General features: G+C 38.1%; 14 protein-coding genes and 1 pseudogene across 20 annotated transcripts; 10 read left to right on the top strand and 5 right to left on the bottom strand.

Moving 5' to 3' along the window:
• Positions 1 to 2,094: 2,094 nt before the first annotated feature.
• Positions 2,095 to 4,812, bottom strand: LOC149017886 (uncharacterized). The gene is made up of 4 exons (XM_089153827.1): positions 4,292 to 4,812; positions 3,353 to 4,193; positions 3,142 to 3,212; positions 2,095 to 2,923 (listed from the first exon to the last, which is right to left on the bottom strand). Exons 2-4 carry the CDS (start codon positions 3,636 to 3,638, stop codon positions 2,786 to 2,788), a joined length of 495 nt encoding a protein of 164 aa, XP_089009953.1. The 5' UTR covers positions 3,639 to 4,193; positions 4,292 to 4,812; the 3' UTR covers positions 2,095 to 2,785.
• Positions 4,813 to 4,964: 152 nt separating this feature from the next.
• On the bottom strand, positions 4,965 to 7,071 carry LHCA5 (photosystem I light harvesting complex protein 5). The gene is made up of 6 exons (XM_089152218.1): positions 6,738 to 7,071; positions 6,535 to 6,667; positions 6,214 to 6,326; positions 5,732 to 5,836; positions 5,558 to 5,646; positions 4,965 to 5,462 (listed from the first exon to the last, which is right to left on the bottom strand). The coding sequence occupies exons 1-6, from the start codon at positions 6,968 to 6,970 to the stop codon at positions 5,320 to 5,322; spliced, it is 816 nt and encodes a 271-aa protein (XP_089008344.1). The 5' UTR covers positions 6,971 to 7,071; the 3' UTR covers positions 4,965 to 5,319.
• Positions 7,072 to 7,933: 862 nt separating this feature from the next.
• Positions 7,934 to 18,074, bottom strand: LOC149017884 (protein CYPRO4-like). Its single transcript, XM_089152216.1, has 2 exons — positions 16,319 to 18,074; positions 7,934 to 8,557 (listed from the first exon to the last, which is right to left on the bottom strand). Exons 1-2 carry the CDS (start codon positions 17,924 to 17,926, stop codon positions 8,276 to 8,278), a joined length of 1,890 nt encoding a protein of 629 aa, XP_089008342.1. The 5' UTR covers positions 17,927 to 18,074; the 3' UTR covers positions 7,934 to 8,275.
• A 4,663-nt stretch (positions 18,075 to 22,737) lies between these two features.
• LOC149017883 (uncharacterized) lies at positions 22,738 to 46,076 on the top strand. Its single transcript, XM_089152215.1, has 15 exons — positions 22,738 to 23,205; positions 23,447 to 23,849; positions 23,953 to 24,130; positions 24,229 to 24,368; positions 28,423 to 29,263; positions 29,459 to 29,559; positions 29,654 to 29,798; positions 29,877 to 29,945; positions 30,069 to 30,114; positions 32,346 to 32,839; positions 33,909 to 33,988; positions 35,087 to 35,222; positions 37,567 to 37,759; positions 45,681 to 45,763; positions 45,867 to 46,076. Exons 1-15 carry the CDS (start codon positions 23,115 to 23,117, stop codon positions 45,987 to 45,989), a joined length of 3,123 nt encoding a protein of 1,040 aa, XP_089008341.1. The 5' UTR covers positions 22,738 to 23,114; the 3' UTR covers positions 45,990 to 46,076.
• A 2,149-nt stretch (positions 46,077 to 48,225) lies between these two features.
• Positions 48,226 to 61,973, top strand: LOC149017882 (uncharacterized). Its single transcript, XM_089152214.1, has 5 exons — positions 48,226 to 48,706; positions 48,792 to 49,034; positions 58,786 to 58,869; positions 60,346 to 60,475; positions 60,568 to 61,973. Exons 1-5 carry the CDS (start codon positions 48,405 to 48,407, stop codon positions 61,258 to 61,260), a joined length of 1,452 nt encoding a protein of 483 aa, XP_089008340.1. The 5' UTR covers positions 48,226 to 48,404; the 3' UTR covers positions 61,261 to 61,973.
• A 3,963-nt stretch (positions 61,974 to 65,936) lies between these two features.
• Positions 65,937 to 70,823, top strand: LOC149017881 (uncharacterized). 2 transcript variants are annotated; one of them, XM_089152213.1, is made up of 2 exons: positions 65,937 to 66,268; positions 66,769 to 70,823. In XM_089152213.1, exon 2 carries the CDS (start codon positions 67,210 to 67,212, stop codon positions 70,039 to 70,041), a length of 2,832 nt encoding a protein of 943 aa, XP_089008339.1. In that variant the 5' UTR covers positions 65,937 to 66,268; positions 66,769 to 67,209; the 3' UTR covers positions 70,042 to 70,823. The 2 variants fall into 2 exon arrangements, with proteins under 2 accessions (XP_089008339.1, XP_089008338.1); XM_089152212.1 differs by having other exon boundaries at positions 65,937 to 66,465.
• A 689-nt stretch (positions 70,824 to 71,512) lies between these two features.
• On the bottom strand, positions 71,513 to 73,953 carry LOC149017880 (uncharacterized). Its single transcript, XM_089154288.1, has 4 exons — positions 73,667 to 73,953; positions 73,259 to 73,551; positions 72,180 to 72,287; positions 71,513 to 72,091 (listed from the first exon to the last, which is right to left on the bottom strand). The coding sequence occupies exons 2-4, from the start codon at positions 73,541 to 73,543 to the stop codon at positions 71,780 to 71,782; spliced, it is 705 nt and encodes a 234-aa protein (XP_089010414.1). The 5' UTR covers positions 73,544 to 73,551; positions 73,667 to 73,953; the 3' UTR covers positions 71,513 to 71,779.
• Positions 73,954 to 75,085: 1,132 nt separating this feature from the next.
• Positions 75,086 to 79,339, bottom strand: LOC149017879 (pentatricopeptide repeat-containing protein At1g11290, chloroplastic pseudogene; annotated as a pseudogene). The gene is made up of 3 exons (XR_016172869.1): positions 76,704 to 79,339; positions 75,678 to 75,898; positions 75,086 to 75,513 (listed from the first exon to the last, which is right to left on the bottom strand). The product of XR_016172869.1 is annotated as a pentatricopeptide repeat-containing protein At1g11290, chloroplastic pseudogene (transcript).
• Positions 79,340 to 79,349: 10 nt separating this feature from the next.
• Positions 79,350 to 82,186, top strand: LOC149017878 (B3 domain-containing protein REM5-like). The gene is made up of 4 exons (XM_089153826.1): positions 79,350 to 79,858; positions 80,047 to 80,535; positions 80,646 to 80,829; positions 82,065 to 82,186. Exons 1-4 carry the CDS (start codon positions 79,796 to 79,798, stop codon positions 82,184 to 82,186), a joined length of 858 nt encoding a protein of 285 aa, XP_089009952.1. The 5' UTR covers positions 79,350 to 79,795.
• Positions 82,187 to 87,768: 5,582 nt separating this feature from the next.
• Positions 87,769 to 95,979, top strand: LOC149017877 (uncharacterized). The gene is given in 10 exon segments (XM_089153824.1): positions 87,769 to 87,917; positions 88,379 to 88,832; positions 88,917 to 89,059; positions 89,166 to 89,463; positions 90,207 to 90,301; positions 92,604 to 92,716; positions 93,569 to 93,671; positions 93,988 to 95,203; positions 95,283 to 95,491; positions 95,695 to 95,979. Coding segments are annotated over 10 exon segments (2,994 nt in total). The 5' UTR covers positions 87,769 to 87,839.
• A 4,922-nt stretch (positions 95,980 to 100,901) lies between these two features.
• Positions 100,902 to 102,527, top strand: LOC149017876 (B3 domain-containing transcription factor VRN1-like). The gene is made up of 4 exons (XM_089153823.1): positions 100,902 to 101,003; positions 101,305 to 101,779; positions 101,859 to 102,064; positions 102,246 to 102,527. Exons 1-4 carry the CDS (start codon positions 100,902 to 100,904, stop codon positions 102,525 to 102,527), a joined length of 1,065 nt encoding a protein of 354 aa, XP_089009949.1.
• Positions 102,528 to 106,089: 3,562 nt separating this feature from the next.
• Positions 106,090 to 110,926, top strand: LOC149017875 (B3 domain-containing transcription factor VRN1-like). The gene is made up of 6 exons (XM_089153822.1): positions 106,090 to 106,176; positions 107,021 to 107,525; positions 107,600 to 107,778; positions 108,158 to 108,431; positions 110,283 to 110,368; positions 110,627 to 110,926. Exons 1-6 carry the CDS (start codon positions 106,090 to 106,092, stop codon positions 110,867 to 110,869), a joined length of 1,374 nt encoding a protein of 457 aa, XP_089009948.1. The 3' UTR covers positions 110,870 to 110,926.
• Positions 110,927 to 112,355: 1,429 nt separating this feature from the next.
• Positions 112,356 to 120,449, top strand: LOC149017874 (uncharacterized). 3 transcript variants are annotated; one of them, XM_089152211.1, is made up of 9 exons: positions 112,356 to 112,949; positions 113,019 to 113,164; positions 113,241 to 113,419; positions 114,328 to 114,601; positions 114,713 to 114,993; positions 115,358 to 115,631; positions 117,592 to 117,798; positions 117,881 to 118,051; positions 119,127 to 120,449. In XM_089152211.1, exons 2-9 carry the CDS (start codon positions 113,020 to 113,022, stop codon positions 119,471 to 119,473), a joined length of 1,878 nt encoding a protein of 625 aa, XP_089008337.1. In that variant the 5' UTR covers positions 112,356 to 112,949; position 113,019; the 3' UTR covers positions 119,474 to 120,449. The 3 variants fall into 3 exon arrangements, with proteins under 3 accessions (XP_089008337.1, XP_089008335.1, XP_089008336.1); XM_089152209.1 differs by having other exon boundaries at positions 117,559 to 117,798; XM_089152210.1 differs by lacking the exon at positions 112,356 to 112,949 and having other exon boundaries at positions 112,956 to 113,164; positions 117,559 to 117,798.
• Positions 120,450 to 121,777: 1,328 nt separating this feature from the next.
• LOC149017873 (putative B3 domain-containing protein At5g66980) lies at positions 121,778 to 127,523 on the top strand. Of its 2 annotated transcripts, none has more exons than XM_089152208.1 (4): positions 121,778 to 122,587; positions 122,836 to 123,232; positions 123,317 to 123,432; positions 125,815 to 127,523. In XM_089152208.1, exons 1-4 carry the CDS (start codon positions 122,486 to 122,488, stop codon positions 126,130 to 126,132), a joined length of 933 nt encoding a protein of 310 aa, XP_089008334.1. In that variant the 5' UTR covers positions 121,778 to 122,485; the 3' UTR covers positions 126,133 to 127,523. The 2 variants fall into 2 exon arrangements, with proteins under 2 accessions (XP_089008334.1, XP_089008333.1); XM_089152207.1 differs by having other exon boundaries at positions 121,780 to 122,587; positions 122,833 to 123,232; positions 125,815 to 127,520.
• Positions 127,524 to 130,219: 2,696 nt separating this feature from the next.
• LOC149017872 (cytochrome b6f complex subunit (petM)) lies at positions 130,220 to 130,983 on the top strand. Of its 2 annotated transcripts, none has more exons than XM_089154241.1 (2): positions 130,220 to 130,329; positions 130,425 to 130,983. In XM_089154241.1, exon 2 carries the CDS (start codon positions 130,443 to 130,445, stop codon positions 130,827 to 130,829), a length of 387 nt encoding a protein of 128 aa, XP_089010367.1. In that variant the 5' UTR covers positions 130,220 to 130,329; positions 130,425 to 130,442; the 3' UTR covers positions 130,830 to 130,983. The 2 variants fall into 2 exon arrangements, with proteins under 2 accessions (XP_089010367.1, XP_089010366.1); XM_089154240.1 differs by having other exon boundaries at positions 130,221 to 130,329; positions 130,407 to 130,983.
• The last annotated feature ends 5,508 nt before the right edge of the window (positions 130,984 to 136,491 follow it).

Raw genomic sequence — 136,491 nt, 5'->3', positions numbered from 1 at the left:
AAATTAAGTCTAAATATAAAGGAGTGATAGAAATTACTTTAACAAGAAAAAGAGATAATGAAGCAGAGACCAGAAGACAAAATGTCTGCAACTCTTAGCTTTGTTCTCTAGCATCTTCCTCTATCCTTGATATCCTGGGGTTTTTCCATTGCCCTCTGACGTGTCTTTTACCTTCTTTGTCTGTTTGTCCTTAAGTGTAGCTTTAGGTTTAGATATATGAAATTTTTTTAGAACGGTAGATATTTGAAACTAGAAAGAACCATCATGATACCCACAAATTGATATGGAAAACATTAGCAAAGGAGCTAGGATGGAATTCACTTAGGGTGGAATCTGATTGTGAAGGTCATCAAGATGTTGAATTCGCAGGAGCAGATGTATTGCAGCCGTTGGACTTCAACCATCGTTGTTGACATTAAGAGGTTGAAGGAGGAGTTTGAAGATTGTGTTTTTATCTTTATTCCTAGGGATCTTAATGGGCTTACTCATTCCCTAGCCCGGAGGGCTCTCACTGTAATGAGTAAAGTAGAGTGGCCCATATCCAGTCCTTGGGCCCAGGAGGTCATGTCTTCTGGGCCCTTGTTCTCTTCTCGTTCTTTTGTTTAGCAGTGTTATTGACCAAAAAAAAAATGCAGTTTTTTCACCAAAAAAAGTAAAAAACTGCTTGAGGCAGGGGATGTAACAGTTTTTTTTTCCTTTTTCAGAAATTAAGGTTTGCCTGAGCCTGTTTATGCACACCTTGACTATATCCTCAAACAGTAGCTTGTACTCAATAATTCAAGTATAAGACGAGGCTTCGCCTTGGCCTTGAGAGGATCCGAATTCTTGACCTCATACTATGAATCGTCAGTCTTTTGCCAACTGAGCAACCCCTTCAGATTGTGATGTTACAAGTCGTGTCGTTTCTATCCTTTTTTGTAAATCCGATTCAAGGTGACGCATTAGCTGTACAACATGCAATGGCTCAATGGCGATGGTCTCCCTTCCTAAATGTATGTGGAAAAGTGTGAGAGAAGATGCATGGCATAAAGGGGCCTTCTTGGAGCTTGCTAGTAGCAGAAGCCATTATGGAATCTTATAAAACAGAAAATCATTAGTATATCATAAATCAGTAACCTGAACTCAAAGTAGATGAAGTGAAATTTAAATATGAAGCACCAGGAACAAATTAGGATTAAGATGAAGTTAAGGGTATTCAAAGACAAATTAAAAGCTGATTAAGCTGTTGACATCAGGACCCAAATAACCACTAATCCCAATATTCTTGTTCTCCAGCTTAAACTGCCCAGTAACCAGATCATACAGCAGAAAACGTTTATTGTGGGTATCAAAACCTTATATTTCTGACTCAAACTGTCTTAACTCAATGATGATCGACAAATACAAAAAATTCAAATCATTTTGAATTAGTTAAAGTTTATCTGTTGTGTACATACCCTATACGTAAATGAAAAAAACGTGTCTATGATGCCAGCAGCCAACTTTGCCTGTATATTTTGATATATTGATGGCATTGCACTAATCAATCATGGTTACCCATTAATTTGTTGCAGTGACATTCTTTCTGGCAGAGATCTTCAGTGGCAGTCATGCACTCTTGTAACCTGAACATCTCTTAACCTTGACATATATCTCCCAGCCAGAATTGCTTGCTACAGTAATTTATGGACCATCCATCCATTGTACTTTTCTTTGGTACCTGTCATCATAGTCAGTAATTAGCTTTACTGAGGAGACAATGAGACTTCTTAATCAAAAAATATATCAACAGTGAACAATTTGAATTACAAGAACATTCTTTTCCCAGAACTATCAGTCCAATAAGAAAAGCTCCCTGAAAATGAATCATCAATTAAAAATAAAAGATACTAGATAACATCTCTCTGGATTTTCAGATGTCTCAGTTTTCAGGAGATTGTGGTTCATGCTTCAGATAATATCCCACAACATAAAAACTCAATCCAACAAGGAAAGTATCCACCAAGATTCAAAATTTCTGACATAAGATATCAATGAAGGTCCAGAAAAAGTGGAGGGCCAGATATGGAGACACAATACCTATAAGAAATTACAATTTAGCCATTGAGAATTTACCATTTAATCCAAAGACCAGGTAGGAGATTTCATGGAGATATTTCATGTTGCTCTCGAACCACCCACTTCCCAGAGTTTGCAAGATTCTGTATGTAACCATATTGCAACTGTCTGAATCATATCCATGTGGAAAAACAAATGAAGCCAATGACACAGAGCTCTGTAGAAAGCAAAACCAATAAAACAGAAGCACACTATCTTGGGTTCAGGAAGGTTTTGGACACACTCTAAAGCCACCAGACATTTTTTTGCAGGTATAATATAATTTTGAACATCCCTTGCCCTCTAGTTTGTATCTCTTTTTGTGTGCCGTGGAGGTTCAATCCAGAATTCTGGAAGCTCACTGTGACTTAAATTCCTCAAAGGAATCAAGCTGGCGCGATGAGCACCAGAGAACAACTCACCTCTTCTTTGCAGACAATGTCTTTATCCCTTGCTTTTGTTAAACAATTTCCAAAAGTGGGTCATATATTCTATTAATGAAGAATTTACTTCAAAATTTCTAATGAAAACTTCAACTCTAGGCATCTTTCGTAAGAGAAAGTCTCTTTCTTATTGCATCCACACCCCCAACAAATAATAGGGCAAAAGAAACTACAGTAACCATATCCTCGTATAAAGAGAGAATATTTCAGAGACCTAGCAACAACTACACTCCATTTATTGTCAACATGTAAAGGAGTTGAGTTAGTTACAAGTTTCCAGGGTTTTCCATGGCAGATACTGGAAGCAATGTAAATGGCCATGCATTTATCTGTGCACAGAGCAAAATACGACAACATGAAAGGTATATTTGTAAAGCTGTCCAACAATGATCTACATAGAGGTTCTTGTTTCACTTGGGCAGGACCAACACCCACTAACAATATTTTGCTTACAGTTGCAGCAAAGCAGGATCAATCACATTATCCAAAAAGAAGAGACTAGCATGAGGTATCACTTTAACAGAGATCGAAATCAAAGCAACAAGTACATACTTGTGCAGCAATTTTTACCCAAATGATCAAACATTTTGCCGGAAATTGTAATTTTACTGAACTGTCAAACTTCGGCCAAATGCATGTGCTTCCCCATAGTATACAACAATTTGATAGAAGTGAGTTCCCCAGCAATCATACCTAAGAGAAGGGATTACATGATGGAAATAGATGACAGGTGAATGAGGACAGAAGTTGAAAATTCTCCAGAAACTATATTCTTTGATTTCTTAACAGAAAAATACCAAAAGAACAATACAGTAAGGATGTCTAATGCATGCATCCGTGTCCTTGGAAATTAGATTCTTCTTCCCATGAGCCTTCCATAGGCCCTATACGGACCCAAAATTTGGTTATCGACCAATTGTATACATTGACCTCCATGCAAACATGTGCATGCACAGGATTGGTAAAATTAATGCTGAAATGAAAATGAATAGCCACCTTGCAGGATAAAATCTCAAATGTGCAATCCTCACTCTTTGCAGTAACACGCAGGTCCAGTACAGGGGCTAGTTCAAATTTTAGAAGTTGCATTTTTTCCAGAGAGCACCTGCATAAGTGCATATGCAGCAATTCTGAAGAATCAATAGACCAGCTTCTTAAGGTAGTTGCCAATTAATAGGAAGGGAAGAGAACCTTTACATCTTTGAACCCAAGGATTCAAAACTTTGTAAGGCTTGTGTCCAAAATGACTTCCCCTCCAGATGGATGACTTAGAAATTTACTCATAGGAAAAATCCTCCCATAATGACCAGCATTATTTGGCAACTCGATATTTTCCTTCCTTCTGGCAGACAGATTTGCCTTTTTATCCATTCACTCTGACAACTCCAATAATGTAGTTGGATGACTAGAGTTTTTCCTCCAGAAACCAACCTGGTCACTAGAAGTTAGAACAGCCGGCACCAAATATACAAGGAACCAGAAACAAGAACTCAGATACTTATACTATCAATTTGTAACACTGGCAATCCGAATGAATATGTCTTCCTTACAGAGCGGAAACAGGTCAAGAGTGTATGGAATACAAAAAATTGACTGTTTTCTGGAATGCCAGGGATGAGAAAGCCATGGAATGTCTTCCAAGCATTCAACTTCAGATTCTTGATGGTTGAGTGGCTGTGCAGAAAACCAGTACACCATTCAAATATATATACAATAATACAATAGCATAAATAACTGTAATAAAAAAAACAAATAGAAGCATCAGAACCTACACCATCTGATATCGTCATTTTGAGGCATTCTGCGACATTAAAAAATGGGGAAGGAAAATGCGATCGGCAGTCTAGAGGGAAATAACTTGCCTTCTATTGTTTGAAGGAGATTGAGGAGGGAAATGAGAAGATGAACTAGTCAAAGGGCAGCCACCTCCACAACTGAAAGTCATGTTTTGACACCACCTGCAAAGTACATATACAAAGAGTGAACTAGTAGAGGTGCAACGGCACTCTATGCTTAAGAGACATTGCCCTGCACGCCTGCTTATAATGGTTCCCATTTATGGGACACAGATTGAGTAAGGTTGTAAGGTAGGATGCAGGTGCTAGCAGTGCAATATTAAATTATTTGCATAATCAGCACCACCACCAGCAATCATGGGTTAGGGGAAAGTGAGAAGGTGGCTTATTTTAGTTGTTACCACACCGGCTGTAAGGTAGTTAAATTTGTCAGTGATTGCAGTATTTGCAAAATTTCCAAACCTCAGCAAGGGGAAGTTGCAGAAAGAATAAGTGGACCCCAAGATGGTTTCAAAATGTTATATCTTCATTTCAGTTGTCTGGCCATCTCAAACTTGGAGTAGTTCTCTCAGTTTTCAGCCATTAGAAATCTGGTCTCCAATAACTTGCATCTCCATGAGTTGGGAACTCCATCTATTGCCCTAAGGTGGGAATGTAACAGCTAAGCAAGCGATGGTCCATTAGATGCAAAGTTTTCACTTCATAAAATAGTGGAGTACAATAATCTCCTCAAATGTTTCAGTGATGAAAATGCAGATTAACACCGTAGAATTTGAACACTCCACTCCCTGAGTGAGTGCCAGCAAGAACCAATACTCAACTGCTAGAACTCATTCTTCAGGTTTACATAATACAAGTCACCAACCTGTAAGTCCATTTTTCTTACAATGCAGCTTGGATACATATTTGAGACAATGAAATAGCATCCATGTAGAGAAAACTGCAAAGCATGTAATTGGCACTGGTAAGCTGCTGAGTACTGGAGGAGCTTGGTTTCTTTGTATTCAAGAACCTGCACTGGAAAGTGTCTGGATTATAGTTCTGTGCCATGGGTCAGAAAGATGCTCCAAGAGATTGTCGATGGGTCCGACATGAGTCACATTTGCTTGGATGAACATGCCAAGCATGGCCACCATTGCCAGCCGTCCTACAACAACAAAAAAATCGATTAAATAACCATGTTCAAACAACTTTGATTACAAATATAGACAAGAAAACACAGCAATGAAGAGAAAAACCAACCATTCTTGATCTCTTTAAGCTTCCAGTCATTGGCATTTTTTATATCTTTAGCTAATCCAAGAGGATTGAGCAATGGACCTCCAGGATAGCTGTCAAATTTAGGAAATAAGAAAGTAAAATAAGAGACCCAAATTATTCAATACTTCACATACAATACAAAAAACGGTAACTTACCCAGGCTCTAAGCCTTCTAGTGCAGCTTCAAGCCCAAAGAAAGATCCCTCTTGAGCCTGGGATCCAGGATTAGTGAAGTCCATATACCTCTTTGTCTCTACAAATCTAGGCAATCATGCAAAGTAAAACCAAAGGATACCAGTGTTAAAAAATGAAGAATAAACATGAATACAGAGGCAAGATTACCACCATCATGTGACCTTTTGGTAATGATTTGGAGATTGAACTCCAGCCACAAAAACTCTCAGGAGGATGGAACTTCAAAAAAAAAAAAAAAAACAGAAGCTACTACTGGGTATACGTAATCTGGTCAACTAAGTGAGCAAATTAAGAAGTGCGTCCCATTTACCCTGAGTAGAATACCAGACTCATCTTCTCTAGGAAACGCCATTGTTAAGGAAATGGTGTTTTTGAAAGGAAAGCGGAAGAACATTATAAAATACCGTCAGATTTTCATTTTGAAGGAGGAAAGGATATATTACCCCATCAAGATGAGTTGAACAATGAAGAGCGTCCCTGTGTTGGCAAAGCTGTATTTCACGGCCCCTGCTTCGAACCAAACTGGTAAATTACTGATTCTTGTCACACGAAGTAACTGCAGAAGATCACCAAATTTGAATTTTATTCCAATCGGAAAAATGATGTTTAATCAACTAAGATTGCCCCAAGTCTGGTGAATTAAATATCCACAATTACAGGAATACTAGAAAGCCTTAATTGGAATGAAGCCAGCAGATAAAAACGATGATCAATTAACAGTTAAAATGGTTAATACTTCTTCAGATTGATCGAAGCCTACTCACATCTGTAAAAAGAATTCCGGCAACTCCAGCCATTGCGAAACGAGCATGCACCAGTTCTGCCTGCACATACCATTTCAAACTCTCTGGATCCTCTCCCAGCCCAAGAGGATCAAAACCATAATCTCCAGCTAGACTACAAAATAAAACATTGAAACCCCATTAAATTCCTCAACAACTTATAAAGATGAAGTTTGAACGGATACCTTCCATCGAGGTGAGGCGGTGGGTCGAGTCCAGGAAGCCACGTGGGTCGCTGTGCTCGAACAGTGACTGACCGAGAAAACCAAGCACTGGATTTTGGGCCTGCGGGCGAGAAGGTAGTAGCCAACGGGTTGCTGCTAATCTGCTGCTTACCAGAAAACGTAAAAGAAGAAGAAGAAGAAGCAGCAGCTGGGAAAGGCTGACACAGGATTCTACTCGCCATTGCAACGGCCATTTCTCTTCTTCTCTCTATCTTCAGCTATGGGTAACTCGATTTATTGGCACCACAAAACCCAATTGTACTCTATCATATCATCAGAATAAAAACAAGCAAAGAGTCCATGACTCAAAGGGTCCAGGCTCCAAGCGTTCTGTAGGTAAAATTTAAAATTTCATAATCTTCTTCTAATTTATTTTTGTATAATTTGTATTTGTAAATAATTTGTTTTTTTTTTAAATAGCATTTTGTATATTTCTTTTTTATGGTGTCTCTCTAAGTGTGACCATGGAATCAACATTACCTAGATTAGATCAAAGACTTTACTATGTTTATAGAAACAATTTTCCTACTTGAGAAGTTGAGAGTCGGCTATTTTATTACACTATCTATTGATATAATAGAATGAAAGGTCGTAATCATGTGGCAAATTTGTGAACATCTTGGATAACATTATGTATATCTAACGAAGGACACCCCATGCATAGAATCAAAAGTACATAGTTTTTGAAACCATCGGATAGAATTAGCCAAAGAGTTCAGATACAGTTTCCTACTAAGAAAGTCAATTACCATATTACACTCTAGTGAGATGGAAACCAAAATGAAAAGTACTGTAATTTTTGAGAACGATCGGTTGAGAATTATCCAAAGGGTTCAACACACTATATGATCACCATTTTCCTACTAAGAAAGTCAATTACCATATTACACTCTCTAGTGAGATGGAAGAATTAAAAACTGTAAATTTTTAGGGGGTTGAGAATATTTTGGATGACATTCTGATTATCACCATCACAGATTGTTCGATTGATAATGAATGACCAACACTTATTAGTGAAGAGATCATGAGCAGTACCCATCTCCATGTATAAAAGCATTTTTCTTTTGACGGAAAAAAAGGGCGTTCTTGTACCCAAAGAAAAACATTTTATGTATCCAACCGTGGGAGCATTTTGCCAATATGACATTTTGCAAGTTCCAGCACGGTAAATATTGGTAACGGAAAACTTGGTTTCTTTTTCGGTTCTAAGAACTCACTTCTCAATTTGCAAGGAGAAATCAAGCAACAGCAAAGGAGATCACACTTTCCAGTGAGTCACCATTTGGATAATTAACCAAAAATTAGGTATTCTAATCCCAAGTGCAACTGGGACAACGTCAAGCTTCAAAAAAAAAAAAGCAACCTAATACAATCAAACGGTCCAAATGTTGCTGGCGTTTGGCAAATTGCCACTTACAAGTAAGCACTCAAGAATGCAAACACAATTTGCATAACACAAACCACATTAACCATGAGTTGTTCAATGTTGTTCAATAGTGTCATCGCTTGCTCGATATGCTGAAGGAGCTGACTTTCATTGGGGTTGCAACCACCAACGGAGCCTCAGGTGAGTCACTAACTGCAAATTTATCATGCATGAAACGGCTATCAACAATGGACTCATCTTTCAAGACGATTTTGTAACAGTAGCAGCTCTTGAGGCCTTCCTGGTTCTGGTAGCACTCATGTGCACTGTTCTTCACCTGCTGAAAGTTCCATATCACACTGAACTTCCCCACTGTTGCAACTAGGTGGCGCTCCTGCTTGCCATTCTCAGTAACCTGTGACATATCATCATCGAAAGGGAGGCCCTTGGTTAAAATCATCCAGGTTTACATTGCACAGAAAAACATCAATCCCACGCACAAGAAAATATAAACCACAAGTCTAATTTTTAAGCATTTGAAAATTTAGATTTCTGATGTATAAAGCAGGGCAAAAAGTTATCTATAATTCAAATTCATTATATGACCACAAATAGTATTAGTTGACAAATTAATCATCCATCAACGCAATCCCATCACCAAAGGGATTAAGTTCCATCACCGGCAGCATAGAGTATGCTAGTATCTTTCTTTGTCAATCTCCTTTCCACAATAAGGAACAGATTTGTCATTCTGTATGAGGGGAAAGAATAGACATGGCTATTCAACGATGGATTAGTATACACTCATAGACTGGGGGATTCTTTCTCCCATTTCAAAAATACCATAGTTGATACGTGCAGTAAAAAGAGCCTAGGCAGTCTCAAGGTAGCTCTCCTCTTTAGGCTACAGCACTGGGCAACTAAAAAATATACCGCCCAAAGTAGGGATGTTCTCTGTAAAATACTATGCTTAAAAAAAAAAGGAGGGGATGTATATGTAAAACTCCAATCCAGATAAACAAGAATGCCCACTAATCGCCTAGGCCTTTTGAAATGTGATACCCAAGACAATACTTATATAGATTACAATGACCAGCCGTTTCTGCTAAAAACACTAGATTCTATAATAATGGATGATAAGGAACCAAGTTATCGTGGAACAATCACAATAGCTGTTCTAGTTCTACTGTATCTTTTGTTTCATTTCTTCTGGAGCAACCACAAACACTTTTTTGATTATGGATCTAGTACCAGAAATTCAATGCATGATCTCAGCATTCAGTGTGTATTCCTGAATAATCTCAGGAATGATTTCCCTAGATAGTTTCTTATTATGAATGTGGGTATTATTAATTCAATTCTTTTTCGGTTTTTTCTATTCTAGTTAGCTTTCTATTTTGAGACAGGATTTATTCTCCATATATTGTGTAATTGGAATGAGGAATCTCAAGAGTTTTATGAAATTTGAATATTGAAGTAGAGAAACTCCAAGTGTGTTTACTGTGACTCCCTTTCTTCTTCTCCTTCCTGTTCTCCTCCTAATCCTCTCAGTGCAGCCCACTTCAGCAGGCCTTCTCAGGCTCTGCATTATCAACACCTATGAATATCAATGAATAGAACTGGGAGTTGACACTTTGACAGAGGTAGATCAGATCTGGAACACCAATCCCCATACCACAGTTCAAGTTCTCAATTGAACCACATAAAGTTTTCTAAAATTTATGCAGAACCTAGGCTGGACTGAACCAGCTTCAAATGGATCAACTGGACCAGGTCAAATCAGCACAGCTGGTCTTCTAAAGAGGCCAAAACACTGTTCAACTCAAAAGTAACATGAACAGTGTCAGACCTATTTTGACCTTGAAGGAATATCAAAATAAAGATTTTCTGGGGCCCAAGTATAGATTACATGAAGATCTTTTATGAGGATTGAAGGTTCTTTTAGATTTTATTTAGTTTCTATTTAAGTATTTCCTTAGTTTCTAAAAGTTAGTTTCTGTTTAGTTTTCATGCATGCAAGGTGCGAAACTTTAGAATCTTTTATTCAAATTTTGACCTTAAGTTCCGTGGGTTTTTAGGTCATCCTAGCCTGGTTGTTGGGGTCCAGCCTAATTTGAGGCCAATAAACACATTGGGAGTGTTATTTTTGCTTAACAACCTAACTCAAAATGGTGTTCTTGATCGACACAAGCCCGGCTGTATACGGGCGAAACTAGAAGTCTGGAACATGAATTTTAACCAATGTAAATATGCATATGATGCAAAAGAACACTAAGATCATCATTAAAATGCAACAAAAACTATAACAACTAAAATCCAATATACAATAGTCAAGTGCAAGTGTAGAAGTCGGTCGACAGTAGTACATGGTTAAAACAGTATAAGTGTATAACATAAAAGTATATGAATGAATTACAAATTACAAATTTACATATAAATCACACCTATGAATAACCTAATAATATTTGTACAGTGGTGGCTCCATCATCTCAACCCTGTAGGCTTGCCTCTACGAATGGACATACTCAGCCCACATCATTGAACCCATATAGTGCTCCATAGAGTCAGACACTGCCCTTATATAGGTAGCATAACCCTAATAAAATGGCCAAGCCATCTTAAAGATTCAAAGGAAGTGTCATAAGGATAACGATTGTTGCGAAATTTTGGTGAGATTTTAGTGAAATTTTGCCGAGATTTCGGCAATTTTTCAAACTTTTCAATTTCGTTTCACCAAGTACTGATACAGCAAAATTCTGGCTTGCGAAGTGTAATACTTGGCATGCACGTGACTAATTCATAAAGCCTAGATTCTGAATTTTTATTCCAATAAGTTTCTATTTTTGTTATTGCTGAGAATATTAGCTTTAGCTTAGAAAAATCTAATAGTTTTTATGTTCAATATAAACTTGGAGAGCAAGTATTAGAAATCTATATGTACATAATAAGCTGTTCTCAGTCCACTGATTTTATGAAATTGATTAATGAAGCTTTACTTTGGATTATTCTCTCGTCTCTTCCATGAGTGATATGTAAGGACCTTGCTAATGAGAGCTAAATACCTAGGGTTGAGGGGTTGAGGAACCCAGCTGAGAGAGTTGAACAACCTTCATCTCTTTACATTTTATTTTCTTTTCTTTTCCTATTTCTTCTACTCTTCACTTGTTGGAACTCAACTTGATCCAGCCAGCACCAACCGCCTACAATTTGAACCAGTTGTGAGTAATCTTGAGTTACTTATTTGTCCTTAAATTTATTTTTCTTGAGGTTATTTGGGGCTAAGTCATCCTTGATCTTAGCTCCCATTAAATATATGGGAAATTTTCTGCACCAACCTCTCCACCCCCTAAATTAATGCCACCCTGAGGTTATCCAATTTATGAACCAAACCCCCTACAAGAAGAAAATATATCTATGACACCCTCTGCTGTTAAGAAATCACAGTAAAGTGCAGATGCAAGCAAGTTAAACTGTTCAAAAAGACAAGAATAACCTTGAACAAAAACCTTACGCTCAACTCGGATCTTCGTCTTCCTCCACCATTTGTGACTTCTTCCACCCAATCATAAATCCTCACAAAATGTGGGAGATAAGGTTCATGGGTAGTGTTTTTAAACTTAGGACATGGGGTAATACTGGAAATGATAAGTAAAAACTAATTGAGACAAATAGTGCTAATAATAGGGGGTCTAGCTGATAAAATGGATAACTCAGAAGGTGGCTTTCATATCTAGCGTAACTCAGGGGGTGGGCCTGAAAATTTTACTAAAAGATACAATGGTTTTGACGAAGTTTGAGATGAAATTTGGCACAACTCATAGGAACTAAAACTTCATTCTCAAAGTTGTTAGGTTTTTTATTTTTGAAGAAGGGGGGGGGGGGATGTGCAGTGCCACTTGCACTTATACACAACCAAGCAAATTTATCTTTTCAGCCTACCTCTAACAATGGGGAACGACACATATATAACGAAATAAAAGACTACTAAAAAAAAAAGGTTGGTTAAAATCAAGTTGAGTTCCATTCCCCTTTCTTCTACCATTCTCCCTGTGAAACCCACCATAGCAGGTCACCCCTAGGTCGGCACCACCACAGCTGGATTTGTATCCAGAATAATTACCGCCCACACAAATAAAAGGATACTCAAATCAAGGAATCAATAAATAAAGAAAAGTCCAAGACATTAAAGGGAGGAATTGTAATTATGGGAAGTTCAAAAAAGAGAGTATAACAAGTGGGGAAAGGTAAGGCTAGAAATGAAGTTGAAAAAAAAGACCAACGGGGATAAAAAGAAAGGAAGGTGCAATTTAGAAACATAAAGAAAATGGAAAGAAGAATCACAACTTACTATCTTTTGCCAGGGGAGATGGCACAAAGAATATAGAAGAGACTGCAAACTTCATCAGAAGCTTTGAAACAAGGGAGGGAGACTACCACCGCTGGAGTTGATTCATGAGGTAAGGCAGTAAACCAGGTATGATTTTTTGCATCTCCTTCCTTAGAGTTATCTGCTTTCTCAATTCTCTATTCGTCTCTGTTTGTTTTTCTATCTCTCACACATTCGGTTCTTCACTCTCAAATTTTCACAATCAGACCCTCTACCCTCTTCAAAAAAGGGGTTTATCAAATTTGATTACAAAGGGAAATGGAAGAAGCAGCCAGGAGGAGGTGGGCATCATTGCGAGAATTGAGAGGAACAATTTGATAAGATGGATGGATTCCAGTAAGAGTCAAGGAATGAATGGAGTGGAGTTGGTCAATGCTGTGGTAGTCAATAATTTTTTGTGTGTTCGTTTGGCTTCTGGCACAGAGAAGAAGATAGGAGTGAACAGCCGTAATGTGGTTGAAGCACTGGGGATCAGCTCTGCAACCAAATCGGCAGAAGGCCAGTATAAGTAAGATGGGGCTAAGTGGCTAACTTGAGAAGTCATCTAAGATGAAGAGAGTTGGCGTGCACACTTATGCAGCCACGCAAGCTCTCAAACATAACCAACCCAATTTATCCTTTCAATAAACCTCTAATGACCGGAACTTGCATCGTATATAAAGAAAAATAAAGGACCCTACAATTGAAGACTAACGCTCCAACTAGGAAACTAAGAATAATTGGAATTTGGAACTAAAGACATTATTTTCCCCAAATAACATGAACTCCCAAGATCCTTCTAGATCCAAAACTCAAACTGGAACTGGTCCATCTCCATCTAGGTTCCCAAACAGATTTGGGCCAGTTGAAGGCTCTCTCATGAGGGTCTGACCCTCCATGTACACTCGATCATTCATTAGAGCATATAAGGTTTATTTTGTCTGAAATTCCTTGGTCAAGATATGACTAAAGACCTAATGCAAGGGGAGCGTTTATTGTCTTTCTCTCATTTATGGATTTATGACTACCAAGAATTCCAAGATCATGTCAAGATACAGCTTTAACAAAAGATTATAGAAGTGTATGATTTTCCTTTCGGCCATTTCCCATTTGCTCTCATTTATTCAAGTGGTTGAGTATTAATTGTAGTCACCCATTGAAAATTAAGAAATACACTTAGAGACCAAAAAAAGGGGGGGTCTAAATAAGAAACTCAGTTTTTTGACTAATGAAAAGGGGGGAAGAAATGGCAACTCTTTGCAGTAGGAAGCAATGTTCAAAATCTCGTCTCCTCTCGGTGTCTTAACAATACCGAGATTTTGATTTTGGCAAACGGTTGAGTGTTTCGGTGGAATTTTGGGTCCGATATTTAGTGTCATCCTAATTTGAGGCCAATAAACACATTAGCAATGTTAATTTTTATTAAAATCTAACACAAACTGGTTTTCATGATTCACACAAGCCCGATCATGTATTTTTCACAAATCTAAACATGGATATACAAGAAAACATTGAAACTTTCATTTAAAATACAAGAGCAAATACTAAGAAGTAGTCAAATTTCATTTATAGATTTAAAATTATAAATTAGTATATTGTACAATCCCTTGAAATTTTCACAATTTCATCCAAAATTTCTTCAAAATTTTGTCAACTCAGTAAATTTTGCCTTGAACCATGTCCCACCTTGCCAAGGTTGAGACAAGAAATTGGCGGAATTTCGCGAGATTTTGTCCATTGGTAGGAAGTAGTAGCCAAATCACCACCTACCCAGTTGGTTCACATAATTAATTGCATAAAAAGTGATAGATTTATAAGGATCCAGCTAGAAGCCAGAGTCCAAGATCTAGGATGCACTAGTAGATTTAGTTACATCAAGATAAGGGTAGGGTTTGGTAGAACCAAAGTTTGGTGCTTAAGATATAATATTCCAATGGCTTAAATTGAACCACCGGTCCAAATCAGCAAAACTGGTTCAATCATAAACCACAAATATAAACCAACTATAGAAACTAATTTCACGCTCAACCTAACTAACCCTTCTTTAGACCTGTAGAAGTGACATATTCTTATAGGATGAAAGGCCCAACCAACATGTATATAACCCAAACAACATATTCCTAGAAAACCAAGCCCAATTTGATCCTGAATATGCACCACCCTACCATTAAACCCTGGATTCTACAATACCCAACTTCTAATTTTGACAAGAAAACCCTACTTTAACATAACCAACCTTTCCAATTCATAGCAGATCCTGTTTACTATCTTCTAGATAAATACCTTCCAAACTAGAACTACAGCCGACAGTCTAAACCCAAACTAACAGACCCAATTGCTTACCCCCAAGCATGATGTTAACTCCCTTTCAGTTTGGTAGAAAGACAGTTTCAAAATATAAAAGGTAACACCCATTAGTTACAGTAAAGAGAAAGGAGAAGAATACAAGAAGGAAAAGGAAGGTTGCACCTGAGAGAGAGAATCTCAGAAGGGCAAAGAAGGAGAATCCACACAATCAAGTTGGTATAATGTGCCAGCAATGGTTAAACAAACCCAATGATTCTATCAACAAGAACAACAATAACCTAATTCCAACTACATGGATACAAAACAGTTTGAAAATAGAGATAAGAATAAGACAATTATTAAATAAAAAAATAAAAAATAAATAAAAGAAGAAGAAGAAGAAAGAAAGAAAGAAAGAAAGAAAGAAAGAAAGAAGAAGAGAGTCAAAGAAGATAGAGAAAGGAAATAAGTGAAGGAAGAAATCCAAGTAAAGCAACCTAGGTACATCTCTCTACAGGGTATCAGCCACACAACTCTTCATCCTCTAAATGCTTCTATCCATGGTCATATTAGAATCTGGCCCCAACACAAGCATATCCTTTCTTACAACTTATCCAACAGCCATTTTAGGCCTTCCCTTCAATCTAACCCATATAATTCTTACTTCGATTTAATAATCATTTAATTTGAATGCTACATTTAAAGAGATAAATAGAGGTTCTTAATTAACTTGAAAGTTCACCTTAACTCTAACTATGACTCATAACTGAAATAGTTCCTAATAGAAGTCTAAACAAACTTATAAACTAAGTACATTTCTCTAAATGCTATCTATGTGTTAATGAAAGGAGACTAAAAAATAACTCGAACTTCTTAATTATCTGCATAAATACAGATAATCCTAAATAATAGAAGGACATACCTAGCACAAGGCTTCAGTTCCTGCAAGGTTTTAGGCAGATAGTAATGCATGCAGGCCTAATCATGATTCTATAGAAAGGCTGTTTCCATACTAAAACTGATGCAGGGGGCACAGAAAGTAGGAGTGCCTACATGGGCTGGTTACAAATCCTTTTGAGTCACACAATTACCAATAGAAGATGACAAACAAAAGAGGGAACTGCAGCAGCTAATAATTTGATAAACATGCAAATTAGACAAAATACATTAGCTTATGTGGAACCATTTCCAATAGAAGAAACTCAATCCCATAGCTGGGTCTACTAAATGCTTCCCACTCGAACAAAGAAGACTACCACACAGGTGTACATGATTGCTACAGTAAATGAATTACTAATTAAAACACCATGACCACATCAAGTGAAAGCTGTGAAACTCTAGCTAATTTAAGGTTCAAGAAGCTTAGATAATGAGGAACATTATCTTCCGGCATAGACTATATAGATCTACCTATAGCATAAAATTTCACCGGCATCAATTTCAGAAAGTAAGAGTTTTAGTAAACAATCCTAGAAGAAAACCAGTCATGCAACAACATTTTAATAGAAAAGCAAGTATACTCACCCATGAGAACTGTCCTCCATGGAACTTATTATTCAACCCAGCCAAGTGAGAATCCAATGGTGTTAGCTTCAACAGCCTTGGAGCCGGGATTTTATTTCCCATTCGACTAGTAAAACCAGTTTTGGTCTTTCCATCCTTGTCCGTGAAAAGTGTGCAAATGAGAATCAGGTAGTTATCTGTTGTACCCAAAACCCACTTTCCATCAAAAGTAACATCCACGTGGGTAATGGGAGAACCAAGACCTGGAAATGCAGTTTTTGCCTGTCTCATGGTACTCGTTGAATACAACCTGATCTTCCCATCCTCAGAACCAACAACAATCGAGCCATCACCAGCGGAAGCAAAGCAACAAAAGTTAGGCCTCTGGAACATATGCCCTTCGGTCCAGTGTAGGACAGGAGTGTTTGCACTTGCAATGTTTTGAACCATCCCTTTCCGATCACGCATATCCCACCTACAGAGTGTGTTCTTGTTTAAGCCCAAGAATGTTGACTCAGAAGGATCCAACTGAGCTCCCTTACTATCACCGGTGATGTCTCTCATGCTAACATCGGTCCCATCCTTTTCAAACTTCCATTCAGTAACGATCTTCCCTGTTTCAATGTCGAGTTGATGAAGCCCAGTTCGACTGGCCTTTCCAGTATCCGTTGGGCTCATTAGAAGCATATTAGTCTCAGCCCTCATGAGAAGGGCTTTCTTCGGCGTTGAAATAGAACCACCTCTTGCATTGTCGTTCTCAAACCTGACCGAAACACCTTTCCCATGGATCCCATGACTGAAATTCTTTACCACCTGGATCCCAGAACTACCAACAAGAAAGCTATTGTCCAAGGCGCCCAAAGCTAAGCTCTGAATCCCACCCTCTTCAGCTACCTCTTCAAATTCCTCCAGCAGATCCCGTGTATCGCGCGAAGGCGTCACTGGTGCAGGGCTTTTAGCGAAACTGTCTTCAGCGTCTCCCCAAATCGAATCGTCAGCTGCTTCGGGTTTCATCCAGCCAATAAACTCCTTCCCGACAACCTTGAGTTTGTTTTCATCGTTACCCTGAAGACCAAAAGTGTTCTCAAATACGCAATCCTGGTATTTGGAGACGAAGTTCTTATATTCTTCGTCAGTGGAGAACTTCATCGCCCAGACACCCTGATGGACGAAATCAACGCGACGTTGGCTGTCGAACTGCTTCAAATTCATTTCCTTGCCGATCTTCGCTCGAACTTTAGAACCAACTTTCAAGACCCACCACCCTTTTGCACCACGGCTGGATTCTCCTTCTTCGTCGTCTTCGTCGTCGTCTTCGCGAGTGGTCTTGACAAAGGAGTAGGAAGCGAATTTCTCCGAAATGATCCATTTGGCATTAGGGGTGTTCCCGCCGATGTGAAGATAGAGCTTAACCCTAGGGCTTGGGGAGGAATACTTAAGCTTTAACGCTTTAAGCCTCGAGTCAACATCGTCAACAGAAGTTGGGGTTTCGGCTTTTTTCGCTGAAGATCTCTGATTCTTCTCCTCCTTTTCCTCTTCTACATCTTCGTACTCTTCTTGTTCTTCTTCTTCCTCCTCCTCTCCGTCAGAATCAGTGATATAACCCTCACGACTATGACCAGTGCCCATTATTCGATTCTGTGATCTGAGAGTTTCAGAAAGAGAGAATCTGGGAAGTGGCAACTCAAACAGGAAACGTTCAGAAATTCAAATGTCTGGAGTTCCCAAAAGTTTCAGGAGTTATGAAACAAAGCCGCGATCTTCGAAATTTAAGTTTTTAGGGTTTTAAAATGCGAAATTGCCGCTCTATCGATTGTCACGTCACGGTTACCGTTAGCGTCATTTTCACGTCGCGTTTCAGTGGGACCTATTTTCTTCACGACGAAGTAAGGTTCGGTTACGGACTTACGGTCGCCCAACAAAATCTCGGACCATTCGAAGATACGTTGCTTTGAGGTGCAACCGTGCAAGTGTGCAACTTGGTTCGCCAACCCAAACTCAGCCTACATAAAAATTTTCAAGGCCTCATTAGGATTTGCAGCCCAAGGACCAGAAGAATCCGTCCAACCCATTAAGAAAATGGGCCTTACCGGAAGTCAATTGGAGGGGCCCAGTAACACAAAAAATTGATTTGTAAATCAAAATTGGCTCTATAAATAGGATCGTCCTTGGGAGCAGCGCACGGTTCTGGAACAAATCTGGACTGTTGATTCAACACTTCACTCAACGGTCCAGATTTGCTTTGGACTCCAAAATGCATTTGGGCCTTTGACTGCTGGAAACAACACTTCTCCCAAGTAAAATCAATATAAATCATGCCAAACTTGTAGATTTTTATTTGCGGCATGCGCTGCCACCAACAGCCAATGGTCCGGATCTTGCCACATATGCAAAATATGATCGAACGGTGTCGATTGAAAATGCAGAGGGTTAAGTTGTAAATATAAATTTCTTTTTTACACTAAAGGGTTTTCCATTTTGCAAATTTACAAAAGAAACCAACAACGTTACTACTACTTCACCCATCCATTGTTGGAGTTGAAACAAGCACCATCACCATTGGCATCAATTAAAGAAAATATAACCAAGTAGCATATTGGATTGAAGGAGTTCTTGAAGGTACCTAACCCCATGCACGGCATGAACGAAGATGAGTTACTATGGAGAGCATTAGTGGTTTCATGGATTGAGGGAGTTTCCTTTCAACTTTAACCCGAAGGTTGCTTTCATGCTCGTGACAAGGGGACCTTTGTCGTTTGCTCATGTTTGGAATAAATTCTTTAAAGGATATGAAGGGTTTTACTCCATTTACATTCATTCTAATCCATCTCTCAATGGAACAAACTCTGAAGATTTGGTGTTCCATGATCAAAGGATTCCCTATAAAGTTAGTCATTTTTCATTACCCCAAATATTATCAGTTTCTTTGTTTGATTGGCCAAATGTAAATAAAGAACTTGAAATTTGTTTTTTCCAAAAAATCTTAGATCTGACCATCTGATTTTTCCAGGAGGGAGGAGGGAGAGGATCATCGCCATCATTAACCAGAGAATAATAGATTATGAATGGCTCTTCAACATCTTCATTTTCTCATTGTTTCTCTTAGCTCTTCAGCATCTCAATCTTCTCACTATTTATTTCCACCATTCGAAGATTAATCATTTTACGGGTGTTCTAATAGGGGTGAAGAATCGAACTCGATCTAGGGTTTGTGAAATGAATGATAAGCGTTTGATAAAATCAGGGGCTTGATTTGTAATTTTTTAAATATAAGATCCTTCAATATAAAACAATAAATTTTTTTATTATTTTTTTTGAGAAAAATGAGACTTTGTATTAATAGTAAATAAATAGAATACAAACAATAATACAGGATTAGGTTCTAAAGAACCTATGACCTTGTCGCTCTTCTACAACATATTGAGAGAGCTGAGTAGGCAAAGATAGAGGATCCAACAAAATTTCTTGGTCCGACGTTGCCAATCCGATTAAAAAATCCGCGCACCTATTAGTCTCCCTAACACCATGCACCAAAATATACTCCTAAAACAAAGATCTCAAGTGAAGAATATCCTCAACAATGTATAGTATCCCCCAATGTGGGCGGTAAGTACCCAGTAAAGTCTTAATTGCCACTTTAGAGTCTAAATGCACCAAAACCTTATTACAGTCGTATTGCAAGCCACACTGAATTGCAAGCATCTCAGCATGAAAAACACTCACATTAGCACAGCCACCAGAACAAGCAAAAATAACATCACCTCTGCAATTTCGAACCATAGCACCATACCCTCCAATATGTCCCTAGAGAGAACCGTCATAGTTGATCAGGATCCAACCCCATGGCGGTGGTAACCAATAATGAACAGAACTCTTGACCTAGGCAAAAGAAACCAAAATACCCCAACTAAAGAAGAATTGTCTCTGTCTCGGGCAATCCTCCACCACTAGCTATGCAAATTGAAATCGTAATCGTGTCATCTTAGCCACAAAGTAAAAGATGTCAAGGTCACTCCGAGAACCCTTTTGAAATGTACGATTATTCATTTCCTGCCACAAAAAGTAAATCATGGTAACAAAGTTGAATCGTCTCACATCATTCAAGCTATCGGATCCCCTAAAATGCTCAATGCACCATTGCAAGGCGTCTGCCCACGAGAGAGGACCAGGATCCTTGAGTCCATGAAGGATCATGAGATGGCTCCAAACACCAAATGAGAAAGGAAAGGAGAAGAAGATATGAGCATGCGATTCTCCTACCGATTGGCATAATGAGCAAGTTGGGTCAATATTCTTACCCCATGAGATTAATTGGTCCTTGGTAGGAAGGTGCTCAAGGCAGGCTAGCCAAGCAACAAAAGCGAACCATTTTGGATTTTTAGAAGACCAAATCACATTATACCAACCCACTTTTTCACTTGTTTGACGAAGCATACTATAAGCCAAACTAATAGTGAAATCACATGAAGAATTGGCTGGCCACATTGGCCTGCCCCCCTCCAAACGACGAAATATGGGCATCTTAGAAATTTTAAGCCACTTGTCATGAATCACATGATCATTTACCTCTCCATTCCACATCTCATGATCACCTATCAAGTTTGAAACGCGAGAATGAGGCTCCTTGCCAACCGCAGTTGACACCAACAACCCAGGGCTATAAAGTGGACCCGATTCCAACCATGGATCAAACCAAGTTGATATGGTGGATCCGTCATGCACTAAGTATCGAATCTTATGAATAATCAGTGATCTAACTTTCAATATGGCCCGAAGAGAGAAAGAACATCGACTCGGCAGAGGAAGGGACAAAATAGTGTTCTTCTTCAACCATCTATGTCGAACAAAGGTTTGCCATAGAGATGACGAATTCATGCATATGAGCCAAATTTGCTTCGCCAAGGCTGCCAAATTCTAATTGGAAATATCCTTGATGCCCAAGTTACCACCAATACAATGGACCCCTGCCCCCCCAGAAGCATGGATCGTTCCAAGGCTGATTGGGAACTTAAAAAGACTTCAATATGCAAAATAGGTTAGCCCGCATAATATAAGTTTGCCCCAGCATTCGCCCCCTCACCTTGGCAGAAAAAAGATTGTTGATGCTTAAAGGGAAAAAAAAGGCAAGACACCAATTGGGAACCCGAGCGATTGTTGAAAGACTTCGACGGTGGGGAGTATTGGAGAAAAAGGGGAGTATTGGAGAAAAGATTGTTGATTTCCCGCTCCGAAAGACTTAGACCCTGTCAAGACATGTCATATTTGCAATAGAGGATCTACCAAATATAAATAAATTATCACCAAAGCATATAGTAGTAATTTTCGGCTTCTCACAAAACTGATGATACTTGAATTCACCCGAGCAGGCAGCCACAGATAGAGAGTCAGCAAACACTTGAAGCACCAAATTAAACAAAGTTTGGGAAAGAGGGCATCATTGTCGAAGACCCCTGTTCACTGTAAAGCAAGGGGATTGAGCACCATTTAAAAACACTACATATTGAGGATTTGTTACCAGCTGAACCACCCAATTTATGAAAATAGGAGGAAATTGCATACGAAGAAGACAATGTGAAAAGAAAATTCCATTGCACAAAGTCATAAGCCTTTCGGAGATCCACCTTTGCAGGGAAACGAGGCATGCCCGAATGAAGGTGATATCCACACCAAAATATTGTCTATGATTTTTTTTTGGGAATTTAAATATTGTTTATGATATGCCTACCTTCTGTAAAAGCAGTATAGTTTTCACCAAGAAAAATATATTTATGACTAAATTCCACACTTTTTTTTTTGGTACTGATGCTTTTTTTATACTGGAAATCTAATGCCGTCGTCCGCAAGGGTCGAACCCATTACCTCTCCACTAAGAAGTATGATCTTTACTACTCAATTATTCTCATAAAAAAAACTAACCCTGCATTGACAATTCCACAGATTTTTAATTGACACTGTTCGATTATACTTTGCATACATGACAAGACTAGGGGCAGCGGCCACAAATAAAATCCCCAAACCTGTTCGGAAAATTGAACTGGGTAGAGCATCAAGTCGATTCCAGCAACGTGTGCCATGCGGTGCTAACAAAAAAAAAATCCAACGGGCCTATCTCGGAAAATTGAACTTTAGGTTGTAGAGCATCAAAGTCCGGATTCCAGCAACGTGGGGCCCACGGGGTGAAAACACTTTTGGAAAAACCAAAAAAAAAAAGAATTATCCGGCCCCACGTTTTGTGACTAGTAAAGCTGTCTTGTGCTACCCCGACGGGGTGAGGATCCAGATTCGACCCTTAGGCCTCGTTTGTTTGTACAGTTTTCGATAGTTTTAGAATCGATACGCAGGTGTTCCCGCACAAACATAGGCAAAACAAATTTATTCTTAATGCTCCCATGAAAATGACCGAACTTCTCCACTGTTACAAAACTGGAATCGGACAAAACAGAAGCCTTTTTAAGTAGAAGCATTAAATCCTTATTACGTAGCCGCATTTACCTTCGTTTCGAGTGAAAATCCATGCTCTCTACGCCAGAACACCAACTCCCTCGGTTGACAGCCGAAGCGATTTTGGATGTTTTGGTGAACAGGGTTCCTGCAACAATTGCTGGCCACATGGTCTATTATTTCTTCAATTTGTTCCAAATTCATCTTTATATGCTTCATAATCATTCAAGCTCAGAGCAGATTCAGAGTAGCCGAGCTAATCTTGAAACTATTTTCCAAATTTGTCTCTGTAGTCCATATGGAAAGATCGTCGTGCCGTCGTTTTGTCTGATTAAGATAAATTGATAGAAGAAAATATTCCAGGCGATTTGGTACCATGAAAACCTTACAAGATGTGATCGAGGAAGTAAAGGTTCGAACTGTATGGTGGGCGCTGGTCATCTTCGCATTAACATACTTCTTGTCCCGTATGTATTTCGTTGCGATTTCATTTCAAGAATCTTTTATTTATATTTAATTTAATTGAACTTCCCATGAATCGGATCGACTGAAAGCTTTCGAGTTACTAAGTGGTTTCTCCAATTTTAGTTGAATAATATCAAATCACCCGTTGCAGTTCTTGGTTGTGTTGACTGCATTCTTCCATCTTACCTTTTTTCTCGCATTCATGTTTCTGAATTTTATTTTTTCCTAATATTTTTGCTGCAGATACAAGTAAATCAATGTTGATGAACATTCCTGTATCTATTCTGTTAGTTTACGCATTACGGCTTCTTACTAGGGGGTTGGAGATCCGCTGGCGGGTTCAACCAGTAGCTCGACCGTCCTATCTATCGCACCTGGCGAAGAAGCAATTGTCTGTAGATGATCCTCGCCTTTCTACTTTGACGCATCCCCCAAAATGGAAGAGGAAAATTGACTCCCCACAAGTGGAGGCTGCCATTGACGACTTCATCAATAAGATTTTGCAGGATTTTGTGGTTGATTTGTGGTATTCTGCCATCACTCCTGATAGAGAATTCCCAGAACAGATACGCCTAGTAATTATTGATGTTCTTGGTGAAATATCAAAAAGGGTTAAAGAAATTAACCTTTTCGATTTGTTAACGAGGTGCTTTTTTGTTACTTTTCTAGGTCATCTACAATTTTTCTTAACTTTGATAGATACCTTTGTTTGTGTTCTGTCAGAACCAAATGAATCTCCAATGTTTCAGGGACATGGTTGACTTGATAGGAGACAACATTGACCTTTACAGAAGAAACCAATCTGCGATTGGTGTGGATGTCATGGGGACACTTTCTTCGGAAGAAAGAGATGAAAGGCTGAAACATCATCTTATGGTGTTTAAGGAGCTCCACCCAGCTCTGGTATCTCCTGAGTGTGAGTACAAGGTGTGAGTGGAGATGTCTGATGATTCTTTGTCTATTAGTTATTGATATTCTGCTTTGCTTTTTGTCTCTTGTAGTCATGTCTTTAGCTTTGCTTTCAGGTTCTCCAGCAAATTATGGGAGGCATATTGACTGTGGTGTTAAGACCTCGGGAAGTTCAATGTCCCATCGTCCACTCTATTGCTAGAGAGCTCTTAACTTGCCTGGTTATGCAACCCATATTGAGTTTTGCAAGCCCTGGGTAAGTGCTTTTCCTTACATATCTTTTTCTGTGCATATTGAACTTTGCAAGCCCTGTTAGGTTCTTTTCCTTACTAACCTACGTTTGTGCCATCACACACGCATATGCATACCTAAAGTATATCCAGGGCATTGGAATTTATTGAATAACATGACCATGTTATGATGACCCAGAAGAAGAGTTCGGGAAAATTGAAGATTGAGTAATGACACAGAGACATGAATTATGTAAAAACTATACTGTTTTAGAAAATTAAGAAATCTTATGATAACTTATGCTTGTTTACCTCCTTGGGCCATAAGAATATAAGGAAGCAGTGAAGTGATTTAGGACCCAAGCTAATGCATGTATTGGAAAAAAAGTGCCTTTCTAGGAAAGTGAAGAAATCAAATAGATGTAATAGAGTTATGGAATAACCATAATCAATTTAATTAGTTAGTTTCCAAGCTCCAGCATATGGATGCACATTCATACATTTGCCTCCTACAGGAAGAAAAAAAAAGAAGAAGAAGAAAAAGAAAAAAAGAGAAACTGAACCTTTCTAATTGAATGGATCCTTTCAAAGGCAAAATAATAAAAATAGTAGCAGAAGGAAGGAGCATAACAACATTGACACCATCTCTGCAGTACAAGAGCAACAACTCTTAACCGGCTTGCCAGGGTCAGATTTCATACAAAGGTAACTGAATAACCTTCAATGGAACCAGTTCTATATAATTTTATGCTTATTGTTTGAAGACAGAATAATAGAAATAGTAGCAGAAGGAAAGGAGCATAACGACACTGACCCCATCTCTGCAATATAAGAGCAACAACTCATTCTTAACTAACTACAAGGTCAGATTTCATATAAAAGTAACTGAACAACCTTCAGTGGCACCAGTTCTATATAAGCTTATGCTTATTGCTTGAAATCACTTGATTTTGGCCTCATTGAAAAGGTAAACCACCTTCAATGACACCAGTATCATGCTAAAATGAATAGTTTCGAACCTCCAAAATAGAACTGAAGGGAAGAGACGAAACTCTAAGCTCAATCAAGGGGTACTTTCACATAAATTCTAGATCACATAAAACTCTACATACTTGCTGGTAATAAAAAGAAAGCAGTCCTGTGTTGAAGCAATGTTCTTCTATATATATATGTGCACTGTATGTTTGATTTCCGCATCCGTTCCCTCCTCCCACCCTCAAGTTAATTGAGCAAAGCAACAGATTGAGCCACTTGTATAATTGCAACTTTTATTTAAATTTTTAAATTTAAAATTTAATTGTGGTACTGCTTCTCTAATTACTATGTTCTTGCATTGATGCCTGCAGTTTTCTATTTTTTTTTCGGAACAAACTACATGATGTGAACAAGGGTCACCCCCTGGCCTATCATAAGAGCTTCCCACAACATTTTTTAGAGATCCACAATCATCCCATAATATTTTAGACCTATTTGTTGGAAGATTCTGGGCGAACCCTTAATTTTAGGGAATTCAAGAAACCCTAACCCTAAAATTGGGTTTCCATTGCTACAATGAAGATGCAAGGAATTTAGCTATTGTTAGATCCTCAAGGAATTCTATTTAAAATAACAACAACCTTCAAGGAACACATTACCTATGTAGAGGTGGGATTCTTTTGAATGGTAAATGACTAATGGATTATCTGGAGGTGGTTCACTTATTCTTTTTTTTTTTTTTTTTTTTTGGGTAAGAAAGAGATGATTCACTTTGATATCAAATTTTGAAGCACATATGGGACTAAATAGAAACTTAGAATAAGGATATTCATGCACTTGTTTTTGAGTATATGTGGTTCAAAATTTTATATCACTTGTTAAGGAATTCCATATCCACTTTGAATCCAAGGAAATACCATTAATGGAATTGAATCTAGGAATTACGAATCCAAATTCCATTAATGGAATTGAATCAAATTCATTTTGTAACTGATATCAAATTTTGAAGCATATATGTAAAGGTTCAAAGAATACAAGGAAATACCATTGATGGAATTGAATCTAGGAACTAAATTGTGGATATCAAATTCAAAATTAATAATGAATTCTTTAAAAAATAGAAATTGAACCATTAATATGGAGGGGGGGGGGAGAGAGAGAGAGAGAGAGAGAGAGAGAGAGGGGGAGAATTTTTTACTGGAATTAAATAGAAACTGAAAATAAGCAAACAACTCATTTCCTTGGGAGGTGGATGAACTTAATAGGGAAGGGTGTTGTTATTTTAAATAGTAAAGATCAATTAATCTTATTAGTTACTAGTAATTAGGCTTAATATCACCTTGCCTCCCCTCTTAGTTGACCAAATAGCAAAAGTATCAAATCCCTCCCTTCTCTTAACTTTTTCAGTTAAGTGTTTTTTTCAAACACTCTAAAATGCCCTTAACTAATGTGGGTGAGGTAATTCTCCCTTCTCCCATCTTCTCCTCCTTAAACCTACTACCACACCCAAGTTAAACAGAAAAAAGAGCAAAAACAACCCAAAGGTTTCTCATTTTTAATTCGGCGACGAAGAGATGCAGAACTGAAGAGCTTGAAAGTCCTTTTATTATGAAGTTCAAGGTAAGCCACAGTAGTTCAGTTGACTTGGATAGGGATGATAAAACCAATATTCTTAATTACCCAAAGATTTAATAACCAAAGATTCTGGACAAAGAAGAAAAACACAAGCAGAAGAAATTGAAAGAAATGGCTGAATTGGCCCATGCAAAATTCTGCAAACCTACTAGTGATGCTCGGACAATAGCTTATGCTTTGCAGTTATTTGAAACACGCAGCAAACTCAACAGAGTTCTGTAAGAAAATGTGTTAAACCTGAAAACCATAAAGTAGATGTCCAAGCTAAGAAAGCAGCTTCTCCAATTAGTATTTCATAAAAGTTCCTTTGGTGTTGTGCACAAATTTCTTGTGGACTTACAGGACTGTTGATGATGTAGAACAGGCCTGGAGGATGTCCTCCAACATGCATCCCCTGCTATAAATAGGGGGAGCTCTTAAGACAAGGAGTCTGTGCTGGCTGGGCAGATAGGATTGCTGAGCACATCAGATTAGTTTCAGTGTCATCAGATAGAGACAGAAAAGCTAATGCAGCTTTATATCAACCTTGCATGGTTAAAGAAACCGTGTTCCTCCATCGTTGGTCGACTGTTTCTTGAACTACCCCTGAATTTCTGCTCTATACTGAACTCTAAACATAGAATGACCATATATGCACGGAGTGATAAGTGTGAAATCAGATTGGCTTGTTAAATTACTGCATCTCTCTGTTAAGAAGAGAATGGAAGGGGGATGTGAAGTTACCCACCTCGTTGAACTAGAAACTGAGGTTATTCTCTGTATTTGGAGTTGGAATCATGGAACAAAATGAAGTAAAAACAGAATAGAATCAGCAAATGAAATCAAGTAATAATATATATATATATTTATTTATTATTTTTTTTGGGGGGGGGGGGGGGGAGGAGGTAAAGAAAACAAGAAAATATTAGTCAAGGACATTTTGGGTTTTTAAAAAAAATATTTAACAGTAAAAGTATCACCTAAGTGAAAAAGTAAAGAGAAGGGAGGGGTTCAATACTTTTGCCAGGTAAGAGGGGCGGTAAGTGACATTATCCAATTAAGAGGAGGTCCAAGTGCTAGTTGGTCAACTAAGAGGGGAGGTAAGTGATATTAGCCCTAGTAATTGTTAAATTATTATATTTTTTGGTTATAATTTTGAACATCCTTTATTAATGACTTTAAGGTTAAAGGATTGAATGGGTAAGGGTCCTTAAGGAAATATAATTGTAGCCATGTCAATTTTGTATGTGAAATGTAGCACCATTCCCCCCCAAAAAAAAAAAAAAAAAAAAACGTAGTTAATCAAGCAAAACAACAGATCGATCTATTTGTATAATTACAACTTTTTTATTTATTTTTTAAATGTAAAACTTCTCTTCTAATTACTAAGTTCTTGCATTGATGCCTGCAGTTTTCTATTCTAATTTTTGTGACAAACTGATTTTTATGAATTTTGAAGGTAGCTATTGACTCTGCCATCTTCTTTTGCAGGTACATTAATGAGTTAATTGAGTATCTCTTCCTTTCTGGGAAAGAGGATAGGAGTAAAGACATGGATGATGATCAGTCAGCTGTAGCAACTGGTCATTACCATCATACCTCTGGTTCTGTAGGAGTTACTCAAAGTGGCAAATCGACAGCAGCAAAAAATGCTTCCACTTTTAAACAACAAAATGGTGTGGTATCAGAAATATCCAGCCAGACACATGATGAAGGTTCTGCCCAGCCACAGGCTGCAGATTGGGCAAGGATTTTAGAGGCTGCAACACAGAGAAGAACAGAAGTTCTTGCTCCTGAAAATCTTGAGAACATGTGGACTAAAGGAAGAAACTATAGAAAGAAATCTCAAAAACGTGCTAAAGTAGGAATTCTTCCAGCATCTTCAATGAATACTTCACAAACCAGTAGTACCGCGCCTGTGGGAAACTCCAAGGAAATATTAATCAGCAGACCTATGGTTTCTACTGGAATGGATGATAAGCTCTTGGTTAGGTTAACTGATCGAGAAAATCGTGATCCTTCACCAAGTGATAGAATAAGTATAGAAACAGGACGTCCTCCAGATTTGCACCAGGGACCATGTTTTGGGTCAGAAGATAATACTATTCTATATTCTAATGGTAGTGAAATGCAGACTCAGCGATCCAATAGCAATTCTTCTTTGCAAGCTCAAACTGGTTTGGAGAAAACAAACTCTGGAGGGTCAACCATTTCCAAGGAGTTGTATGGGCCAAGTTTGGGAGAGAATAAAGAAGAGGATGATGTTAAGGGTAATTCTGGTATGGTGATTAGGAAGGAAGGACTACTGCATGCGCCCAAGCTGGGGTGCCGGGTAATTAGTTTATTTTTATTTCTGTATAAATATTTGGGACTTATGAAATTCTAGAAAAATAAACTGGAAATCATCCATAAAAACTGAATTTAAAACTTATTCTTGGTCTTTGTCTTTGTTATCTAGTCCTAAAGGCAGTTTGTGAATATTCTGTTATGTCACTTCCACTTCTTGGTGGTTTCAATGTTTCTGCAGGTATTGGGAGCATACTTTGAAAAAATTGGGTCAAAATCTTTTGCAGTTTATTCCATTGCTGTGACAGATGCAGAAAAAAGAACCTGGTTTGTCAAAAGGAGGTATTGTTTATGTTTGTTTATCCACAATTCAATTCCTTCATTGACTTGTTTTTGGCATTTCTTTTTTTCGTCATTTAATGCATCTACCATGCAGATATAGTAACTTTGAACGTCTGCACCGACACCTGAAGGATATACTCAATTATAATTTACATTTGCCCCCCAAAAAGATTCTTTCCTCAAGTACTGATGATTCTCTTGTTCATGAACGCTGCATTCAGCTTGACAAATATATGCAAGTATGATACAACTACCTCTGTGTTTAGCATGTTTATGTATTTTTTAATTATAGTTTCTCTTATGCTTCTTTTCCTTAGGATCTTTTGTCAATTGCCAATGTTGCTGAACAGCATGAGGTGTGGGATTTCTTGAGTGTCTCCTCCAAGGTGTGAATCCCATGAACTTGGAATTGTAGTATTTAAAATGATTGATTCCAATTTATTATGCCTTTTTGTGCTGAATGACAATTGGCTTTGTCTGAACTTCATTTTTTTCCCCCACGTTTGAAGAGTTACTCATTTGGAAAGTCAAATTCAGTAATGAAAACACTGGCAGGTGAGTTTCTTTCTTCTGTCACTACATTTGCATTTCTTTGTCAAAGGGGAACTGTATGATGCAACTGATAGTCCATCTGTTTGGTCGCTACTGAAGAGCTAATAAATGAAATCGCTCCAATATTTTAAAGTTAAATTGTTTCAAATTTTTTTTTCCCTTTTTGAAGCAAATGATTTTTCCTTCTTTTATTTATCACCCTCAAAAACGCCTTTCCTCCACAATGCTCAAAACATGACAGATTCTGGTGTTTCCACTGCCCAGTGCTTGCTACATTTTAATTTCAGTCCTTACTCTCTGTTTTCTGATTCTCAGCCGAGTCTAGGCCTGCAATTGGAGAATTTGTTTGGTGCTCAAATTTCATTGTATGGGTAACTTGCCTAATAAGTAATCCTGAGGTGTTCTGCAGATGAACCTTCCCCCCCCCCCCCCCCCCCAAGGGATCTAGTGGGAGGGATTATTTTTGAGCTTTTATGTCCTTACAAATTATAAACTCCTACTGTGCAAGAATATTTTATATAAATTGAGTTCATGAAGTCAAGTTACCTTGAGCTCCAGCTAGAATGGCCATGTTTTTTTTTTTTGGATGAATAAATAATCAATTAAAGACGAAGAAGCAAATACAAAGAAGGATCCTAAGAACAAGGATCAAGGAGAAGAATGGATTTGGGAGTTGAGCCCCCAGGCAACAACAATGAGTCTGTTCCTTGGGGAGTCAACAATTGGGGGGAGGGATTAGCTGAGATTTTTGAGGTAACATCAAAGTAAATAGCATTCCAAATAGTATCTATAGAGCGAGATTTAGAAGTCCAGCGCCGGAGATTTTGTTCCCACCATAGATGATGGATTGAAGCACCAAAGACAAGCCTGCCAATTCGGTCACATATAGAGGTATCTGAAAAGTTACTCAAAACCCAAGACCAGTCCGGGCAAACCCAAAAGAGCGACGAGAGCGGGGCCAAATGAAGGTAAGGGCTTTTCTCCAAAGAGCACTAGAGAAGGGGCAAGAAAAGAACAAATGTTCAATATCCTCAGTGCTATTCCAGCAAAGAATGCAATTTGTGTTCACAGGTATATGGCGCGATACGAGGAAGGATTGGGTTGGGAGGGCAATGTTTAGGGCTCTCCAAAGGGTAAGAGAATGGTGGGGGATATGACCTTTGAACCATACCAAGGGGGGCCAAGTGGGGGGGGGGGAGGGAGAACGGAAAAGGCTCCAAGCTGAGGGAGTAGAGTAAACTTTGGAAGAGGAGGGGAGCCAAATAACTCTATCATGGGGAAGGGAGAGGATAGGGGGAAGAGAGTTCCAGACTTGCGTGAGACTATGGTGAGGAGAAGGGACCCAAGAACCATTAGAGATGAAATGCGAGAGGCGGGTAGATTTGGGGATGCGGGTCTCATAGATAGAGCGGGGAGAGAAAAGATTGATGAGAATACCCAACGGATGCCACGGATCTAGCCAGAATGAAGTGGAGGAACCAGAGGAGATCTGAATGGAAATGGCAGGGAGAGCATGGTGTCTCAGGAGAAGAAGTTTCCTCCATGTCCAAGAAGGATTAGAAGGGATAGGGACAGACCATAAGGAGTCAGATTTGAGAAGATAAGAGTGGACCCATTTAACCCAGATGGAATCATGGTTGGTGACAATTTTCCAAATGAGTTTGAGTAAAGCAGCGGAATTGACATCTTGGATACGACAAATACCAAGGCCCCCTTCAGATTTGGGCCGACAAATGTTGGACCAACTGATAGGCCGGAGGAATCGAGTAGATTCATGACCTTTCCAAAGGAAAGCACAGAAGAGAGATTCCATTGCAGAAGAAATAGCCTTGGGAATCGGGAAAAATGCTTCATGCATTTTGTGGTATTGTACTCTTTACCTTTAATAAAGTAAGAGTTCAGCGGCATTTTGTGGTAGCTTAAGCCTGTATTTGGTAAAGCTATTCTTTTCTTTTTTAATGGAAATAATTTATCATTCAATAAGATAAAAAAAATTGCAAAGCTGCAATGGAGAAACAAAATGAAAAAAGCAATGAACATACTTTGAAACTAATCTTTGATTACAAAATCAGTGTTGTACGCTATTTATGATACTTTGTCTATTTGATCTTTTATTTTACTCATTCTTTCTTGGCTGACTGTGACTTCTATCTGCTTAACAGTAGTTCATCTTCTTGCTCAGTAACACTTAAAGTCTTTACGCTTCTCCACCCCCACTGCCTCTTGTTTTACAGTAAACGTGGATGGTGCAATGGATGATATTGTGCGTCAGTTCAAAGGGGTTTCAGACGGATTGATGCGTAAGGTTGTGGGTTCAGCATCATTACCAATAGAAGCTTCTCCTTCCACTTCAAGCAGGAATATTTCCTGGAATTCAGATGACTTGAATAAACATTTATTAAGAAAAGCTGATTCAAGTTACGATAACATGGAAACGTCACAGTATTTATCTGATCACGAGGAAGGTGTCAAAGGTGGAGATAGTGACTGTGAGGAAATAGATTCTGGTGCAAAAGCTAATGGATGGCATTCAGACAATGAATTGAATTCAAAACATCTTTCACCTCAGGTGATCCAACGTGGTCGACAAGAGTCTAACAGCTTAGACTTTGATAGAGAACATAATGTAGTGGTGAAACCTGAAAAGATTGGGCCAGATGGATTTCCTCTGGCCAGTTGCCCTGTAACTTCTGATATTTTGAATGATACTGTTGGAGTGCCACCTGAGGTATGATGTCTTTATCAATCTATGTAGTTTCTTCCCCTTACTGCCTTCTATTTGTGTGGGAAATGTTGTTTGCATGAGCATCATATTCTTTGTGAAACATGAAATGATTGAAGTGCTCAATTCCAAGGTGGGAGACTTGGAGTATTTAAGGGTGCGGTTGTTGATGTAGGTCAATTGTAAGGAAGAATGTTTCAGTAATCTCTAAACAGCTCATGGGCCCCAGCATGGCAGCCTAGGCCCTCTTCTTGTGGTCCACTTCTTTTGTGCCAGTTCTAGGTCTGTTATTACATTAATTTACTAGTCCATGCATGGTGGTTTGTCCTCTCTTCTAGGATATCCTTGGTGGGCCTGTGGGTGATAGCTTGATGGACTGTTGCAGTCTTAGAAGATTCTTCTTTTCTTTGTTTCTGTTTCAGTATTGCATAGGGGTAGATTCTTCTTTTCTTTGTTGCGATTAAATTACTAAATTCTGAGTTGTTAGATGATTTGGAGTGTCTCAATTGTTAATTTTGGTAAAATCTGCTTGAAAACTTAGTCTCTTATAGGGGAGACCAAACACCTCCATCATCAGAATATCAGAATTACATGGGGACCAAACTAGTATGAATTCGCACAATAGGTAATCTAAGTGTATGGTCCGCAGAGCGTGTAGTCCCTTGTGTATGTCAAATACTAAATCTATTTGTCTTTGATCCGGACATTCTTAGCAGTACATTAAAACTTTGGAGTTGATTAGAATTAATCAGGTTATTTGAAAATGTAAAAAGGCAAAACTGGTGCCAAAGGCTTGCACAAGAGTCCAGAGGGCAATTTTCCTTTGCAGACTTAACCCAAATAGTTTTTGCTGAGAGACTGTTTCGATGCCTTGACCTCAAGCTACAACCATGGTCCACCGACCATTGTGCCAAGGCTCACCCCTTAGGTTATTGAAAATGTATCAGTATTTAATGGCCTGTCTTCAAGTGTTTATTGTGCTTATTTCAATTTTTCTTTAGCAGCAGCAGTGGCAATTAATTTTGGGTTTGTATTTCTCTTTCTTTTGACATGGTTTCACTGTGATTTCTTTCAGTGGACGCCACCAAATGTCAATGTTCCTCTGTTGAATTTAGTTGATAAGATATTTCAACTTGAAAGAAGAGGTTGGCTAAGGTAAGAAATAAATTTTTTTTTTTAAAAGTTAATTGTATTTCCATTTGGTTTCTGTTTGGTTGTAGGAAATTACTAGAATAATTAGGCCCTAATAATTTATTCTGTTTGCGATTTCTGATAACAAATGGTCTGTACATTATAATATGCTTCAGGAAATTCTGAGTATCTATGAGATTCGCTGCTAAAGTTTTTGTTTCTCAAACCTTTTCAATCTTGATCCAGTTCTTATTCTAGGTTAATATTCATTATGGTTGTTGGATTAAAGCAACATATATGCAAGAAAGTATTTTTCTTATAACCAAAAAGGTGAAGAACCAAACAAGGAGTTTCTCTATCAGGATGTGCATGCTGGCATTTAATCTAATAAAGAAACATTGATACTTGTAGGTCACTAGGGATCATATGTCGAGGCACTACAATTGAGCCAAGGCACTGGCCCAACCAACAGATTCACTGTAGTGACTCGTAAACTAGGGGTGATGATTGGCCCTAGGAGCGAACACGTGGGGGAAAGAGAGTGGGGTTGCCATAACCAACTGCTGTTGGTGAGTTATAAAAGGGAGGGAAGATGTGAGGAGAGAGTATCAGTTATCTTGTAGTGTTTGGCCAGCGTGTGCTATAGGGGGTGACTGGCACCATCGTGACAGGGTTTGTTCCTTTATTTTCTTTCTGTAATTGCTACCATGTGTGTTCTTTGTTATTCCAGTAATTCAAATCTTAGTCCAGATAGGAGTTTCCTACAAGGGAACAATAGAAGCTGTCTGAAGAGCCTGATTAGAGATCAAACAAAATCACTTGGACACCTAGGAGGCAAGGTGGGTGCCTTGTCACCTAAGTGCTTAGGCACTCCACCACCCTGTCACCTTAGAAACACCGTCCCACTTTAAAATTTGATACCAAGTTTGTCTTTGTGTATTTATTGGGTGCTATATCCCTTCACAAAAGCAATTTCTGTAGTATATCTGTGTCACCTGGATTATAATTGTCATTCAGTTATCCTGTTGCCTTGTATTTTGGTTCAAAAAGTATTTTAAAATGGCAATTTTTGTACTCATGTTACCCGCCACTAGTGGTCACTTGCTGTCTTTCCTTCTGCAGAAGACAAGTTTTCTGGATTTCAAAGCAAATTTTGCAGCTGGTAATGGAAGATGCCATTGAGGATTGGCTATTGAGGCAAATCCATTGGCTCCGGAGAGATGATGTTGTTGCTCAAGGGATCACCTGGGTCCAGAATGTAAGGCTTACATCTATTTCTATTGTCATTTTCTCATTTTAAACTTCGATCCCTCGAGTCCTAAATTTAAGGCCTAAATCAATTTTCAACCATCACTATCCTGATTTTAATACTGAAAACTTGCAATACTTAAAGTTTGCAGCATATAGGGACATTCCCCCCCCCCCCCCCCCCCCCCCCCCAAAAAAAAAAAAAAAAAACACACACTAATAATGGATAGTAGTTGTAGCCTGAGGTGAAGGTATCTAAGCATCCTCTCAGCAAAATCTGTTGGGATAATGCTGCGTTGGAAAATTTGCCCCCTGGATTCTGCTCGTGCGGAAGCCTTCAGCACTGGGTTTGCCCTTTTTATAGTAGGAAAGAAATTTTTTATGTTTTTTGATAAATAAAATTTGCTATAGTAATGTTCTTTGCACATTATATGTGGTGAAATAGAAGAATTGGTGTTACGGGGATGATTTTGGGGTCATTTCAAGAGCCAAGATCATGGTTTGAAAAATTGGTCAAACAAAAAATCCAGAACTCGGCCAATTGGTTTACTTGTTTTTGGTTGAAATGAAAGGCAGGATTAAAATTGTGGTGAAATACTGAGATCGTACCAGGATCTTGAGTTGATGCTGTTATCTTAACTCATATGTCATCTCCCCAGTTTTACGAAAAAGAAGATGTTTTTCAGATCTCAAACCATGCTCATGATACAGTTTTTGGCATTTCTGGAATTCTCTCCTGGCAAAGATCCAAAAGTTTAAGGGATAGAGTATTCTGGGTGATGATCTACATGTAACTTCCCATGAATTTTAAGGCCAATATTTTACAGTCTAGTTACTTGGTGGAAGAATTAGGAGAACCTATAATAACCATGCTAAGCTAAGTTATTTATTTCCATCTAGTGGCCAGAGTATAACTATCACTGGTTTTGTATAAGTTTGAAGGATTTATGACCAATGAGGTCCATCCTATCTGTCACTCATTTTCTGATCTCCCTCTCTTCTTCTTCTTTTCCTTTTTTTTTTTGGGGTGTGGGGGTTGGGGGGGAGGGTGGGTATGCTTTGGCTATTATAGTGTAGGACTTTTCAAGGAAGCTGAGTACCCAGGCCCTTTGGACTGAGATTCATCTTCTTAATACTTTACTGTTGAACATGGGGAGAGGACTTGTCAAAACTTTTTTAGGGGTACTTTAATCCATGTACACTCTGTGAAGGCCTTTTTGTTTTGGGGGAAAGAGGCTACAGTTGCAGTGTGGGGAGGGCTGTGCTTACTTGGATCGTTTGGTGTAGATAGTTCCTGAAGCTTGAAGAAGAAGAAGAATTAAAATCGCAGAAACACAAGCACTAATCCAGCCGTAGGTCACCCTCCTAGGGATCCCACGAGGCCATGACTTCTCTCAAGTCTATTCTTTCACTCACAATTTTTCATTCATCAAAAACTCAAATTTGCATTGCAAGAATAAGCTATTACACAAAAAAGACTCTGACTTGAGTTGGGAGTCCTTAAGGGATAAGGACACCCCCTCCCCCGCGCATTGACCAACAAACTTTAAAAGGGAATCTAATTACTACAAGTGGAATCTCACTAAAACACACTTTAAGTTAACTTAAAAGCATATGCTAATTAAGATAACTTAGGACTCAAGCAGCAACTTTAAATCAAAATAGAAATCTCTGAACAAAACAAACTCCTAAAAGATAAGAATCCCTTTTAGATAAGGAATCTTATCTTATCCACAACTAACTAACTTCAACTCAAACTAAAACTGGCACATGACTTTCCAACTGTGACTCCAATTATCAAAAGAAAAATAGAAAAGGACTAAAAAATGCGTGGGTTTATTTCAGCTAATTAGGGCTTGATCCCAGGGAGTAGAAAATGACCAAATGCCCTTGTGTTGGTTCCCCCCCCCCCCGGGCTTGCTTCAGAATTCGAGTTTGCTTGGTCCCACTTTCGGCCCTTCTTGGGCTGTCCTTGGCTGGTTACACCAGTTAGAGATGAAAAAAGGTTTTTAACTCAGAGCTCGGGTTGAGAAACACTGGCATTTGCTTTTTTCTTAATGAACTGAGAACTGCAGAAAGTTGTCTCAAGTTTTTTGGCATTGATATAGGGAAACAGTGGAGGAAGATGGGTAGTACTTTTTCCCCCTTAATTTCGTGCTACTTTGATGATGTATAGCTAACGTCTGTCTCATTGAAAGAGTTATAACTTAAAATTGTTATGTCATAGACTGACAGTTCTCTTTTGTGTGAGCTACTCTTTTAATAATTCACCTGAAAAGTTTGTATCATGGAACTTACTTCGTTGATAGTTCTTATTGTTTTATTCTAAATTTTTTGAGTCTCTTTTTTGACAGGTTCTCTGGCCCAACGGCACATTCTTTTTAAAATTGGACAACATTCAAGGTGATATAGGCAACTCTAATTTTGGCCAGAAACCAACACAAAACACAAACAGTTGTGCCGGCAATAGGATCTCTAGACCAGGATCTTTTGAATCGCAGCTTGAGGCAGCTCGTAGAGCCAGTTATGTCAAACAAATGATCCTTGGTAAGAATTAATTACTTCTCTCCTACAATTTGCAAAGTGGTTACATGGTCATTGCCTCCCTCTTTCTCAAACAATATCCTGAATGAATCCATTTTATTAGTTATGCTATTTGATGAATCCTCATATACTTCCCTGCTGTTCGTTGGATGGTTTCCTTGTTCTGCCTACTAACCTCGAATAAAATACTGATACCAGTTCTCCAGTTGAAGTCATTGTAATAGTCATGATATTAGCAGTAATATAATTATCTGATAATGTGATGCAGGATAGGCAAAATATCTGATGTGCATGTACACTTGAATTGATTGAAAGAGAAAAAAGAGAAAATAATTATGAATAACACCGTCACTTGACTTTGACATTGGAAAAAGCTACAATCCTAAATTCAATACAAAAATGAATCAAAACAAACCCCTCTCCCACAACAACCCCCCCCCCCCCCCCCCCCCCCAAAAAAAAAAAAAAAAAAAAAATGTCACAAAACAACCTACCAATCTTGTAGTAAATTTTGAATGGTTTCTTGCACCAGTGTGCCTGAAAAATAGTTCTTTTTTATTAGACAATGTTCTAAAACTCAAGGATTTAGCTTGGTTCAATTTTCTAGTGACAGAAATCAAGGTTTTAGGTTTCACTATTGACCATTCAACCAAAGATCTGCCTGTTTTGGCTGGCCATATGGGTGGTCAAATGGCCATATCTTGGCCTGAAACCTTGGGAAAACCCTGATCAAGCACTCTAAACATGGTAAAATCCTCAGATTGTATTAAAAAAATGGTATTTTGGTTGGTAATGTATGTTGTATCTTGACATAAATTCATTAAATATATCCTATTCTGTACGTAATTTAGTGTTGGTTTAGTATTAGAACTCATAAGCTCAACAAAAGAATACCAGGATTTTCCTTTTCTTTTTAGGTACCTAAACAGGGTTAGAGACCCAAAAAAGAAAACAAGCTACACTACAGAAAGGCTGGGTAACTCCGCCTGCAGGATCACCGTTGAGCCTGGAGGCAGATCCAAAAAGAACACCAAAGACTCTTCAGCACCAAAGGCATCCTTGACATCCAGTTGGGGGCTATATTGGCATGTCTAGAGATATGAGATACCAAAACCAGCAACAAGGAATTCATGATGATCTTAATTTCATCCACTAATCTGGCAGGCGATCCAAGTATCACTTTGCCAGTGGAGATGCAAGAAATCTCCTCTAGGGACTCAGATTCGATGGCTAAGGATCCATGGAAGATAGCAGCAAGCCCTCCTTGAGCGCTAAAAGCTCTGCTTCAAGAACTGATGAATGAATTTAGCATAACCATCTGTAAGCACCTGTATGATCACGAAAGACCCCTCCAATTTGAGTATAGTTCTTTTTCTCATTTGCTGCTGCATCAACGTTAAGTTTGGCTTCCACCTGGCTTTACCTGCAACAGCTTGGTTCCAGCAATGGCAGCCCTACATGAGGTCCAGGCATCAATAATTGAGGTCGAGAATTCCTTGATAGGAACCAACCCTCTCCCAGTCAATTAAAGTCCTCTTCATGGTGATCTTTATTACACGATGTCCAAAGCTAGAAAGTGGCGCAGGTGGAGATAGTTGGCCCCTGATCAATCCAGCTCCTTGATGAAGAACCCACAAGATTCACCTTGATCCATTCCCTTACTTCATTAATGCAATACCATGAGCAGTAATGTGAAGGGAGAATCTTAGACGAAATTCCCCATGCATAACAACAATCCCTCAAGACATGGAGGGTGTCCTCTCTCCCATTCAGAGTTCAGACAGAAGCTGCACGTCCCATGGTTCGTCAACTGAAGTCTTCTTCTTCCTCTCATTAGTAAGAAGTCAACCATGGCAAGCTGATCACAATAATTAACAAATTTCATATGGGGCTTGGAGCTTCCAAATGTCCTTCCATAACTCTGCATCCACTCTTTGTGACAGCAACATATCCAATTCATTTCTATCACAAGGCTCTCACAGGCACTCCAAACCAAAAAGGTTCCATTACTCGGGGGCTTCCATATCCAGACATTACATAGCCATAGGATTCAGAGTTCTGCAATTTGCAATTTTAATGCAAACTTCATATGGGAGGAATATACTGAAGCACTCCCACCTCCAGTTACTCTTACAATCAACATCCTCTCCCATAAGATCCCATTTGGGAAAGGAGAAATATCAACTGTAGCAAGGATTAGATTGGTTCAACCCAATTATCTATCCAAAACAATAAGGACTTACCATCACCAACCGGAATCTTGCTGTGACTAATCACCACCAGAGCGGCATTGCAACTTGCCTTTTAGGGAGGAAAATCCATTATACCCAAGGAGAAATGGTTGTGCCTTTTCGAGGTCACAAACTTAGCTTCAATCACTTCAGACCAAAGGTGTTTTTTTATGGAGGGACTTCAACACCAACTTCATCATATGGGCTTCATTAACCATAGCAAGGGGTTAGAAACCCAACCCTCCAACCTTCTTATCATTGCAGAGAGTATCCCAACTAACTAAATGCATCCTTTTCTGGGAGAGAGTATCATCTGAAATAAAAGAACGACATGCTTTCACCTTGGTTAGGATCCCTTTAGGAATAGGAACTATTTGCCCCCACGACAACAGACTTAGCGAAGGTCACCCTCCCTGTCAGAGATAGAGAGGAAGCCTTCCAACTCGTAAGTTGATTCTTGACTTCAGTTAGAATATAACTGTAGGTGCCCTTCATCAATCTATCACTCGAGATGGGTACCCCAAGATAATGCCCAATATCTCTCGTTTCTGCATGTCCACTCAATTGGGTGATCTCATTGATTGGTCGTCTCCTTAGATTCTTAAGAGAAATAAATGCTGGTCTTTTCATGCTACCCTTGCTCCCAGAAGCACCACAGAATTTGTCGAGAGTGTCAGTCACTGAGTCTGACTTTGGGAGGCTTCTACAAATAAGACAGCAGCATCAACAAGCATTAGATGCTGGCTTATCCACTTTTGGAACTAAGGCAATAAAAGTCTGATTGAGCTTCTTATCAAGCTCACTGGTGAAGGCTGCCTGCACTATTTTAGATAATGAACTCCCTGTAATATCCCAACAATGCTGGTAGAAGGCAACTAGAAAACTATCAGGGCCTAAAGCCTTCTAAGGTTTAAATTTGCTTGATCGCACCTGTGAGGGAAGACAAGCAAAAGGAATCCAAGACAGGAAGCTGATGAAGAGTAGTTAGCATACCAGTGGAAAGCTCAGTTTCAGAGAATAAGGCATTGAAGAAATTAAGAACGTGCTACTACAAGGTCTTAGTATCAGTCAACCATTCACCCTCGTTGTCACGAAGCCCCTCAAGGTGATTTCTTCTCCTTCTAGCTACAGTAGGCAGGTAGAAATACTTAAATGTTTTGGTCACTTTGAGTTGGCCACTCCTTTTTGGGATTTCTGAGCCCAAAATATCTCTTCACGCTTAAGGACTTACTCAAGCTCCGTCCTCAATTTCTGCTCCAATTGAATGAGAAAGGATTATATATGCCAAAGGCTATTCTCTTGGATACCCCAAATCTTGCATACAACTTATTTCTTTGATTCTCTAACCAGCCGAAGCACTTTATTCCACTTTATAAGGTAATTCTATAGCTTATTTAGAGCCACATGAAGTTTCAGGTTCTTGTCAAAATCTTCCTTAACTGTATTAGAGAACTCTTGGTGAGTTAACCACATGACCTGCATTCTGGAGGGATGCTTCCAAACTGCGACTCTGCTAAGATTAGAATCTATAAGAGTGGGATGGTTATCTGACTTTAAGCAAGGGAGAACTCTAACTTCTGCTTCGGAGAATAACACTCTGCAATCTGTGGAGTAGAAACTCCGATCAAGCCTGCTATAGATGCAGGAATGTCCATTCCACCTTGGCCCATGCCACGTGAATCTAGGCCCTATAAATCCCATATCCGTCAAGCTACACTTGTTGACATTCTCCTTAAACCTGGAACATTTTTCTAGCAGATACTAGGAAACTCCCTTTTGCTTCCCAAGAGTCAGCTACATCATTAAAGTCCCCATAACCAACCAAGGCCCCCTGAATGGCGTTCATAGTCTCTTGAAGATCATTCCACGTCAGTTTCATTGAGACTCAATTGGACTAGCATAAGATGCAGCTAGGAACCATGTACAATTCAAGTTGTCCACTACTTCAATGAGGAATTTCTACAGTCTGGAGAAGGTTAAAGCAAATCTCTTCATTAAGATTAATACACCAATGTCGCCGGACAATACCCACTGCATTACTTCTAAAACTACTCACTCCCTTGATTTTCTTAATGACCTCCTCTGCTCTGGAACCACTGATTCAAGGTTTGAGAATAATCAAGCAGTCAGGTTTGTATCCTTTTTTATAATGCTTGAGAGTAGTAATGAAGTCTTTGCTACCCAATCCCCTACAATTCTAGCAGATCAATTTCAAATTAAACAAACAGCAAAGAGAGGAAACAGAAGCCTAGGATTCCTCTTCAATTTCCATTGTCCGTCCCTTTCTCACCATCATCAACCTCAAGATTTATTTGATAAGATTCTAATCCAGATTGGGATCGGCAGCCTAGAGCTCTCATGCAAGGACGTTAACTCTTTTGGGTCCAACTGGCGAGAGTCGTTTGGGACAAAATGGTCTACACCAATATTCGGTGACACATTTTCCTTCCCATTATGTGCTTCAGTTAAACTTTCCATGTTTAGGTTCGCATGAGAGTCCATGCAACCCAAACTTTCTTTTGCATGAGAGAGATTCGAATGAAACTTGGGATTGTGTGCTGATGGTGAGGGTAGCTTCTTCTGGAACTCTGCGTTAATTTGTTAAAGGACAAAATTTCCTTTGATGATTCACCTGAAGTCTTCACCCCCAAGTGGCCCCCCTTATTATAATTCTTCACGATCATGGATACATTAACAGTATTTTCAGTTACTCCCAAATCTTCCTCAAGTTGGCCCCCCTGGGGTTTCCCCCTTTTTTTGAAAATTTTAACCCCCCCTTTTTTTCCCCCTTTTTTTTCTTCACCATTGATTGAAAGAGCCTTGAGTTGTGAGCCGGATTGATGCCCAAATTTTGGAAATCCTTGATTTACGCGCAGAGATCCCTCATTCACTTTGCTCAGCATATGGTCCCACTTCTACGCACCATTCAAGGCCCTTGCTCAACAAGTTGGTTCTGACCACCAGTGCCATTTCCCTGATTCCAGCGAGCTTCACTTCTCATCCTGGGCTTCTATACGAGGATCCAGAGTCCGTAATTTTCCTTCGTATTCACACCTAGAGCCTCCATCCTGGTTTGCATCTCTCCTTTCCTGATTCTCTGGATTAGCAGTACCTTCAATGATCTTCAGGCAGCTATCTTTTTGGTGACCGAAGCATCCACAAATAAAACATAGGAGGTGTGACGATCCGTAGAGACTAGAGATCATGGTGGATCTTCTTCGTTCTTCTGAATTTGGATAGGAGGGGCTTGGTCAGATCAATTTCGATGCAAACTCTATCATACTTACCTTGTGTTGCCATTTCAGTTGTGAGATGTCAACTTTGATTCCTTGTCCAACTCTACTACCAAGCTTTGTGAGGAATCCCTTATTGAAATACTCAATAGAAACACCCGCAAAACAAACCCATCCAATGAGCTTCTTCAATTCGGCCCTCTCCAGATTGAAATCTGGTTCCTAATGTTACACTGAAACGTAATGGTCAGCAACAACCCGTGACCCCTCAGTGAGAACCCGTCTGTAATCCTCCTGGATTTATGTTTCCACAGGTTGCTCAATCTTCTTGAAAGCAGAGCATAGCCTACTTATTTGCTCACAAGTTTTATAATCACAGGTTGCTTCCATGGCTGGCGGAGTCTCTCCTTCTCTTCCTTGGTTAACACAATGTTAGGGCATAAGGGATCCTAGTCCTCCTCCAATAGTTATTTTCTTCATCACTCTTAGAGTCCCATTCTCCCATGTTATCATAAGAAAATCTGTCACCGTCAAAATTGTTGTCTTCTTTCATCGTCAACTCCAATCCCCACCTTCAGATTTTCTCCCACTGATAACCGTCTCTGCATGAGTTTCGTTGCCTCATATGTGGAGAAGACACCCATCAACAGAGCCCCTTGCCCTGCTTAATCTTCTTTGTACAATGTTGGACTTGGTCCAGCTCTTCGGCAGAAGCCCCTACTGGCGAGCAGTCCTCCATTCGTAAGTTTTTTTGGGGTATATTGGAATCGGGATTGAATCAACAAAATTATAAATCATTTAAAAGATGCAATTATTCCAGGAATTTCTCAAGTCATCCAAAACTTCGGGATGCTATTTTCTGTACTTTAAAATCATCATGTTTCTTTTGATAAATGGAATCTCTAGATGTCAATAGTAAGCACCGAAGAGAATAACCTTAAGGTCCAAAAATGACGAATCCTCCAAGACACCTCATGGTGGTTAAAAGAACAGGACAGCTTGTTGATATCTTGCTGGAAAATCCTACAGTCAACAAGATTTCAAGCAACATCCCCACGTTTATAGGTCTTCATCTTCAGAAGTAAAGCTAAGTCGGTGATGTCCTGGATTAAAGTGTATGTTGTTCTAGATTCATTGTGGCCATAAAGTCAAGTAGCATACTTGGTTTCAGTACTAGTAATTACTTTGTCTAGAATTGAAGGCCCCTTCCCCCCCCTCCACCCCCCCCCCCTTTTGGGGGAGGGTTGGTGCAGATATATTGAAAATGTGACATACCCAAAGGTTGGGGGGTGGGCGGAGGGGAGTTACAGGTTGTCGGTGGGGCACTTACAGAATATCTAATAGAGCTGGCACAGAAGAAAAAAATGATATTAAACTGACCTTTTCTAGAACCTTGATCCAAGTATTAGGTTTATGACTATTGCCTTTGATGCACAGAGTTTGTGTTGATTGGAAGTCTGTGTTTGTCCAGAGACATCATTGTCATATTATGCTTTGTTGCTTTACATTATTGTTTCCTATTGTACTAGACACAGTTTCATCCTGTTGTTAAAACTTTATTCGTCTCTATCTGCAATTAATAATTGGCTATGATAAGTCAGATTCCTGTACTGATTGTTATGCAGGAATATTATAAATAATATTTGTGACTGGCATGGTCTCACCAGGTTCTGTCAGTTTTTCACCATCATCCTGACCTCTTCCATCTTTTCTCTCCTTTTTTGTGAATCTGGTTTGTCTAGTTCTGTACTCCTCACAGAAGAGAACACCCTGCCTAGGAGAGCATCTTTACCTTTCTGATGATAGCTAGCTTGGAAGATGTTATTGGCTTGAGCTTTCCAAGCATGGTCAGCATAATTTGCTACTTTATTATATAATGACTTCCTAACTTTGCTTACTGAGCAGCGTCCAATTTTAGCCTAATCATCAAGCTTCCAGTTTGCTTGGAAAACCATGCAACAGTAAAAAATTTCTTCAGTGTCTTGATTAGCATGTTACTGGCAGTTCTCTAATATTGCATGTAGTAGATTATCATGCACCTGAAATCTGATCATTTTCACTATAGCTGTAAAAAATTAATGATTCAATGTGAGGGATATTGTTGAGGTTATCTTCTTTATTGAACATGGATTGAAAAACTGAAGATTTGCTGTGTATAATATGTAAAATTGAAGCGCCAAAAACCGTATTTCCCTCATCAGTGTGAAGATTGGATATCTCCCCCTTGCCCCCCCCCCTCCCCCCAACCCCAAAAAAAAAAAAAAGAAAAGAAAAGAAAATAAAAAGAGATAATTCCTTCTCTTGAAAATAACTGTGGATGTTAATTCCAATGGCATACGTTGAAAATCCCGTTAAAAGCTAGGCAGCTAGTTTTTTTCTCCATTGTCTTGCATAACCATGGAGACAGGGGGTTTCACTTATTAGGCAGATGCAATAAATGGAGAAATCTGGTTATTTCAGGTGGAACTCCTACTGCCATAGTTAGCCTGATTGGCAAGAAACAGTACAAGCGCTGTGCAAGAGACATCTACTATTTTCTTCAGGTTCGTGCTATTAAAGTTGTTGCACCTTTTCACGTTCTATATTATATACTATCTCTGTTCTTTCACCTCCTTTTTTCACAATGTTGTTTTTTCCACACTGCAGTCAACTATCTGTATCAAGCAACTTGCATATGGAATGTTGGAACAGATACTTGTCTCAGTCTTCCCTGAATTGCAGGATCTTATTGTGGACATACATGAGAAAATGCAAGTGCAGCCTGTGTAGGAATTATTGTCACTGGTCCATTCACCACCACCGAGAGAGAGACGATGAGTTCTCTCTACATAATCGCTGGAAAGATTTACCACTGAACACCCTAATGAAGTCTGCCTTATCCAATCACCCAGAAGAAAAGTTTGCCTTATCCCATTCTTCGGTGGTTGCGAGGGTGATCATATTTGGCCAATTCTTTTGTAACATTATTCTTTTAACTTGGATGAATGCTGCTTACTCTTTGAAGAACCAAGGAAGGACGGAAAGGTGCATAGGTTTCAATCACTTTTGGGATGTTGCCAGGAGCCTTTTATCTCTATCCCATTCTAACTGTACAGATTGTACATTTCTAGTCTGTATAGAAGTCAAATACAGTATGAAGGCTTTCCCACCAATATTAGTTACTGACATTCAGCAAATATTTGTACCAGTGGGAATTGCTCAGTTACTAGGGTTGTCCACCTGCAATTCTTGTACAAAATTTTAGTTAGTTATACATTCTTTTAAGGTCACTAAAATTGATGTAATCGATCTCCCCAATAATATTCTTAATGTTGCTTTTACAAGTCTCAAGGAGACCCAAACGAATAGCAGAAACTTGATAGTCACAAGCGAAGCACAAAAAAGTTCTGCCTTCATATGCCAGAAAATGTTTTACTCAATAAAAAGAAAGAAAATTACATTAGGTCCTTAGTGAAGAATTAAAATTGGATTGGGTCCTTTAGTTGTTAAAATTACGCTGATTTTAGTACCAGCTAATACCGTCCCATGAAGGAGCCGAATCAAGATTTAACGCTAGGAGGAACCAACTATTGATATTTCATACTGAATACACTAAAGTTTTTACCTATTGTCTTTATCCTTAAAGGTTTTGCCAATCGGAGGCCCAAGTACAGATATTTTACACATAAAAAGAGGGTTATAATGAAAATTTTTAAATTTTAAGAGGAAGGGAATTGCAAATAATTTGAAGGGAAGGGGGTAGGTGCGACATTTTACATATGGAGAAAAATAAAAATTTCAAAAAATTGGAAAGAACAAAAAAATAAAAAAAATGGGAATATAGCCCTGTCCATGGTCATATGACTACTAATTTCATTCGTAAAATGATCAAAGTACTTTCATATTAAATTAATGGACATAACATTACTAATATACTCTCATATTTTATTCTTAAAAACTGTATAAGTGGGTCTTTAAAGCATCTTCAATTGCTTCTCTCTCGATGTTAACTATATATCTCATATTTCGACCACTATTGTTGGTTGGTTGGTTTTTTTTTTTTTTTTTTAATGAGCAAATTGCATCGGCACCCCAAAATGGAGGCCTTAAAACATTGCCACCCCTATTTTATGTTCATCGCTACATTAGTCCAATCTGCTATTGAAAAATTGTTAAACCACTATTTATATATTTTTATCAAAAACTTCCATTTTAATTATACAATTTTACCTAAATACCCTTATCAAAATATGAGGGGAAAAAAACCAACAATATAATCGTCTTCATCTGTGAATATTGTTCACCGGCAAAACAGAAACCCTACTCGAATTTCACGCATCTCCTCCGCACCCTTACCAAGTCAGGGTTTTGCTCCCTTAGGGTTTAGTGTTGTCCTGTTGAAATTAAGGCCATTAATGTTGTTCCCTTGCCGCCATGAGGGATCAAATCTAGCACAATGTTGAGTTCACCACAATCCTAGCAACGCTACAATGTTGTTTGAGGCTTCATTGCCCACGGTGGACATTTGGACATCTTAAGGGAGCTTTTATAATTAATATAGGTAGGGCTTCAATTTAGCATCGAGGGAATTCGAACTTTGACTTCCTACCTGGAAGTGTCCTTTACCAACGGGTACAATTTACTCTCTTTTTTTGGTGTGGTGATGAAAATTTTTTCCAGAATAAAGGAAGAAGATTGGTGGAGGCCTACAGGAGAAATCCTTTCACTTTTTTTTTTTTTTTTTTTTTGGTAGAGACAAATCCTTTAACTCACGTATGGTTTTAATAATGTTAGGCATAGGGGGTAGGATAATAATTTTTATTTTTCATCAATTTAGTATGTGGTTGTTTTGGTCATTTCACGAATAAAGTTGGTGCTCGATCTAGATATAATTATACCTACTAAAAGGACCCAACCTGATTTGAGGACTCACTAAGGACTCTAATGTAAACTTTTTCAAAGGACTCTACTGAAAGGACACAAAATTTTCAGATTTAGTACGGGAAAGAATATTATTATTCTTGAAAAAACAGACGACCGTAGTGTCGCTCTGCCTATTGCTGTGTCTTCTGGGTGGAGTTTGTGCTGTCAAAAAATGCCATAAATGGAAGACTGAAGAAAGCATTTTACCAGTGAGTGCTAAGGGGTTGAGGGTTTGGGTTGTTCTTATAGTACCATTGCGAAGACGAAGTTGCAAGAGTAGAAATGGTCACTCTGAGGAAGAGAGCTCGAACCTCAGAAACATCTGTAACTGCCGAAGAAGGCCAGAATGAATCAAACCTAACCGCTGGCAATGGAGAGAAACGGGGCTCAGGGTACGAGCAGTCAAGGGATCAAAGGATTAAAGAAAACATGGAGAGAATGCAGAAGCTTGGAATTGTTGACCTCTCACTCAAGCTCAAGTCTGGCATTTCCTCTCCAAAGCGCACCCGAAGAAACACTTCCGAAGGAAAAACTCCCCACCCTTCTCCAGTGCACTCTGCTGAACCCTCGAGACGTTCTTCCAGGTACCCTTTTCTTCGGCTGTCCTTTTTCTTCTTTATCTGTTTCTTTCGAGTTTGTAGAAGTAATGTCCTCAGTTTATGGGTTTAGGTTGCAGAATGCAGCTCCTGTTAACTACTCAGAAGTCCGTATGCACAAAAAGAACAAATCGGGATCCTTGGAGGATGAGGAACCTTGGATAGGAGAAGGGGAGAGGCCAGAGATTTATACGGAAGAACATGAGAAGCTATTGGGTACGTGTGAAACGCCTTGGACTCTTTTTGTGGATGGATTTGGGGAAGATGGTAAGCGTATATATGATTCGATTAACGGAAAGACATGCCATCAGTGCCGGTGAGTGATTGTCATCTTCTTTAATTCCCTTATGATCTTACCCAAAATTATTGAGTTTTTGGGATACTAATGTTATGATTATGATTTAAATGTCGCCGTGAAACTTAAGTATAATGTTTTACCAGGTTAGTCGGATACTGATATAATAATATCTGTAAATGGTGGCGCTTTAATTTAGAATTTGTTGGTAATTTTTTTTTTTTTTTTTGGGGTGGGGGGGGGGGTTGTGGTTGTGGTTTGTGGGCAACAATAATTTTTCTGCAGTGTATTTTTGTTCCTTTACCTCAGAACTTCTGGAGCCTTAATGAGTCTGATCGAAACTTTACTCTTTCCATTATCATGAACATCCTTTCCTCTTCATGTTTACCCTTTTTAAGTTTATCTGAAACTGTATGTATTCTGGTTTTTTTTTCAAATTTTGATGTTGTCACATAGTATCAGAGCCATGAAGAACCGGGGGGGGGGGGGGGGGAACTAGGATTTCTGATTATGATACTTCTTTTTGAAAAGGGATAATTACTATTGCCCCTTTGTACTTTGATTTTATTTCTACTTTATCCCCTGTACTTTTTAAAATTACTATTTCAACCTTTAACTTTGTCTACAATTACTAATGCCCCCCTACCGTTAAGCTCCGTTAGTTTACTGATGATGTGGCATGTATATATTTCTTCAAAATCCCAAAAATAACCCTGCAATTATCTTTTTACTTATTTGCTCTTTTTTCAAGTTATAATACTACTCTTAATAGGAAAAAATTAACTTTAATTTCACTTTTCTTTTTTAAAAAGAAACCCGAAGTCCAATAAAGTGGTAGAAAGAGCAGTTGCGGCAACTACTGGGGGTACCAACTAAAGGAAAGATGTGATTTTTTTTCTCTAAAAATAAATCACCAAATAAAGGAAAGATGTAATTAAATAAAACTTAAAATAGAAACTAAAATGTTAAGAAATATCAAATTTAATTCAAAGCTGCAAATTGAAAATCACCTAATATATGCTGACCATTATGTATGTTACCAAATTTTCTATCAATTAGATCTTATATGCTAATTTGTTTGTAAAACTTCCATCATGGTGATTATGAAAAATTTAAGTGGAATGTGAGAGTTTCAACAATCATAAGTATGTGATCCCACCAAATCCAAAACTAATTCTAAAATATAAGATTTTAAGGATATAATTGACATGCAATATAGTTTCTATAAATGAGGATAATGCCATATTTTTGACTTCTTAATTTTAAAGGCAAAATAGACATTTCATATTTGATGTTAACAGCAACTTAACACCGTTAGAAGTGAGGGGGACAATAGTAATTTCACAAAGAAGGGGGTTTGATTAGTAATAAAACCAAAGTATAAGGGGGGCAATAGTAATTATCCCTTTTGAAAATGTACCTTCTATCTTTGCCACTGCTCTTGGTCTGCTGGGATCTCTCAATATTTCCCCTGCTACAACCAGTCACATATAAGAATTATTGGTTGTTGAAATACGTAACTTGGCTGACAAGCACTGAAGCGAAGTAATTCAATTGATGAAGATTGATTCTTCCAATGTTCCAAATGTGCCAATCATTGTAATACTGATAACAGGTTTCCGGGATTGATTTTGGGTTCTGAGATTGCTGAATATGGTAGTTAATTGTTGATGACGTTTTCTATTTGCTGAACCACTTTTGTTTTCTGTTGTTGATGACATTGGCTTTCATGTTGGAAGTTTTATGGAATCTGCTTTGATACGATTTTACCATAGAATCTACCATGTGTTTTGCCTCTTTGATTTGCTGTTGTCATCTGGGTGACCACTTCTATTGGCCTGCTAGGTTCTGCTAAGTGTTTCTTTGATCTGATTTGATAGCAAAACCACTATCTTGTTGCTGCTAAATGTTTCGATCTGCTAGCAAGGTTCAACATGATTTGCTGCTGTGATGACAAAGCTGTTCTTGAAATTTGAGGCCTAACTGATGTCTATTCTGCTGAGATCTATTGTTGGGGCTTAGTATCTACATTCGGTTGAGTTGATTACTATTTAAAACTTGCTTTCGCTGTGGAAGATTTTTGATGTAGTTCTAGGATGCTACTCTTTTTCCTTTGGGAAGATTGCCACATATACGGCTTCTTTGAAAAGAGACTTAAATGGCGGTGCTTTGATATTGTGGATTGGGATTTGGGTTCATTATCACTTGTTTAGTCTCATTATTGATTTGATTAATTCAACACTGAGCTTATTAACTACTATTGTTGTTGATTATTTTGTGCTTGAGCTAAAATTGCCATATTTCAGAAGTTGTCTATGTTTATTAGTGTCAAGAATTAGTATTCAAGTCTAGTGCTGCCTTAATTATGTGTTCTTTTTGGTCCAAGCTGGAGCCTTTGATGTGTATACTCTAGGTTGGGGGATGTGTTAAATTGTGAGTTGGGTTTGTTTATGTTATTGTATACCATGATAGGTGGAGTCCCTCTTCTGTTTGGATTTTAGATTGCTTAGGTGTTGGTCTAATATTTATTTAGTTGCTTCCTTATTTGATAAGGATAATTTGTTCCTAAGTTGGGACTTAGATTTAGTCTCCAAGTTTGATGAGTATTAGAACAGGTTATATTGTTTTATGGTTATGGGTTCAAGTCGGGTAGTTTAGGTGTTTTCTTATTTCTCACCTTTATAGTTGTTGTTTCTATGAGTGGAAAACTCCCACGCTTATGCAAATGCATCAATTCCCATTATTTCTCTTTCTATTAATTCTTCCTTTTGCGTCACTATTTAAAGTTTAAACTTTATGTAGCCAATCAATCTGATTTATAGATTTATATTGAAGAAGTCACGTTCAGTCAAAATTAATTTGGTGCAAGTAAATGCTATCAAAAGTATTTTGAATTAATTAATTTCATAGATATCTAGCCAAATGAATATTTTACTGCAGTTTCTTTATTTCTAGTGATGTTTTGCCATAATAAGATTTATGAATTTTTTGATTTGAAGGGGGGGGGGGGGAGGAACTAGCATTAGAAAGTTGAAAATTGCACCTACGTTTCTAGCCAGTGTCTAAAAACCAATACAAACTATCAAAAACACAAGTACCATTTTAAATATACAAAAAAAGACTGTAAAAGATAGGTATCAAAACCACCTCGTCTAATAGGCTGGGGGAAATCTCAGATTCAACTACGACTCAGTTTTTGGGTAGTAGATGTCACATCCTCCCAGCCGGTACCCTATCTGGCATACCCGAGAGTGTGATCCACAGCCCTAAAGATCAAGTTTAGGAACGATCATATCCATTTCGCACAATAACATAATCAAAAGCAAGAACAAATCATAATGTTCAAGTAATTTATAATAAAAGTCAAGAAAGGATCTCAGAAGGATCACTATAGAATATCAGAGTGCGGAATAACAAGATACCAAATCAAAAGACAACTGTAGAGTATAGCGGAAATATACCCTACAAACACATGCGGAAGGTAGATCGAAATCTAAATAAAGCTCTAAGCTAATACAAGTAAAGTAAAAGATAAGTCTAGAAGAATGTAGAGAAAACTATTCCACATCTTCAGTCAGCTCTTCTTCTCCTTCAGTCTTCATCTTCTTCACCTTGTGCTTCCTTATACGTATCGTCATAGTATTCAAACCTGTAGAGAAGTCTAACAAAAGATTGTACAAAAAGGAATGAGTTTCGAAAGAAACTCAGTAAGGCAAGTTAATCCATAACAACATAAATAACATGTGGCAAAACATAACAAGATGCAATGCAATATGAGACAGATAATGTATGTATGCAACTAAACTCTAGTTGAGTGAGGTTTACATGGTTCAACCACAGGGATTCGGAGGGCTATACAGGGTCAAATTGAGTGAGGTTTTCTTTTACGAGTCAATCAAGAAGTCTAGTTTTCAGAAATACTTTTATATCAAGAATTGGAGTTCATTAGGTCTACCAACTAAGCTCATCTTCTTTGATGCGCATGCAGGATTTGACAGACATAGTTCAGCAACTTCGGACAGGGATTTGGAAGGTTATATGGGGTCAAATTGAGTGGGGTTTTCTCCTGGAAGTCCATTAAGAAGTCTAGTTTTGGAAAATATAATCGGATTGAGCACAAGAGTTCATTAGGTATTTCAACTAATTCACCCCTCTTCGGTGCGCAGATTCAGAACAAAACTGATGGCTCTCATGGAAAGGCTAGGGGTAATCAAGATTCACCGTAGGGAAAGAGAAACAAAGAATGCACAATCTGAAAAGGTGTTGGGAAGTTTCCAACAGATAAAAGAACATTAGGGTCTCAGATATGGTTACCTCTCATAAGAGTTGGTTACCTCCCATGAGAGTTACCCATAATTAACTCTTACAAAAACAACCCAAGATAGATAAAGGAACATCTCATTAATATTTCAAAATCAAGAATGGAATTAGGAAGGGTCTACCAATGAGAGGAAAGAATGTAAATAAATTCAAAGGAAAGAAATCCTAATATCCCATAGGAAGACTAGGGAGAATAAAGATTCACCCTAAGGAATAAAGATAAAGAAATCATAATAAAGAAAGTCTTGGGGAGGATCCAATGAATTAAAAGAAAATAGAAGGGTTGCCAATTGTTCCAAGGAAAAACAAGGATCAACTCCTCAATCATGAGGACACAAGGGAAGGTCATGGTAATAGTATGAGACCTTCCCCACAATCATAAAGATAGGTAGAAGATTCAGGAAAAGTATCATCAAGATTGTTGGTGGAATCAAATTCAAGAATCATCGCCATATGGCTTCAAGAACATAGAGTGAATTGGGGAATTCACTCTAGGGCTAAAAGAATTAGAGAAGAGGTCATTACTGCAGTGTAATACGCTTCTCATAATCAGAATATCAGAAGTAGAGAAGAAAGAATGAATTAAAGAAGAAACGAATTGAATACTAACCTTTTAGAAGAGAAACCGATGAAGAAATCTGAATAGATGCTTGAGGGTCTTCCTTGGCTTCGAAGGAGAGGATCTAGGGCTCTTCCCACGTTCTCCAAAGGCTTAGAACAGATTGAGAGTGAAAAACATGGAGTTCCCCCTTTTAAATAGCACAAAGAGTCCAAGAATTACTAGGATTTCACCAAATTGACCAAATTGACCCTGTTGATTGATTGGTTGCCAAAGAGGAAGATCTAAGGTCCTTTCCACGTTCCATAGAGAGTTAGAAACCTAGTGGGAATGTTTACCACGAATTTAAAAGAAATAAAGCTTTTAAAAACCTTAAAAACAAAAAAATTACCAAAATGCCACTGCCTAGACAGCTTGTTCAAAAATAGGAATTTAATGGGCCTAACTTCAATATTTTTGGATGGGCTTCTTTCAACTCATCATACTACTTACCTAGTATGGAGGGATGTCTTCAAACTAGGTCCAACTAAGCTTTAGGTCCATCAACTAAGTTCTTCTTCACCAATGAGTAGTTCAACACCAAATCAATTAAGGTTTCCATAAGGAAACACCATCATCAATATCCATGGGTTTTGGGTCAAACACCATATCTTCTACTGAGATGGCCCACAAAGACATCATCCCTCATTTTGGGACATTGCATCAACCCTAAGAGAAAGGTCTGACATGGCTTCCTAAGATTTTCAAAGATAGTAAAACTGAAATCACGGTCAAACTTCAAAGTCAACATTAAACAAAACTGAAATCACGGTCCAACTTTAAAGTCAACATTTAAACAAAACTGAAATCACGGTCCAACTTCAAAGTCAACATTTAAACAAACCCTTCTTTACCCAAAACAGATAGGGTGCCCTGGCTAGGTTTGGGTTGGATTTCACAGTAGAAACACATGAGTTTTTGAACCTTGGTTGGCTTCTGTTGGGAGTCCCTACTTGATCAATTAAGCAATAGAAAAGACAACAACCTAACAGGTAAGGGGAATGCCTTTGGAGGATCACTCAATATTCTTTAGGCACCATTTGTTTGTTGAATCTGAAGTGGGGTGGGAGAAAAGGGGTGGGAAGAAGTTTGAAAAAGTAAACTCTTCCATGAAATCCCAAAATATGGCGTGTTTGGTTCAATGGGGTGGGAAGGTGGGCTTGTCTGCTAATGTGATATGTTACTTTTCTCACCCCATCCCTTTTCAAAGTCCCGCTAAATAGGGGTACTTTGTGGAAAAGAGTGGGATACAACAAAAGTAGGACCCACATTTTGAACTTTTTTACAAAATGCTTTCTTTTTCTTTCCTATCCCCTCACCCCACTACATATGAGTTCCACAGTTTATTTTTCCTATCCCACTTCTGCAAACAAATGATGCCTTAATGTATAAAGAACACAAATCAAGCCGAATTTGAACAATGCGATCTCTGTATTCTAATCATTTGATATAGTAAAACAATAACAGAACTACATATGAGTTCCACATGTTTATTTTTCCTACCCCACTTCGCAAACAAATGGTGCCTTAATGTATAAAAAACACAAATCAAGCCGAATTTGAATAATGCAATCTTTGTATTCTAATCATTTGATTTAGTAAAACAATAAAAGAAAAAGTGTCTCCAAAGGACCCTATGATGAGTTTCAAGTAAGGTGTTTCCTGAAAATTTGGAAACCCCTAGCCACATTAAAGTTTCAGTAAATTACAAATTGCACGCTTTAGTGAGGCCTAAACTCTAGGTTGTATGCTTTAGTGCCCTAAATTACAGATTGCACTCTCAAAATTACAAGTTTACGCTCATGACTTTCCATCCAAAATTTTATTAAGTCAACTGTGAAATGTCAAAACTACCCTCAATATGGTATAATGACCATTTTACCCTCAATTCATATCTGAACGTATATTACTCAAATACCCTCTTAATGTTAAATTACATAAATACCCCCCAACATCTCATTTTAAATTTACAGCTTCAATTACTCAAATACTCCTTTGAGGTAAATTACCGGAATACCCCCCACACCCATCCATAGAAGAGTATGCATGCTAGTGCGCTACAACTAGCACTTCAAAGTCAGCTGTAAACGGATGCGCGCATGACGCGCCGATTCAATTCCGCCTCATCATTGTTTCCCTCTGTTGTCGAATCGGTTCTAGAAAAACCTCCTTCTTCCTTGGTTGGTTAGGAGTTCTTGAACCTAGCCCCATCTCGTGGGATATTGGTTCAAATCCAATTCTAAGATGGGAGATTTGATTCATTCTGAATGAATTTAATTCAGAATGAAAGACACTTATTGTCTTCTTCACATATCAGTGAGCTCATATCTTCTTCACTTGAGTCACCCATTTCAAAAGGATCTCTAGTAATTTGATACAACGAACTTAAGATGAGTGGCAATGGATTTGAGCCAAAGGTGCAGGAAAGCAATAATTTTTCCGGATCAGATAAGTTCAGGCGGTTCTCCGGCAGCGAAAACATGAAGAGGAAACAAGAAAAAGAGAAGGCCGATACTCTCGTGCACTTAATTTCTTGTGTTCTGAAGTAAACAATCTCGGTTGGTAGGGTTTTACTGTTTCTGTAAATGCTACTTCCTAGGTCCTCAAGTAAACAATCTGAGCTATATAGCTTAATGGTTCAATCAGTTATATAGATCAGATAGATGTAGGAAGTGTTATACTGCTTCTGTAAATGCTATCTAGCAATCTGAGTTATGGCTTGATGGTTTCATCGCTTATAGATCAGTTTGGAAAGGCTTTACTGTAAATGCTTAGTTTTATAGAATGGTCGTGTAATTTTCTGTAATCATTAATATAAGTCCTTTTTCTACTTTCTGTAATGAGATCATCTTCCAAGATTAGGCTCAGGAACCAAGTAATCCTTTTTCCTGATCTTTTTTAGGATTCAAGAGCTCTTCTTACCGGCTCAAACTTAATAAGAAGCGATACTTCAGTCTTTAACCTTCATCTCTTCCAATCAACTGTTGGCATTTTCGAGATCAATAGCTCAGATAAGGACTTGATCTAAAGCTTGGTAAACTATTGGGAAAATTAGATTTAGAGAGTGGAGAGATCAGGATCCGAGACAGAATAAAGAAAAGAACTGCAAGACAGAAAATTTATAGAAATTGCACAACTGGAAATCAACGTCGGAAACTGAGGATAAACCCCAAATGAAGAAGACGATCAGTGAATAGGTTGGGGGGGGGTATTCCAGTAGCTTACTCAAAGGGTTATTTGAGTAATTGAAGCTGTAAATTTAAAATGAGATGTTGGGGGTATTTACGTAATTTAACATTAAGAGGGTATTTGAGTAATTACACGTTCAGATATGAATTGAGGGTAAAATGGTCATTATACCATATTGAGGGTAATATGGACATTTCACAGTTGACTTAACAGAATTTTGGATGGAGAGTGATGAGCGTGCAACTTGTAATTTTGAGATTGTGCAATCTGTAATTTAGGGCCCTAAGCGTGCAACCTAGAGTTTACGCCTCACTAAGGTCTGCAATCTGTAATTTACTCTTAATTTTTAAAATTTCCCTTGATTTAGCTGAACCTGGAATTGAACCAAGATTAAATTGAGGCCATGCTTTGAGGCAGAAGTTCAACACAACCAGACCCAAGTACCCAACCAACCCAAAATATCTCAACTTGCAGACTTAGTTTCTTCTGCTTCTTTCTAGATCAATAATGCATCAACAAGTCCTGGATTAAGCTCTTAATTCCAGCGAGATAATATAGTAATAAAACAAAAGACCCTGAAAAACACCATGACTGGCTGAAGAAAAGGTTTGCCTAGAATTTTGGAAACCACAAACCAAACAGATGTGTTCAAACTGGCCCCTTGATTAGGCTGAACCAGGAATTGAAACAAACTTACAGCAAGACCATCTTTTGAGCTAGAAGTTTGATATGACTAGGCCTAGTCCTACTCAAAATCTAACCAGACTGCCGGAACGGGGTTTCATCGTCTTCTTTCTAGTTGAAAACTGTGTCATTCGCCCTGCATTTGAGCCCCTTATCTGTTCAATGCCTGCTCAAGTTTAAAAGTTATGTTTGTCAGATCTGTACTAGTGGTTGCCTCCAAAGGATGGATTTACTGTATTCTTGATAAACAGAAATTTAAGCTGTGTATGGTTGAAAGAGACGGGTAAATGAACAAGGAAAATAAAATAAAATAAGAAATTCCCATGCTTTTTGGTTGTTAATGGAGAAGAAAGGAAAATAAGCTATTCTTTTCTATATGATTGACCAAAAAGTTGTAGGACCCATGACAGTATACACTCTAGACCTATTGTCCAAGACAAATCTCACAATAAAAGAGTAAAATGCTTGCCAAATGGGCAAGACTTTTTTCAGGACTAATGACAACTTCCGCAGTTCCAATACAATATTTAAAAACTGTTAGAAGAATGTCTATGAAATCAAACAGCATGAGATTTTCGCTCCACATAAAATTAGTAAAGTGGAAAGTTCTTGTCATATCTCTTCATCTCTTGTCAACGAGACACAGCCTTACTAACAACTTCTGGTTTTCAATCCCTTCTCTGATCTCTTTCCCTGTGGTTTGCATGGTATCTGTTGCTTGGTTTTGGGTGATGTAATGGTGTGGCCAAACAGCTACTAATGTGGTGGTCAGGTCTTCTTGTCAGTGGGGTACTTTCTATGACCTTTACTCCAACTCTTATAAACTTTCATGTTTAACTGTGATGTATCCAGTCTTATTCATCAGATTCATTATTGTATAATTCCACAGTCCAGTATTCATTTTAAGATGAAATATTGATTGTTTATCTCTAGAATTGTTCATTCAGTTTAGTATGATAAGATGGACTCAATTTCTTGCAGGCAAAAAACTCTTGGTCGTCGTACCCATTGCATCAAATGCGATCTGGTACAGGGGCAGTTTTGTGGAGATTGCTTGTACATGAGGTATACCTATTGCAGCTTCTTTTTATATTTTTATATCATTGAAAATCCAATACCAGTTTGGTCCTATAACTCCATTGCCTCCATAATTCTCTTGCCTGGTTTCTAAATTTCTTTTGGCGTTAATCTTTATGATGTTCCAATTTCCTCACGTGATTGACAGTTTACACTCATTTTGCGATCTGATAAGACCACAGCTACCCACTCAATTTAACCATGCAAACAAGCTCCTCTCTTGGTGATAATGCTGCAATTACTCACAATCCAGACACTCACCTTCACTGCAAATAAATGGGAAGAACAGGGATCTGAACAAGGGAAATGCTTTCAATTAACTCTCACTTAACGTCAAAATGCCGTAAAATCTCTCCCCCAGAAATCCTGCAGTTCCTATTCTACTTGTTCCAACCGAGGGTCTTACCCTCACCAACGAGCTCTGCTTGTCCCTTCCCTTAACAGAATTCTCCTCCCCCCTCGCTATTCCTTACTTTCCGCTAATATACCCCAAAACAAATCCTAACTAACTACCATTTTCTCCTGCCAAAAATCCTAACATAAATTTGGCTGCCCCCCAATGAGACCTTGCCATCTGTTCCTATGCCCTTTAACTCACTTATTCCCCACATGTCCAGCTATATTTGATCCCATGTGCCCCTCCTACATGTGATCCCATGTTCAAGTTGAGAATGTTGTTAGATTTGCAAGAAGTTTTCATTGTTCTGCCATTTATAAGTGTGAGATTTACACAGGAACCCCAGGATGTAGTGGGGAACCTGGGAACCACCCCCTATGCTTTCATGTGACAGAAAATGACAAATAATGTGATTGGCCCTGATAGTCAATGATGCCACTTTGATTCCTGATGTGGTTTGCTTTTGACTTGGACATCCTTGGTGAGAATACTATGCTAGATTTTTTCCATATTCTCATAATTTGGCATGCGTGCGGGTGACAAGGTTCTTCTGTTTTCTTTCTCATGACTGCCCATACTGTGTGTCTCTGTCACAAATCTCTTATGTGATGTGGACATAAGGTAGAAAAACCCTTGAACTCAGATGGCTCCATATGGTATATGAAGTTTCAGATCAAAACAAGATAGTTTAATTGTCTTTAAATGAATTCAAACTTCATAGAATAATTCAGCTCCCTATACTCACTTTTTAACCACTTCCTCTGGTTCATAATTCATTAGTGAGACTAGTGTATGATCCCATCACATGGACGTAACTGTGTCTACCAAGTGTGTAAAGAGAAAAGTTTTGACAGGTGCTAAATGTAATTAAGAAATTCTTTACATTTAATCTTTCCCCAATTTTTGAGGTATAAACGATCTAATACTTAAATGCCATCATTCTCAAAGTTTCCCCATTAAATATATCTGTAGCTATCATCCCTTGATGTCATTCCACAGTGATGGTGAGTCCTAGTCTAATACAAGCTTTTAGATAACTTGTTTTGTGGTTTGACTCTACTATGAAGATATGGGGAGAATGTACTAGAAGCCAAGCAGAATCCCAATTGGATTTGCCCTCCTTGTCGTGGAATTTGCAACTGCAGTTTATGCCGGCTGAAGAAAGGATGGGTTCCCACTGGGAACCTGTATAGGAAAGTAAGATTGTTCTACTCTTCTGTCAGCCTACTTTTATCTTTCAAATATGTTTCAAATTTCCAATAGAGCCATGGGCATTGCTTTTCTTCCAGGTTATGAAGCTGGGCTACAAGTCAGTTGCACATTATCTCATCCAAACCCGCCGTGCTCAAACAAACTTAGAAGAAGAATCAGGTATGAAACACTCTTCAGTGAAGAGTGCATTACCTTGTGAAGGCTCAAAAAAACTGTCACAGCAGAAGTCTTTTGTCAGCGATGATGACAATCAAGAATGTTCAGAGCCACAACTCGAAGAATTTGAAGATGACGATGGGACTGAAGAGAAAAAAGCAAGAGTGCAGAATATGGACACTGAGCATGATGTTAGCAATAGCGCATCTGAAGGGAATTCAAAACTTACAATAAATCATGCCCTACCTACTGGGACTGAAGAGAAAAAAGCAGAAGTGCAGAATATGGACACTGAGCATGATGTTAGCAATAGTGCATCTGAAGGGGATTCAAAGCTTACAATAAATCATGCCCTACCTACTGAAATATTCCAAGAAAGTATTGCTGGAAGGCAGAACAGTAAGAAAGAATCTGACTGCAGCAAATGTACAGCACCAGAGACTGGAAACAGCCAAGATGAGAAATCTAAAGTGGGGAAAGAAGTAGGGAATACACACTATGTAGACATCAGCGATACTGGGTCAGAGAGTGATCAGAACCCAATTGCTCTTGCCGGCAACTTGATTCCGAATAGTATTGCTGGAAGGTTGAGGGCAAGACAGCGCAGGTCCTGAAGATGGATGCTCTTTATGTATATCAGTGAGGTACTGATTTTCTAGTATTGGTTCTCAGTTACATATGAGGCAAGCATCAACTTTTAAACAGGCTCCATATTTTCGGCAAGCATGGATGTAAATTCTTATTCTGCTTGGGTTCAAGCCTTTTTGTCATTCTACAGGTGCAAGAAGACCCAAATGATGGGATATTGACATGTTGTAATTAAGTCAGCAAGAACTTTACTTGAAGACTTAATCTGGCACTGAACCAAAATCATTTGTTATGGTAAAATTAATCCCTTATTTAAGTATTCATGGAAACCCTGCGTTTAAGTCATGCAAGCAAGTGCACATTGGTTCTACAATTTAAGCAGGGATAACAAAATGATCTTGTTTCAAACCCTGAACCCAACAGTCATGGGCCTAGACAAGATGAACCCAATACCTTCTTCCTTTTGTCAAATTCAGCTTTCTTTTCTCTCCAACGCCTCCAAGGCGCCTCCTTCCAAAACCACCCAAAAAAGTGTTAGTAGATGAAAAAGAATGGTTTCATGATAATGCTCTACAATAAGATCCAACAATCGTTGTGTCATCCTTGTGATACCTACCAGCCATTCGCAAAAAAGCTACACAGAACTACCCATTACCTCCACTAGCAACATCAGCAGTCAGTTCAACACCAAACTTGCCAAACCAAAGTTGCATGAAGAAAAAGAGAGGTTGAACCATGCGGCCATGCCTTCCCACTCAGCCCTCTCACAGACATGAATTAACTTTTCAAGTCAAAGTAAGTGAAACTGACGCCCAAGGAATAGGAAAAGTTTTTCAAGTAAAAAAAGCAGCAACCAAAGCAGTATCTGGAGATACCATTCAAAACTCAAAAGGGTGTCCAATGCAAAAAGTAGGAATTCCCCTTTTCCACTTTCCAACCCCACATTTCACAAAGCTGTTGCAGAGCATTATTTGATCTCAAATGTGACCCAAACCCGGCCTGGTTGTCAATCATTAAGCTACATGTGTTGGGTTGTTCCTGGTTTTGGTTTTGGTAGGTCTCAAAGATGAAAATAGTGAAACCCATTTGGACCCTGTTTGACATCATCCATGCTGTTCTTTCTGGTTTGATCATCCAAACCAAATGCATTTCATTATTGAATTGATATCGAACCCAAGGATTTTGAACTAACCATGCCTTCATCGAAGTGAAACTGATTAGAATAGAATCTGGGTCATTTATAAAAGCATACATATATAGCCAAATAGATGAAAAGGAGAACAGTACAATGCAATCACCATTGGAGCATCGTGCCTCGAGCCATGCCATGTCACTTATGAAAAGCAGAGCCCAGTTCCTATTTGTATCTTCTTCTCTGTCACAAGCTCAGACCGCTAGACTTCAAATGTAAAAATCTAAGAGGAACGAAAGAGAAGAAAAAAAACAAAGACAAAAGAGAAAGTGCTTTACCCAATTATAACAGACAAAGTAGAAAAATAATTAGAAGAATGAATAAACTAAATAAAGAACACAATTATTTCAACTACAAGTATAGACTAATAATGTGCATACATTTTCTTTTTTTCCTACCATGGATTACACAAAAAAATTCAAGTCAAAAGCTTTTTTCTCGTAACTGAAAGAAAATTCTTTATTTCAAGGTTATATCATCATGTGATAATATTGTGTTTGGCTAGAATGGCTGGGTTGAACCAAGGTGGGGGGGGGGTGCATAGACCAATCATGTTCGAGACTATAGAACCAAGGGTTCGACTCCATGAGCTCAAAAAAATTGTATTCGATAAAGGATGCTTGGAAACTAAAGTGTCTTAGAAACAAGAGACTTTTTTGAAAAGGATTGTTTATTATGTATTGTATCCACTCAGGGAATTCTCAACTAACTTAAATTGGACGGTCTAGAAAGCACGCCACCTCCATCCAATGATCCAAATCAATCAGCTTAAACTATATACACTCCTATTGCCAACCAATTAAGATCGGTCTACCCTTACTTTTCTCCTTTTTGTAGGCATTGAACAGTTCAAATTGGATTAAGACAAATCAAATATGATTCTTGTTTCATCACAAAGATTCATTATTTTTGGTTTCAGTCTGAAAATTCATTCCCATCCATAATATTAATGGACAAGATTTAAGATCCTAAACCTCTTTGTTTAGCATGCCTTTGCAATAAGATATTTGAAGTAAGAGAGGAAAGTCTTCAACTAAATTTTGGGCAAGGGGAAGTCTAGCTAAGATTCCCACTACAATATTCTAGATGGAGTGCTTGCCACTATAAGAATAAATGGTTTTTTTAATTAATCATTTGAAAAGTCCAACTCTTAGTTTATTAGACATGTTAATGATTTTTATATATAATAATAAATATTAATCTAATGTAGAGTATATTCAATCAAATCTCAACGCATCAAAACAAAAGAAATTATTCATAGGAAATGGGATCTTATTTTTGTGTATCATCGTTTTTGTCCATCAAACTACTTTGTCAAATAAGACATCAAAAAGCTTTTGTCTCCATTCAAGGTTTTTAAGTATGATCATGTACGATACATGGTGATTTATAATTAATTTTTAAAAAATAAAAAAAAATTAATTCAAGTTGTGACAAATTCGAATGAGTTTAGGATAAAGGATTTAGATGAAAAAATTATATATATTATTTTGTAGATTGTATATCAAATTTTTTCCTTCTTTTGGGTAAACCACTATACATCAAATGATAGTTATATTGATATGTGCACTTCTCCTAAAAAATATATATTATTAAGTGTATCTAGATTTAACAGTACATGAATATAACAGATGAAGCCTATGGGTTTTTAATATACTAAAAAAAATAAAAAGAAAAGTACCCCTCCCCCTATCATTGGTCCCGTTGCCCGGGGGGGGTGTTACACAATTACTGTTTGTGTCTTCTAAAAATCATCTTTTTTCTTTTTTTTTTTTTTTTTTTGTTTTAAGAAAATTTTGAAGTAAATCGATAATTGTGAATTTATACAAATAGGTACTACTTTGGGGAAAAGGCAGTAATGACTAATAAATATCTTCACCATCATTCTTACTATTATTGGGTAAAATTAATCATGGCAAATAAATATAATTTATTCACTGTATTGATGAAACATGAATGTTCAGTGTTCAATCCCAAAAACGAGAATATGAGGACTTAATCCATAATAATAATTTTTTTCTTCTTCTGAGAACCAAATGTTGCTACTCTGTTATTAAGGATGATTACTCCCATTTATTGCAAATTATGATATTATTTGATTCTAGGGATATGTTGTTATAGGCTCCCACGTCTTGAGTTTCTTATAATATTTTCTTCAAATATGCTATTTCTCTGAATACTTTATTAAGAGCATGAGGAAATGACATGATGAAGTGACAAGAACAAAAACTCTGAAGGAGGAGTTGACATAAAATAGTGAAAACAGCTTGACACAGACAACTTACAGCGACCCTCTCTCATTCAATACCTGATAAGCAACCAATGTCTTTTTTCAAGGGCTCCAGGAGTTAGCTATCAATGACCAAACCTTCTTTAAACCAGATTTTTTTTTATGATATTTGCATCATCAAGCCATTTATTACGGACCGTTCGAACAAAATTTTGGTTGAAATTTCGATCTCGATCGTTGAAGTTCAACGATTGAAATTAAATCTCGGCTTAATGATCGTGCACATTAAATGCGCATGACTCAAGCATTTTCTCTTAAACCCTTTGCCTTTTATTTTACAGGTTAAGGAACCAGTAGAGGATAATATAATCAACTGTTAAAATTCAAATTTTGAATTGTTCAACTATATATTATATATATTTTGTAATATAAGAACACTTTTATAACATACATAAACGATAAGGATTTTACTTATGTTGTCAACAAAAGTGGAACTTAAAGACATATTAATGTTACCATTAGAACAACTTTGTATTGACAAATAGATAATAATAAAAATCAGCCGTCACTCTATTATAATAGAAATAGTTGTGTTCAATTGGAATTCTAAGATTTTAGGTATCTTATATTTGTTGAACTCTTGAATTTCAAAATATTTTGTAATCATTTACAAATGAATAAATAAACCCATAATTTGAAACAGTGGAATAAAATTTTCCATTAATTAAAAAAGTGTGTGATGAATTTTTCTCTCTCCAACAAATTCTAGTTTTGTATGAATTTCTAGCCTATGGCCAAAGAGTTTTCTCTTGGATTCCCTCAAGCTTGGCCTCTTCTCTGTTCTGGAACAGAGTAAAAAACATTCAAGTTTCTTGAGAAATTTCAATACAAGAGATGTAAGAAATGTAAAGTCTGAATGCACTATTCATTACTGTTTGCAACTGGGTTCTTTTCATTTTAGACAGAGAAAATGATATTTGATTTTGGGAGCTAGATTTGTGACAGGTAATGACTTTATAAAGTGGGTTTATTTGACTTTTGCCATGCTGCTTTGCACAAAAACCATTCTGGCCTTGTGGGTCCTGCCGGAACTCAGGCATTAGCACATTTTGAAATATCTCTTGGGGATGTGAACTTGTGATTGGAATATTAATTTAATAAATTGATTAGATTATTAAGCATATAACATATTAATTATTGGTTCTGTTGATTCAAAGTCAATGCTTCAGTGGTATATCTGGTGCCATTGTTAATGTTTCTTTTACCTTTCCCCCCCTCTATTAGCCATATTTTATGTGGTTTACTGTCTACAGTTAAATCAAGCAAAGAAAGATAAAGAAAATATTTCTTTTTGGGTGGGATAGAAGTAATTATGAGGGAGGAAAAGAAGAGATAATCAATGCAGAGTTGTTTGGATTGACCACTCAAGTAATTGAGAAGTTGATGGCCAAGAAAGGTCTGCTTTTAATTTTATTGCAGAGATAGAGGAGAAAATCAGAAGAACTCCCTCAAAGAGAGGTTGGTGGAAGCAGAGGGGGTTGGTGGAGCTGTTACCTCTCTGTTGCTTTCTTTTCGCAGTTCCACAATCCCTGAGTTTTGATGGATTCTTGATGTAGGCCTTCTTTGTTTTTGCCCCATTTACTCTCTTGTCTTTATCCTGCTATATTCACGTTTCAAGATGAGAAGTTTTCAGGCTTGAAGTCAATTTTGGAGTGTCTTTCTTGATCTGTGATTTTCTGCGGAGGGGTATTTTTTGTGTTGTCAGGTTCTCCCGCTCTTGTTTTGCTTCTGATTCCATCGTCCTGGGAGGTAAAATTTTTGTTCTTATAGAATTTTTTTTTTTTTTTTTTTAATTCTTTTGAGTCTTTGCTTGGTTCTGTCTCGGGATCGTGTGATTGAATTTTGGGATTTGAGGTTGCTTTACGCTTTAGTTGAGCTCTTGATTTGTTCCGGACTTTCTGATTTTTCTTGGGTGAGATTTCTGAGAATGTGGAGCTTCTTCCTTCTGTGTGACTGAAACCTGGAGTTTGTTGTGTGAGATCTTTTGCTTTCTCATTTATAGGGTTTTTGATTCGGTGAGTTGTATCTGAACTAAATTTGTTTTGGATGCAGTGGCGCCAGACCCGGATTGGAATTAGGGTTTGTTTGATCAGATTGAAGGTCAGAGGGGTACCGGATATTTCTTAATTTCCTTTCTTGTGGGCTGAGCCTTGGTGACGATCTTGTTAAAGTTCTCGGCGTTAAGGAAGAACCTCTGACTTGGAGTGTTTGTTTTGGATAAAGTAAAGCCTCGGAGTCCAGCTAAATTTAGCCAATCTCTGATTCCATGCGGTTTTCCCTCCTCAAATTAGGGTTTTAATTTTCGATAGCAGAGGTTTGATTTTCTTTCAGGAAGCTACGATTCCTTTGGCTTTCTTTTGACCTACACTGGATTTGTTTTTATGAGGATTTCTTAGAGGGGCTAACGAATTGCATTCTGGGAGCACTGTGGATGTTTGTTCGTATCTAGACTTCCTCGTCAAAGATTGAATTTGTGAGAAGAGCTTTCGATCAATGCATCTTTCATTATGGAAACCTATATCCCACTGTGCGTCCCTATTTCTGGAGAAGAAGAGTAGGAGAAGAGATGGGTGCGATTCGACATTGGAAAGCGATGTCCATCCTTCAAACCTTCGGCAGTTGCAGGAAAATAAGCTCAGAGAGGCTCTCGAGGAAGCATCGGAAGATGGGTTACTCGTCAAATCACAAGATATAGATTCTCAGTCCTTCAACAATCAAGATGGAAGTCTGGGCAGGTCGAGATCCCTTGCTAGGCTCCATGCTCAGCGAGATTTTCTCCGTGCCACTGCACTCGCTGCTGAGCGTATCTTTGAGAATGAAGATTCTATTCCTCATCTCAATGAAGCCTTCAACAAGTTCCTCACCATGTACCCCAAGTATGATTGTACCGAGAAGATCGATCAGCTGAGATCGGATGAATATGGCCACCTTTCTGAAGTGGTTGCCAAGGTATGTCTGGATTACTGTGGCTTTGGGCTCTTTTCTTATATTCAGACTCTTCAATATTGGGACTCTTGTGCCTTTAGCCTTTCTGAGATAACTGCAAACTTGAGCAACCATGCTCTCTACGGTGGTGCTGAGAAAGGCACTGCAGAACATGATATAAAGACTAGAATTATGGATTACTTGAACATCCCTGAGAATGAGTACAGCCTTGTGTTCACTGTAAGTAGAGGTTCTGCCTTTAAATTGCTGGCTGAATCATACCCTTTCCAGACGAACAAGAAGCTATTGACCATGTTTGATCATGATAGTCAGTCTGTTAATTGGATGGCTCAGAGTGCTAAAGATAAAGGTGCAAAGGTTCAAAGTGCTTGGTTTAAATGGCCGACCCTGAGACTCTGCTCCACGGAGTTGAGAAAGCAGATCACCAACAAAAAAAGGAGGAAGAAAGATTCTGCTGTTGGACTCTTTGTGTTTCCTGTTCAATCGAGGGTCACTGGAGCCAAGTATTCTTACCAGTGGATGGCTCTGGCACAGCAGAACAATTGGCATGTTTTGCTTGATGCTGGGTCGTTGGGTCCCAAGGACATGGATTCACTTGGCTTGTCTCTCTTCCGACCAGATTTTATCATTACATCATTTTACAGGGTATTTGGTTCTGACCCTACTGGTTTTGGATGCCTCCTCATCAAGAAATCTGTTATTGGAAGCTTGCAAAGTCAGTGCGTTCAAAGGGGTTCTGGAATGGTGAGGATTGTGCCTGTTTTTCCCATGTACCTGAGTGATTCGGTTGATGATCTGGATGGGTTCACTGGAATTAAAGATGAAGAAACAGATGGGAATGAGGATTTGACACCTCAAACTCACCAGGGTTCACAGTTGCCTGCTTTTTCAGGAGCATTCACTTCTGCACAGGTGAGGGATGTCTTTGAGACGGAGATGGAACAAGATAACAGTTCCGACAGGGATGGTGCAAGCACAATATTTGAAGAAACTGAGAGCGTTTCAGCAGGGGAAGTTGTGAAGAGCCCTGTTTTCAGTGAAGATGAATCATCAGACAACTTGTTTTGGATTGATTTAGGTCAGAGCCCATATGGATCTGATCACTCTGGACCATTAAACAAAATGAAGCCAGACTCTTCTCCATTACCACCATCATGGTTTACTGGCAGGAAAAACAATACAAGCCTCTCTCCAAAGCAACCATCAGTGATGTCTGGGAGTCCAATCTACAATGACAGACAGGTGCGGCTCAGGACACGTGAAGATCATGTCATATCTTTTGATGCGGCTCTGTTATCAGTCTCACAGGAACTAGACCGTGTCAAGGAAGTCTCTGAAGAGGAACAGTTAACAGAAGCAGATCATGGAAAGGATGTGGATTCTCATGTCAGTGAAATTGAGGAAGAATCAACACTTACAGGTTCAAGGTTGTATTCTAATGCAAATGGTGCACTCAGAGATCCTTCGAGCATTAAATATGGTACCCAGCAGAGTGGCTCAACCCCGGAGGTATGCCGGGAGACCCCTGAAGTATGCCGAGAGACCAATGAAAGTGCAATAAGGAGAGAAACAGAAGGTGAGTTTCGGTTGCTGGAAAAAAGGGAAGGTAAGAGATATGCTGGAGGTAGATTCTTTGGGGTGGATGAGAATGAAAGAGTTATGAGCATGGGTCGGAGGGTGTCCTTCAGCATGGAGGACAACCATAAGGAACATTTCAGTCATCCTCTAGATCCGAGAGAAGTTTCTGCTGCTTCACTTGGGGATGACGAGTCATTTAGTGATGTAGATGGCGACGGACTAGACTGGGATCGGAGAGAACCTGAGATAATATGCCGGCATTTAGACCATGCTAATATGTTGGGTCTCAATAAAACTACCCTCAGATTGCGGTACCTGATCAATTGGCTTGTGACGTCATTACTGCAACTTAGATTGTCTGGTTCAGATGGTACCACAGGGAAGCATCTTGTTCATATCTACGGCCCGAAGATCAAATATGAAAGGGGTGCAGCTGTTGCTTTCAATGTGAGGCACAGTAGTGGACGGCTAATTAGCCCAGAAATTGTTCAGAGGCTAGCTGATAAACATGGCATATCACTGGGCATCGGTTTCCTTAGTCATATACGAGTTGTGAACAGCCAAAAGCAGCACACTGGGACATTAGAACTAGAAGACACCTCCTTGTGCAAACCCATGGTAAATGGTCGTCAAGACAGTAAAACTCCATTCTTTCGTGTTGAGGCTGTCACAGCATCCCTTGGATTTCTATCTAATTTTGAAGATGTGTATAAAATGTGGGCCTTTCTGGCCAAGTTTCTGAACCCTTCATTTGTTGAAGGGGACAGACTACCCACTGTCCCAGAGGGTTCAGAAACGTAATATATGCTGCTAAAATGTATTAGCTGTTTCAAGTTTGTAGTGGGATGGACTCTACTGCTGCCAAACCTTCCCCACCTTTTTCCAAGTACAGGGATGTGATTTATCATTCTTACTAGCATCTGTTTCTTGAGCTTGTGGGGGGTTAGTGATCCAGAAGCAGTCTTTAGATCTTCATGGAGAATTTTCCATGAGCGGGTGCATTTATTTATTCTTGTTTTCATTTTCCCTTGTTTCCTTGATATGTATTTTCTCTTGGATTCAGGTAGAGTTTGCTTTAGAAATTGTATCATCTTATGGTGACGTTTGGAACTGGAAGCAAAATGAAATGAGCAGACTGAAAACAAGTTCCACAGTTTTTGCAATCCTTTCTGTTGCTCCCCCACCGCAATTCCAATTTGCTTTCCTCGTTTGGAGTTGAGTGTGCTTTACTGTTTGGTTTGGCTATTTGGCCTGTATGTAATTTGTAGTTTAACCCTCTGGATTGGAACATAGAACTGAAAAGATGTACATTGGATCTCTGCATTTTAAACTTGAAAGAGAAATTGCCCCAAAAAAAAAATTTGAAAGAGAAAAATAAAGAAGATTTATGTTTGGGGACGCAGTGAATTAGCCACAAGCATCAGAGCATCTCCTGCACTTGAAGGGAAAAGTGATACCTGAATCAGGCTCTATTTTTTGGTCCTGGAACTCTGTTCATTGTTAAGGGAGATGGGGTGTTCTGAGGGTGGTTGACCCTCTCTGGGATTTAGGTTTTTTATCAATTCAGAGTCGATGATTCTGATACTTAACGACCCGTTTCTGTCACCAACAAAAAATTTCGTTGTGTTTGGAATTTAGTTTGCCTTTTCTTGATGATGATTACTGGGTCATGCCCATTTAGTTATGTTGGTCATGCAGATAAATTAATAATGGAATTCAACTTTATAGCTTTTCCCGAGTGGGTTCTACTGCTAGTCTGCTACATATCCCAAAGTTGTTTGGACGTTTTCAACCGGGCCCTGCTTGTTGTGACCCAATGATGGGTGACCAAAGAGATGCAAAGTTGCTCCTATGAATATAGCGCACCTGAAGGGTTCGCCATTGGATCAGGTGATCCTGCAAAGAGATTACTAGTAGTAACTCATGAACCCCTGTAGATCGGTTTTTTGTTGTCGTATGATGCTCTGTGTGCTTTTCTTAGGATCCTGAAGAAGGTCAAAAGGTACTTGGCAAAGACTTCTGTTTAATTCAAATTATAGATCTGCTTCCCAGAAAAAACAAGGAACAGCTGTGGTGGAAAATGCCTTTAAGATAGATAATAATAACTGGCATGCCAATAGAAGACAATCCTTCTATGGAGGAATATATTAGGATTACTCATAACTCAAAAATGGAAAAAGATTTCAGCTTAGTCCTGACAAAAATTGAATCAAATATTGTTTTCTAGGTAGAAACATAAACTGATAGATAGCCTCTTCAGTTAATAATTTCCTTCAGATCTTTGAGATATTTTCGACTCTAAAATAGCCAAACTTACCAATCATATTTAATCAATTGGGATCAAGAGTGAGTTTGATGACATAATCTCAAATTTTCAACAATTTGATTTGTAGAAAAGTGTAAAGAAATCATATATTTGTGCAATAATTACAATCTGTGATGCATTAATACAGGAAACTCAAGACTATGTTCCGAAGGCCAAGAGGGAGGCAGATATAATATGCCAAAGCTTAATGCTGAACAAGAAAATGTCTACCAGCTAGAAGATATTGTTGAATTGGCTCATGACAGAATCCTTTAGGTCAGAATACAGGCCAAAGAGGGAGTACTGCCTGATATTTTTCACCTCATACCATGAGTTAAGCCCCTCATAGTTCTTATCTGTACCTGAGAATGCCAATTGTATTCCGATGCTGCAGTCAACAGGTCCTCCCTGGCTTTTACAGCTGGAGAGTTGGATTGCACAACCCTGGTCATTGAGGCAAGTAAAAGTTGATTGCCCAGAACATTTTGCACACCCATCTTTCTTCCAGAACAAGTTCTGTAGTTTACCCTTATCAAATTCAAGTACCTTAGCAGACATATGAGCATCTGTAAGACAATGGCATCAAAAGAAAAAAAGAATAGGCTTGGAATGCCAATTTCTACATCGATCTTACCAGGGTAAAACTAGTGATGATGTGGCTACTATCTGCAACAAAAACAGGGATTGATCTTGCTGCATATCTTCGTCCAGCAAATGCTACCATGTAACCACCATTCATACTCTAGAAAAAAGATGATACATGATTCAAAAATATTCAGTTAAGTGACTCATTAAAGATTGGGAGTTGAATACGAAAATCTGCAGAAAACATAACTACTATCCTACAACTTCTACTCTAGATTGAGGACTATGCCAGCTGGTCATCATCCAAAACGTACCCACTCACGAAATTTTCATTCATATAGGAACCTCTCTGTGGTTGGAGTGCAAACTAGCAACTCAATTCAACATTTGCCATTTCTTACAGGTGCAGGATGTTAAGAACCAAATCAAAGTTTCATCAGTTCAGGCCCAGTAAACTTATTTCTTTCAGAAATGAGTTTCCTGATGGCTTAAGGACCAAAGGGAGCAGGTGAAGCAGGAAAGAGGAAGAATACCGCAACCATTAACCTCAAAGCAAATTCAACATTGAATTGGAATAATTTCTAACCTAGCAGAAGTGTTCATCCCAGGGTTTGGAATGAAGTTGCAATCTTATTTCTGTGAGTAGTGACAATTGAATGTATATATTTATCAGACAGCAGGAAGAAATTCAGGCAAACAAGGGCAACCTAAGACCTATTCTCATTATGCAAACTATAATTGTCTGTCATTCACTTGAAACATCTTCAAGAATCTTATACCAAAAAATGCAGAACATCAAAAAACAGCAAACAGATATGGAATAATGGAATAACAGAAACATCTAGAATTCAAGGAGTCAAGTAAAATCAATTTGACTTGGAAAAAATAGTATATATATTGGTGGGAGGGCCTGTCCAGTGGTAAATTGGAGTAATATGCATTCTATTCTTTCTTCTGCCCAATTGCACTTTATATGGCTTCTAATATCATGAAACTAATGAGGGAATCTTACGGAATCCATAAGAAAGCAGAAAATGCAGAGAAATAAAGAGCTCTCTTTATTACTATTACTATTGTTGCTTTTTTAGTGCGATAAGGGAAGAAGGATTCTTTTTGTTTTGCACCTACCGGTGAGAAGCTACTGTTGATTGTAAGGAGAGAGATCTCATCAACAACTGGCCTGAAGACAGCAAGTTGAGCGCCTGGTAGGGAAAGCCGTTTATCACATGGTGAAAGCTGTATCTGGTTTTGGAAGAATGACTCTTTAGAGGAAAATGCAAGCCCGAAGCTAAAACCATCCGATTTCTGAACACTTGCATCAGAACAGGGATCAAATGTAGGGTTCGAATCCTGCGCAACTACGAATGTCACCTTCAACACAGCGATCAGTAATGTGGTCACGATCGTCCTCATCACTGCCGCTGCACCACATTCATCCCAAGAAAAAGGTGTAAATTTTCTCTCTAAGTACACAAAAAAAAAAAAAAACCCATAACAGATTGAAACCATAAACCCAAAAAGCCAGTTTTTTTCTACCTGGAAACGATCGAAGGGATCAGAAGCGCGCCGCTCAGCGGAGGATTCGTCCACCTCCCTGAGAGAATTATTGTTTCTTAGATTATCGTCAAGGATTCTTAAAATGTGAAGGGTATGAAGATGAAATCGGAACAAATTCCAATTCTGGAGAAAATACCTGTTGATTTGGAAGATGATTTCAGATATTCAGAAAATGGTTTCCGTGTAATGGATTTCATGTCTCTCTTTCGGTTTGCTTCCTTGATGAAACCGCCAGCAGACTTCGAGCGTCGAGATTTCCCCTTCGTTCGCCAAGCTAGGTGGATCTTGTCGTACAAACGGTTATGGACGTTGGCGGGGCTATGTTTGAATTTACAAAAATATGAAGGACCTCAAATTGATTTTTAATAAATTAAGCTTTGTAATTTAAGAAACTCGGACGGTTAGAATGATGCTTCACCAGTATGGAAGCCAATGAGAGCATGTACAAGGGCATCAGTCATGGAATTACAAAATTTTCACATTTTACCTCCTTGTGATGGGCATAATATGTAATTTTCTTTTGGTAATGACAGATACGTAATTGTTACATATCCAAATTTAGTTTAATGGCTCTCATTGTCCATGAAAGCTAAAGGTTTTAAGTCATAAGTATCTCATTTATGAAATTCGAAATTGGAAAAGAACTTATCTGACTTGAGCTGTAATTTTGAGTTGTGTTCCCTTTACATTTCTTAAACCACAAAATCAGGTAAGACCTACAAATAAAAATAATAAAAAATTAGAAGTAGGGCCCACACTAATACCCTATGGCCCCTATATTTTGTGGTCCACAAGCGTTTGCGCTCCCCATCAGGCTGATCTGGACTCAAAATTTACATGTACCTCCCCAAAAGTATGTTGTAATTCTGTTTCTACTCATTAAATTTTTGATGCAATATTACATATACCACCCTTGGCTTCCAAAATAAATAGTATTTACATCCAAGCTATTGCAATTATAACTTTGCTGACTAAAATGCCTTAATACTAAGAGTTAAATTTATTACTTCACTTCTTCTTTGCATTCTAGCACATCATCTTTGCTACTGATGGTTCCAGAAATGCTCTTGGGTTTTGGAAGAAAAGGATGATGAGTTATTAATGGATTGCCAACAGATATAATGATGAAGGAAATCCCAGATGAGACGCAGCAGGTACGTGCATTTAATTCGCAACATTCAAGTCTGCCCTGCATTTATGAGGGAAATGTCACTTCCAACTTTCTCCGGAAGAGATGGTTACCAAAACCAGAAGTTGACGAAATCCAGAGAGTCGTATGTAAAACCCAAATGCATCAATGTAGAGTTTGTATTTGCCTACCCACCATCAAGAGGATGAGAAATTTGGACTCTTTATCAACTTCTTGAGTCTTCAATGGAAACAAAAATATTTCTCCAATAGTTTTGCTTTCGTAGCCTTAAATGTTCTCTCATATTGGAAATATTCAGAAACACACAAATGTAAAACAGATGAGATAGTAAGGCAATACAAAACGTTTCTAGTTGTGTTTTTCATCAGTACTGAAACCAATGATCTGATGCCACCCTACACCATTCAGCTCAGCCTTAGCTTGAACCAGACAGTGCTAACGCAAAGAGCTGCAGTTCACCCTGTTTTCAATTGTCTGTTCACTCAATCTGGTCATTTATATGGATGACTGATTGATGCTACTTGGATGTAGATCACCTCGAGGTGGACGGGAAGATAAACTCTAGTACCCTTTCATTTTAGCGAGAGAGGGGACTCGTCGCTTATTTCCGATTGAATGCTGGTGCTCTAGAGCATCAAAGGTTTGGGGCCACTTGAGAAGGGATAGCTCAGCTCACCTGCATCATTTGATGAAAGATATGTTAGCATGCTTCCGTCAATTGAAGTACTCAGCTCTCACTTTGTTGATGTAAGGAAGTTGCTTCAAAAGAGGTACCATCATGAGTTCAACCTATATGAGTGGTTTCTCTGAAGTAGTTTGAATTTCAAATCTTTCACACACCTCTTGCAAGTCTGGTTGCTCAGTTGGATCTTCAGGACAGTCAAAAAGTTTTGTTTCCTTCCCCTAATATCTTCAATGATGACAATTCTCTCTTCTTAACCAACTTGAGTTATGAATTGCAGCATTTGAAAACATCTTCTATCCAGGCCAGATAATTTGGATACCCAGGAGACTTCGCTCATTCCTTTCTTCACTACTATTCCTGTCAATCGTCTTCTGTTCTGCATATAATTTAGGAGAACAATTTACAGTTCCACTGACAAAAAAGATGAACAGAACCGATACTAAAATGATAATGAATATATAAAAACTAAAACGATAAAAATAGAGATTAAACAAAGTCTTTTCTAAAACAACAAGTGTGCTAGATATCAAAGGGTTAAACATACTTTCACCTACTTTAAGTGATTAAAATGTACGATCATAAGATCGGAGGATGAAGGCAGATTTTCTACTCAGTCAGAGTGGCTTCTGGCTGCATCTTCAATATGTCCCATGAATTGGCCAATTTTAGCTTAAGAAAGAAGCAACTTGAGCAAGGCTTGTTCCAACTACGTGGGGTTGTAATTCTCTTCTTCCATTTCAATATACCTAGAGACAAGTTTTCCATTAGACCTATTGAATCGTACATAATGATGTACCATCTCATTACTTAAGCCAAGTAAATTTCACCCTTCACCTTGTCCTTTAAATGCCTTCAACTTCCAACTTATTATTCTTGACAAGGAAAATGAAAAGAACGGGAAAAAAAATACTTGTTATTTCTGCAAATGATATGCAATAATCATGCTGCAGGACATCTGGTGAACCAGACCAAATATTAGCTATACCGAAATCCGCGTACAATTGTGTACTCTCCATGAAAAACATAAACAAGAAATAGAGGCTACAATGCTATACAAACCTCTAGTTGGCATCCCTATTGAAGGATTTTGAGGTGCAAATTAAAACATGGTGATCTTCTCATATTAGGGTCACAAGGAAGAGGGGGGAGGAACGTCAAATTCCACAAATGAATCAACATACCTCCACATTCCATGAGGATGCCATATGAATGAAACAGTGGGAAGGCGCAGCACAAACAAACCCAAGCTGCTATATTAGAAACCCTGGCATGTTGTCACAAATCCTGACCATCCAAATTTCATGTTCTGTTAGAATTGTTTTGGACACACCTTACTTTTTATATACTTCTAGATATGCAATCAAGAAACAACTGTTGAATTCGAGGTTTTCATTACTAACAAACAGTATCGTGTAAGACATGAAAGAAACTCACCTGATTAGGTTATGCATTTGTTCTCAAGTAAACTATAAGTTTACAAGAGCAGGTCTTCTCCTGAAAAAGGTGAACGTAATTTGCATCTCTTATGACTTCTCCTCCAGGGGCCTTGGAAATAAATACCAGTACGAAGATTGTATCAAAACCATTTTCTCGGGTTGGGTTTTCATCAACCCAATATAGTTATTCACTGTGGTCACTGGTCATACAGGAAAATTATCTCCTAATCTGCACGGTAGATCCTGGAACAAACAATTGGGGTATGGCATGTATCCTTCTGCTTCAATCATTGTAGTCAAACTTTGTAACATAAAATAAATTTCAGGGTAGTGAGGGTGATCTGTATCTCCTGCCGTAAATGCATGAATCTCTCTATCTCTCTCAAGTAAACTGAAGCCAGGGGTCTTTTTCAATCCCTTTGATCTCAATGATATTCTGGTCGTCATTGCAGCCTCCCAGTTTCCAGCAGTAGCATGCATGTTTGAAAGCAACATGTAGTAACCAGCTTCCTCTGGATCCAACTCAAAGAGCTTTTGTGAAATCTGGAGCCCCAAGTCCATATTTCCATGAACTCTGCAAGCACCAAGCATGGTCCCATAAACATGAGAATCAGGCTGCAAAGGCATGTCATTTATAAGTGAATAAGCATCTTTTAATTGGCCAGCACGGCTGAGAAGATCAACCACACAAGCATAATGTTGTAAATTTCGGTTTAATACACCAATCATTGACCATACAATTGAAAATGTGTAGCCCTTGATCTACCATTCCTGAGTGGCTACATGCACAGAGGACACACAGTAGAGTTGAATTAGCAGGTTCTATGCCCGAACCCTTCATCTGCAGAAAGAGATTAACTGCATCATCACCATATCCATTCATCCCACTACCAGAAATCATTGCATTCCAGCATGCAATATCCCTTTCCTTCAGACCTTCGAATACATTTCTTGCATTTTCCAGGTCCCCACAGTTAGCATACATATCTATGAGTGCGGATCCCACAAAGGTATCAGCTCCAAAACCTGTTTTTATTGTAAGTGCATGAATACGTTTGCCATGTTGTAGTGCTCCAGACTTGCTGCAGCTTGATAATATAACCATCAAAGCAACAGAATCTAAAGGCGCTATGCATCTGTACATCATTTCATTAAAAATTTCTAGAGCCTTACTCCAGTAGCCAAAATCTGAAAAGCTCGATAACATCATTGTCCATGTAACCACATCCTTCGTAGGAGTTTCACTGAATACTCTATATGCATATTCAATGCACCTGCACTTTACATACATATCAATCAAAGCAGTCTTAACAAGCAGGTCATTCTCAGATCCAACTTTAATTGTGTAACCATGAATTGCAGTCCCCAACTGTAAACAACCTATAATTGAACAACCGGATATCAAACTCATAGTTGTCATACAATCGCCAAGGACCCCATTTGTCTGCATCAACTTAAAAAGATATAGAACCTCTTCACCAAATCCATTATGGGAATAGCCTGAAATAAGAGCATTCCATGAAACAACGTTTCTGTTGGGCATTCTGTCAAACAATTTCTGAGCAGTATTTATACAACCAAGTCTTGAATACATATAAACGAGAGATGTTTCTACAAAGACATTAACATCCAAATGACATCGAAGCAAGAAACAATGCAACGATTTCCCGATCTGGGTCAGACCCAAGTTAGCAACGGCAGGTAAAACGCTCGTGATGGTAACCTCATTGGGCAAGAATCCACTCGTCTTCATCTCACTGAAGACCTCAAAAGCTTTCATGTAGAGTTCATATTTGGTGAATGCAGATATCAAAATTGTCCATGAAACCACGTTTTTATGCTCAATTCGTCGAAAAATATGCTCCGCCGTGGAAACTAGACCAAACGACGCGTAGCAGTTCATCAATCTGTTAGCTAGAAAGACATTGTTGGTACGACCTAATGTAATTATGTGGGTGTGAACTTGTTTTAGGGGCTTCAGTCCACTAAGCCTATGAAGGATAGAAGCTAAAGACGAAGCGTGATGGGCTACCGACTTCATTGAATTCCAAGATGAATCGATGATAATGCAGAGATTTCAAATGGAGATGGCAACGACTAACGACCTTAACACTCTTTTCTTTTCTTTTCCGTTGTGGTCAAAACTGAAAGGATAGAACTGGGCTGGGACCAGGGTCACAGTTCTGCTCACGTAATCTCACCAGTATAAAGAGAGGGATCTTAATTATAACAAAACAAAACCCCTTTCTCCTGTTGAGTTAAATCTCCTTTTTCTTCCTCCAAACAACAAGACTAGCAACGAAACCTGAGTGATGAAATCTAAAATCAGATGTGCCTGTCAAAATGATTTTACAACCGCTGGACGACGACACAAACGTTCTCAATACTAACGTTCTCAATACAGAGTGATAGTAAATGGTTCACTGCATTACGTTCCCTTTCTTCGAAAATGGTTCTCCAAAACTCTGGTTCTCCGTAGTTGCAGACTGCAGTGTTTACATGCTTACGTAGTGGGTACCCAGAAATTTTTTTCACCATAAAGGCGTTTTTGCTCGCACAGACGCCTCGGTCTGAGTAGGGATGTATGATATCCCAGTGTGACGTTTTAGTTGCAGACTTTGCTCTCATCCTGGTTGGTCTGCAGTTCTGACCGTTGGTGGGTTGCAGACTTCCTTCAATTTTTAATCCATTTCTCCGCAGAGCCTAAGGAAGCATCACAAACTTTGGCTTCTTCTTCTTCTCCTCTCTCTATATAATGGAGACATTCATTTCTCTTCTAACGTGCCCTGTCCTAGTCGTCTCTTCCTTGGGTAGGAATTCAAATTCAAAATTTTCAAATGGGTAGAAAACCAAAACCTTCCTTCTTCAAAGTCCTCATTGGTGACTTCTCAAAGAGACTGGTAAGAACACATCTTTCTAAGTGATGCATGTTTGAATTCCTTCTTTCTTATTTTTTGGTGTCTAGTCGATGCTTGCTGGTTTTTGTCTCTTGCAGCAGATACCGACTGAATTCCTTAAACATATCAATGGCAAACTGCCAGGAAAATTCAAGCTTAAGAATCCTAATGGAACACGTTGGCATGTGAAGGTGAAACGAATCAAGGATGGATGGTTTTTCCGAAGAGGTTGGAAATGCTTTGTGAAGTGCCATTCTTTAAAAGTTGGGGAGTTCTTGGTTTTCAGTTACAATGGTAAGTGCAAGTTCTCCGTCATCATATTTGACAGCAGTGGCTGCCAAAAAAGGCTTCCTTTAGCCCAGACAAGGAAGAAAAACGATCACGAAGGAGGTCTTACCAAGATTCCCAAGAAATCCGTTAAGCAGGAAGTAGAAGAACTTGGTTCTGATGCCATTACAGAACTTTCCCAGAAAGCTGTTGAGCCTTGTGAGTTTATTGGGACTTTTTCCTTTGATTCAGAAATTGCTACAATTCCAGTTAGCATTTACTTTGTGTTTCTTTTACACCCCCGCCACAACCACAAGATCATGATAAATGGAATGTATAAACGAGTCAGCTTATTGGAAACAGATCAGCCCCATCTCACCCAAATTTGGAAGCCCAACTTAAAACCTCAGATTGTGGGTTCTTATTTCCGTAGATGTGTCATCCTACCCATTTCTTTGGTGGCATTTTGCTCCATTTTTCGGACTTATTTAGGGTTTTCTTCTTCTTGATTTTTGATTTGCAGACTATTCCGAAAACTCTGGCAGTGGAGACTGGCCTTGTAGACAAGAAACGGACATGGCTCTGGGATCCTCAGGGGAGGTCTTGGCTGGTGAGTGTACATTTAAAGGACGGTCGTGTGTATATGTCTGGTGGATGGAAGACAAGACCTTATCCACGGAACCGGATGATTAAACAAATCACCCAAAGTAACAAAATAAACCAAGGATCTTGTGCAATATAAATTGAAAGACAATCACAAAGCAAATAAACAACAAACCACCACAAGAATGAAAAGGAAATGCAAACAACACACAAGAATTTCGGGCACTAATTCCAAATATTCGAGATTAGCACACCACGGGGAGGGATTCACATTTTAATCTTCAAAATAGACAAGATTTGAGGGATACAATGTTACCCAACCGGCACATAACCCTCAAAGCTCCTGAACACCCTTCCACCGCCTGAAGAAAACCCTCAACAAGCAAGCTCAATGGAGGCGATGGAGAAGAACACGAGAGAAGAAACCCTTTTCTGCAAACCACGAAGAAGAAGACTCTCAAAGCTAATCCCGTTTTGGACAAAACCACTTTAGAAGTCCCTAGAAACTCACTTTTCTCTCTCCATTTACCCTCCCAAGGCCCCTTAATGATACCAAACACCTACCCATGTTAAACACTAAGTGGGACCCACCAAATCAAAATTTGAATATAAACAAAGATAAAGTGATTTTCATCACTAAACCCACAATCTCCACCTGATGGAAATCACTTACTTGTCATGTTTCTTGAAACCAAGAGAAGATAAACCCAATCAACTTCTCTCCTTGGACAACCTGGTAAGCATATCCGCACATTCTCATTTGTTCCAACTAACAATTGGATCCTTCCGCTTCAATGACTTCTGAATGTAATGATATTGTACCAATATATGCTTTGTCCTCTTGTGATGTACCGGGTCTTGGCCAAGTAAATGCACCAATTATCACAAAACAAAGCATACCTTTTGATTCAAGCCAATCTCACCCATCAAACCGAAGCACACCGCTCTTACAAGCCGGTTGCGCCAATATTCCGCGGTAGTTGATAATGCCACGTGCTTGAAGCTTAGACATCCAACATTGGACCATTTCCATACGAAAACATACCCCATTGTAGATGCCCCTTATCACGATCACACAATAACAGCATCCACATAGCCTTGAACTGCTCTCCACCTTTGCTAAATGTGATAGAGTAGTCACTTGTGCCTCTCAAATATCTAAGCACCCATTGCCGCCTCCCAAGCTTCTTGGGATTGCCATAAACCACCAACACACCAACCGCATGAGCAATATCCGGCCTAGTGCACACCATAGAAACACAAGCCCCAACTAAACTTGCATAAGGGTATCTAGATATCTTGGTCTTTTCATCTTCCGTATTTGGGCTATCATTGGAAGATAATTTGAAATGTGATCCCAATGGAGTTGAAACCGATTTTCTTTACACTGCCAAACTTCTCAAGAATTTTCTTCACAAAGACTTTTGTGAAAGTGATAAAATCCCATCACTATCTCTTTGAATCTCAACTCCAAGAATTTGTTTGGCTGACCAAGATCCTTCATTTCAAACATCTTGCCAAACATCCTTTGAGCCTTCAATTAGCTTTATCCTTGGACACCAAGAGCATGTCATCCACATATAAAACTAAAATCACATATGATCCATCATCAAAGAATTTAATGTATAAACAATGATCATATTCACTCTTTGTAACCAAGACTAAAATAAAGGAGTCAAAGTTTTGACCATTGTCTTGAAGCTTGTTTAAGTCCATATAAGGACTTCCTCAACTTGCACACGAGCTTCCCTTTGCCTTTCTCAACAAATCCTTCCGGTTGCCTCATGTACACCTCTTCAAGAAAATCACCATGTAAAAACGCTGTTTTTACATCCATTTGTTCAAGCTCCAAGTCATGCATAGCAACAAGTCCAAGCACCAATCTAATAGTCACCAACTCACAACGGGAAAATACTCAAAGAAATCTATACCTTCTTTTTGTGCAAAGCCTTGGGCAACAAGCCTTGCTCTATACCTTTCCACCTTGCCATCCACCCCTCTCTTGAGTTTGTACACCCATTTACAACCAATGGCTTTTCTTCCTTTTGGCAATTCCACCAAATCCCATGTCTTGTTCTTTTGAAGTGCTTGAAAGTCTTCATTCATTGCATCCTTCCAATGCTTTGCATCATCCGCATTGATGGCGCAAGAAATGTACTTGGTTCTTCATTTAAAGCCACCAAAGCTCTAAGAGTATTTGGATCAACACAACCTTGTACCTTTCCGGCAAGCGAGTTTGTCTTGTTGGCCTTCCTCCCAAAGGTACCACAATTTCTTCTTCAACACCAACCGGTGTTTCTTCTTGAATTTCTCCTTGTACATCTTGATCATCAAGATCTATGACATCTTCATCATGAGCATCCTCATTTGAAGAACTTGTAGGTTGCATGTGAAATTCATGGGTATCCTCAACAATTGATTTTTCTTCATCACATTTCTTTTCCACCCCTTAATCAACATAGAGGATTCATCAAAATGTACATCACGACTTATAATGATCTTATGGGTACTTGGATCCCATAACCGATACCCTTTCACATTCTTAGCATATCCTACAAAAATGCACTTCTTGGATTTTGGATCAAGTTTGCTCCTTTGACAACTTGGAATCAAAGCATATGCATCACATCCAAAAATTTTCAAATCCGAATAATCACAAGGAGTTCCATGCCATACCTCATTTGGAGTCTTTCCACCCAAAGTCATTGAAGGAGACCTATTCACAAGATAGCATGCCGTCAACACCGCTTCGGCCCACAATTCTTTCTCCAAGTTTGCATTGCTAAGCATAGCCCGAACCCTCTCCATCAATGTTCTATTCATGCGTTCCGCCACTCCATTTTGTTGTGGAGTATGCACAACCGTATGATGCCATACAATTCCTACTTCCTTGCAAAAATTACCAAATTCATTCTTTGCATATTCCATTCCATTATCCGTCCTCAAAACTTTGATGCTCCTACCGGTTGTTTTCTCCACTTCAACCTTGAAGTTCTTGAATGCCATTAACACATCACTCTTTGACTTGATAATTGTCACCCATACTTTCCTTGAAAAATCATCAATGAAAGTAACAAAGTATTGAGCACCACCATAAGACATATCCGGTGATGGACCCCAAACATTCGAGTGAATATAATCAACAATCCCTTTACTTGTGTGCATACCCGCTTTAAAAGCCCTTCTATGATGCTTCCCATAGACACAATGCTCACAAAATTCCTTCTCTAAAAAATTCAGATTTGGGATAAGTTTCTTTTCCATCAAAACTTTAATACCTTTTTCACTCATGTGCCCAAGTCTTCGATGCCACAACCTAAGAGAAACGTCTCCTTTGTCAACCACCACATTTGCAACATCATCAACAATGGAACTACCCAATAACTTATACAAGAGACCAACCCGGATTCCCTTCATGATAACAAGAGCACCTCTTGAAACTTTGAGTACTCCATCTCCTCCGGAAAATTTACAACCTTCCTTCTCCAAAGTAGATAAAGAAATCAAACCTTTTGTCATATCCGGAACATGTCTAACATTTTCAAGTGTGCGAACAATACCATCAAACATTTTCAAGTGTACCGATCCAATGCCAAGTGTTCTACTAGATGAGTTATTCCCCATTTTCACCAATCCTCCTTCACATGGCTCATATGTGCTAAACCAAGATTTGTGTGGGCACATATGATGTGTAGCACCGGTGTCAAGAACCCAATTTTGGTGAAATTCCGAATTGCAACCCACTATCAACACTTCATCTTCGATAACACTAGATGTGGTAGCCACAACTTGATTTGCCTCCTTAGAATGTTCACCAACAATCTCTTTACCTTTTTCATTTCCCGAATTAAAACCATTTTTCTTTCTTTTGAAACAATTCTTTTTAAGATGTCCACTCTCTCCACAAAACCAACAATTGTACTTGCCATCATGCCCCTTGGATTTAGATCGATGTCTTGACTTGCTCTTGAAGAACCCTTTGAAGAATCATGGCGTTCTTGCCTACCCCTTGTCATATTAGCCCGAACCCACCTCCATAGAACTTCCCAAAGAAGCCTTTTGAGTTCATCGGCAAGTAATGTACTACAAACCGAATCAAAGTCAAGAGAATCCCCTACTACAACATAGGGTCGTTACTAAATGATCATAAGATTCGGTAGAGTGCAAAGTAAAATCACCGCCTTGTCTTCATCCTTCATCTTTCTTCAACACTTTCCAATTGACAAAGTATATTGTTGAACTCATTCAAATGATTGGAAATATTTGAACCATCCTTCATTCTACAAGAAAATAATTTCTCTTCAAGAAAATTCTATTTGTGAGAGACTTTGTTTGGTAGATGCTCCAACTGACCACAAATCCCCGATTTTCATGTGCAATATTAAACAAAACTCATTGACAAGCTCAACCGAATAGTAGACATGGCTTTGAGATCCACTCTCCCAATCATCATCTTCATTCCCTCCGGTTTCTTATCATTTCCCAACAATGCTTTGTGACAACCATTTTGAATTAACAAATCTTTCATCTTCATTTTCCATAATTCAAAATTTGTCTTTCCATCAAATGGTTCCACCTAAATGTATGAGCACTCATTGCTTCAAAATAAATGCACAAAACCTATGCCGATACCAATTGAGAAGACAAGACCTTATCCACGAACCGGATGATTAAACAAATCACCCAAAGTAACAAAATAAACCAAGGATCTTGTGCAATATAAATTGAAAGACAATCACAAAGCAAATAAACAACAAACCACCACAAGAATGAAAAGGAAATGCAAACAACACACAAGAATTTACGTGGTTCACTAATCCCAAATATGAGATAGCACATCCACGGGGAGGGATTCACTATTTTAATCTCAAAATAGACAAGATTTGAGTGTGATACAATGTTACCTCAACGTCACATAACCTCTCAAAGCTCCTTAGAACACCCTTCCACCTAAGCCTTAAGAAAACCTCAATCCAAGCTCAAGCTCAATGGAGGCGATGGAGAAGAACACAAGAGAGAAGAAACCCTTTTCTTGCAAAACCACAAGAAGAAGAAGACTCTCAAAAGCTAATCCCGTTTTTGGACAAAAACCACTTTAGAAGTCCCTAGAAACTCACTTTTTCTCTCTCCATTTACCTCTCCCAAGGCCCTCTTAATGATACCAAACACCTACCCATGTTAAACACTAAGTGGGACCCACCAAATTCAAAATTTGAATTCAAACAAAGATAAAGTGATTTTCATCACTAAACCCAACATGGATGGCTTGACTTCTGCAAAGGAAACAACCTGGAAGAAGGTGATGCTTTTGTTTTTGAGTTCCTGAAAGAAGGAACAGGGGACTATGCAATACATGTCCATATATTCAAGGCGGCTTCAGAATATTTATAGCCCCCAGCAGCTCTGATTTTGGTGCTACATACATGAAGTATGGCTACTGCAATGGTGGAAATGTCAACTAATGCTAAGGATGGCGAAACCAGAGCAGCATTTTGGTTGTCCTGGTCTCCAAGAAGGCAAGAAGTACAGCCATTGAAGTGATCTTGGTCGATATCCTGATAGATTTTTGCTGTAGCTCTTATTGAATGTTTAAAGATCCGAGAGATACCCAGCAAAATACGTATCTATCAAAATTCAAGGTCAGATGTTGATAATATATCTATAAATATGGAGTTCTAAAGGCCCTTGAACCACCACAGAATGCTTAATTATTCCGATAGAATCAGATAAAATATACTCATCTCTCTTTTCTTGGATCATAATAGGTAATCCCAAAACATTTGATTCAGAAAATGATTACTAAATGGTCTATAATCCAGGTTTTGAAGAACATTACCAGCTTCGCTATTCTCTGTCAGAAGCTGTTGTATTGAATACAGAAACAAACATTTAGAGTACCCACTGTAGCAAAAGACCAACAAGGGATTTTCATTTGTAGTGTGATACTTCACAAAATCCTGCTAACCTTCCTAAAATCAATCTTTTGCCTTAGCTTTTCCCAACCTTATGGACCAGATTTTTACCAATGAGAACCTTGAGGCTCCATTGGAGGGGTTCCCTTGAGAGTACTCAAAACAAGTAATTTCCAATAAAGTTCACCATTAAGAAAATAGAATCCTGCCTTAGAATTTTCTTCACTCAGTACCTTTTTTTTGGGTAGAAATGGAGCCGGATCATCTCCCCTAACGGGTGTGTTCCCACGGCTATTAACCACAAATTACAGGGGGCCCACAAGATACGAAATGATCCACACTTGTAGAAATGCCTCTTCAAACTTCAAATTGTGCTCAGAGCAAAATATCTTTTTCTCCTCCTGTTACTCAATTTATCATTCATGCCAATCAACCAAAAAAGCTGTACCTGCATAAAGAGCTGATTTATAACTCATACCCATAATTTAATTTCTTTTTGTCTTTATTTATTTATTAGAAAACTCATACCCATAATTGGATACCAGAATGTGATAGAGAGAGAGAGGAGGGCGGGGGTGGATTATAAGATTCTCAGCTAACCAGAATATGATCTTTTGGGTAATTAGAGCTCTTTCTCTCGCGAAAAGGTCCCAGATTTGGGCCTGAGAAGGTCTAGACCCTGTGCTAGGCTCTAAGCCCGGGAGAGTGGAGAGCAGATTTGCGGGTTCTTCTCGAAAATCTAAGAAGAAATGAATTAAAAGAACCGGAATGGCCCTGAAAGCGGGAATGTACATTGGATCTAATTTTCAAAAACATTCTTTTGTTCGATTTCTGTTCAATTTTTGGTGTTCCACCCCTCGCGGTTTTCAAAGCTGGAGATGAGATGACAAGAAAAAGAAACAAAAAAAAGAGCCCACTACATAATCGTAATGCAGCAAGTCCTCGTTTTTTTTCTTACCGTTTAAAAAGCTGTTCTTGTGGATGAGTTTTTCCTACCGTTACTCCATTAACCATGAACCAAGAGACCCAAGTACCAACTGTAATTGAGCTGACCGTTGGAATGGAAGGAGAAGGACAAGTGGACAACCATGATTGGCAGCAGTCAAGTTCAAATATTGAAGCAGGGGTTCTCTTTATTTACATTGTTCTCTGTTCTTTCCAGTTTCAGAGACAAAATTCAAATTTAGAAGTGTAGGTTTCAAATGGGCAGAAAACCGAGCCGTCGAAAAATCCAACCTTCCTTCTTCAAAGTCCTCATTGGTGATTTCTCAAAGCGACTGGTAGTTTTCCTCACTCCTACTCGTCAGTTTTTTCTTCTCTTTCTCAATCTTGTAAAGTTAAAACTCTTCTGCACATTCATTTTGTTTGCATGCAAGAGCTTCGACTTTATGGCTGCTTCGTCAGTTTTTTCTTCTCTTTCTCAATCTTGTAAAGTTAAAACTCTTCTGCACATTCATTTTGTTTGCATGCAAGAGCTTCGACTTTATGGCTGCTTCTTGCTGTGTCCAGAAGCAACGTGACGAAGTCATTATCTGGTTATCTTTTTCAGGAGAAACAGATAATATATGGAAATATAGAAAGATTCCTTTCTGCTTTATTTCTGATGTAATTAACTTTTTGCTATTTGAGGTACAACCCCATTGAGGAAGCTGGTCTCTCTCTTTTGGGTATTTTTAACTTGTGCGTATCAGTCCCTGTTTTGGGTGGTTTTATCTCATCTTCTGCTTTTACTTTTTCTCAGCTGATACCTCAAGAATTTATCAAGCATTTCAATCGGAATTTGCCAGCAATATTGATCCTTCGAAGCCCAAATGGAAAATTATGGCCTGTGAGGGTTAAAAAGTTCAGGGAAAACTGGTGTTTCCGAAGGGGTTGGCGGAAATTTGCGAGGTACCACCATTTGGAAACTGGAGAATTCTTGGTTTTCAGGTACAATGGTGATTCTATGTTTAGGGTCACTATATTTACTAGAAGTGCTTGTGAAAAGGAAATGCCGTCATCAACTAAGAGGAAGAAGAACAGTGATCTTGAGAATGGAAATAGTCATCTCCATACAAAGAAAGAAGAACCTGAAACAGAGAAAATAACCATTCCCAAAATAGTGAAAGAGAAACCCATTAGTCACATATTGAAAGATGTACGTGGGAAGAAGAAGAAGAAGAAGAAGAAGAAAAAGCCCAAATCCTCAGAGACTGGTGGGTTCTTATAGATTGCTGTTCAAACACAATATTGTTGTTTATTTTTATGTTGCATATTACAAGCTAAAATTCATGTTACAGGCAAATCCAGTGTATCAAGGAAGTTGAGGAGGGTTCCTGCTAACAAGATTCTAAGGAACGGGTCTCTTGAAGCAGTGGACCTACTCAAGACGGAGCGTCCAAATTTCACCCAGATAATGAGGGCCTACGCTAGGAGCATGATAGTGAGTTTTCTTTGAAAAAAGACTAGTCTTTCTGTACCTTGATCTCATATGATGGTTTATTTCTACCCAAAAAAAAGAATGATGGTTTTTTAATTTTGGATTGCAGACTGTTCCAAAGGCTATTGCAATAAAGAACATGTTCATGCATCAGGAGATAGCAGAGATACAGGACCCTCAGGGGAGGTTGTGGACATTGAAAGTTTCTCGTAGTAGAGACGGACGTACCCATCTGTCTAATGGATTGCTAGAGTTTATTAAAGGAAACAACCTGGAGGACGGTGATGCCTGTGTGTTTGAATTGATTGAAGTAGGAGAAACGAAGAATACAATGCGTGTGCATATATTCCGAGATGTTGAACAAATGGGCCTTGGTCCTTCAACTGGAGCATCTGATAATCTGCAAATCCAACTTTGATTTCAGCTAGGTTTCCCCTTTGTAGAATCATAGCTTTTCTGCATAGCATGTATGAAAGGTGTCAAAAAGTACTATTATTTCAATAGAAAATAATCATAAGTAAAAGTACTGGTATCATTGCTTTTCTATGAAAATGAATATTTGCTGCTTCATGGACCTAATGAGTTGGATCAACAAAATATATTTAAAAGGACGCAAGACGTGTCTCTTTTATGTTAGCGGAATCAAATAAATCCCACCCCCAATATGATGGGGAAGGTTCCATTATCCCACTGTCAGCAAACCCTAAAATATGCCATAATTCAAACCTGAAAATGTTGAGTTATAAGAAATGAGATATAAAACAATGATGTCATCTATCTGATGATCTTTCTCATTTATCTTTCATACAAGGTCACAACACACTGCCTTGGGCTATTCATATGCCATAATTCAAACCTGAAAATGTTCAGTTATAAGAAATGAGATATAAAACAATGATGTCATCTATCTGATGATCTTTCTCATTTATCTTTCATACAAGGTCACAACACACTGCCTTGGGCTATTCATCTTTTGCCAATATAAAAAGCTTTGCAGGAGTTACTGAAACCAAGTTACCAACTAGCTTAGAAGTGGTAGACGAGTATAAATCAGACTTGTAGAAGTCCTTTATTCCAATGCCAGTATAAACAGCCATCCAGCCAGCAACATTTCATCAAATAAATTTTACAATCTTTGTTGTTACTGCAGGGCGAATGGAGAATAACCTTCTTCAAGGAAGGTCAACATTGATGAATAAAAAGAGAAACAGACAGCCAAACCCAGAGAGTCCCCCATCACGACAGGTGCTGAAGAGAGTTTTCTCAACAACGTGAACCAATTAAATGCCCAACTAAATCAGTTTCCTTTTTAATTGTATCAAGGATATCATCCCCGACATTTAAAATCCAGCAAGACTCCCCACTTATCTTCCGCAATAGAATATTTCTTACTACCCTTCCCAAACCAAACCTGCCCCCCCCCCCCCCCCCCCAAAACAAATAAAAAGCATATTTCTTATCTGTCATTCCATAGAACAGTTACTTGAAGTTAACTAAGGAAATGAGTGAAATCATTCCTGTAGCCAAAGGACATACACAAACAAGGATTAAGTGAAGACTATCTGCTTATATAGATATTAGGAAATAATATGGATGTATTTCATGCAGTGAAAAAGCAACATAAATCAGAGTCAGAGCTGAATCCCCAACAGAGAGCAACGCTGTTCTTCTACAGATGCTCTATGTATGCAAATAATAAGAGTCCACAGTCTAACAGAAATTGTGAGAAGTTAAAGAAATATCAGGAACAAATCCCTTACACAAGCTACTATTTGATTTATCCTTTACTTTTCAACTTGTCAGGTCCACGAAGTTGTAGATAAAATATGGGATGTGAAGATTCTAAGATCTGTATTCCACTTTGTAAGGAGGCTTTGTGATAAAGCTGAGTTGTAGTTTCTGCAGTCTGATGGTCAATGGCCTTCCGCATTCTCTGTGGCTTTAGCATTTTTCAGAAGACTTCCCAATCATGCACAACATTCCAGGTCATGAATATGAGTTGTAAGATCTTTGATTCTGCCATAAACATCATTTTGGATGGATCTGTTGTGGTAATTCATTATCTTATTTGCACCTGTTCCTAGTAAAAGGGAAAATTTTAAGTCAAACAAAGTAAGTATTTAATACAAGCATACAAAGGCAACTGCAATCCTTATCTAACATAAATGGAGGAACATTTTGTTTTAGGGAACTGAAGATGCTCCCAGTTAGATTTGGATATGGAACCATACTAACAAACAAAATTCCATGTTTGTTGCCCTAATAAGTGGATTAATAAAGAAGAATGTTGCAAGTAAAACTGGAAAGCAAAAGAAAGACTAGCCACACCCATGGTTTTACCTTAAAAGTACATAGCAGCACTAATTTAGTATATTATTCTGAATTGTATGAGTTCATGGGAAGGGTAAAAGCTTATTCCTGTAGTAAGAATGATGTAGCAGCATTGAACCAATGATTATCAGAACCAAAAAGGAGAATAGTAATGAAAACAAAAAGAGGTACTGTCTAAAATCTTAGTTCCCAACACCCACCTCCCACCCCCAAAAAAAAAAGAAAAGACTACTACTTCACTTGACATAAATACAGAGTTACAATTACAGCCAATAGAATCCTAATCCTAGTAGGAGTTATACAAGTAGAAACAAAAATAGAACCAAACAATAGAAAGTGTAACAGTCACAAGCAGAACTTTGATTTTCTTCAACATATGGACATGCAACATTTTTGCTGAAAAGCTATACTTGGTTGTATGATTAGATGCTGTTTGATCATGTTATGATTTCAGCCTTGTCAATGGTCTCAGAAACTATATCTGTTGGGGCTAAATAGACAAGGGAAATAAAACTCAATCATAACTACATTGAGTGGACTATTAAGGAGAAGGCTGGCTGTCATTAGCGGTGGTCTCACAATGCTTGCCACATTCGATGTATGCATTCATTAGCAGTAGTCCCACTCTGCTTGTCTCACTTGATGTACTCTGCAAGCAAGAGAAGGCTGCAACTCAGCTAGTACACCCCCCCCCCCCCCCCGCTGTCTTCTTGGCTGACTCACTTTCAGAAGCGTCACATTCCATGAAGATAGAGAATTCCTATAGACTAATGGTTGGTTAGCCAACGAATGTTGGAGCCTGGATGGACCACCTTACAGGCTGAAAAATCAGGAATGAAGACCAATACTGACAAGAGTAGCTCTTGTTTGTGCTTCTGAATTGAACCAAACTCCTTTTTACTCCAAGGACCATTCAGTGGCTTTCCTGAATTATAATTAACAAACTTATTTTGATAGGAAGTTTTAGAATTCAAGTCTCAATCATAAAAACTCTGACCTTCAAAATAACGTGAGTACAACATTTTTAGTTGCTTTCTTGGATCATACTCTGGATCAGAGCCCAACAGGTAGATGGAATTGATCCCTTGACTATGATACAAGTTCACTTGAATTCAATGGGGTGACAACTGAGAAGAAAAAAAGACATATCTACAACCCAATCCTGTGGCAGCTAGGAGTTCAGATCTAAGTTGATGCATTTACCATTAACGTTCAGGGAACTCAGCCCCTGCTTTCGCACCAAGCTGTTCCAGACTCGACACCGTGCTACTTGGTCACAATGGAGCAACTTTTCTGTCGCACCAAGCTTCGCCCTCAGCACAGGAACACGTATCCTGCTTCTAAACTTAATGACAACGGCTGTTCTTCGTAGAGAACGAAAACCCTAATAAGGATTACAATTACCTCATATCCGAAATTCAGAATGTGAAGTCAAATAATCTCAGGAGTAAACTAGTGTCAAGATCAATGAAGAGTGTATGTGCCTTCTCATTACAAAAATAGATCTATCATCACAATGGTTGAATAAGGAGCAGTAAATCTGAAAAAGCAGGGAATGTAGCAACCGTAGAAATGAAAATCTTTTCTCGTAAAACATCATTCGATCAAATAGTGAGTAGAGATAACAAACAAAACTGTTACAGTACAAAGTGAAAGGGGTTCATACCGATCACTTCTGACATAACCCAGAACGAAAACATCAGGGACACCTCTGTTCCTTCTGCATTCACTGAAAAAAGACAGCTCTGAACACCAAAATTATTTCATCTACAAGAACCCAGCTCCTCAATCAGTTGCATTTAATGATTTTTCAAGAAACTGGAATTATTGACAGGGTTGCTGTAGTCAAATGGGGTCAAATGGAGTCAAAAGGGTCGTTGCTGTAATTAAAGAGTAAAAGAAGGGTTAAGTGTTACCTTTTCTAATTGATTATTTGTTCTAATAGGTTTTTAGATGATGACGTTTTGCAATAATAGGGAAGAAAAACCTTTCTTTTGTCTTGTCGCACTTTCCTCCTCTGTCTTTGCTTTTGATTTCATGAATTTTCATTACCAAGAAAAGAAAAAAGATTTCTTTAGTTCTCTCTTTCTCTTTGGTTACATCTCCTGATAAAACCACTTCATCGCTCATTACGATTCTAATCCCTGCAAAGTCTAAAGAGCAGAGCCCCGTGGAGTGAAGGATGCGACGCCGTCTGAGAGTCCGAGAATGCTCTCGCATTTCAAATCCCACACGCCATTTCTTCAAGATAATCGTCAAGGCAAGTCTTGAACGCGGAGAGCTAGTAAGTTCTTCTTTCTCCCCTTCTGTCTCTCTGCTACTTTTCAGATTTTCATGTCAACCGAGATCCTTCTTCAAAAGCCAGTGGGTTGGCACAAACTGTATATACATTTTTTCATGGTGTAGATTGTGAAATGACTACGTTTTGTTAATCTCTGATGGATTCTACCAAAAAAAATCTAATCTTTGATAGTTAGGCTTGGATTGATCAACAGAATACTTTTGCATATTTCTTCTCTAATTGTTCCAAAATCCTAACCAGTTTAGACATGCAGAGTTAGTTACATTTATACAATTTGACATTATGGAGGGGTTTGCAGATGATCCCAATTGAGTTCACAAGGCAATACACGAAGAAAATAGCTGATGTTGCAGTTCTCAAGGTTCCCACTGGTAGAAAGTGGGAAGTAGAAGTTAAGAAAGAGGACGAATCAGTTAGATTTCAGAATGGCTGGCGGGAATTCCTTGAATATTACTCCATTTCTGTTGGTGACTTCCTTGTTTTCAGATATGATGGAAATTCTACTTTCTGTGTCTTTATATTCAATCAGGGCGCTTGTGAGATAGATTATCCAAGTGACACTGATGATGATCTTCACATGATCCCTCTAAAGGAAGAACAAGAAAAAGTGGATTCTGAGGAACCCTTGTGGCCCTTACCTTCGTCCCAGCCTGTGGCTTCTTCAACAGATGAAGTTGACAAAGATCAAGAGTTACCAGTTACTAAAAGAAGGAGAGGGAGACCAAGAAAAATAAATTTTGCCGAAAAGCAGAGGAGAAACATAGAGGATCATTCCGAATACTTGATTCCTGTGAAGGAAGAACGAGAGGAAGAAGATCCTGTGGATAGCTTGTGGCCCTTACCCTCCTCAACGGCTGAATATCTCGGCAAAGCTGAAGAGTTACTGATTACTAAAAGAGGGAGAGGGAGACCAAGAAAAAGTTCTGTCCAAAATCTGAGAACCAAAAAGCATCATAGTGAATGCTTGATTCCCATAAAGGAAGAACCAGAGGAAGAGCATCCTGTGGAAACCTTGGGTGGGTTTCCTTCGGTCCAAACTCTGCCTTATTCCGAGGAAGTGGTTACTGACAAAGCTCAAGAACTGCAGGTTACTAAAAAGAAAAGAGGGAGACCAAGAGGAAGTTTTTCTGCTCGAAAGCTAGCGAGAAACAAAAAGCATCAGCAACTTAGAGAATTGGGTAGTGGAAGTGGACTAAATGGAGTGGAAGGCAAAGGTCGTTCCCTTGATGCTGAGAATGACATGGAAGTAATGGAGGTTTCTTCTGATAACCCTAAAAATGAAACAAGGAAGTTTAAAGCAACAGAGACATCCTCATTTAGCATGGGCAGCAATGCTCAACATCAGAACACAGATGCAGACAATTCCCTAACTTATGTTTCACTTTTTGCTTGTGAAGATGCAAGTCTTCAGTTTAAAGGGAGTGAACCTTCAGCAGCTGCTACTCGGGAAGTTGAAACCAACTGTTTGGAGCAAGAATCTAAAGCTAGGAACCATACTTCAGCAACTGAATTCGGTAATTAATTTGAAACCAGGTGCTGATTTCATACCAGAAATATAACAATCATTCTTGTTTGTTATTATTTTGATCAAAGATGCAGGAAAACACTTGGACTCTAAACATGAACAGAATGCAAACATGCCTTCGTCTCACAGTTATAAAAGGGTTGTGGCTGCAAGTAAGAGATCGTTGATGTACCAACAAAGAGAAAAAGCAAAATATGCAGCCCAGATGTATAAAACAAAAAATCCCTCTGTTATGATAATCATGACACCATCTTATGTGCACAAGGGAATGGCATTGGTAAGTTCTTGGAATGTACTTCATTTTTGTGATTGTTTTCAGGCTTATACTAAAATGCCTTTTATGGCTTCTGGGGGTAATGGATTTGGTGTGAACTTGCATTTTGTTTCTTTTTCTTGATGAGATCTTTGCATCAGTTTGTTCCAAAAGTCAATTGCCAGCTCTAGGTATATGATTTGTCTAGCATTTTGTCTTCTTTACAGAATTTTCCGAGAAGTTTTGCCTCAAAGTACCTGAACTACGGATTGCATAGTGTCAAAGTATCAGTTTCAGACGGGAGAACTTGGTTACTGCGGTGCTCAATAAACGAACGCAAGGCCATGATAAGTGGGGGTTGGTCCAAATTTGTTCGGGATACTAAACTGAAAGATGGAGATTGTTGTGTCTTTGAGCTATCTAAAGCTAAAGGTATGGAGCTCAAAATTTCAATCTTCCGTGTTGTTGAAGAAGCATAACCGGAGTCAATCAATAGAATTTCCTATAAATAGGTAGCTCTTATGGTGTTGAACTCCTTTTTTTTCCCCTTATTAATTGTGAGAGTATGTTATGGATCTTTACATTGATGGAGCAGCAGCAAGATTTCCTTTCTGGTCATGTTGGGTTATCTCCTTGAGTCTATCTATCTGTAATCACTTGTAACTTCAAAGCACTGCCACCCCACGCCGCCATTCTTATCATATGATAGTATGGAATCATATATGACTCTTTTTTTCTTCTTTTTTTTTTCCCCCAAAAGAGCAAACTAATACTGATGCAGGAGAAACCCACCTTCCTGGCTGATGCGGCAAATTATCAGTCCTACTTTAAAGTTGACGACTGTTTGCTGCTATTAATATTCTTATTTAGTGTTTGTTTCCTGCCTCCTGGTATCTGTGACACAAAAGAAGAACTTGTTTACTCTTTCACTCTTGAGTGCCAAGTCTTTAAAGCCCTAGATAAAATATAGATTAATTGGAGAAAAAGGGATGTTTTGGCTTCTACTCAACATTAATCTACTTTTTCTTTTCCTGGGAAATCTTCTGTGGAATGATTGTAGTCAAGCTTTTACCTTATTTTCTTTTCATGCTTAGATTTGTTGAATATTTATACAGTAATTATAGCAATGACATACAATATTGCATAATTTATTGACTGTTATGGTAGCATCAGTAGTAATTCTCAATAGTAACCATTATTTAAACCCAAAAAATAATGAATGAGTATTGAATCTCTAATGATGGATCTCAATTTGATCGCATTTTGATGTCCGATTCTACAAACAAATCCTTAATGAGTGGAAATTCTAGTGCTGTCTCTTTTCATCAAAATTAGGAAGATAAGCCTTTGTCAAAATCTGTAGAAATATTATTCAGTGATCTTGTTGACCTTGGATTGGAACATATCGGCAACACCGGCAAACCAAAAACCCGGGGCCCCACCATGAAAAGCAAATCAAATGCATCACTCATGTGCTCAAATCACCTGAGTATCACAATCCAATTTCAAGAAAAAAAAAAAAAAAAAACCATTAGTAGCAAGTATTAACCCCCAGTGGATGCTTGCCTTGCTGGAATACTGTGAATGCTGCTTTATGATTATTTTCATCAAAAGATATTCTTTTTTTCCGGTTACTGATTCTGAATTCATAAAGTGACTCAATGTTCTTATCAAGCTAGAGCATTTAAGCTTTTTACCAACATGGAGAAAAATGGTAGTGCGTTTAAGCCCACAATCCCATCTCCAGTCATGAAAGTCTGGTAGTAGTAGTAGTATTAGAAAGGGGAGAAAATCCAGTATCCGGGTATGTTTAGTGCACTTCCCCTGCCCCCAAACACATGATTGCTCAAAATGACTGCCTTACCACCTTGGCAAGGTGAAAATTCCCAGGGATAGGGCAATCATTTGGCTCATCCCTATGTCTCAGCACTCGGGTTGCACATCTTATGTGCCCAGATAGCATTCTCTTTTCCGGAAAAAAAGTGATGAAAACCTTTTGTTGTTTGACATAAGAATTTCTCCACAATTTTAGGGATTGTTTATCTATGGTTACTTATGTTTTTATGCCATAGTGGTTACCTGATTGTGTATGATTTTTGGAATAGTTAAGTACCAGATCGGTTGGTGATAGACAAGTCAAACAGTGTGTCTTTCAGTAGAATCGGTTGGAAGACAGACCAACAACAGAGCATTGGTAATACAACACTGTTGATGGGAATTTGAATCTGTGGCACTGTTTTCTTTGTCATCTAGATGATTAGTTTTATCCAGCAATAGGTAGCCAATCTGGAATCCCTTGTCTGTGTACGTCCCATCAAACTTTTAGTTTTATTGCTAACATGGAAAGAGTAACCCTGGATTTGAATTGAGCCTGAAACAAGGCAAACTTTCAAAAGCTTCCTATTGATGATAGTGTGCCACCCTGGATTTGAAAATCAAAACATGCATTGTATCTAGCAAAAGAAGGGTTCTTTTGAACATGGATCAGATCAACTTTGTGGCTAACTCATACTGATTTAGAACATGACTCGGGGTGACCAGAAAAATTGCAGAGCCAAAACAGTGAAAACCATTGATGAAATTGAATGATCAACAGCAGATCTACATAAAAACTATGAAATCCTGAGGATTGTTCTTGGACATTCCCTTTGCTGGCATGGTTTATTGACAATGTAATGGAATAGAACATCTTGCTTGGATACCCATGATTCAGAGGTTCCTAGAATTGGAACTGAAGCATCTTTTCTACATGGAGCTTCTTGCTTCTTCTGAAAAGTATCAAAAGATATTTGCAGATTTTGTTAATCAGATGCAACTTTTAATGGCCTCCTAGGAATCACAGTAGAAAATAGAGCTCCTTCTATGTCGCAGTTTCAATTCCTTCCCTTCCCAGGATGTTTCTTTCTGTTGTCTCTGTTATTTATGCTTAAGATGTTGGAAACGCAATTTGATCCAACAATGGTTAGTGCATTCACATGCCAATGAAATTTTTAAGTGTGACCTTCTTCCTAGGCCTGATCATCAGTTGGGCTCATAAATGTACTTACTTAGATTTACTCTTTGCTCCTTTTCTGATGCTGTCATATTCTAGTGCATGGTATCGTATCTATCAACAATCAAATCGATAGTTTTAGATTAGTATCAGCAGCATCAAACAGATTTACCTTTGAACCTCTTCAAAGAAATAAGGATTTTCTGATCTTTTTATACAAATACAATTAATTCGGAATCAACAGTGTGAATAGATCAACAAGATGTGAAACTCATCTGATACCATTTCTTAGAACCATTGATACTTTGATAAAGATGCTCACATGGGCTTACACTTCGAAACCATTTGGCTTGCTTGGATCTGCATAGCTCTTAAATTATGAAGATGATGGAATTATAGCCGACTATCATGGTTCATATTCATTAATGATATGGCCAAAGCGGGAAAGGTGGATATATGAAAAAGAGAAGGAAGTGAAGATGAGATGAAACTGGACATGGAAAATGGTAATTAAATTGACTTTATTAAAAAGATAACTTCAGTAATTTGAATTAAAATATTTATTATACAGTAATAATTGGCATTAAGATATTACCCAAAAAAAAAATGGCATTAAAATAGAGATTAGATAATTAAATTCAAAAATATAATCAGTTAGAATAAATCTTTTTCTTTAACTTAAAAAAAAAAATTGGTCGAACTGTTAAATTCAATATATCAAGGAAAATTTTCTGTTTAATTTTAAAGGTCCTTCACATTAGCTTTTCACTTTACTCTTGCTGATTTGTAATTAAATGTTGCATTCAAAACAAATTTATTAGAATAAAATAAATAAATTGTTTGCTGGTTTTAATGTTCATATACTATGGTATTATTTAAATGATTTAACTCTAAGAAAGAAAATTTATTATTAGTTAATTAGTCTTAATAAACACTTTGCTTTCCTTAAATAAATATATAAGACTACTTTTCTAAATATGTAGGGTTTATTGAAAAGTCCAAATATATACTTTTAAGTTGAGCAATTGATATCAACCGTCCATGGGGTAGGGATACTATAATCCAAGGATAAAACTAATACCTCATTCTGATTTATGTTAATCCCTAACTTCCTTGTAGGGTATTTTTTTTTTTTTTTCGGGTAGAACCTTGTAGGGTAATTAATCCAACTATTCAAGGAGAGTGTTGCGAAAGTATCACTATGATTGTGAATTCAGTGTCACACTAATGCTACTCTCTTTTTTCTAGGGGTAGAATGAGAATTTATTTAACAATAACAAGCAAGCTTACTTCTTGATCTACAAGATCCAAAAGCCAGGGAGACATCACAAGCTAGAAAAGCCTAGAGTAAGAGACTAGGCCACGCAAGGCCAAAGTGTAGCAACAACATAAAAAATGCCTCAAAAGTATAGGTGTCTAATGCCCACACTCAAGGTTACAAAAAATGACTACGTTAGGGCCTGTTTGGTTACATGAGTCTAGAGATTTCAAGTCTATGGAGTCATAATTTATAGAATTAACTGGTTATAACCGAATATGTGGAATGAAATCTGTGGATTCATCTATGATTTTTGTGAATATGCAAATGTTTAGCGTTTTCATAGTAGGGATGAAATCTCTGCATTTCACCCCATACCCATAAATTTACAAATTCACGTTTTTAGTGTAAAAAGATAAATCTCTAGATTTCACGTTTTTTGTGTAAGAAGAATAATCTCTAGATTCATGTAACCAAACAGGCCCTTTGGAATTTTATTATGAACTTTTTATGTAACTGATTGTTTGGACACAAGCACTACTCATTGCACGCAATTAAATAATAACTAATTGGTACATTTTGTTGGGTAAATAACTAATAGATACATATCGGTTTTTTTCGGTAACATAGATATCGGAACCACGATGACATGATGAATTCACTTCCAGAGGATCGATGGTCCAAGAAATGGTCACCGTCTTGATGTTCCGACTCTGCTCACTGCAACTCTGTAAGAAGGTTGCTTTCGGCCCTCTTCAAATGTTGCTTGGAAAACGATCAGGAATCTCCTTTTCACAGTTCGTTTATTGTAACAATGCAAAATAATGTATCATATCATGGCAGAGTTGCAGACGAACAAGAACTTGCAGAAGCCATTAGTGAAAATGTACAATTTGGCTTTCGTAAAAAATGGGTTTTTCCCTTATTTGGTTATGTGGATTCAGGCGTTCAGGAAAGCAAGGGAAGAATCCTTCCTTTTTGGACGGAAAAAGATTTTCAGCGTGGTTTGGTTGTCTTGTAGCATCCGTTTGATGGGAATTTGACTAGCCTTCCTGTCTTCGCTTTTGAATTCTTGAATTTTCTCTTTCTCTTTTGTTACATCTCCCGATTAAAGCTCTTCATGGCTCATCACGATTCTAGCCCCTGCAAAGTCTAAGAGTAGCAGAGCTCCCGTGAACTGAAGTATGGGACGCGGCCGAAGAGTCCGAAAAGGCTCTCCCATTTCAAATCCCACACCCCATTTCTCCAAGATAATCCTCAAAGCAAATCTTCAAAGCGGAGAGCTAGTAAGTTCCCCTCTCTCCCATTCTGTCTCTTTGCTATTTTTTCAGATTTTCATGTCAAAGCGATCCTTAGTGAAAAGCCAGTGGATTGCCACCTAGTTTTTAACTGTATATATATTTTTCATGGCTCTAGATTGTTAAATGACTATGTTTTGTCCAATCTCTAATGGATTTTACCAAAAGAATCTGATCTTTGATAGCCTAGGCTAGGTTGATCAACAGAATACTTTTGCATATCTTTTTCTCTTACTGTTCCAGAATAAATTACATTTATACAATTTGACAATATTGTGGGGGTTCACAGATGATTCCAAATGAGTTCATAAGGCAATACATGAAGAAAATAGCTGATGTTGCAGTTCTCAAGGTTCCCACTGGGAGAAAGTGGGAAGTAGAAGTTAAGAAAGAGGACGAATCAGTTATATTTCAGAATGGCTGGAGGGAATTCCTTGAATATTACTCCATTTCTGTTGGTGACTTCCTTGTTTTCAGATATGATGGAAATTCTACTTTCTCTGTCTTTATATTCAATCGGGGCGCTTGTGAGATAGATTATCCAAGTGATACTGATAATGATCTTCACATGAACCCCATAAAGGAAGGCAAAGGTCCTTCCTTTGATGCTGTGAGCGGCATGGAAGTAATTGAGGTTTCTTCCGAAGATGAAAGTCTTCAGTTTAATGGGTGTGAACCTTTAGCAACTGCTATTTCGAAGGTTGAAATCAACTGTTTGGAGCAAGAATCCAAAGCTAGGAACGGTACTTCAGCAACTGAATGTGGTAATTACTTTGATACAAGGTGCTGATTTCGTACTGTAAATAGAACAATCATTCTTCTTTATTATTATTTTGATCAAAGATGCAGGAAAACACCTGGACTCTAGACATGAAGAGAACGCAAGCATGTCTTCGTCTCACAGTTATAAAAGGGTTGTGGCCCCAAGTAAGAGGTCGGTGAAGTACCAACAAAGAGAAAAGGCAAAATATGCAGCCCAGGTGTATAAAACAGAAAATCCTTATGTTATGATAATCATGAAGCCATCTTATGTGAAGGGAATGACACTGGTAAGTTCTTGGAATGTACTCCATTTTTGTGACTGTTTTCAGGCTTCTGGGGTAATGGATTTGGTGGGAATTTGCATGTTGTTTCTTTTTACTGATGAGATCTTTACATCAGTTTTTTTCGGAAGTCAATTGCAACTTTAGATATATGATTTGTCTAACATTTTGTCTTCTTTCTTTACAGAATTTTCCAAAAGATTTTGCCTTAAAGTACCTGAACTACGGATTGCATAGTGTCAAAGTATCAGATTCAGACGGGAGAACTTGGATACTTCAGTGTTCTGTGAGCCCACTTAAGGCCGTGATAAGTGGGGGTTGGATCAAATTTGTTCAGGACAATAAACTAAAACACGGAGATTGTTGTTTCTTTGAGGTATCTAAAGCTGAAGGTATGGAGCTCAAAGTTTCAATCTTCCGTGCTGTTGAAGAAGCAGAACAGATATCAATCAATACGATTTCTGATTAATAGGGAGCTAAGTAGACAGACTGACAAATTTTAAACCACTTTTTTTTTTTCTTCTTCTGTGTGTGTGTTGAACTGCTTTTTATTCTAATTGTGAAAGAATGCTATGGATAATTACATTGATGGATCAGCAGCAAGATTTCCCTTTTGGTCATGTTGGGTTATCTCCTTATGTCTATCTCTGTAATCACTTGCACCCCACATCCACATTCTTATTCATACGAGAGTTTGGAATCGTATATGACATTTTCTTTTCAAGAATGGACTGATAAAGATACAGTAGAAACCACCTTCCTGGCTGATGCATAATATCCAGTCCTACTTTAAAGTGAGCAAGTGTTTGCTGCTATTAACATTCTTATTCTTGCTCCTGGTATTTGTTTGACAAAAAAAAGAACTCGCTTACTCTTTCACTCTTAGGTGCAAAGTCTTAAAAAATGTAGATATAATTGATTAGTTGGAGAAAAAAAGGGGTGTTTTGTCTTCTACTCAACATTAATCTCCTTTTTCTTTTCCTGTGAAATCTTCTCTTATGATTATGATGTGGAATGATTGTAGTCAAGCTTTTGCCTTTTTTTCTTTTCATATTTATATTTCTTGAATGTTTATACAGTAATTATAGCACTGACATAAAATATCACATAATTTATTTGTTATGCTTGCATCAGTGGTAAATCTCAGTAGTTACCATTATTGAAACCCAAAAAATAATGAATGATATTGAATCTCTAACAATGGATCTCAATTTGATGGCCAGGCATGTTGTTGGGGTCCAAATCTCCAAACAAATCCTTAATGAGTGGAAACTGCTAATGCTGTTTCTTTTCATCAAAATTAGGAAGATGAACCTGTATTAAAGTTTTTAAAAAGATTATTCAGTGATCTTGTTGACCCTGTATTGGAACATATCACAGTCAAGTCACTCATGCTAAACCAGAGAACAATCTCATTTGTAGTACGTAGTAACTCCTTACCTTGCTGGATTGCTGTAAATGCTGCTTTATGATTATTCATCAAAAGATAACCTTTATTCTGGGTACAGATTTTGAATTCATAAACTGACTCAATCTTCTCATCAAGATAGAGCATTTAAGCATTTTACCAACTTGAAAATGGGAGTGCATTTAATCCCACAATCCTTACTCCATTTATGAAGTGTAGTAGTAGTAGTAGATTGACTACATTGGCCAATTTGGATAGGAACTCTATGTAATTGAACATTGCAGCCAATTCAGAATAGCTTCTCTGGGGCTTTGTATTTTTCGGCTAACTGATACTAATATAGAACACGACCAGGGGTGACCAGAAAAATTACCGAGCAGATCTACACGAAACCCATCGACAAATGAATGATCGAACCACTAAGGAATCCTGAGGATTATTCTTGGGCATCCCCTATTGCCAGCGTAGTTCTTGACAGTGTAATGGGATAAAAAAAACATCTTGCTTGGATACCCATGATTCAGAGGGTCCTAGAATTGGAATTAAGGATCACTTTTCTACATGGAGCCTCTTGCTTCTTCTGAAAAGAAAATTCAAAAGATATTTGCTTCTTTTTTTTTTCAATCAGATGCAACTTTTAATGGCCTGTTAGGAATTACAGTGAGAAACATAACTTCTTGTGTATTGCAGTTTCAGTTCTCTGCTTCAAGAAATACTTTGCTTCCCTTAAATAAGTGTAGGAGACTATTTTTCTAGATAGTGGTTTTCGCATAAGTTTAAGGTTCAATAAGAAGTCAAGACCATTGGTAAGACCAACACCTCTTAGTGAAGAGGTTGCCCATTGAATTTTGTGTGATGATATATTATGTAATCTCATTTTTAACATGTAAAAAATCATTTATTTCAAAAATATAAAAAATAAAAAGAGAATTCGAGATGCAGACTTTGGATTTACCTGATTGATATCAGCCATCCATGGCGGTAACCGGTAAGGGTCTCGAATCTAAAGATGAGGCTGATACTTCACTTTGATTTGATATTAATCTCCAACATCTCCTAGGATGATTGGCTTTAACTATTCAAAGGGCTGTGCAAAAGTATCACCATGGGTTTCCCATTTCAAAAAAAGAAACCAACGCTTTCACGTAAGAAGTCAGAGTTTGAATTCCCTCAGTCCAAAGGCGAAACCCTACTTATATTAATTAATTAAATAAAAATTCCTTTAAGTTTGTAGACTTAATACACATAAGCTGGTGTGAATGAATCTAAGATTGAAAAAAGAAAAAAAAAAGTTGTCATCATAGATGTGATTTTCATTTCATGTTAATCCCCAATCGAATTAAATAATATTTATTTTAGAGATAATTACTATTGTCCCCTAGTACTATAGATTAATTATTACTTTATACTTTATACTTTTTGAAATTACTAATCCAACCTTAGACTTACCTTTAATTACTATTTCTCCTCTACCATTAAACTCCGTTAGTTAAGTAATGACACAACTATTTTTATTTATTTAAAAATTCTGCAATAATCCTAAGTTTTTATTCTACTTATTTACACTTTATATTTTATATTATTATCTTAGTAATTATGTTTTAGTTTTTTATTTTATTTTTTATTTACTTTCTAATTTGATGTTATTAATTTTAAGAAGTGCCTACTTCCATCAGATTTTCATTTATTTACTATCTAATTTGACATTATTAATTTTAAGACGTTCCTTTATTTAGCCAAAAAAATAATTTAAGTAATCTTTTTTGGAATTCAAAATAATAAGAGTACAACTCTTTCTTAATTTTAGAAGGACAAAATAGACATTAAGCATTCAACTCTAGCGGTCTCTACTTGGCTGACCAATCTTTAAAATCTTACCATTAAATATGTTAGGGTTAATATGGACTGTTCATCATAAAATGTTCAAATTTAATTCAATAGATTTAATGGTATGATTTACTTACACAGCCTTCTATATTTATGTCTTAATATTATTATTATTTTTACCCAAAAATTGATAATATAATAATTTTTTCAAAAAGAATCCAAGGCCTCAGAATTACAAGACTCCAAGAAAGGGCTTGAATGGAAAATGGCAAATAGGCTTGCACTCTTGCTTGCAAGACAGGAGATGTGCAATAAGCATCATGATTTTCTTTAATTATACAATCGAGACATTTTCTTTGGATAAATAACTAATAGATACATATCGAATTTTTTTCTTTCTGTAACATACATACCAGTTGATACAATATCAATAGAACCAACGGTCGAAGAAATGGTCCCCGTACTTGTGTTCACAGAATTGACTCTGCACACAGCAGGGAGCTTCCCTCAGGTCCTCTTCGAATGGTGGAGGACCTGGAAGAAGATCAGGAAAATCTCCTTTGCGCTGTCCATTTATTGGAATAGTACAAATGTACAACATCATGTACAATGCAGAGTTGCAGACGAACAGCGACTTGAAGAGGAGATTACTGATTCGGTTCAGTGTCTTCAGAACTCTCTATAACTACAGGTTTGAAAGCCATGAATGTTTGAAGAGAGCACCACAACCTTGTGTTTTTATCAGGTTTTAACTTGTTTCTCTCGTTGTGTGTTTGGACCGCCCGACTGGTGAAATATGCAGAGGCTCAGGCGAAGTTCTCAAGCCAGGATACCCCGTTTCTTCAAAGTGATCCTTCAACCAAGCATCAGCGATGGAAGGATCGTAAGTGTCCTCTCTTTCTCTCTCTCTCCTTCCATGGTTCTATTGATATGGTCATTCTCTGGTTTGGCTCAGTAGCAAAAGAGAATTACTAGTGAAATAACCCCCCACCTGTTTTTTTGATTTTCTATTCCAATCGATGCTAACACTAGGGAAAATTGTTTAGGGCTTGTATTTAGACAGAAACAAGAGAAAGAATTTTCGTCTGATTTGTGAAGAATTATATTTATTATTTAGAACTAGTTTTGCATGTATAAAGTAATTGGAAAAATTGAGTTCCGGATAGTAAATGTTCAAGGTTCAGGAGCTTGCTGTGATTGTGAGGCATGGTTTTGTCAAAAGAACATCGTGCTTTGTGTATTAGTCATGAATTCACTTGTTGAACACATGGACATGAGTTCAAATTCCTAGAAATAGCCTCTCCGGAGCCTATCGTTTTTTCAATTTTTTTATGTGTTTCTATATTTTCATATTGCAGAGACAACTGTAGGTTTTAGCTCATGCTTTACATTATTTTCATATTAAAATTACTTCTGTTTGTGTTTCTGATAAGATGGTGGGTGCTCTTAAGTCATGGCTCCTGACTGTCCTCCATGGTGCTTCATTGTGATTAATTGATGCCATTATTTAATCCATGATTCAAATGTCCACCTTAAGAAGAAAATCAAGGACTGTCTTTTGATTAGGTGTCATTACAGTTAGCTTCAAGAATATATGTCTTACATACTTGCTTTCTGCTTTATATAGAACTCAGTTAGAGATGATCCTTGCAGCCTCTGTACTTATTAGTTTTTATTCTTCAAATCATTTTTGAAGGCAACTTGAAATAAATTATGTTTACCTGTAGGAGATCCCGGTGGAATTTGTGAGAAATTTAGGAAGAGAGCTCCCTGATGTTGCAACCCTCAAGGTTCTTGATGGTAGACAGTGGTCTGTAAAGTTAGAAAACCTTGATGGAGCAGTTTGGTTAACTAATGGTTGGCGAGAATTCTTGAAGTATTACAATATATCTGTTGGTCATTTTGTAGTTTTTAAATATGATGGCAGTTTGAATTTCTCAGTTGTTATATTAAATGTTGCTGGTTTTGAGGTCAAGTATCCTCAAAGTGTTGATACTGCTGGACAGTCGAATCTTTCAAATAAAGGTTCGACACTAGAAAGAAAAAAAAGAGTACGAGGAGTCCAATTCGTTTTGGGAAAAAAACGTGCATCAACTTATGAAGTTGGATCAACATCTGAACCTAGAGGGTTTTGTAGATTGGAAAGAATGAAACAGAACTATCAAAGGAAGATGCAAGGGCTACCTTATAGGTCTAACCTAAGTCAAGTTAAAAAAGACAGAAGTAAAGAAGGTATCTGAATTTTTTGATTAAGTGATGGCATTTATGGCAATTCTCCTTCTTATCTAACTTGACAAAATATGCAGGTGAAGATATATTCTATGTGAAACACAAGGAGCATATCCCCACACCATTAGCTGAGAAGACAAGAAGGCCACTAACAACACTAGAAAAAGAGCAGGAAAAATTCTTAGCTCAAATGTTAAAAACTGAAAAGCCTTCCTTCATGGTCGTCATGAAACCATCTTACTTGGTCAAGGGATTGGTATGCTCTAGCTTTTACTTATAAATTTGGAAATTTGGCTTTCATTGCTTTGTGCACAGCCATATAAGTTCCCGAACATCATTTGGTGCAAAAGAGGTTTTCCTTATCCGGATGAGGATATTGCTAATTTATATTAAAGTATGAAAGCATACCTTCATGGTCATAGTTAAACTATTCCATCTTCAAAATGGGGCTGGTAGGCTCCCTTGAATTGAAATTTGGAAATTGATTTGCATTACCTTCTGCCTACATATATGTGCCCTGTTTCCCAAGTCAAGATGATGTCTATAGCATCATTTGGTGCAAAAAGAGCATTTCTTTTGCAGCTGGAAATCATGATACTCTTAAGGTTGTAATGTTGTTCTCTTTGTTTGCATAGAATCTTCCGCTTGCATTTGCCCGAGAACATTTCAAAGAGGGAGCACACAATATCATACTCCAGCTTCCTAATGGGAGAAAGTGGTATGTCCGGTTCTGTTTTCAAGATCGGGATATCAAAGCACTCCTAAGTGGGGGTTGGAACACATTTGTTCAAGATAACATGCTGCAATGTGGAGATTTTTGTGTCTTTGAGCTCTTGAAAGTGGGAAAAATTGAGTTTAAGGTGTCAATATTCCGTGTTATTGAAGAAGTGGTCCTACTTTGTAGTTTTGGTAAGTAAAATTTTGTCACTGGTGATTTCTTTCCCCCATATTGTTGAACTGTGTATTTTTTGTTATTCAAATAGGGTGAAACACACACACACAAACAGAGTGGTTACAGGCATAATTTTTTTACCTAGGGTGTTGATAGCTCTTCATTTTCTGCCAGGCGTTCTTAGTCCCTCTTACTAACTGGAATCAAAGAATTAGTAGATCTGTTCTGGCCTCTCCCTCCCCCTCTCTTCCCCCTCTGTACCTTCTTTCTTTCCCTTCAGGGTGTTTATATTATATTTGTTATTTCACCCAAAAAAGTTATAGACACTAGATCCAAGTTAGAGATGTAGTATATCAGTTGAAAACTTGTAGTTGGAACTTATTAGTTGGTTTTGATGAGAGGATGCTGATGGTTCTAACTGCACTTGTGTCCTTTTCCCTGAATTGTGAAGTAGTTACTGGTCACAATCATGGATGCTGCCTGGTGATGGTGACTTATAAAATGGTTTAGATATAAGGCCGAGAAAGAGTCACAGCCTAAGCTCTGAAACTTTTAGTTCAGTGAAAAGAGAAAGAACCAAAGGAAGAATAGGGACATAAGAATGAATTAACACTGTAATTCATAAGAATGAAGTCACCTTCTAAGCTTAGGAATATCTTGAGGTCTTAGCAACAACCTTAGTGAAGAGCATGTTGTGATCTTTTTAAGTGTAGGAGCATATTGCGTAAATATTACTTATTCGGTTATTCCTAGCTTGGAACAACATTCAAAACAAGCAAGTCTTCAAGGTCCCCCTTCCCCCTCCTTTCATTTGGTAATGAATTCCTTATTCATCCAAAAAAAAAAAAAAAATACAAGAAGAGTCAAAACAAGGTCTTGTGAAGATAACCTCCAGTCCGTCATGAGTAAGCAAAGGGAATAGAGGTCAACTTTCCTATTGCACCATCTCTCACAATTGGTGGTCAACCTCAATGTGTTGTTTGTTCTTGTAAGAATGGATTGTTGACAGTAGATCACACATTACAGGAACTTTTAGCCACTTTTTCTCAAACACTGCATGTGCAAAGCAATGTGTTCAGCCTGAGTTATAGGACGAGCCACACTGTAGTTTGCTTCTAACTGTTGGGTGTCAAGTTTACCTTTTCAAGATCCAGAAGCTTGAGAAACGTTGTTCCATAGGTAATGATTTTAAAGAACTGTGGATATATTAGCACCACAGATTATTTGTCTCAGATGAAAAAAATCCCTTATTTTATCTTTATGTAAGAACAGAGAAGAACAGTCTTAGGTTATTGATGAGTGTTTCTCGGGTTCTTGTAATACTAAGATCAACGGTGAAGAAGAACCAGAATATGAATAAGAAGCAGAAAAGAGCTATCAAAATAGGATTTAATGTTAGAACGAACCCTTTAGGAAATACAAAAAGAAATGAAAACAGAGACATGCTAATGCAACATGTATTTCCATGGTTGAAGCTGAAGACATTTCACTGTGCAAATAGAAGAAAGTTAAAATGGAATATCTCTCAAAAACACCAAAACTGCAGTGGAACCACTCACCTAAACCCATAAGGTCAGTTCATACCATAGGTCCAAACCCCACTTGGGGTACAAGAATTTAAGACAAGTATAACAGTTAAATAGTTAATAATAACCTTATCAACAGCAGGCCACTATATATGTTTATAGATATATAGATAACTAGATATCTACCCGTGGAATTGAAACAATGACAACTAAGTCACAAACCCCTGCAGTATAAATATGCAGTCATGCCTGGTGCTAATGGTCATTTGTTCCTACAGTTGGTTCTCCTGCAATATAAATATGCAATCATGCCTGGAGCTAATGGTCATTTGTTCTCTACAGTTACTGGAGAAGCAAGGTGTTTCAAGTCTGAAAAACCTTTCTTTGAGGTTTACTTGCATCCCACTTATGCTAATGGAAATTATGTGGTAAGCTCCTAACTGAGAATCTTAATGTTGATTAACATTTTATTCAATTTTCCAGACATTCTTCTGTTAGAATAGTTTCAGAGGCTCCTTTAACAACTTCATATAGTCTTGGAAACTTATTATGCTTCGTGAACAAAACATAGACTTCAGAGTGTTGGCCAAAGGCTTCCATATATATAGTTGAGAATTGGAAGATCCCAGCAGACGTCTAGTGTTGCTTTTATATGAGGCGTTAATTGTATCTTCTTTCTTCTGCAGATTTTAAAAACCATGTTTGTCGAAAGGAATTCGACAAATAACTTTCAAAGAGTCAGGCTTCAAGATACAGAACGAAGAAAATGGTATATCAGGTGCAGTAAGGAACATGGCCATTATAAGCTTGGTGCTGGCCGGACTGATTTCGCAAATAAGAATGATATTAAAGAGGGAGATATCTGTGTTCTTGAGCCTCTTAAGAACAAAAGTAGTGTTTTAAAGTTTTCAATTTTCAAAAGCCACTGATTATTGTTGGTATAACCATGTGACCGAGTAAAATGTAGTCTCTGAAGTAACTGATGTGAAAATGACAAATATTTTGAATTTTGAGTCATCCAAATCCCTTGTTTTCTGTTTATGTTTCATTTTCTTTAACCCCCTACAAATTAAACATTTCATGGCTTATCAAATCTACTTGATGCATAATACCTCTCTTTTTTTTCCTGCTCTCAAATATGCCCACATCAGTTTTCAGAGAAAGGAGATTTAAAAGTCTTTCAATCTGTAGTGTAATTTCACACTTTTTAGATTTACAAATCACTTTATTGCAAGGTATGCTGAGTACAGACATGAATAGTTGACTGAAAATATGCAAATCCTGTCTATCAGTTACTGTGTCTGTTAAGGATATAAATGTTATGTAAAACTCCAAAGATGGCCATAGAGACCATGAACTGGATTATTATGCAATGATAGTTAGAAGTGGATAGTTTGAGCCACTGTCATATTGTGCGAATCAGTATTACTGGGATAGTTTCTGATATAATGGCAAGTTAACTGGTTACTTTGCTAGAAAGGAGATGTTAATGACTTGAATTCCTCTCTGTAGCAGGTATACCACAAAGAATGTAAAATTGATCATAGACAGTATCATTTCTCTTCTCTTCTGGAGCAGATCTCAAATTTTATTTGTGGGGTGTCAATAAAGATCATAAACTTTATTTGTCCTTTAAAATTGTTAATGGTAACATTCTTACTTTATTTTATAGAGAAATTACATTTATACCTCATGTATTGATAAATAATTACATTTACACTCTTTGAAATTTATCTTATTACATTTATACCACCTGTGTTTTGAATTATTTAAGTATTTAACTTCCATAACATTACTTTTAGAATAATAAGGTTGAGTGATGAATCAGTAGGTATTGTATTTTCAAACTTTTTATATATTACTTTTCTTTATTTCAAACGCTAAAAGAAAGGCATATTCAAATTGTAAAACTTGACTAAACTCTAGTAGTACTTTGAAGTTTGTCATATTCAAGCACGACATCTTGAATCCTTGATAAAGTAAAATTTTCTAAGTAACTTTTTAAAAAGTCTCCCAATGGAAGTAGATTAATTCTAAATATTAATTTTTTTATATTTTTTTGAAACTTAGATTAACATTCAATATGAATAAATGTGTCTTTTTATCTTTGAAACTATCGGTGTCAAGACCTTTGTAATATGATAAATTTTACCCTATCTTATATGATTTCTATCTTTTAAACAACAACAACAAACGAAAAACAAAAACTGTAGTGTTTTGATGTTTTGGGCAAAAAAACAAACAAAAGAAAATTAAAGTTGAACAATGGATTTCAAATCCTCTCCAAAGAAAAGGAAATAAAAACAAAAAAAGACAAATAATTCTTGTGGCAGGCTTGCAGCACAGTTATTTTACCAATAGACCTATGGACAAATTCTTCAATCCGTCAATCCGAGTCAATCTTCATAACATTGTCATAATTGTCGGTCAAAACTGTCAGATGAAACCATCTAAAAACCAATTAATCGAAGCAGTTCGAGGCAGCCCAGATTTTGATTGTGAGAAATGTTTTGGTATAAACGGTTTTGATTTTGGTTTCTACCATCAGAAAAGCACAAAGTCGAACCAGACCGTCTAACACCTGTAACTTCCTGTTTTGGTAGTGAAACAAAACAATGCTCAGTATGGCACAGTTGCATAAAGCAAATGGAAAATGCTACCTGGGTTTCTGGTAACTGTGGAAACAATTGGGTTTAGGGTTCCCGGAAATCATAGCTACTAGCTCCCAAGAATCATGTTTACGATTTGTTCAGTGTCTTTTTTCTGGGATAAAGATGTTCAGAGTTGTGAAAATGTCTCGCATCATCATCCTAAATTGGCAAGATAGGTTGGAAAGACAAAATATTGCCCCTGCTGCTTGTACTAGGTTCTTTTTTTTTTCGTTCTACTTTCTCACTTTGTGTTGAACGGTTAGACTGCTAAGAGCCACTGGAGAGCAGAGGGCGAGAACTAAGAAGAACCCATTTCTTCAAAGTCATCCTTGAACCAAACATCCGCAATGGCAAGCTAGTAAGTGTTTGTGCTGCGCTTATCCCGTTCTGGAGGATGTTGAGTTTTGTTTTTCTGTTTCGTTTTCAGGATGGGAAAGAGACCTGCATCAATTAGATCAACATCTAAACCCAGTGGGCTTTGTAGAAGGAAAGGATTGAAAAACAACGATCAGATGGAAGAACTTACTAATGCGTGGGAACTAAACCGAGCGAGAAAAGGCAGAACGAAAGAAGGTATCTCATTTTTTTGGAAAAATGATGTCATTTATTGCAGCTGTTACATTCTGATTATTAACTTGATAAAATGCAGGGGAAGGCACATTTCTTGTGGAAAAGGATGACCATTTGAGAACTCCATTAGCTAAGAGGGCAAGAAGGCCAATAACAACACAGGAAAGAGAAAAGGCAAAACAGTTAGCTCAAATGTTAAAAACTGAAAAGCCGTCCTTCATGGTCGTGATGCAACCATCCTATTTGATTAAGGGATTGGTATGCTCCTTTACTTTTGAATATGGAAAATGAGTTGCACTGCTTTATGCATACTGTTAAGACCCTGGGTTGCCTTTTGCTAAATCACACCACACTCACAAGCACAAACACCCCATTCACAGCATACACATGCCACACAGAATAGGATAGAAGATTGAAAATGGTTCTTTCGTTGACGGTAGGGATGCTTTACAGAGACTAACAGCTTCACAGGCGAGCACCCTTTTCCTACTCCCTACCAGAGAGCCAAGTCTCTCACTGCAACTTGCCTGTTACTCACTTCTTGCTTACTCTTGCTCCCTTCCTTCCTCTCAATATAACAGTAACATTCCTAACTACCTGCCTCGCATTCTCTAATCCTTTCTTTCTGTGTGGACCACATTCTCTGTAGAATTTCGGACTTGCTATTGTGTGGCTGTGGCTGCTCCCCGATCTTCTTTTGCACCATGTCCCTGCTTCTCTAAGTTGCTCTTGTCCCCCTACATGTCCAGCTGTGAATGATCCGATGTAAACCAGTGTTTGGGCTAGTCTTCAGGATCTTCTCAAACAGAACCAGCAGCAAATGAGGGTTTAGACCCTTGCTGTTCGGTTGAAATCTCAGTGGACAACAGCTGTCTTTTTGTAAAACGAAGCAGGGAGTCATTGTTTGGTCCAAAAAAGTTCTCATTATTCAGCATAGGACATTATTAACTACGTTTCTAATTGTGAAAGTGCGACCTACATGGTCTTGATAAACTATCCTCTCTGTGCAACGGGTTTTAAGCTCATTTACTTTAAAATTTTGACAGTTTATTTGCTTGGCCATCTCCATACACACATGTGCCCCATTTTCAAGTTAGGACAAGGCAGAGTACCTTCATTTTAAGTATGATGCTTCTAAATTTGTAATGCATTTCCTTGTTGTGTAGAATGTTCCGCTTCAATTTGCCAGGGAACATTTTAGGGAGGGAGCACACAATGTAACACTTCAGCTTCCAAATGGGAGAACATGGTTCGTCCAATTATGTTTTCACAACAGAAAAATTAAAGCCTTACTAAGTGGGGGTTGGAACACATTTGTTCGAGAAAACATGCTTGAAGATGGTGATTGCTGTGTCTTTGAGCTTTTGAAAGTGGATGAGATTGCATTCAAAGTATCAATTGTCCGTGTTGCTGAAGAAGTGGTCGTACTTGGCAGTTCGGGTAAATAAAATTTTGTTATTGGTGAACATTTGGTCACAGGGTTAAAGAGTCCTTAAAACCAACTTTCCAGAATCATTCTGTCATTCTGATCGTTAACTTGATAAAATGCAGGGGAAGATACATTTTGTGTGAAACAGGATGAATATTTGAGCATGTCATTTGCTAAGAGGGGAAGGCCGCCAGTAACAAGACAGAAAAGAAAGAGAGGAAGGCTGCCAGTAACAAGACAGGAAAGAAAGGGGGGAAGGCCACCAATAACGAGACAGGAAAGAAAGAAGAGAAGTCCAGCAACAACCCAGGAAAGAGAGAAGGCCAAACACTCAGCTCAATTGTCAACTGAAAAGCCGTCCTTCATGGTCGTAATGCAACCATCCTATTTGATTAAGGGATTGGTATGCTTTTTTACTTGTAAATTTGGAAATTGATTTGCACTGCTTTATGCATACACATAAAAGTACCCCATTTCCCAATTTAAAATGAAGCAGGAAGTCATCATTTGATCGAAAAAGCTTTCGTTATTTAGTTTAGATATTGTCTACTATGTTTCTAATTGTGAATGCCTGACCTCCATAGTCATGATAAGCTATCCTATCTGTGCAACAGGTTGTTAAGCTCTTTTACTTTGAAATGTTGGCAATTTACTTGCTTTGCCATCTTTATAGACATCTATCCCCCATTTCCACGTGAGGATGAGGTAAAGTAGCTTTAGTTTGATATGACACTTGTAAGTTTGTGACACATTTCCTGCTTGTGTAGAACGTTCCGCTTCTATTTGCCCGGGAACATTTTATGGAGGGAGCACACAATGTAACACTTCAACTTCCAAATGGGAGAACATGGTGTGTCCAATTATGTTTTCGCAATAGCAAAATTAAAGCATTACTAAGTGGGGGTTGGAGAAGATTTGTTCAAGAAAACATGCTGGAAGATGGCGACTGCTGTGTCTTTGAGCTTTTGAAAGTGGACGAAATTGTGTTGAAGGTATCAATTTTCCGTGTTGTTGAAGACGTGGTCCTACATGGCAGTTCTGGTAAATAAAACTTTCTTATTGGTGAATTTTTATTTCTTAATGCTGGACATTTAGTCAAGGGTTAAAGAGTCTTGTGCACTGTTATGGCCTCAGGGTCACGTCATGCCCCCGAATGCCCATAATCAGTGAGGCTTGTGATGCTAGGTTAGGTTGGGAATGTACAAGGGATATCTGGAACATGCCTTTACCTCCCAACATTATGAGCACCCAAAGGCTTCATTCCTTTACATATTATCATCAAAATCCATGGGCAAAAACATAAATCTCAAGATGAAAACATAACTTGCGGACTGATAGCATCTAACAGAAACTCAAAGCATAATTAGCAAATCATTACACAAATATTTCAACTTTATTTGTGTAAGAAGGTCTATGAGAAATTCAACCTTCAAAATTAAGCAATAATAAACTTTCCTCAGTCTACAGCCCAAACAGTCAAATCTTTTCAGGCTCTGCCACACTCTTCTGTTTATATATCTTTCCTTGGCAATCTTTCAACATGGATGAGCTTAAAATTTCAGCAAGTGAGACATACATATATGTGCTACGCATTGCAAACATGTGTAACTTGAATTAGTATATCTGCTCTTTTCGCTTCTTCTTTGAATTCAATAGCCTCCACTACCAAAATACCTTCCAAATTCAGTTTTAACAGCACTGTAACTGCTCACATGGACAGTGGATTACTAAGTAAGACCTAGAAGCATTTGCTGAAATCATACTTAAGATTAACCTAACCTGAAAATACCATATCTTCACAAATCCACCATTGTCTTGAATCATTCATTAGTCCTCTTGGAGCTCCACCTCTCAAATCCCCTTCTTTCTCACCTCTCCTTTGCTTTCTATGGTTTGGGGCTGAAGTAAAATTTCTCAAGAGAAGAAAGTACACATTCTCTTTTCAATGACTTCTCCAAATCACTAAGTCAATAGAAAATGTTCTAGGTCAACTCTCAACAAAAGCTTGGTCCTTGCACTTTTCTATTTCCTATCTAACCATGAAATTAAATTGACTTGCATTTCACTGGTTGAAAATTATCTTCTCAAGCATTGAAGCAATGAAAAAAACACCAATATAACACTTGTCTTCTCATCATTGAGTCCACCTCGTATGTACTTGAATTAAATCAAAATATACCAATTCATTTCTCAATTAGACCACAATCTTGGTTTTACCATAAAATAGTTTTAACCATTCACCACCCATATCTCAATGACAACAAAGGGTGAAACCGGAAGGCTTCCACACAAGCAGAGTTTGAAAGGGTGGGGGTGGAGGGAGCAATCTTCCTCCGCAGTTTTACCCTAGCACCCCCCCCCGGCAAAAAAAAAAAAAGGAAAAAAGGAAAAGAGGAAACAACATTCCCCTAAAATTAGAATAATAGGGGTTTATTCCAAACCAAAAAAACCTCAATCAAATAATTTAAGGACACTAAAACGATAATAACGTTAAATTCACCAAATATAGCTTTACAAAATGCAGGGTGTTACAGATGAAACTACACACATGAAGATAGGACTTCAAATTTTTTTATGTACATAGTACAAGTTTTAGGCAGATGCAAGTTGCAGGTATAGTATATTGACCAATAAATTGTAGCGGGTACTCTGCTTGGTATTGAACAAGAGGATGCTCAGTGTCCGCAATGCCCCTTGAATCCCCCTTTTCATTGTTGAATTAGTCATTAGTCACATTCATGGATAAGTTGCCTAGATTGTAAAATAGTTCAGATATAACAGTGGCATAGAATTCATCCAAAAAAAAAAAAAAAGAACAGCGGCGGAGAAAGTGCTCCGCCAGAGTTCTGAAACCATTATATTTGATGAACAAAAAATTTTATATATATGTATGATGGCAATGTGGTGTTCTTGTACCCCATGTGAATTTTTAAAGTAAAGATCCCACATAATGTAGAGTCGCTTGTAGAGTCTCATGGAGAGTCCAACCTTTTAAACATAGATCCGGTGCTTGAAAGAAAAAAAAGAGGAAGTGGAGTACGGTCCAGTTTGGGAAGGAGACCTGCATCAACTTGTGAAATTCGATCAACAGATGGATCCAGATGGCTTCGTAGATCAAAAAGAATGAAAAACAAAGACCAAAAGGAGATAGAAGAGATGCCTTATGTGTGTGACTTAAACCAGGCTAAAAGAGGCAGAAGGAAAGAAGGTATTTGATCTCTTTTTAAAAAAAATTATGTGATCTCATTTGCTAGAGTTGTCAATCTCATCATGAACTTGATAAAATGTAGGGGAAGACAATTTCCTGGTGAAACATGATGAGCATATAAGCAGACCCATAACCAAGAAGACAAGGAGGCCAACAACAACAAAAGAAAGAGATGGGGCAATATGCTTCCCTCAACAATTAAAAACTGTAAAGCCGTCCATGCTCAAAGGAATCTTCCATCCTGGCAGTTCTGGTAAATAAATTTTTGTTATTGGTTGATTTTATTTTGTTGTCTTGAACTATAATGTTATAGTTATTCAAATAAGATGAAACTACATGCTTAAAGATAGAACTCAGAATTAAAATTTTTTATTATAAATTGTACACATTAGATCCAAGTTACATATATAGTTTTCATTCAGAACCTGTAGTATGGACTTGCTGACTGCTTTTGAAGGGGAGGATGCTTATGGTCCTAAATGCACTGCAGTCCCTTTCACTGGTGTAGTACTCACCAGTCACAGTCATGGATAAGCTGCCTGGTGATTTATAAAATGGTTCAGATACAACAGAGTCAGAAAAGAGACCGTCTAAGTTTCTGAAACTATTAAGTGTACTTAAAAAAGTACCAATGAAGGTTAGAGGCTTAGGAATAGATTTGACTCTCTGCAGTTCCTTAAAATGAAGTCACCTTCTAAGTTTAAGAGCTTAGTGTTCCACAAATATGTAATAAATGCCCGAAGAGCACTCTTATCAAATCCAATCACCAAAGCTGGATACATTCAAGATGTGCACACCATAAAGAGTATGGGCGCAGGTTGATGGCCATTTAGGATATAGATTGATTTTGTTAGATTCAATTAATAAGTGGGTATGGTTTGATCTTGTTAATAAGGAGTACTGTAGTGTCTGTGGCTCATCATCTGAGCCAGATGGTCTGAGTGCAAGTTAATGGCTGGGGGCTACAAAATCTTACTTTGTTGAGGTTGTGAACTGCCTGATTGTCACATTGATTTGTGAGGCAGGACAGCTATTTTAAGGCATAATATGTCGGTCTGATACACGGATATCATATATACAATATAGCCAAAAATCCGTGGATTTCTCAATTGAACATCATCAACAGTAAAATAGATTAAGCCTTTGTGCTGCTGAATGGGGTTACCAGTCACCGGCAATCATGCTTTCTACTTTGTTAAAAATTCATGCTTGTCCATCCCCGATTATGTATGCAATATTTTGTGTTCCCTACATATTTGTCATTTTTGTTGTTTCGTCTTTGTTTTCCTTATATAATTTGATTCCTTTTTCTATTTCCATTTTTATAGTAATCGATTTGATTTGCAAGATTAAGTACTACTGGCAAAAGAAACAGGCACAGAAGATGGTCGATCCAGATAGGTATGGCTACTTGGACATGGTTTATGACATATACAATACAGTGATTAGAGAAGTCCCCGTAGGCCATACCACTAAGTTTAAAGTGAGATGTATACTCCCAACAAAAGAAGAAATTGAGGTGATGGATGATGCTACCGTTTATCGATTGTTTTCTTTACATATGGGTGCTGATTCAATTAAAGTATATGTGTATGATCTTGAAGTGAATAACGAAGTGGTTGAAGATTATACAATCAATGGATTCCCAAAAGCACTTGTTGATAGAGAAGAATGAAGTAGAGGGATATTACAAGGAAAGCAAGAAAAAGATGGTGATATGCCTGCCACTTGGAAATGCATGTCCCTGTTCTCCCCTCTGTTGGATGGGTAGTTGGAGAGGATCTTTTTATCTATGTCTGGTAATAAAGAAAGAGACATAAAAAATGAATTGTATTCTGTAGTCTGTGGACGTATGTTGTAGTATGACTTAGGGTGTACATTGGTTTTAAAAGAATGTCTTGTATTTTTATGGTATGGGATGTGATAGGATGCAATTTGTGTGTGTGCATGTATTTGGAACATGATTTTTTTTTTTTTGGTAGAAAACTTTTTATTGAGAAAACCAAGCAAAAGACACTGAAGATTGGATACACAGAGACTCACCATCTGGAGTGGAAAGAGGCCACAAGTCTGACTTGGCACGGCCAAGGCACTCCGGGCTAGAGAATGGGCATAGATATTCCCTTCTCTGGGGAAAAAACAAAAGGAGCAAGAGGAAAATTCCTCCTTTAAGCCCCAGTACATCATGAAGCGCTGCAGCTCCATCTAAAGGAGTTGAACATGATTTTCTTTACTTGATGGCATTCTAGTTTTAACGAGTGTGATTTTTGGTTTTGTTTTATAAATTGTGGACGTAATGATGTTTAGACTGGTAATGATATTATTGATCACAGGTTATACATGTTCTTCTTGCTCCAGGGGAAATTTCAGGGGAAAAAACAAGACCAATGTTCATAATTTAAGTCTTTAGATACTTGTAAATACCCATAATTTTGAACTCAGATATATGGTTGTAAAGTCCTTTCAATTGGGAAGATATCCCTTGTTCCAGTTTGTACATATATGTCCTGTTTCAGGGAGATTCTTCAACCCATTTGACATTTTTGTGGATTAATATTTTAGTTCTGATTTCAGGTTCATGTGGATGTAATGGTGTTCTACCTGGAGAGATATTAATAATTATTCCTTTGATTCCTCTGTGGGCAGCATAAATAGAGTTCATTTGAATTTTTCCTTTCACATCTCCTCTTAACCCCATGTTTACACTTCATGTTAACTTACTTCAATTCATGAGGGTAGCTGTCAGTGACATTAGATGTAGACTTTGCATCAGCAAACTAGATGCATTAAATACCTGATACGATCAGAATCATAACTTACTTGAAACAGGTAAGGGATACTAGAAGGTAATTCAAGCAAGGATTAGAGCGAAATGAAATGTCTAAATCTGGATCTTCCTCATAAAGATTGAGGATATGTGGAATGAAGTGGTGGACCTAACTGTGTATTTCCAGAAGAGGATTCATTGATGTTTTGGCTGAGTCAGCCTCATAGTAGACCTTTTGATCAAGCAGGCCAGAGATACCAGAAGCTGGTTACTGGCGAAAAATAGAACTGATGGCAGTAGCTCAGTTGTAAAATATGACTGGTTGGCAAAAAAAAAAAAAATTCTTCCTCTTTTTCCTTCTGTTTTCTTTTCTTCTTTCTTTCTTTTTTGTTTTGTTTTGTTTTGTTTTGTTTTGTTTTGTGGAGGCAGGTGTTAGGGGGTGGAGATTGTTTATTAGTGTGTTTTCACCTCTTAGATCAATCAACCCTTCCACTCCATAATGTAATAGACTAAAGGATATGAAAGCCACATTCACCAATCTACTTTTAATGACATAGGTTAGAAGACAAAAAAAAACCATGCTTCTCAAGACAATGCTTGTGCAATAACAAACAACCCCTCTCACCTTTATATAGTAGAGTAAAAGTAAAAGATACCACTAAGAGTTCTCTCCAAAAACATTTCTCTGCCCTAAAATATTTATTTATTAGACATTCAAATTAGGCTTCCAAAATACAGCTCTTAACCATTCAGGTGTCCATTAAGAAAAGATCCAACCATTCACAAAATGAACTTTTGAATTTTCAAATAAAACCATAAAATGCAACATACCAGCTCATTTGTCACAACCACCTTTTATAAAGTGCTTTTAACTTCTATCATTGTTAGTGTATAGATGCTTTATCTGATGTTCCAAGCAAGTGAACTAGATGACTGACAAGTAACTAGGCCTGAAAGGATAAGCATCATTCAATATATTTAAAACATCAGATTAAGGTTCGGTGGTGGTGAGAGGAAAATTTCAGATGCATCGAGATGATTGGCAAAAAAAAAAACAGAGACACCTCATAACTATACCAAATTAGTAATAATATTCTAAAATATATCTTAAATTTGCACAATAAAATGTTCAATTAAATCATGGTTAGATAATTTGAAATTGTCTTTAACTTTACACTGTTGCCATTTACCAATTATGACTTTTAACAATTTAATGCATCTAGCAAACCGCATCTCATTGGTCAAATCTGAAAACCCAACTCACAGGAATCAGAGCAGTTGAAGCATGATGTCTTAATGACAATGGCTGATCCTATGCAACTCAGAGACGGAATCCGAGGCTCACTTCCATGTCCTTCAAGAATGATATCACACCTCCATGCCCATGGTCCCATTTTCCAGAAATATGAATTTTTCAAGTATTTTTCTTTTCCAATTTTTTTTTGGTAAACGAGCTTTGTAGAGTCTCATCAGGGTTTCATTCCAGACAGTAATCCTTATTTTGGAAAGGATTTTCATTTAACTTTGTAACCAATGGTTGATGCGTAGATCGTACATCTGACAAACCCTCTAGATATTGTTATTTTTTTCTGAGAGATATACCGTATCAGGAAAGAACCAGCATTAATGGCGTTTTATAATTTTCTGTAGTTTCACTTTTCCAGCCTTCCACTGCAACAGTGTTCATAAATATGGCGGGAGCCTTGACGCAGTGCTTCTTGGACAGTTGCGCACGGATTTCAACAAAACCTTACTGGAATCCACACCGTTCGATCCATTGTTATCTCACCTAGTAGTGGGCACAATTCTGCTTTAGGGCTCTTTGGATCTTCACTCAGAAAGAACCTCCCAAAGCAACTCCTTCCGGTCATTGTTGTTTTCTCCGTCAGTCTCTGATCAGAGACCCAGAACACTGAAGCGATGGTGAGCGTTCCTGACGAGAAGAAGACCGATTTAATCTCTGCTGAGATGACACCTCAATTCTTTAAGATATATCTCCCTGATCAGAGCTCCCAAAAAATGGTAAAAAAAATCAATCTTTCTCTTCTTCTCTTCTTAGGTTACTCTGCTAGGTTCTGGGTTTGTCCCATTTTGGTGTCTTCTGAGCTATTTATCTCTCCATTTGAGTGATGGGTTTTGAGAGTAGTTTGCTTAAGGCATTATTTACTGATAACTGGGAAAGTATCAGAGTTGGGTGTTTACTTAGACGAGAAGAGGATGTAGTTTTTTTAAATATTAATTTTGGTTTTTTTTCCTTTTTCATGCAGAAGATACCACCAGCTTTTAAACACTACTTTAATGGAGTGATACCCAACAAGGCCATTCTAAGAAGCCGTAATGGGAGAGTTTGGCATGTGGAGCTGGAACAAGTTGACAATAGTTTGTATTTACAGGAAGGGTGGAAGGAGTATGTGAAGGATCAGTCTTTAAAACTTGGAGAGTTTCTCATTTTCAGATATGATGGGAATTCTGTATTTGATGTTAAGATATTTGGTATAAATGGATGTGTAAAGGAGGATCCATTGGTTAATCACAACTATGACCGGTTCACTCCACATCCAAAGAAGGAAGAAGATCCAAAAGCAGAGGAAGTCATAAACAACTGCACTGCAGTCATTGAAAATTTTCCTGAATTTAATGGCCATCGTAGGAAAAGAAGACCAAAATGTATATGTCAATAACATTTTTTCTCCCTTAAATACTTTCTAGTATTTCTGCTTATTTGCAGTTTTACTAATTCACTTTCTACAGATGGATCTCCTCGTTTTAAGGTGGTAGAAGAGATGACACTTAAAGCAGCTGGCATGGGTAAAATTATGAATCCATATTTTGTAGCATCATTTGTGCCAGATAGGCCGTATGATTTGGTGAGTTTTTCTACACCTTCTACTTGAATAACTTATAAACTGCTGACATTGTTACCTTCCTTCCCTCTTTCTTTTAAAATTATGATGTATAGAAAAATACAGAACCTCAGAAGAAGACTACCTAGTGTTTTTATACCATGAAAATGAGCAAATTCTTGGTTTGGATCTTCCACGGTCTTCTTTTCCTAGTAGTACCTGTTTTTCTTGATGAGAAGAACCAAGAATAGAACAACAAAGACTATACGGACTCGACTGAAAATCTAACTTGAGGTCTTAAAGACATGAGATATTTCCAAGATCTACCTTGGAGGGCTTACAAGGACCTGATACATAGGCTCTAGGGTGCCAAACTCTAATAGTTTGACAATCCTAAAAGTCACCCACTTCATGCTCTGTTGAGATGAGTTACCTTTAACAGTCAAAAAAAATAAAAAAATTTGTGTGGAAGGTTGATCTTGCAAATTCAACAGCTGGATAGATAGTAGATGGTGTGCATTGGCCACTTGTAAAATCTTGGACTGAAGGCCGACCATAGGCATCCCATACATTGGCATGCATCCCAACTTATTTTCGTGGTCGCTTATGGTACTGTGACCACTACTAAGCACTCTCTCATAGAATTTCAAAGCTTTCTGGAAAATTTTGTTTGGGTTGAAATTTGACATCTGAATATGGGTCCAAATGTTTATTCCTCTCTAAAATTGTGCCATTGACATGCTGTATGGTTGATTTTGAGCTGACAACATATATAGATATATATGCCCATGGTAATAAATCATGATAATTGATGAAAAATTCCAATTCAGACTGATAATGCAAAATGGTACTGCACATTCCCTCTGAACTTCTTTGGTGATCTGTTCCCTCCAAAACATTGATGGTCTCTATTTGTCAGTGCCAACCCCAAGCACAGCAGTTTCACATTATGGAGATCATCATGCCCTTGAAACCTGTCTAGATATTAGGTGGGATGAACTCTCAAGTTTATCTGACATCTATGTCCTGTATGGTAGTTTGGTTGTAAGGAAGTGGATATTTAATTCTTACATCAAGTTCCCTTTGACATTCGAGTGAATTTTCAAAAATCAGGTTTATTCCGTGTGTGAGTTTGCCCATTCCCCTTTTGCCAAGGGATTTAAAGGTTGTTCCATTCCTAACTCTATTTTATACGTTGGTTCTGACTTCTGGGTTCTGTTTAGTCCAAAGGGATGTTACTCTTGGTTCTTAAACTCTAAAACAAATATTTCATTACAAACAGCTGACCAATTGTCTTCTGATGGCCATTGTGTGTGTGTGTTTTTTTCGTTTTTTTTTGGGGGGGTGGGGGTGAGAGAGAGAAAATCATAAACAAATAAGACTACTATTGATTGATTACAAATCAGATCCAAAACTAGGTTCAGTAACTCATACTTGAGCATTGTACCTTCAGCTTTTTGTGAGAAACAGATAGTGACTGCAAGTAAATTTCATTTACTGGCCATAATGAAAAACAGACTAATCTAAATCCAATGCTTATGCCAAATAGTGAGAAAAATTGCACCTAGAGAGTAAAGTATGTAAAGCATTGTAGATTAGATTAAGACTGTATCTGGAAAACAAGTTATCAGAAAATTAAGGAAGTAAATTTCTGATTCCAAGAAGAAACAGCTTTGCTAAAGGGGATCCACAGGGGAAGAAAAGTGGGTTGGGGTTGGAACGGAAGCCTCAAAATTGATAAACTAGATTTGAGCTTTATCATTTTTTGAAATGATCTTGATCAATGTTAGGTGCAAAAAGTTTCTCTACTTGACCATCTAAGTGAGGCTTAAAATCAATAAAGAGGAAAGCTTGAGGGTAACTACAAATCTCAAGCTTAGATTTGGTGAACGTGTGACAGGCGGTATAATGGATTTTAACAATAGAGAACTCAATGGAAGGTGAATGATTTAAAACGAACTATGTCAAGGAATCTCTTCAGAGCTCAGAATGAAGGGATGTAAATATTTAAGTTCCATATACTGCAAACATGTACTTTTACTTGGGGATACTTGACCCAAGACCTCTGATTTTCTTAATAGAAGAAGATTCAAATTTTGCACTCCCCAGGCCGGTTTTATTGGTTCCTGTGAGACCAGTCTCTTTGCTGCCATAATTTTCACTCATGCATATTAATTTTATGTCTTTAACTGCTGGGCCTTCAACCATATTTGATTATTTTTAGATTTTGTTTGCTTTATCTGATGATTTATCTTATTATGGAAAGACTCTCCTGTGCCTGGGGGTGTAGTTGGAGTCTAAACTTTCTCAAAACTTCTCAAAGAGGGGGCAAAAATCCTATCCATTTTATATGTTCCTCATTTCATTTTACATTCTCACCTACACAAATCAATGTTTCCTTTACAGTTTATTCCAAAGACGCTGATAGTTAAGCATCATCTCAAAATAGTGCCTGAAATGACTGTATGTGATCCAAATGGAAAGTTTTGGCGTGTGAAAACGAGTCGATGGAAGGATGGTCGGGTATCTTTGGCTAAAGGGTGGGGAGCTCTCTGCAAAGAAAACAAACTGGGAATAGATGACAGATGCATTTTCGAATTTATTAAAGGAAAAGATAGAAATATTGACACTGTCAAGGTACATATTGTTTGGGCACGGGAAAGGGGAGGGACTTCAGTGTCAAGCACAAAAGCAAAAAAGGATGCAAGTTGTAAGGACTGGTGATCAATTTACAGGCTGACAAATTCTGACGTTCTCGTTTCGGCACTGATATTTGGGGATGCTTAGTTTCAAGGGTATCTATTACCTTACTACTGAATCTGTGGTATTGGATGTGGGTGAATGTAGCTTGAGGATAAGTAGGCATTTAGCATTACTAGAATTTATCAGCAGGAAGCTTCATTGATTTGCTGATTCAACTGGTTCTACCAATGTGATTAGCTCTTCTCTTTGGTCCAACTTAGCTTCCCTTGATTAGAATATGAAACACCTTGAGGTACTTGTAGAATCAAACTATTTAATGTTTGGATGAGAGATGCGATTGTGATATAGGTTGTTATTTGTGGTGCTTTGCTTGTTAGTGTATCCTGGATTCCCTTTTTGATATGCTGTTTAGTTAAAACATGCAGATTTAGAGCCATTTCATGGCAGCAACATTTCATACTTGGTTTCCTAGATCCAATGCTGATCTGGATCACCTGATAAGCCCAGTCTTTGGCTGATCTGGGAGGTACCTGTAAGGAACTCAATCCCAGTGAACCAGACATATCTCTCACTATTCAATACATTACAATAACAATTATACTAGAAGGCCCAAGATCAAGAACTTTTTCATGTCCATCATTTGCTTTCTTTTTATCTTTACGTCTTGTTAAAAATCTGCTTCACTTCGGTTGTTACCCATTACAATTCCAGTTTAACAAGACTCTTGTTCAGAATAATTGCTTCAGACATGGCTGGAAGTCAATTTCACGGTTCCTTCTTGTCTTGTTCCTGTTGTTATATAAAACCAGCTTCCTCTTGAAAGGCTGGAACAGGATCTCATTATGGTTCCATAACCCTAATACTTTATAGTCCTTGCTGTCTTGTCATGATTAAGAATGATACCCTGTTCAGCCCAGAACACCATATTTCCTAAATCATCCAGAACTCATCTGTTTGGGAATTATAACGGAAAACATATAAGGGTTCTTCCCACGCCGAAAAGATCCTTGTACCATGTTTGATTAGATTCAGATTCAGGTTTAGGAATTGATGGTGACTCAAACCACCTCATGTACCAGATCAAGCGAGTATATGTTCCCTGAATCTGACATCCAGTGAAGAGCACCATTAACGACTGGCATTGTCTTTACGAAGAAATCTGGGAGTGAGACATGTTACCAGAATTCAACGAGTACACACTCGCAGCACCCAAATCAGAGCGAATAGAATCAATCCTTACAACTTTTTGTAGCCTCTATTGGTGGGATCAAACCCAAATCCAACCCTATTGGACGATGGGTGTGAAAAATGTGGAAGCTTCTTGAGTTCTTGGGTGGCTGGATTCAACAAGTGCACAAGTTCTTCATTGGATCGTGGAAAATTAGACCTAAACAACGATAAACATAATAACCCATTGCTTGAACCAATATAATCGAGGATTTCATTGATTATTCCCACCAGGAGACCCGGCAGCACCGCCATCGTTTTTCCTTCTTCCATTGTTGCAGAGAAGAGATATTGCGCAGAGGCAGAGGAATACGATCCCGGTTGGGAAAAAATCCTCTGCTGTGCACAGCAGTGCAGTACATTTTAATGAGTGAAAAGATCCATTTTAATGAACCTTCTGACCCGCCCATTTCTAAAATTCCGTTCTAAGACTTGAAATCTCCACGATTTTTCCCTCTTCTTTGAAACTCTTCAACTGCATCTTTTTCCCTCACTCTGTTCTTTCATATCTTGCTTTCTTCTCCATTACTACTTCTTCTTCTTCTTGCCGTCATCATATTTACATGTTGCTGCAAACAGTGTTGCTGGCCACCTCAATCTTTTTTCCCAAAAACACAGGAATATAACACCGTCATAAGGACCCTATACAGACCAAATCCCAGATCTATATAAAGAGGATCCAATGCCTGTTAATGTGGATATTTCTATCTACCTGAGTACTTACGGGAGGACAGAGGGGGTTCAGGAAAGAAACCTTGAAAGACCCTATATTTTATGAAATTCCAATGATTCAACAACATGAAAAAGTTTCAGAGTTTGAACTGAACAATTAGGAATTAGGATTTAGTATTCTAATCAACCCATACAATATAAGCATGCCAACCATAGCCAGATAACATACAAGACTCAGATTTACAAGGTTTCCCTGATGACTGGTCTCCCACTTTCATTCTCTAAGTCCTTAAGCAGTCAAAAAGGCCTTCTAACTTCCAAAAATCACATATTTAGCATCAATTTGAGTTTTCCTTATACCAGGTCCATCTTGGTGTTTTCCTAGTCTTCTCCAAAATTTTAAGCGATGAAGAAGAAAGCGAGAGATGGAGGAAGAGACACGATAGACAAAAGGGAGTGAGAGGGAAGAAGAAGGAGTTGAAGAGTCTCAAATAAGAGGGGGAAATCGTGGCGATTTAAAGTTCTAAAACCGGTTTTCTGGTCGGGTTAATCTTCAATCGGGTCACAAACGGGTATTTTCACTTAAAAACTAATGTTCTAATCTCAATCATTCATTTAGAATATTACACGTGTCAAGCTGTGATACTGCACTGCTGTGCACAGCAGACGTTTTTTTTCCGAATAACGATAGAGATCCACTAGCTCACATTGGTCCCACAGAGATTTTTATCCTTTAAATGTTTAGTTTTTTTATTACTTACAGGTGTGCCTCACTCCTTAGTTCTTACTGTGGTTCAAAACCGTTGAGAACACATTGTTCTCTCCTGATGTGAGTTCATGTAGCAATGCAAATATTGTCCACGTGCCAATGATGGGTTACTCTAGTAGTTAAAGACCCGTCCTCCCACGGGGAGGTCTTAGGTTCGCACCCAAAGATGCTGAGATCTGGATCCAAAGAGAGTCCGGACTAGCTCTCTAACACTTATGAACCACACAGTAAGGAGTGATGCTTAGATGGAATCCATTGAGATTTCTGTTTTCAATTTATTTTTTTAATATTTACTGATGGATCCCACCACTATGGTGTAGTGGGGAAGCATGAGGGGGCACATTATTCTTCATTATTCTCTCGTGAAGAGGAAGTGATCCAAACTCACTCTCATCCAAAGGACCACAACACATTGGGGTGCTATCCAATGAAAATATTATGATACAATAACCATTGAAGAATTGTCTAGTTAATAATGATCTGCTCCTCTTAGTGAAGAGGTCATGTTGTCGTGATTCCTCATTGTTGGGTTTTCAAGCAACAAGCAACAATTGATATTGCCAACAAGGACTTGAGGGCCTTGATTTCTGAAGTGGCGAAGCAGACTTTTTTAATATAAACCTCTAAAGGTTGTTCAGTTGGTAAGACTAACGCTTCACTACTATAAGGTCAAGGGTTTGAATCTTCACCCCTCTTTATATTTAAATTATATGTAAAAAACTACTTTCCTGAGGTAGTAGTCAATGTGTGCGTAAGCCAACCAACAAACCTCAGTCCCCCCCCCCCAAAAAAAAGAAAAACCTCTCTTTGATCTTTGATCTTTGATCTACAATCGTCGAGAACCTACACCAAAAGTGAGTAATATTTGTGAACAATTCGGATAATAAATGAAAATGAGATTGGAAAGTCACACTCTTATATTGAAAAGATACATATTAATCAAGAAAACCTTTTGCTTCTCTTATTTTGACCGATCCAAATTTTAGTTAAAATCTCAATTTTTTTTCTCGAAACTGAGATGAAGTTCTTTAGGCAAAATTTTATTCCCAAGCTTCAACTCATCTCAGCTGAAACTAATCTCGATATCGAGATTTTGAATCTTGTTACCTAGCCGCATGTGAGGGGAAAATGTCTCCAATCACTAGTTAATTAGTGGACCTTCTTGAATATGTGGTGATGAAGGATCTAAGTAAGGTTATCCTCTACCTGAAGGATGATAAGAATGATAAGAATAAGATTAGAGTATACACACTTTAGGGGTTGTCCATATTCTATATACAATCTCATAGCTAGGGAATCATCCAATCCCATCATAGAACAGCTAGTGGCTGCAAATTGTTTTTAGCCAAATCAAAAATTATTTTTTCTTGGACGACTTTTAAAGTTGGGCTGTTAGGAGCATTTCTCTCTCATCTAATCTTCCCTTCCAGCCAACCATCTTCTTAGCACCTTATCCTAAAGCTATCATCCGTCCCATACAAACTTGTACAAGATGTCATTTTTCTCTGTATTTCCTCTGTTTTCCACTCAAGAATCCCTCTGAAATCCAGGTAATCCCGCTGCGCATTCCAATTCTCAGCTCATTTCATGCTCTGCTCTCTTGCAATTGAATTCTAGTTCGTTTCAGCCATTGTTGATTTTGCAGAGTTAAGCTAAAGCAGAAATGGCGACCACTTCTGCTGCACTGTCTTCGGCAAGGTACGCCTCTGCTGCTGCCGTCGTGAGCTCACGTAGTATTCCATCGCAAAGGAGAAAGAGCAATGTCGTATACATAGCTGGGTTGAATTCATTTGGAGGATTGAAAGCCCAAAACGATGTAGCAACGTTAGGTTTACCCATCTGCACCGAACAGTCCTTTGCGAAGGTGATGAACACGCTGAAAGCAGTTTCTCAAAGCAAAGGAAGGAGTGGAGGAGCCCTTTCTTCTACCTGCAATGCTGCAGGTGAGATTTTCAAGATTGCAGCTATCATGAACGCCCTTGTTCTTGTTGGAGTTGCTGTTGGCTTCGTTCTCCTCCGAATAGAAGCAACAGTGGAGGAAGCCGAGTGAAGATCTGATAATATAAATATAGCTTGATTTCTTTCTGTTCTTGTTCACTTCAAGACTTCTTTTTTCTGTCTCTACTTCGATTTAAGTTTTCGAGTCATTCGTTTCTCTTGAATGTTCATGAAGCATACATATCGTACTTAGATTCCGTTTCTTATCCTCACTGGCTTATCTGAATGTGTGGTAGAAGTCGCAAGCTTGATCGACAATGCCACAAATTTCGCTATTACACATTTGATTTGCTAAAAGAATTCCTGTGCGTATGCTTCCATTATGAAGAAAGATGCATACACGAAGTTCATAATTGCAGTTCGATTTGCCAAAGCATTAATTCCTCTGCGTGCATCCACAATGGCAAAAGAAAAACAAATTTCACTATTGCATTCCGAAATCCATTAACCAAGGTTAATAACTGTCATAAAATTCGACAACAATCAATTTATCTCCAGAGCTTCACTTAGAGCTCTCAAAAATTCTTTTATCGAATGAATGTTGATCATGTTTGCGCCCAGGATCTTTTCCAACCATTTAGGCTAATCAGTTTTAGTAATAGTTGCATGAGCCTGCAGTGGAATATCCAACACAGAAAATCAGAAGTAATAAAGCCCATGAGCAAATTTCAAATGAACAAGCAAATGCAAGTTTCAGAGAACGGTCAAGAAAGTTTTGGCTAAATTTTGTCTACACTACAAGAAAACTGACCTTCAACTCTCCAAGCACTAAAATGCCAGTTTCATTACCCATTCAACAGCGAATATAAGCAGTGTAGCTCTCTTTCAAGAGAAACAGTGAAACACTGATGGAGAGAGAAAAGAAGAAAAAAAAGAGAGAGAAAAGAAGGAAGAAGAAGAAGAGAGAAATGTAAATTTCAGCAGCTTCTTGGCTACTGAAGTGATGTTCTTCCTATTCTTTTGCAGCTCTAACTTCCAAAGTTCTTTATTATATAACCAACTTCAGGAACATTCTCACAAAGTTGAACAGGTAGAAACAACTGAAATGGCAAACAAGAAGACACTGCAGAAGTCTCTTTCTTTCTTTCTTTCTTTTCTTTTTCTTTGGGGGGGGGGGGTGAAAGCCCCATACTTTCATTCAGCAGCGGTAAAGCACATAACTGGATTACAAAGAGAAACCAGCCAAAGAGTGGATACATGCCAATCTGTCGCACACTGCATCAACTGAACCCTTCTGTCTAGAGAATCGGCAAGAACATTTGCCCCCCAGATAAGAATAAACACAACTAAGAAGATAACCCAAAAGTCTACGGATATCTCCAACTACTACTAATCGCAGCGGCAAACTACGGTCAGGGTGTAGTAGTAAAATTGATAACCTCAAGGCAGTCCGACTCCCCTATAAGGCAATCCACCACTTCAGCCAAACCATACAAAAGTCCCATTCTGATCGCCACCGCCTCCCCCATTGAAGCATCCCCAAATGGAGGAATATCCAATCTTGCCACAATCAACTCACCTCTGCTATTTCGGGCTGCAATTCCCACTCCTTTTCTCAACTTTGAGTTCCACAATGCATCACAATTCACCTTTAAAGTGCCTACTGGAGGAGGTAATCACCACACATTAGTAGCCAGCTGTTGGCAGGGTTCCCTTGGGACATTGACTGTCTTACTATTCCAGAATTCATCATAGGCACACCCTGCTTTCTCCCAAATGTCTTCCTGCAACATCTTCCCCTGTCCAAAAAACGAAGCTACTTCATGCACACCATAGGAACCAACATAGGAAGCTACACAAGGATAGCAATTTCCTATTGTCACTGATTGATGTCGTCATTGCCTTCAGGAGTTTCAAGAACCAAGCCGGAAACGTAACACCTGGAGGAACATCAGATCTTAGGGATAAAGAACTACCAAACCACAAGGTTCTTGCATAGGCGACTCCAATAGAACATGGGCAGTACTTTCCACTTCCACCCCACAACATCCGCACGAACTGTCAGTGGTGAGATGCCTTATAGTGCAATTCTGTCCAGTTGCCAGTCCTCCTGATGCTGCATGCCAACAAAAAGAGCAGATCTTTGGAAGAGCATCACAACTCCAGATGGAGTTCCACACCGTCCCTGAAACCTCCTCCCAGGGTCGTAATCTGGATGAAGAAGCACCCAACTGGCGTTGTGCTTTAGCCTTCCATTGTAGCATTTTATATGCCCAAAATAGACTGCCCAAAAAGTGCAGAGTGTCAGATATTGAATTAGTAGCTAGGCAGACATTATACCAGATATTCAAAGATGTAAATTATTGGATAAACCATTTCAGATTGTACAGGACATTCAAAATGCCCAAAATAGACTGCCCAAAAAGTGCAGAGTGCTAGATATTGAATTAGTAGCTAGGCAGACATTGTACCGGATATTCAAAGATGTAAGTTATTGGATAAACCATTTCAGATTGTACAGGACATGAAAATTTAAAATTGACAATTCTTCCAATTCAGCTTGTCCCTATTAGTTGTTTCCACATAATCTAAATACCTAGTGAGTAGTGATCAATCGAATCCAATCCCTAGACACCTTAGTAAGGTAAAAAATTATTTTCCTGTTTCCCTTAGCTCATGTCCATAAGATTCAGTAGAAGGTTTTCAAACAGCTGTACATAACTATGCATCACACTAATTTATGATGGAACTCCTTCCGAAGTATTCATCCATCCAAAGGTCAACAAGTTACTTCATACTACCCTCTCCCCAGCCTATACCCTAAGCAATATGATGACTCCCCTTTGCCATTATATTCAAAGGTGCATCTCCACTGGTAACACATGTACTGACAATTTCCTTAGTCAATGCCCAAGTGCATACAAATCCTTCCTCACTATCCCACAAAAAGTAATACAACTTAGATTGATTGGATGCATGTGAAAGAAGCATATATGATTCAATTACCTAGCTCAAACTGGCAGCAGGCTGGATCTTCTCCAAAATAAAGGGTTAAAGCATCAGATTTCTACCCAGGGAAAAAATGCAAATCCCAGAATTTGTTAAGCAATGAACACTACACACACACACACACACACACAAAAACACACAGCGCATGACAGGAATGATCAAATTCCACTCTTTATGCCAAAAATTGCAACATACCACCTCAATATAATGAAGCCAAAGGCCTACTGATGTGAACACAAGGACCTCCTGGCCGAAACCTCAAGTGTGGCCCCCAGGTGGGCTCAAAGAAGCCACCCTAACTTAGCCAAACCCCTATTTGGAGGTATTTTGGGCATTTTGCCCCCTTTTTTAATTCTAGAATTATTTCCAAAATATTTTAGAATTTCAGTTGAGTTTAAATTAGTAAGTTGAGTAGAGTTTGGTTTCCAAAATATTTTAGAATTTCAGTTGAGTTTAAATTAGTAAGTTGAGTAGAGTTTGGTTTGGTATAGAGAATTTTATTTCATTCAAAGTTGTTTGGTTGAGTCCTAAGTTATTTTAAATTAGCAAGAGCTTATTTAACTTAAAAGTTTAATTAGCATGTCTAGGGTTGAGGTCTTTAAGTAATTAGATTCCAATTTAAGAGTTTTGGTCAAATGGTGGGATCCTTGTCAATTAAGGATTCCCACCCAAGTGAGAGCCTTTGAAGGCTTTAAGTAGGCAAAAAAGAGCCTTTGAAGGCTATAAGTACCCAAATATGCTATGTAATTTTCAGTTTTGATAATTAATAAGTTGACTGAGTTTGAGAATTGGGGTTCGTAGTTGACGGGGCCCTGGTTGAGTAAAATTGTTCAAGTTTCAACTTCTTCATCAATCCAGTAGCTTGCAAGCACTCATCAAGCAACCAAGCATTCAATCACGGCAGCCCAATAAGATCAAGTAACTACAGCAACTTCTTCCACCCTTCCCTGCCTTCCCTCTCGTCTGCAGCCCCTCCACACCCTTCCCCTTTTTTGTGTGGCCCTAGAATACCCTCCCCCTTCCACTGTAGGCTTCCCTGCCCTTTCCCCTCTTTCTCAGATCTAGAAACCCACCCCAATCCCATCGCACCTACTCCCTCTCCCTTCCCTTCAACTACAGCAAACTCCTATCACTCCCCCTTGCAGCCGTAGGTCTCTCCCCTCCCTTGCTCTTCCCTGCGATAGCAGCAGCCCCCTCTCTCTGTTAATCCCTCTTTCCCAGCCCCATTCAGTCTCTTTCCTCTTCCTCTCGGATTGCACCTAGCCCTAGGTTGTAATCCTAAAGTTACTTGCCCAAAACTGCTTAGTTTCCTTGACTTAGAAAAAGCCTGCACTTCATATTCTCCCTTAGGAAATTCTGCAGAATTTAAAACTCAAGAAAACCCTAAGTTTCTAAAATTCAGATAAACCTGAGCCCTTGACCCACTGACATCAAGTTCTGAACTTGCAGAACATTAACATCTACTGTTCTAAAACTGCAGGACAGCAAGGTTGCTTCCATTCCCTAACCCTAGCTGAACCCTTTACAAACCCTGATTTGACGTTTAATTGAATTTTCAGATCTGAATTACCAATTGTGACAGGGTTTTAGAGCCTTAAGATACCCTAATCCTCCCGATTCAGCCTCCTATTTGCTGGATTTCCTGGGCAACCCTTAGATTTAGGGAAATTACTAAAATACCCTTAGCCCTAGGTCTAGTTCACATCACCTTCAGCAGCAGCAAGAAACTCCTTCAAAATCTGCAAAACAGGAATCTTCTGGTCAAAATGGCAAAGTGGGAAGATACCACAAACACACAGAATGACAAAGAGAAATGTTTCTTCTGCGTGACAAGGCAATAGCTAAAAGTAAAATTAGTATCAAACATCTGAATTCTGAAGCCAATTATTCCCTTTGTCTCACGATGATTGTCTGCCTTTGAAAAGCCCAAAGGTAACAGTTTTCATTACATAATATTACCCTCAAAATCATGATTTTCGTCCCAAACTTTCTTTTTCTTTCTTGTCGTCTTCTTCTATCCTTTGTCTCCAAACTTCCCGCAAAATCAGTTATTCCAAAATCAGGGATCGAAAAGTTCCTCACAGGTGAAAAGGGTTACTAAAAAGAGGCAGTAGAAACGTGAAGAAAATGAAGGAAAAAAGATCTAAGCTTACCTTGCATATCTTATTCTTATTTTCTCATTCATGACTGAAACTGAAACCTGACTGGGGTCTCAGTCTGAAGTGAGGAGTGAAGGGGCTAATGCTGTGATATACTCAAATCGAGGTAAGCCTCTAGGTCAAAGCCATTTGAAGCAAAGCCAGTGACAGCGGTGCTGAAAGGATACTTGGCGGTGCATGTGGGAGAGGACAAGAAAGCATAAGAAACTTGATCCAGGCCTTCCTTTTAGCAAAAATTCAACTCCAGTGAAGGATCCTTTTCCCGAATTGTTCTGTCGAGATCTAAGGGCTCCAATCCGTTTTTTATTCATAGTTGGAACTTGGAAGTTCTTACGACATAATTGATTGCTGCCTTTGGATAAAATGGAAGAAATCATTTCAATATTCCCTGAAAAAAGGAAACATGTATTTCATAACTAATTGAATAAGCAGCAGCTCATAGACCACCTGAAAAATAAGAGTTATTATTTGATCCATATCCTCACATAAGAAGCCCAATAGGAGCAAACTTGAAACGGCAATCCATAAAAAAACACCTATATTGAGTTCAGCTAGAACAAGACGATAGCTAAAAGGAATTACTAAGTAACTTAATAGAATAGACGA

Source organism: Hakea prostrata, chromosome 4, assembly GCF_041222555.1.
Source record: "Hakea prostrata isolate BN-2017 chromosome 4, UWA_Hpros_2, whole genome shotgun sequence".
NCBI lineage: Eukaryota > Viridiplantae > Streptophyta > Magnoliopsida > Proteales > Proteaceae > Hakea > Hakea prostrata.
Note: the sequence above shows the minus strand (reverse complement) of the source record. Positions and strands in the feature narration are given on the sequence as shown.

What these genes read in the sequence shown, in the direction of transcription:
- LOC149017873 (XM_089152207.1), top strand. Translation starts at nt 122,486, where the DNA reads ATGGTGAGCGTTCCTGACGAGAAGAAGACCGATTTAATCTCTGCTGAG. An exon ending in ATCAGAGCTCCCAAAAAATG is followed by an intron (nt 122,588 to 122,832) that starts GTAAAAAAAATC and finishes TTTTTCATGCAG; the next exon opens with AAGATACCACCAGCTTTTAA. An exon ending in CAGATAGGCCGTATGATTTG is followed by an intron (nt 123,433 to 125,814) that starts GTGAGTTTTTCT and finishes TTTCCTTTACAG; the next exon opens with TTTATTCCAAAGACGCTGAT.
- LOC149017878 (XM_089153826.1), top strand. Translation starts at nt 79,796, where the DNA reads ATGGGTAGAAAACCAAAACCTTCCTTCTTCAAAGTCCTCATTGGTGAC. An exon ending in GTGACTTCTCAAAGAGACTG is followed by an intron (nt 79,859 to 80,046) that starts GTAAGAACACAT and finishes TGGCATGTGAAG; the next exon opens with GTGAAACGAATCAAGGATGG. An exon ending in CCAACTTAAAACCTCAGATT is followed by an intron (nt 80,536 to 80,645) that starts GTGGGTTCTTAT and finishes TTTGATTTGCAG; the next exon opens with ACTATTCCGAAAACTCTGGC.
- LOC149017880 (XM_089154288.1), bottom strand. Translation starts at nt 73,543, where the DNA reads ATGAGGACGATCGTGACCACATTACTGATCGCTGTGTTGAAGGTGACA. An exon ending in TCAACAGTAGCTTCTCACCG is followed by an intron (nt 72,288 to 73,258) that starts GTAGGTGCAAAA and finishes TCTTTTTTCTAG; the next exon opens with AGTATGAATGGTGGTTACAT. An exon ending in TCATCACTAGTTTTACCCTG is followed by an intron (nt 72,092 to 72,179) that starts GTAAGATCGATG and finishes ATGTCTGCTAAG; the next exon opens with GTACTTGAATTTGATAAGGG.
- LOC149017881 (XM_089152213.1), top strand. Translation starts at nt 67,210, where the DNA reads ATGCATCTTTCATTATGGAAACCTATATCCCACTGTGCGTCCCTATTT.
- LOC149017886 (XM_089153827.1), bottom strand. Translation starts at nt 3,638, where the DNA reads ATGCACTTATGCAGGTGCTCTCTGGAAAAAATGCAACTTCTAAAATTT. An exon ending in TAATTTCCAAGGACACGGAT is followed by an intron (nt 3,213 to 3,352) that starts GCATGCATTAGA and finishes CCCTTCTCTTAG; the next exon opens with GTATGATTGCTGGGGAACTC. An exon ending in AGCACATGCATTTGGCCGAA is followed by an intron (nt 2,924 to 3,141) that starts GTTTGACAGTTC and finishes AAGTGAAACAAG; the next exon opens with AACCTCTATGTAGATCATTG.
- LOC149017876 (XM_089153823.1), top strand. Translation starts at nt 100,902, where the DNA reads ATGGGACGCGGCCGAAGAGTCCGAAAAGGCTCTCCCATTTCAAATCCC. An exon ending in ATCTTCAAAGCGGAGAGCTA is followed by an intron (nt 101,004 to 101,304) that starts GTAAGTTCCCCT and finishes GGGGGTTCACAG; the next exon opens with ATGATTCCAAATGAGTTCAT. An exon ending in ATGTGAAGGGAATGACACTG is followed by an intron (nt 102,065 to 102,245) that starts GTAAGTTCTTGG and finishes CTTTCTTTACAG; the next exon opens with AATTTTCCAAAAGATTTTGC.
- LOC149017875 (XM_089153822.1), top strand. Translation starts at nt 106,090, where the DNA reads ATGCAGAGGCTCAGGCGAAGTTCTCAAGCCAGGATACCCCGTTTCTTC. An exon ending in AAAAGACAGAAGTAAAGAAG is followed by an intron (nt 107,526 to 107,599) that starts GTATCTGAATTT and finishes CAAAATATGCAG; the next exon opens with GTGAAGATATATTCTATGTG. An exon ending in ATGCTAATGGAAATTATGTG is followed by an intron (nt 110,369 to 110,626) that starts GTAAGCTCCTAA and finishes TTTCTTCTGCAG; the next exon opens with ATTTTAAAAACCATGTTTGT.
- LOC149017883 (XM_089152215.1), top strand. Translation starts at nt 23,115, where the DNA reads ATGAAAACCTTACAAGATGTGATCGAGGAAGTAAAGGTTCGAACTGTA. An exon ending in CGCCCAAGCTGGGGTGCCGG is followed by an intron (nt 29,264 to 29,458) that starts GTAATTAGTTTA and finishes ATGTTTCTGCAG; the next exon opens with GTATTGGGAGCATACTTTGA. An exon ending in TGTCAAACAAATGATCCTTG is followed by an intron (nt 37,760 to 45,680) that starts GTAAGAATTAAT and finishes TGGTTATTTCAG; the next exon opens with GTGGAACTCCTACTGCCATA.
- LOC149017874 (XM_089152209.1), top strand. Translation starts at nt 113,020, where the DNA reads ATGGGAAAGAGACCTGCATCAATTAGATCAACATCTAAACCCAGTGGG. An exon ending in AAGAGGCAGAAGGAAAGAAG is followed by an intron (nt 117,799 to 117,880) that starts GTATTTGATCTC and finishes GATAAAATGTAG; the next exon opens with GGGAAGACAATTTCCTGGTG. An exon ending in CTTCCATCCTGGCAGTTCTG is followed by an intron (nt 118,052 to 119,126) that starts GTAAATAAATTT and finishes CCATTTTTATAG; the next exon opens with TAATCGATTTGATTTGCAAG.
- LHCA5 (XM_089152218.1), bottom strand. Translation starts at nt 6,970, where the DNA reads ATGGCCGTTGCAATGGCGAGTAGAATCCTGTGTCAGCCTTTCCCAGCT. An exon ending in CCGGAATTCTTTTTACAGAT is followed by an intron (nt 6,327 to 6,534) that starts GTGAGTAGGCTT and finishes GATCTTCTGCAG; the next exon opens with TTACTTCGTGTGACAAGAAT. An exon ending in CTAGAAGGCTTAGAGCCTGG is followed by an intron (nt 5,647 to 5,731) that starts GTAAGTTACCGT and finishes TAAATTTGACAG; the next exon opens with CTATCCTGGAGGTCCATTGC.
- LOC149017884 (XM_089152216.1), bottom strand. Translation starts at nt 17,926, where the DNA reads ATGGGCACTGGTCATAGTCGTGAGGGTTATATCACTGATTCTGACGGA. An exon ending in ATGGAGGACAGTTCTCATGG is followed by an intron (nt 8,558 to 16,318) that starts GTGAGTATACTT and finishes GATATGTCACAG; the next exon opens with GTTACTGAGAATGGCAAGCA.
- LOC149017872 (XM_089154241.1), top strand. Translation starts at nt 130,443, where the DNA reads ATGGCGACCACTTCTGCTGCACTGTCTTCGGCAAGGTACGCCTCTGCT.
- LOC149017882 (XM_089152214.1), top strand. Translation starts at nt 48,405, where the DNA reads ATGGTCACTCTGAGGAAGAGAGCTCGAACCTCAGAAACATCTGTAACT. An exon ending in AAGACATGCCATCAGTGCCG is followed by an intron (nt 49,035 to 58,785) that starts GTGAGTGATTGT and finishes AATTTCTTGCAG; the next exon opens with GCAAAAAACTCTTGGTCGTC. An exon ending in GGAGATTGCTTGTACATGAG is followed by an intron (nt 58,870 to 60,345) that starts GTATACCTATTG and finishes TCTACTATGAAG; the next exon opens with ATATGGGGAGAATGTACTAG.